The sequence below is a fragment of the Telmatherina bonti genome, assembly GCF_933228915.1.
Source record: "Telmatherina bonti genome assembly, chromosome: 11".
Lineage (NCBI taxonomy): Eukaryota > Metazoa > Chordata > Actinopteri > Atheriniformes > Telmatherinidae > Telmatherina > Telmatherina bonti.
In genome coordinates, this window is record NC_136629.1 from 26,837,570 (window position 1) to 26,955,152 (window position 117,583).

Below are 117,583 nucleotides of genomic sequence, written 5' to 3' on the forward strand. Positions count from 1 at the left end.
GCTCTGATGACATTACAAACTTCTTCTCATCCTATAACAAAAAAACAAACAAAAAAAAAAAACCAGACAATTTCATCTAGAAAATACACATATAAATATATATTTATGAGCTATAAAAAAAAAAAAAAAAAAAAAAGATAATGATACTAAAACATTTTATCCACCAAATGCAACATGTGAGTTGCTCTTTGACTGCTGTTAGTAAGAAACTAATGTATTACACATCAACATACTATGTATGCACACAGGGGGCTGAATGCATGAGTCCCACACATGTACAGATGAGTCGAGTTAAACCTCTGGAGGAAGCGGATGTGATTAAAACACTCTGTCTGAAAGAGAATTAAAAAATACATACCACAATTAAGCAACAAATAACAATCAAATATCAATAGATGGAAGAGACCACAACACAATAAGATTAAAGGACAAAGACTGACAGCTAACTGCCTACTTTATTGTTTTTTCCCTTCTGCTGGCACAGACTCTTCTGCTTCGGGGAGGCCTCCCACTCGATCTATAACAGACCAAATAATATACAGTACAGTAAGAAAGAAGACGTGTTGGATAGTTTAATATCACTGATCTGCACAAATTCTTTTGGAAACTGCTATATGCTATTTAATACAGTTGTCACCAACTTCAGTCCTCAGCAGCTACCATCCAGCAGGTTCTAGTGTTTCCTTATTACAACCCACCTGACTCAAATGAAAAAAGTTCTCCAACAACTTGTTGTCAACTTGTTAATGAGCCATTGATTTAAGTCAGTTGTGTTGCTGCAGCGAAACACTAAAGCATGCAGGATAGTACATGTTGAAGACCAGAGTTGACCACTGATCTAATAATTCAACCACTAGGATATTTTGTGATCCCAGCATCTGGATTTGTTTATCAAAATCAGGGTGTTTTTCTTTTCTTTTCCTTTTTCTTTTAAATATTATGTAACAGGCCTCAGCTGAGCCTGGAGTGAAAAAAGAGACAAAGGAATAGTTTTGTGGAAGGTTTTTGCGCACGTAACACACCCACCTGGACATATAGCAGATGCCACTGCTGGCGTATAATTAGCATTACACCTTAAAGCCAGGTTGTCACCACACAACACAAGTAGCAGGGTGACAGGTGAAGGAAGTATTTCAGATTGCATTAATACGTGAAAGGGCTGTAAGTTTTAGACATTGTTTTAGAAAGTCTGAGCAGAAGAACAGAACCAGAACTGATAGCACTTTACGGTTTATTCTCTTCAGATCTATTAGAAAAAATATCATATTCATGCATAAGTCCAGTTTTTATTTTATGTGCAATGAATACATTCATATAACTTAAAATTTATGAGCAATAAATCAATGCATATGGTACATATATATAGTAAGTGATATAGACCAAAAACCCCTCAATTTATGAAGCCTAGGAATACCAGATGGTGGTGGTGGGTGAGCAAGGCTTCGGTAACTCTGTTGGTGATGCAAATTAAAGAAAAAATTAAAATAAAACTAACACGCAGAAGGCATTTAGTCATAACAATGGTTAGCGGAGATATTAAGATGTACTTGGTGCTGGCACCAGTTGAGGTCATAATTACTTTATAAGCATGTATTAATGCTCCTAATTTAGCATGAGTTTGGTGGGTGTATTGCCATGATTGTTTCAGGTAAAGGTAAAAATATCTTATCAAATACAAGCTCTACAGTTAAACAACAGCTGTATTTATACCTGGGAGCAGCAAACAATCCCCCAACATTTTTTTCTTTTCTACAGAAACACAGCAAACAACAGCTGTGATGAAAATTTAATGTCTTTTTCGTGAATTGGGGAGCTATATCCAAAAAGGAGCAGTTTTTCTCCTCTAAATATTATTCAAGTTTTATAAATTTCATGACAGCATGACACATGCACATATAATATGAACACTACTTGCTGTGAGGACCTTGTACAAAATTGATTGCAACAACTACAATTAGTATGCTCAAGTTTTATGTACAATAACTATATATACATATAAATTATATTTTATTTATGAATAAATAGATTATTTATGTATTTATCTATTTTTTTAACCATGTCATGTCCAGCACAGTGGTGTGTGTACCAAATTGTGCCAGTCAGATTTCATCTGCCAACAGAGGCATCTTGTATAAATGGTTACCATTGATACTGTGGATTATTTTTATTATTTTAATTGTGTTCTTACTCATTAGCTCTGCCATTAATTGATATATTAATGCCAAACCTGACAGAAGATCATAACTTTAAAGATGACAGTAGAAGAGAGAAAGGGTGTGTAAATGTCATCTCATTGTCACAAAATAAGCTATTTTAAACTGCATAATTAATTATCTACAATAACTGAAAATAACCTGTGCTGGGAAATGTAATCAGGAGAAAAAAAATGCTCAACCATCTACATAAAAAGAATAAATGACATGAAAATGATATGAAAATGTAAGTAAATTTTTACATTTTAAATATAAGTAAAAACTATAAACATTTATAACTTTGCACTTTACAATCTTTTTTTAAGGGGTAAAATACTGACAATAATGAATTGAAGTTATATAATATGAATTACAAACTAATATTTCCATATTTCAGCACATGTGGATAGTATTAATATGAATTCTTATCTAATCAAAGTTACACAGGCATGATACAGTCCTCTCCTCTTGTATTTTGTCTTATTACTACCTCAATTTGTACAGCAATTAATGCTACTGTCACATTATTGTAAATGACTGTAATGAAATAATATGACTACAGTAATATATATTCACAATGTGATGAGGATAAATACTTTTACCCCAAAATGAAATATTAACTCAAAGGTTCCTGCACTGTAAAATGCAAATGACGGTGTGACAGAGTTATTAAGATACATGGCAGCTGAGGCTAACGACATGCAGCAATAGTGAAACAAACAAACTCACAGTGAGAGCAGAACCGGCAGAGATGTCAGAGGCATTGAGAGCGAATACAGCTCCACGGGCCCCAACGTAGAGACGCTCGCTGTCAGCCTCCAGAAGCATGGTGCTGTAGTTGACCGCAGAAGACTGAAAACGTCTGCAACCACGGAGACCTGAGGTAGAGAGATAATAAGAAGAAAAGGAAAAAGGAGAAGAGTTTGTTTAAAAAATAAAAAAGTAGATGAATCATTGGAGCTCCTTGACTCTGCATCGACCATGCAAAACAGCTACTAAACTAAATACATCTCACACAACTTTTTACAAATATTGTTCCAACATGTCTGAATCAGTCCAGTATATGTCCAATATACTGTAACATTTAAACATTATTGTTCTTGTACTTCCTCTGATTAATTCAACAGATGACTGAAAGAGCCTGATTCTCTTTTGTATGACTGCACCTGGTATATAACTGCACACTGAAGCTATTGGTTATTGCCTGTCTCTGCGGTAAGAAATGAGGGTTTAAAAATAACACTTCCGGGAAAAAGAGAAGGCATCCTCTGTTCACAATTATATTCCCAGTTATAACTTAGGCTATAGGTACATTTAAATATATTCTACCTCTTGGGTTTTCGTTTTTTGTGCGGCGATTTAATAGTACAAAACAATAATAATGAGAAAAACATTTTTTTTAAAAACAATCACACACAGATGGGTTTTGCACCTTAAACTATTTCCTTAAATGACTTTAGAAAGTCACAGCGCAGCACAGGGCACATTACATGCTTAAGAGCAAAGGCTTTTTCAATCACACCTGACAGGAAGAGAATAAAAGGTGAAACAGAATTTCATCTTCTGTGATGGATTTCTTGCTGCATGAATTTTGAATTCTGGCGCAAAGCAGTGAGATCCTATTTACTGATTCTAAGGGACATCATTTCTAATCAGAATATTTTTTAGCTTGTTAATATATTAAACCCAGTTGCAATTTAACAGCACTGTGTTCAGTCAGAAAAAGAGAAAAACATATTTTAAAAAGTACGTGTTTAAGTAAAATAAAAATTCTGACAAAGTGATAAGAAAAGGACCATTTCTTTATTTTTTTGCCAGACATCTCTCCAATAATTTTCCAACAACGGAGTCCTGTATACACCCATGCTAATGTTAAAGCTATCAACAGCCTGCAGTTGCCATGTTTGGCAGTTTGTCATAAACATGCAGCTAATCATTACCAGTAAATAATTAATCAAATATTAGTGCAGTAAGCAATAAAGTGCAATATCATTGAAATCCAATATTATTAAAATACATACAATACTTGTTCTCCTAATCACTATCTAACAAATCCCATATATTCTAAGTTTGTTCATGCGACTCCCAACACTTCTGCTTTTGCACATCTTTATTCAATCTGTTCCTATTTTCTACATTTTCCTCTCTGTCAAGCCAAACACCTGCATATCCTCTCTCACCACTCCTTTGGTTTTCCTCTTTCCTTGAGTGGCAGCTCAATCTTTAACATCCGTCTCCAAATGCAGTCAGCATCTCTCCTCTGGCTACATATACACAGACTCAATCTTGCCTTATTAGTTTGTTCCTAAACATTCCAACCTCCTCTGCCCCTCTGATATATTTATTCCCGATCCTGTCAATCCTCATCCTGCTCATCCAACCCTAATAACTTCAAATCAGATGGTCTCTACAGTTTCCAAGCCATGAAATATTCCTAGTCTCAAAACAAAGGGAGATTTGGCAGTTCCACTATCACAAACTTCTTTTTACAATTCTGTATTTATATACAATAGCACTGATGAAAATTTTCATTTCATCTCCATTGCGTGCAATAAAAGGTTTGAGGTGTTTTCCTGGTGTACATCTTCCTCATGCATATCCTCTGAGCTATATTGGGATGCATCTGTTTGGCAGGGCAAGATACTGATGATGTTCTGTCATGCAAACACTCAGCATAAAGACCTTACAGTGTGTAAACAAACACACACACATATATCTAAACACAAACAGTACATTTTACAAAGTTGCTATTAGCTGTCTTGAGAAGTTGGCGTGTATATTCTAAGCATATAATGTATCATGAGTCCACTTAGCTTGAGTAAACATTACAACAGCGTTAATATACAGAGACAGAGATGCTAGGTCTGTAACAACCAAAGCAAAATATGCAAACAAAAAAAAAACCAAAAAAAAACACATTGATGCACAGCTTTGCTCACCTCTCATCAAAATACCTGTGGTGACTGATGAATTTTGACAGTAAGTGAACTGTATGAATGGAAAAGGACGCCACTTTTAATGCTGCCCATTGAGTAATGTAGCCAAAAAACAAATGTGTCAGATTCCCTGCCTTTGCTGCCAGTTCACTTCCCCCTGAAGATTTTATGGTTATCAAGTGAGCTGTCATTAAGATTCCTATCAGCTGTCATGACACACAATTCACTTTGCTCACTTGCACAGCAGCAGCAGTAGTCAGCTTCCTTCTCAGGTTGCTCTTTGGCACTCAGGTATCTACTTTCTGCCTTATTCTCACCAGGAAGAAATATTTCTACCTCTGTGGGGTTTTCAGAACAAGAACATCTCCCACACAATACTGGTGTCTCATTATGGGTGAAGGCAATGTATTATAGCAGAGACAAAGCCTACATTTCCTCAGAGTAATCCAAGCATTAGGACACATGATACCTAAAGTGTGTGAGTGTGTTAGTGAGTGTGCAAGGGCCTGACAGCTGGAGCCAGGTAACTCATAAAAACATAGCTGTGTGACGCAGCAGGGAGTTTCATCGGGGCTTGCATCACTATGAAACAACATCCAAAAGAACATTGTAGTCTTAGCTTGTAAGATCATGAATGAAAAGGCACATGTGAGTTGGTCTGTAGAGCAAAAAAAAAGGTGCAAGAGAGACGAGCCCAGATGATATTATTTACTGAGCAAATACTTTGAGGGACCCGAGCTGATCAGGAGAGTACAGTGTGTCTGGGGACAAACACAAGCAGGCACTGGACAGTGATGTAACAGCAGGATATACAAAAGTGCACGTGAACATCCGGGCTGTTTACGGTTCAAAGTTTTCTGACGTGCAAATGGAAGTCAAATGTGCCTTCTGTTCATGTTAGAGAAAGTCTGACAAAACTTGACAGACAGGAATCAGGGTATGCTATGATAATGCACATAGAAAAGTTTTTTGTTTTAGCTCTTAAGCATTTACTCCCTCACTGGTTTATCAACTTCAACATTTGTAATCTCCTAAAAGCTAGAACCTGGCATGCTTTTAATTAAAAACCCATTAAACATCCCATGTTCTCTAAAAACTTTAATCTTTTTAAGGTGAGGATGGAAAATACAGTTGCATTCACATGTTTGCATATGTAATTTGTCTATCTGCTCGGATTTGGAGGGTTCACTGGAAAGGTTGCTAAGGAACACAGAGATTAGAGATAAGTTTGCATATCAAAATCTTCTCATTATGGAAAAGGAAACAAATGAGACAAAGACAGAGGATAACCGCAAGATAACAGAACTAAAAAAGGTCAGAACAGTCACAAAAAGTGCAAAATATTCAGGAAAAATACAGTCGTGAATGTTAGAGTGATGAAAAGAAAGAGAAAAGAGAATAGTGAATGGATGGAGTTAAAGAGAGAGGAGAGATCTTCTTGCAAACAGAAGAGAACACTATCTGATGACATACAGAAACAAAGATAAAGTTATCAATGGAGGTCAACATCAAGATGGTATAGAAGAAAAATGTACTTTAAGAGCCTGTTCAGATGTAACTACAAGATAGGATAGTATTCTACAAGCAGATGTTGTAAAAGAAGTCAATTTGGACAAAAGTAAGAACATTTCTGTCGCAATAATTCTGCTCCAAGATTTTATACCTCCCCACACATACACAAATAAATAAAACACTGTAAACTGCTGTCTTGCGCCACACTACAACAGTTGTCATGGTTACAGTGCTTCTCAACTACCTACAGTGGTGTCAGACTCCCTGGATGCTCTGCAGGGATCCAAGTGAAAGCAATTCACACATCTGCTTCTGTCTTTGCAAAACCTCAGGCTACACTCCCTCATTCACAAGGTGAGTAAATAATAATCACGGCTCAACATAGCAAGAAAAAAAAAAGGTTAATAGAGGTGACGAGAGAGTTTTATTTAGATGAGTGAACATAATAAGACTGAGTCAAAGGAGAGTGGGGGGGAAAGTGGGCAGAACAGTGTAATGGTTGAGATAAGGCAAAAAAAAAAAGGATATATAGCAAAATGTGAATGTTTGGGCACACCTACCACAACATACCTAGTTTTTTGTCTAAGAGATCAGTTAATCTCCAAAAGACATAGTTACAGATGAATCATTCTTTAAAGCCAAATTCAGATTAAAAATAAATAAATATAAATCCCCCCAAATTTTTGTTGTACAAAAGTTTATTAGCTTCTTAGGGCTACGATTTGCCTAAAGATCAAGTGATGCAGATTTCAAAGCTTTAAAAATACTCTGAAGAATCAACAGCCATGGGCTCTAATCAGCTGCCTAGCAGTGTGGAAATTAAAGCAACGGACATCCACAAAAGAAAGAGAGGATGATGAGAAGATAGCAAAGACTCTTCAGATTTCCTCAGCATGTAACTGCAGTAAACATGGAAGATGAAGGTCAAGTTAAGGCCTAAAATACCAAAAGAACTTTAAAGATTTTTAAAAAAAAAAAAAATTAAAACCCATATTTTTTTGGCCAAAGACTTTCAGGAATATTCAGCAGAGCCTGAAGCGGTGATGCACTGATCAACTAAGCAGATAAATATGCATACAAATTAATCTTGCAAAGAGGCATTGAGAAAAAATGTCATTCAAGACATAACCACACCACACATGCATCACAGGTTTGTAACTGAAACTGTTACCAATCTGCTAACTCTGAAATCTAAACAAATTCTGACAAACACAATTGCAGATATTTTTAGAGAAAAAGGGACCATTTGTGGTCCATGGTCTGAGCCTATAGTCAGTGATCTGGGGAGCATTTTAACTGACTGGGTGTTTTTGGGAAATGATCTTTAACATACTTTAATGCCTCGTGCAAGGCGATGCAGGATAAATAATTAGCTGTGGCCCTCACATTTCTCCCACCTTGACATCGCTGGAAATTTGTGGGCACTCTTTAAAGAAGAAGTGCATATGAGATAATAAAATACACTCACAGAGCTAAAAACCTTCTACAAGAACTTAAAGTCTCTCAGCTGCAACAAAAGTGTTTACAAGCTGTGATCCTTCCCAAAGGGAGCTTTGCTCACTGCTAAATATGCATTGCACTCAAACTTTTTCTTTGTGCTCTTTTCCTCTTTTGTTATTTTTAGGCCATCGAAGATGTAAATAACAAATGAATTATGCTGCAATGTCTGATGTTTATTACTGGTTTTTACAGCAAATTGAGGCATTGCAAGTCTGTGAGCATCTCTGTGCAGCTCAGGATGAAGTGCGGTTCGGAGAATGTGTAAAGTGATGGATGACAGGAACGCGATACTCCATAAATTGATGTTGGATCTGTGTCTTTGCTTGTCCTTACCGCTGCTCAACACTGTGACACGAGGAGTTACATCCAGGTCCAGAGGCGTTCTGAACGAGTAGCCAGTCGCCGCTGCTGCACACAAGCAGCTCAGCAACAGGAGATGAGCTGAGCATCGAGGTCCCTGCATCTCTGCTGAGCGCCTCAGACGCTCTCCAACTGATATGTGTGTGCACAAAGACACTCACGCTATCGCATCCACCACATACGCCTCCACACCTGGACACACACCCACGCACTGAGACGAACAGAAGGCTGCTTTTTTCACCGTTCCGTAGCGAAAGCAGGGAAGAAACCTGAAAAACAGAAAAAGAGACGCACAGAGCAAACAGTGTTAAACATCTGTAACACTTTCAAAAAAAGCAAGCGCGGGGAGAAGTTGAAAAAGACAGAAAGTTGGTGCGGATGAGTTCAAACGCATTAAATCAGCTGACGTGGAGCATCTCACAAGGATGACGACAGAGACATGAAAGACATACAAAGTGCAATCGCACAATAAATGATCAGATCAGATTTGACTTCACGTGTTGCAAATTCTCAGTGAGGAGAAGGTGAGCTGCAGCTGAAAATATCATTAACCAAACAACCACTGGCAAACAAAGGCTACGTGCCGATATTACAAGCAAACACAGCTGAGGATTAAACTGCCATGTGGAGCAATCCGGATCAATAAGGTTTGAAACCAGTTCAAGCAGCAGACGTACCTGAGATGAGCCAAATCATAGTGAGTGATAATCTCTACAATGTGCGTGTGTAAGTGTGTGTGCATGTGTGCTGTGATATGAATGCCAATGTTGCCCCTGCAGAGTAAGACCCTCTTCTGTAGGAGTGAATAGAGTGGTGACAAGAGGCTGGAAGGAAGGAGGTGTGTGTGTGTGTTTGTATGCCATGCATCAGTGCACACACAAACACACAAGATTACATTGACAGAAACTCTAAGGAGCATCACCCAACCATGTCCAATCTTATTTGCAGCACTAGTGACATCTCTTTTTCGTTTTATGTCTTTTTCCACGTCTCTTTCAAACACACACACGTACACACACCCAAACGCTTTAGCACCTCCAAATGTAAACAGTCTTTAGCCCTTTCCATCACGCAAAGCAAGCTTCCAACAGCTTTGCACGAGAGCACACACACACATGCACTTATTAAATCTTTTCACGCACACCCAAGGATGCAATGAGAAAAAAAAGAAAAGGTTGAAAGGTAAAGCCATTAGTACGACATGCAGAGACTGCACCCTCATAGAAAGTCTCTGTAGTCCCTCAAGGCTGACACCATGACAACGGTGGGTTTGAAAAATTGTACAAGAAGTACATTTCAACCAAAACCTTTCAAATATGGTGCTTCAAGTTGATGGGCGCTTAAGGATTATTCTACATTCACTACATATTTAATAGGAAACTAGCAGTGTGCTGGTTGTGCTTATCCAAGTTGCTTTAATTATTACCTTTACAAAGCAATTCTTTAAATCTTCCATAGCAATGAAGGATAGATAATATTGAGATGGACAATGCATCTCCTTCGATGTCTGTCTCTGGTAGATCAGCTACCCAAAACAATCATAGCTGCATAAAAGAAAATAACATCAAGCTAAATAATTTAATCAGTAATAAATCAAAATTCAAGTCTTTTTTTTTTTTTGCAAATATTTACTGTCTAAACATGTCAGCTGTCAAACTTTTCGCCTGTAGACTAGTTTGCAAAAAAAGCAGGTGGTTTAGAAAACGATTAACTAGAACAATAAACGATTAATTGGCTGGTTGATCAAGTTACTTGCATTAAAATGATTCATTGCTGGCAGCTTATTCCAGAGGATTCAGTGTCAGACTTTCCTAAATTACACTCAGAAGGAAGATGGTTAGGCACAGTCTTCAGAGTAAAAGAAAGTCTGAGATGAAAGCAAAGTCAAGTAAAATTCCATCGTGAAGGACTTTAAGTCTCTGAAAGGGGATTTTTCTTCAGCACTTAAGTGAAATCAACAGCAGTTGCTGTCTTTAAAATCTGTGTGTAGAACCTGCGTACCACGTCTCAAAAGTAGGCTTGCTTTTCATGATCTGGAATTTAGTTAGTAAGTAAGTTTTATTTAGCACATTTAAACACAGTATATATTGACCAAAGGGCTTTACAGAGTTAAAAAAAAAATTAAAAAGCATAACATTGCACTACTGTTGCAAATTTACACTGGGGGACCCCAATTATTTCAGCTGTGCATTTCCTCGGAGGATGTGCACTTTAAATGTGTGTCAACTCCCCTCGCAGTCTTGTTTAAGCTCCTTTTTAAAGGTGGCAGAGGAGGTGCACTGAGGGTGCACAGATAAATGACTTTATGAGGGGCGCTTTCTTAAGTCATTTATCTGACTCAAGCACTCACTCAAAGGGGCTGTCATGGTCTTGATCCTTTCAGGCAATCAGGAAGCCACAGTAGTCCTGATGAGGTCTCCTAATCATTAATGGACGAAGGGCCTATTTACAACAAAACAGCACTGTAACAGTAATGGGGGGGAAAAAAGGAGAGAAAGCAACAAGCAGGAGGTAAAATACTGTTGATGCATCCAGCAGCGCCATTTACTGTCACATTTCTGATTCTCTGTCATCTACAATAAATTATTCTTGACTTGCTTGGAGCACCTCAGACCCCCAAAATCCAGAAGCTTTTAATTGGTAACTAGCTACTGAGCACACAATTTTGTTCAAAAACTTTGAATAAATGCAGAAGAAAATATGCTAGAAATAAAATAAGCCAGACCCAAAGGAAATCACACCACTCAGCCTGTCTTCCTCCTGATCTCACTGCCAGCTTTCTGTCCCAAGACATTCATTCACAGAAATAGATTTTATTAAGTAATTATAGTATCTGTGAACCTGGATGAATGGAGGAGGCTGTAGCACAGCAGTGACAGCCCCATTAACAGACAACACTTGTCCCGAAGGACTCAAAAACTCTTGTTATTGAGTTGTATGCATGTGTCTGAGTTACAAATGGTAGAAAAGGTTACAGCCACTGAGCCCTGCTGCAACAGAGTGCTTTAAAACACTTGTTTCACAGACTGACAAAAGGGAGGGATTTGAACCGAACTGTTCTTATTCACAGGACTGTAACTTGGCATTTTGTGGCGCCACTTTGTGCATGAAACACTGAGCTCTTTAAATCCAGTTCTAACACTGCAGTTATTCTGACAAGACAACAGCAGACACAAAGCTGTGTGTGGTCAGTGACTTGCTGAAATGCCGTTTGAGATCTTCTGTTGCTATATGTGTTACATGTGAGAGCTGATCCAATATGGCTGGATGGCAGCCCAAATTCAGCAAAAGTCAACAGTTTAAGACAAATCTACAGAGATTATTGACTGCCATTACAAATAAAACAGATTTAGTAGATTTAGACGAGTCTTTAGATGTTTTAGAAAAAAAAATATCTGAAGGCACTTTCATTTTCAATGCTTGGAAATATTTCAGCTTTCCTAAAGTTTGAAGCATCCAAATGTTTTCTGTGCACAAGTTACAAGTCTGGAATGCATGGACGTCAATGCAGATCCTGGACTTGTGCAGATTTTACAGTTTAACACATGCAGGATGTCTAACGTTTAAGAAAGCAACGTACCTGAAAACAAAGTGGGTTTTTATTATGTATGACTTAAATATATTGTTAAACATTAATGGTGTTTTCACCATCATTGAAGTTCCATAAACTAACAGACACACCCATACCATTACAAATGCTGTAGGATGTTCGCCGATCTTTCCAGCTGAATCTCTGGATCATTTTGTTATGTTATGTCCTGCCTGTAACTTTTAACTTCTTTTTTTTTTTTTTTTCCATATCAAACATTTATTATCTTAAAATAGAGATTTTCAATCATTTGGCATGGGTTTAATTCTGTTTGTTTTTAATTATTCATAAATCCAAGTTCTTTTGTAAACAAAGTTGTGTCATGTTTGGTAAGAAATCGTTCAAACATATAAACTACAGAACCTTTTTTTTTTTTTTAAACTTCTTTTTATACAAACAGACTGTGTGTTGATTGTGAATATGTGTACTCAGGGCTAACTCTTAAACAAAAAGCGTGAGGGTTCCCTTTGATGCAGCTAAGTGATTCCATTCTGAACTTCCTGTTTTCAAAATGTTTATCATGGTTACCCCTTTGGACTCCCACTATTGATTCAGAACTAAAAGCATAGATTAAATCATCATAAAGGATAATGACCAAAGCAGAACCTGGATAAGATAGAGGGTGAAAACCAACTTCTTTTTTTAGGTATCAACTGAAAAAAACAAAAAAAACAAAAGAAACAGGTGACTATCTTTGTCACAACACTTAACACATCTTAAGTGTTTCCTTCCATTTAACATACAAACCAGTCGAGTAAGACTCTATTGACAGGTGGATAACTGGGTTCACTGGGTTTACATGGGCTTCTCTGTGGGCTTACTGATTAGATCGTCGTTGTAACACAGGAGATGGCTGGCTGGCTGGTGGGTACCACTGTAGAAAGATCCATCTCCATCACCTTCAGCATCAGCAGTGTGTTAGCTGACTTATTGTCATGTGTTTTACATGCGAATTATACGTTTTAATTCACATCTCTGCTGACATGAGGGACTGAAAAGTCCCCATAACAGAGGAGGCTGGATCAGTTAAACGCAAAGATGCAATGCTTTTCTTTTCCATGGACAGTTTTACGCACATTAACGCGGACAGGGAAGGGGGGTTAGGTTACACCTGCCGGAACTGGCAGGTAAACGTCTCACAGATTAATATTCCAAAACTAAACATGATCATTCAATATCTTTCACGAGGCTTACTGTAAAAAATTCATAAGTCAGAAGACACTAAATAGCCTACTGCGTTATGAGCAGGTGTCTGTAAAACGATACATAAACATAAAAAACACGATACAATTACAGTGTGGCCCGTAATATTCAGCGTGGCTTACCTAAATTTGAGAAAAAATCCCACGAAAACCAGGATTTATATCTTTCCTTGAGCGCAAGGTAATCCAAATGGACTTTAGACGCCTGTGCACTCTTACAAGCACTCAAATGACGCGCAGCCGCTCCTGCACTGATTTCCTCCCTTTCCACGCCTTCACTTCACCAACCTCTGAAGCTCAAGTCTCCCCCCCCCCCCCCCCCACCATAATGATGACACACTAACTGGCTCACTGGATCCACTTTTCTCGGGATTATCCAGAGGGCTGATTTGTGCTGGGAGTTGCGGTAGAAAAAAAAGTTTAAAAAAAAGTAAAAGGTGGGCTTCGTAGCTCATATCATGTAGGGTGGCGTCACAGCGACATCTGCCGTCTACAAAAGGAACTGTCATTGTAATTGTCTATTAAAATTGTTAATTAAAAATGTAACTTCCATAACAGCACAGTTTTTGTAATTCTTTCCTTAACATAAAAAATATGGTTTTCTTAAATGTGTTTATTGGGTACCTCAAATCCTTCCCTACAAAATTATATGAAACAGGCCAGTCTTCAAAAGAAAAATTCAGAGTTTTCATCATTTGTTTAGGGAGTCTGAAAAGCTTGTCTATTTTTGTAACATCCATAACGCTGGGTAATCTTTCATGTCTCTCAAAAACCAAAGGGTCAAAACATTTCAAATTGCAGATCTTTATCCCAATAAGTGTAACTAAAATATGGATATATATTCAATTTTCTAATTCAAATCAATGGCTTGTCAAGGTTTAGTTTATTTTCTAATTTTATGTCTGAACGTAACACCCATAACGCTGGAATTGCCCAAAAGTCATTTAGTAAATGTGCTTTTTAAATAATATTTTATTAAAAATCTTGCTTAAAAGAAACTGCTATCTAATGTTGATGTCATTACTTTTTTTTGCCAGCTTATGTTGGGGAATTTTTTTTTTTTTTTTTAAAGCTTTTCCTTAATCAGTTCCATTACACTGTATGAAAGTTTTTCAATAGATTTTAGGTTAAAAGCCTGATAACTAAATAAATATGTTATTTATTTATTGGGTTTGGTGTTGCATTGACCATTTAATTTGAATCTCAATACTAATTTTCCAAATCTCATTATTAATTGAACAGATCTTTTGGACTGACATCCAAGAATTAAATTAATCATGTTTACGAAAGGAATAAAATTGCTACTGAGTCATCAGAGAGGTGTCAGGAGCATATATTTTATGTACACACATTCACTTGCCTTCTACAGGAGTTGTAATTGCGGGGACTCCATTTTTGGTTTGTTCAGAGGAAGTCACAAATCATCTGAAGTTTAATTAAAAGCTACTTTTTTTCTTTCTTCCTTCCCTCACAGAAAATCACTCTGTGATTTAACATCTAACATACAGTGTATGGAGCAGGATTAGCATGTGTATTTAGTTATGTTTAGTTATGTTTTTTACAGCCTTCTTTTTTTTTCTTTTTTAAAAAAATATAACTTCCTTATGTAGCCTGCTTTTAAAGAATAATCTGTCTATGGGAGCAAATTATGTTATCTATTATTTTGTGTTTGCTGTCTTAAAAAGGAAAATATTCATGATGTTGCTTTAAATAACAACCCATTATGCATATTCAGCTAAACCATTGAAACATAAACCCCTGAACAGTTTCTATTTGATTTGTGCTTTATCATAATTTGACTGCTGTAATAAATTGTATGAAATTATAAGTAATTCAACTGAATCCAACTTATATGAACATAGAAAAAAAAAAACATAATGAGCATATGCATGCATGTTATGTGTGCAGCCATTGGAAAACTTCCTTTATGAAAGTGTCTGTGAGGATGACTGGTTTCATCACTTAGTCCTGTTACTACCCTGCCAAAAAAAAAAAAGAAAGCACAAACCCAGTGAATTGAAATACCCAGAGGGCTGTATTATATGAAATTTTAGTTATTATAATGCACCAAGCAGCAGTAAACAAGTCAGGCTTTTATATGTGTGCATAGTCACCCTGCAGGTCTTCTCAGTGCTCATGTACCACAGTGGGCTTGTGGTGGTCTCCTGCAGAGATCAACAAAAGCTCTTGGTATGAGAGGACACAGCAACAACTGTGATAACACATATGACTGCTCCTCTTATACATATAGAACTTGTAATCCATTATAAATGTATGTATCAATTTTAAATGCACATAGTCATGTTCGGTGGGAAGCGTGAATGTTGAATCGAGTCTTTTATCTCAGCTCCTTATACCGGTTTCAGTGGGAGACTGAGGCATCTTTGGTATTGTGGCTCAAACATCCAGCTTCATTAACCCCACAAGGCTCACCCACAGAGGACGCTGCTGGGAATGCTCGCTGAAGCTCACAGAGGAGTGTTGCTGTTGCTGGTTACCATGGTAACAGCTGCGCTTCAAGAAGCAGTGTAGGGTTGGTTCATTTCCAGTAGATATATCAGTTGCATGAGAAGATGCAAAAGTTATTCCAGTGTCCTCACTGGTTGTCCAGGATTCAGCTGCCTCCCTCCGACTGCTTTTAGTGTTACAGCATTCAGTAGTAGAGTCACACTTGGCAGGTATTGATACATGAATTGTCTTGCTGAAACAACTAGTACTATTATACTCGCTACTATGGTAATCATTGCAACAGACTTGTAATTCCCAGAGGCTGGGTTTAGATAGATAGTACAACAGTTTGTTAGTTAATTAGTAGAAAGATGCAGTCTGCCTGAAACAGGTAAACAATTTGGATTTAAAATTTAAATATCTTGTAGGTTGTTCACTCAGGTATTTTACAAAAGTATAGAGCTGTCACCCTAAAAGACTGAGCCCTTATCTTGTTATGGGAAATTTTATGGTAAAAACATGATACATATCACGTGACGTAATGAAAATGTGGATTATCAAAATTTGTCTTTGAATGAGGAAACTGCTTACAGTGGATCAGAGATGTGTCTAATTTATGGGCTCAAGTTGTGCTTCATTGTGATGGTGAAGCATGAAGGACACCAATAAACCAGTTAGGACTATGTCTTCCTGTTATTCTCCCAATCCCAGTAGTGCATATAGCCTTTATCATTTTAATTTTAGTTTTGAGGAACCAGAAAGCCTATAGGCATAACCACAGGTACTTAAAGCAACACACCCGGACACAATGCAGGCTCCATCTCGTGCAGTAAGGTGTCGTGTGTTGCTCATAGCTGTCCCACATTCCTGTGTGTACAACGATAAATCAGAGTAGAACAATGAACAGAAGTACTGCTTCTGGTTTTTTTTGTTGTTTTTTTTTTTTAGGGTGCCAGCTCCACGCTTCCATATTATTTGTGTTTGAGGCTAAAACTCACCTTCCCTTTCGATTCAGCAGAGGGCAGCATTTCTACAGTATAAACCTTTAATCCGGTTTAATATTAAGTAGATATATGCAAATTACACTACTGACTTCAACCCCGCATCTGTGCTAAATAACATGAAGACGACATAAATCTAGAACAAACAATTTTATTGTAAATGTTTAAAATACTACAGGACACTTGTGGTTATAGTTTTCACAAAAATGCTACAGAAAAAGTAACAAAAATAAATACATTTTGCATAAACAGTTATGTGGTAAGCTGGGTTGCTAAATTTTAAGTTTCCTATTATCTATTCATATATTTTTCTATCTTTTGGACATGATTTATAAAGATTTCATTATGTAATTTCTGAGCGATTACAAAAATAAAAACAAAAAGAAAAGAAAATCAAGGCTTCAGGTTTTAGGTTTACTCTCACATTACTGTAATCTTAATGGAATGACTGAAAGAAAAACAAAAAAAAGAACATACTGCATGAAATCACTTCTTCAGCCAAAGGATCTCTAAAGTTTTGAAATTTTGTTTTCATAATATTATTCTTACTGCTACACTTCACTCATTTTCAGTGACAAAAACAGCATCTATGGCATCTCAACCACAAGCCAATGCATGAAAGCTGACTGACTTTCTGGGTATCATTGGCCACAGAGTCATCGCAAGTGAACAGTCAACATCTTTTCTCTGAATCTTCTGCCAGTCATTTCCTTTTCAGTGTGTTTTCCCAGAACAGTGGTGGTTAGAAAGTGTATACCACCAGTGCAGAAAACATGGCACAGATGATGAGAAATAAACCGCCTGGATTGTCATGGTAGAAGAGCATTTCAAAAGCTTTACTGTCATCTGCTCATTGAACTTCTGCAATATCAAACGCAGAGCGAGTTAGAAAATAACCAGAAAAACATCTTTAAAAGACTATTTATGAGCGTAGAAAATGACTGTCTAGGGATAAAAAAAAATACTGTTTGTTCCATTCACGTCCCATTATTTGAGTTATTCATAGGTATAGTTTTGGATACTAGCTACAAAACAAAAAGGCAGAATAAGAGAAAACATAGTTTAGTGTCACAAGTACAAAGTGTGTCCTAGAAAAGTGAGTGTGTGTGGAAGGGGTGTCCATCTATCTATCATAGATACAACAAAGTGCCAGAAATTGTTTATCCTTCATATTGTTTGGTCTGTTCTCGTCTCTCATTTTCAGAATAGTTCTTTTCTTCTCCTGTCTGTTAAAGCCTCCGTGTGTGTGTGTGTGTGTGTGTTTTACATAGATCCCTATCAGCTGAGCTCTGTTTCAAGCCAGGGTTCTCTGTCTTGGTTTTATTCTGGGATAAAGCTGTAAGAGAGAGGGACACGTGTCAACAATGTAAACTTGTGCAAAAAATTTTGAACATCGAATAATCACACAATTACAACTCACCCCTAAGAGGTTGCGAGGAATGTAACCCTCTGCGTCACCCAGGCGTGCCCACCACCAGTCGATCTCATCCTCGTCTTCTCTGCGAATGATGGTCATGCAGTCTCCTTCATGGAAGGAGAGTTCATCTGGGTTTTCACTAGTGTAGTCCCACAGACCATACACCACCCCCCTGTTCATAATGCCCATCTTCTCTTGCACACCTAAGGATGGATGGATGAAAGATCCGACAGAACAACCATCAAATTAACTTTGGTCAATATCACAGAAAACAACAGAGTTAACATCAGACAGCAGCCTTCACTGACCATAAAGGAACTGAGAGCACTGCGTATAGCCCTCTTCCATTTCTTCACATTTATCAGCTGCTGTTTGCATGTCGCTGTAAGTCATAGCGAAGACTGCTGCACCAGACTCCACCAAGAACTTGCAAACTTGGACATTGTTGCAAGATGCAGCACAGTGAAGGGGTGTCCTACAATGAAAAGGAAAAAGAGCAGAAGAATATGAGGAAGACTGAGCATGTAATTGTGCTGAGAAAGACTTAAATCCTTGACGTGACAACTGGGTTTTGACAAGAAAAATCTACTACAATTTAGCTCACAGCTTTTCAGTTCGCTTTGAGATGTAATATATTAAACAAAAACTTGTGACATTTTCAACATCAATAAACGAACAGAAGTCGAGTTAAACTTACCATCCGTCACTATCGGCTGCATTAACGTTGACACCAAACTGAACCAAAAACTTGACAATTTCTGTATGTCCAGCACAAACAGCATTGTGTAGAGCAGTGATGCCTTCATCATTAGGCTGACTAGGATCCTCCACCTGTGGTTTAAAAAATAAAATAAAATCACATGCAAAGTGTGAAAAGTGACAGGCTGGGTAAGCTTTATATTTAACAAGAGATGCAAGCGACTTTTACATGTTTTTTTCTCTCTGTAACTCTTTAGGAGATTACTAGCCTAACAGAAAAAGCAAAACACAAATACACGAGAAAAAAAATTTAATGAAATGCCTTTTTTGTGAGAAAAAAAGTCTTACTTCATATATGATTCTCTGGACGAGGTCAAACTCTCCCTCTAGGGAAGAATCCAGCAGCAGAGCCAGCGGGTTGAACTTCACCCTCATGCTGTGATCAATGCGTTCCGAGCCAGGTTTGCGCAAATTGGTTCTTTTTCCCTAAAGACAATTAATATCTTCAGTAACTCAGATTATCCTAAACGGCCATCAGAACATCACAAATAAGAAAATTAAATCTCCACTTTAAGACTCCTGGGATGTCACCAAGAAGTTTGTCCCGTTGAGCTGTCCCTCTTTCAAATGTGCTCAGTCTGAGCTTGGAGCAGAGAAGTAACTTGTTTTTCCAACTCTAAGTGCTTCACTAATCCAGTTTATGAGCACCAGTTAAGAAAAACCTAATTCATTGCTCTAAACCATGGTTATGCAACCTGATTAGAAACAAATGCAGTCCTCTGCGTGGAAAAAATAAGTTCCTTAGTGTTTATATGGGTCTTACATGGAGATGAAAAAAACAGAAGGGGAGGTGAGGGGCAAAAATGGGTCACAACACCATTTCTCATTGGTTTATTCTTTTAAAACCAACAAACCTGCTTAAAAAGTTTCACTGAAAGCTAAGCAACTAGAAAATGTCAACTTATGCTTATTTTCAGCACAGAATTTATCCTATTAGTGTGGGAATAGGACCTACTTTCTCCAGAAACAATTGAAGTATTTTCAATGGATTAGTTAATTACATAACATCAGAGCAGGCTACTGCTGCCGACCAGCAGGTCGATAAAAAGTAGAACGTGCACAAACTGTAACTTGCGACCCATGTGACATTAACAAACATGTGAGGGGATTTAAAAACACACAAAGGCAAACAGAAGACAGTCTAAACAAAGTTGACTGAAGCAACCTGCGCCACCTGTGTGATGGTCTTCAAAAACAAACAGCTCAGAGTAACATGATGGTAATGAAGCGTTTCAAGTGGTGCATCATACCGGTGGAAGTGTGACCTGTCCAGTGACTTCAGGTGCCTTCATGTTGAAGGTGTCTTCTCCCAAGCTGTCCTGTTCCGCTCCACTGGGGTATGGGGGTGGTGGGTATGGAGGGAACTCTTCCAGGAAGCCTTCTGGGGGTGGAGGGGGCAAGTTGGGCATTGTGTCATCCAAGATAACGGGGGCTGGTGGAGGGAAAAGAGCATCCTCTGGCTTCGGGGCTGGGTGGGATGGTGGAGGAGGGGGGATAATGTCATCGCTCTCTGGGATGGCTAAAGGTGGTTTGGTCTGCTCAGTCGTGGTTGAAATTGGGATGCTGGTTTCTGTGGTGTGAGATGGGAGCTGTCCTCCCTCCATAGTCTGTTCTGTATCCGATGGGGTGTTTTCAGCACCACTTAGAGGGCTTGGACCATGCGGCCCGACAGATCCATCAGCTGCCTTCTCTGCTTCTCCAGCATAGGAGGGAGTGCTTGGTGTGTTCACAGTGGTCTCCATAGCTGCCAGTGTGGTCTTCTGATACAGGAGTTTCTGAATATTGGGGCCTGATGGACCCTCTGGTTCAGTGATAGAACTGCGTTTCTTTAGGGGCCTTGGAGCGTTGTAGAGCTTCTTTCTCAGAGCTTCCAGGTCACCATCACTCTGATGCCTGTAGGGATTAGAAATGAAGGGAAGAAGCTTGGTAGGGCTGAGGGGCCGGGGGATGCGCTCCGTTTCTGGCTGGGGGCCCTCAGACAAGCTGGGACCTGCACTGCTGGCTCCACTGTGGTCCACTTCACTGTCCAAGGCAGGGGAGCGACGCTCTAGGTATGGGTTCTCTGGATGCTGGGGCATTCCACTAGGGATCACTGGTTTACCATACACTACAGACAAAAGAAAAAAAACAGTAAAAAGTGCATCCTCATATTGCTACTTGTCATCATTTAAGCCACAGTTTGATTACAGACGAAGCAAAAAGACAAAGAATATTTCTGAACAAACAGACTTCTGCTTTATAGGAGCATAAATGGGAATGATTAATCTCTGTTGAACGACAATGAAGTTTCTTACCACTGACAAATCCATTGGTGCGACTTTGAACCCTGTTGAGAGTTCCCTGGATACCAGGCTGGAAGGGCTTTCCTGAGCCAGGCTGCTTTGTGTACATGGAGTAGATGGAGCTGGCTGCCAGTGTTTGTGGTTTACTCAGGCTGCTGTCTTTGGAGGATGGAAGCTCTGGGGTGAAGGGTCGTACCGTAGCTGCAGGTGGAGTGTCCTGCTTGGATGGTAAGGGGAGTGTCTGGCTCTGAGAGGGTGGGAGAGGGCTGCGGCCCTGGGAAGCCTGTGGGTGCTGGTTGTGAGGCTTGGCTTTAGGGAAAGTGCCTGTGTTGAGGCCTGACTTTCCATAAGGAACAACGCCTGAGGCTTTTGGTTTAGTGGGGACAGGGGGTGGCACCTTGACTGGAGCCTTCGGAGCAGACTAACATGGTTAATAGAGTAGGAAAAAAAGCATATTAGATGCAATGTGCATTTCAGCTGGTTAACTAATTTGACTTGCGATTTCCCCTTTATTATGAAAAAAGCTGGTCCTCTACTCACCTGGGCATCCCTGACTAGATCATCACTGCTCTGGTTTTTGCGGAGGGAGGTAGCAGGAGCTTCTGTGGGTTCAAACATCGAGAATGGACGCACCTTCCTGTCTCTCTTCAGTTCAGACTCATCTAACCACAGAACACATGTAGAGTTAGAATTAAGGGTTCATAGATTCCAACATGATTTCATCCACTAATGGGACATAACTGAGGCTCTTTCAGAAGAAGTTATCCTGTCATAAACATTATTTTCAGAAAAATCAAGAATGGATTCCAATTAAATTTCTGTGATCAATTTGTCTGCATTAGGACATCTGACCTTGTTCTGTGTGAGAGTTGGAGTGAGAGGTCATTCGTGGCAGTGTTGAAGATGAACCATGACCATTAGAGTTTGATTCTGGACCTGAAGAACTCCAGTCTACAGGCTTCCCAAGTTGAAGGCCTGATGGAGGGAAGAAGGAAAAGAAATGGCAAGTGTTTAGATCTTAAACAAGCACACACTAGGATTGTACACACAGAAAAGATAAAACAAAGGCATGACACACAAAGAGGAAACTAGACACTAAGTTCACAGAGCTTTATGCTGTGCTGAATCACAGAGAGATAATGTGATGTATTAAGAAGGAGGAAAAAGAGGGAAAAAAACCACATTGGTTTACTCATCATCATCATCATTTGCTTTTGGTTGAATGGCTAAGATCCAGCCCATGGCCATGTAAGTCTACAGACATCCACAGACAGATAAGGCACTAAGCATGTATTCTTGCTACTAGCTTGATTAGCGTTTCATCGCAAACGGAACAAAATGGGAATATGTCCATCACAAGGCCCCTTTGCCTTGTGATGGACATATAGTATTTAAATGTTCCATTTAAAGAAGACTTGATCAACCACATCAAACATCCATATATTTCGCAGACAAGCCAGGATTGGGTTTAGCAGTCCATACAGGATGTCAGTTCAAGTCAAGGTTAGACGTTTGTTCCAACTGACCCATTTAGAGCTGCGGAAAAAGAACTGAGGCAAAACACTCAACAAGCACGCTTCATCAAAACAGGAGCAAAACAAGAACACAGTACCAAATATCTGGCTTGGAAAATTATGAGTATTAGGCATCTTCTGTATACAGATAACCCACGAATAAGATAAATCTTCCTAAAGTAACTGAAAAGCAGACACACACACAACTATGTACCTTTTCTTTTAGCCCGCAGCTCTTTCAGAGGCGTAAGCAAGAACATGGCTTCTGAAGATGATGCATTCAAAAGACAAGAAAATACAAAGTAGCCTTAAAGCTCCAGATCTCCCTTTGCTCTAGATTGAATCTAGGTGGACCCAGGCAATGGACCCCATGAGGGGCCCTGCAGAGAGGAGCACTACCAACAGAAGCCTGTGTTGCAGCATGCACCATGTTTGAGAAGAACTGAGGATGAGTGTTCAGTAAGAGCAGATTCCTCAGCGTTCCCTCCCTCCCATCCCTCCCTCTCCTCCTTCCATACATCATATCAACCAAACATGCAGAAACAACTGCAAACACCCGGACAGACTTGGAAGAAACTTGTTACTTAATTATGTGGTTGTGCTTGAAGTAGGTAAATGTAGGTTAATGAATGTGAATGTGGGTGGATGATGCTTTCAGCTGTTTTGTGATGACATCTTTTAGTGTCTTGTCATTAATTCTTAATAGCATGATGCTCAAAGCTGGACCTCTATCCAATAAGGAACTGATTCAACTATAAGGCCAACGTAAATGGCTATAATGAAAATGAATTTCCATTTATAGGATGGCAATAAAAACAAGTTTTACAAAGCTCTAATGCACTGAAAACATTTTACTACAATCCCCAGGCAGAGGGTGCTGTTGTGACAGCTGACTTTGACTTCACTGCAGTTTACTTAATTTGGTCTTCATTCTCTCACATAAACAGTTTAATCTCTTAAATGAACTGTCAGATTAAACACTGTTTTTGCCTTGCTGTCTCTTTAGGATTTAATTGAAATTTTTATTACTATGGGGCTGCTTCTATGACTACTGTAAATGAAATACTCTTATTTATCAGCGAGATATTCATGAATACCAAGTGAACATGGGCAACATTTTGGTAACAGGCTGAAAGCATAGCTCAGGGAACTACACAATGGCTGTACTTGCTGCTGCTATAAGTCTGTTAATAACAAGTAGCATTTAAATATCTGCTATTTTACTCCAAGTGTAGATTCCTTAAATCTACTGAAGTGAGAAATTGTGGGAAAGAGAGCATAAAGAGACAACTTAACAAGACTCCCAATACAAAAACTTCACTCACTGCAAACGTCAGTCTTAACAAAAACACAAAACTTGTATTCAGACTCAGCGAAGCTAAAACACAACACATCATCCAGGAGGACTCTGGCTACCTTCTGAGCTCAAGGTGACATCATAATCAGAAGGTGTGCCCGACTTTTGCGCTCCTGCAGGAGGCAGGACAGTTTAGTCATAAATATGTATACAAAAAACATTAATGACAACACTTAGTAGGTGGAGCAGCATTTTATGTAAATTCCCTTCAAATTATTTGGATAAAAAAAAAAGAAAAAAGAAAAACATACAAGCTAGTTTTAACAGTTACATGTTGAAGAATTAATAATTTAGAAGGCAAATTAAAAGTAGAAATGACAGATGGGACAACAAGCGGGTGTGCTGCCAAGTCAGCCCCTCAGAGACCAGAGTCACAGAAGGACGAGGTACAAAAGGCAGCATATAGATAGTTTTTTTGTTTTTTTTCTGGTTTCTCACCTGTTCCAGCCTTGCTCTGTTGGTCGTGGGATGGCAAAGTGGCAGTGCCGTCTGGGTATGCTGGCTTTACGAGCAAATCATGTCTAGCTGGACCCCGGGGCATGGTGGACGACTGAATGTATGGACCAACTGCTGCCACACGAGACGGACCTGACTGCTGTCCGGCTTGGCCATCAGAGGGCAGCTGTACAATAAAACAGAAAAAGGAAAGGGGAAAAAAAAGGCATGTATTGCTATCAATGCAGCAAATGTTGGGCAAGATAATTCAAATCCATCAGAGCACAACAGATAGCAGAGAGAAAACAAACACAAACATGTAGATGACACAATGGCAACAAACCCTTTCAATGACTGAGGTTGAGCGGAGTATCACAAAAAGCCTGTTTGCATCAATACTGAGGTTTCAACAAAATACATTGTTCCTTTAAAAAAAAAAAAAAAAAAAAAAAAAAAAAAGGTACTTTTTAAAAATCCTTTCAACTGGGAAGAGGAAACTGCACATCCAAAAATATCTTTCTGGAATAAACAGGCACTTACTATGAATAATTAGAAATCTATACCTCTTGTGAGTTTTAGAACAGTTAAGAGTTGCAGGTTTAATGTGAGACTTGATTATAAAAATAGTAAAGTTCACAAAAAAACATATACAGAAGGATTACATGCCTTGTGTAACTTTCGAAATTTATTAAGCTGAATTTAATAACTTCTATTTTAAAACCATTTCAGTTTCTTGTAAAAAATCAACCCTTTGTTCCAGTAAAACTGGTCACATGCCTTGGTTTTGTGAAACTGACTCTTAAAATGAACATGATTCAAATGTCATGTTGCAAATTAAATAATACAACAGCTAATGGAATCAGGTGCTATTTAAGAAATGAGATCAGAAAGCAAGCAGATAAATAAGTACAAGTCCAATATTGATTTAGTTACCTGAGGGTGTGTGTCTTTTGAAGCCCTCTCTTTACCAGGATAGCCATTCTTGGGAAAACAAAAGCACAAACATGCAAATGTAGTTCAAAATGCCCAATAATCCGATTTATCCAATCTAATATAAACCCTTTTCAGTGTTTTCTGAATTACATAAAAAAACAAAAGAGCCCTAGCTATCAACTCTTAGACTACTTCTCTTCAGTCAGTATAGTCACACATGTTTATTGGCTGATGTCAGAGGAACACTTGCTGTTTGGGAGGAGGAGAGCAACTCAGACGGAGAGTTTCTTTGTGCTAGAGTGAAAAAGGATCACTCATTATGATTCTAAGCAGGATGTGGGTAAATCACCTTTTCACTAAGGCCTATTGAGGTATTCATCTCTAACACAAACATGCATTAAAAATCCAACCAGCCCTGTACGTACAGGTCCTCCTGCATTTGATTTGTCAAGAGGACAAACTGAGTGGTTTTAAGTTGAATGAAAGCTGTTTATTAAAGTCATTTGGCATCTTTAGTCGGGTGAGTGACATTCCCATTATATAATCTATTACTTATGTGCTAACTTATTGATTTCACATTCCATGCCCAATATCTAATGGATTTTCCTCTTCATCTAAAATGACAAAAAACATTACAGAGCTCAAAGTCAATAGTAATGAACAAATGTTTTTGCATTTAAATAGTTTCTGGTTAGATTTGTATTCAATTTAATTAAAGCAAGTAAAGCACCATTATTATGCCTGAAAGGAATTGAAACCATTTAGAAAACATAATTAGAGAACTGCAAAGTGGAGAGTAAACAGTGAGAATGACAGGTATCAAAAAGAGGGGAAAAACATAAAATTATCCAATATTAATAGAATTATTTAGTTTGATTATATTGTATTGTATTTATTAAAACTTTTATATTCTAGCTCCATCATCAGAAGCACACAATCTCAAGCGCTGCAGATGTAATGTTTTCTTCTTCACATGCTGTTTCATAAACAAGTCTGTTTACTGTTATTTACAGTCCCACGGGAACTTGTGCACAAAACAACTCCTGGAAAGTGGAACAGAGGAGCACGGAGACACCAGGCAGGAAACTCAACCAAAGACTAAATTACTCAGCTGGCAGATTCTCAGTATGCACTTATTCTTTCTTTATATTTTGGGCAATCACACAATGAATTCAACAAAGCTGTCATTGCTGTAAGATGGTGATAGTGTCTTTAAGAAAACTGGTCGTTCAGCTTTTCTTGTTTCTGGTAAGAGTGCAGCCAGAAAAGATTGTATCTCTTCAGACATTCCTGTCTGCTTGTGATGACAGTCTGCACTCATTACTTCTCTCATCTTCAGAACTTGTTTTTTTGGCATATGAAAAGTCGACCGAGATTTAGGCGTGTTAGCTCTGGTTTTATGATCAGAACAATAATCCATCCCCAAAAGCTATCTCAGAAAGAAGAGAAGATGAAAGAAAAAGACAGATAGAAATGGAAAGGAACTGATTCCTTATAATGAGGGCTCACATATTTTCCCCAAACAGAGGACAGAAAATTGAAGTGGCCTTACATTGACATGGCTGAGTTCTGAATGCCAGGGGACCTGAGGCTTTAGGGGGTAAAGAAAGATACCACAGCTTGACATTAAGGCCAGTAGGGGGAGTTCTGATAAAAGCAACTCTACAAGTTTGCTGTACAAATAATGTTAAAGCTGCGAAAAAAAGGGAATTGCAAAGAAAATATAGGTTGTTTTGAGTCTGCTGTGGTTTGTTAAGACTTACAGGCAAGTTCTCTTTCTGCTGAAGGGCGGCTTTCTTCTTCCACAGCCGGTCTCGAAGCTCACTGATCCGTTTGTCCATCGCAGCCACCTCCATGTTACGTTTGTTTAGGCTCTCTCTCTGTTGCTGCAACTTGGAGTTTTGATCGTGGTTGATCTTATTCCTCAGCTGCAGATAGAAACAGACAAATTAAAACCAGTGCCCGCATAAAACAAATATGTTTTTTTTGTTTAATCTGCACACCTGCAGCTCCTTGTAAAGGCGATCGAGCTCAGCCACTGAGCTTTGGTTGTCATGGAAATTGTCCGTTTTGCCATTTTTAAGCAACTCGAGCTGTCGGCTGAGCTCCTCTACCTTGGACGCAGCCATCACTAGTTCTCTCTGCTTCTGCTGGAACAGGTTATTCATTTGCTCTATTTCCTCCACTGGAGACAAAGTACAATGATGGAGAAGTGGAGAGAAAAAAAGAAAAATAACAACATGAATTCACAAGAATACATTTTGTTCTGAATATTTATCTCTTTAGCTTCAATTGTAAAAATATTTTCAGATACCATATTCTATTACTTCAGACTCTATGAGCTTACCCAATTTGCCATTGCTGAGACGTTTCTGCTCCACCTGACCCTTGAGGGCCCTGACCTTCTTGAGCCGAGCTTCCTGATTTGCGATGTTTTCTCGGAGCCGCTGGAGCTTTTCCTGCTCAGAAACCTGCTGCTGCTGACGCTGCTCCTGCTGCTTCAAGTAGCGCAGCCGCTGCTCCTGCAGACAAAAGTAAGGAGTAAAAGTGTAAAATTAAGCAAAAACACTCCTGAGTGATTGACCATGAATCTACGAAGCTAGAAGGGTTTACAAGGTAAAACTTTACTTTATGAACTCTGGTTAAATTAGTTGGGAATAGAACTACAAGGACTTTTATTAGTTATAAAAAAAAAAAAAAAAAAGAAAGACAATCTATTAGTTTTCCCCATTCATCAACCAAGAGTACATTTTATGTAAACACTGACCAGTCAAACCCATCTGATCCAGTTCCTAACTTTCACAAATCAATCATCTGTCATGAACTATAACATGGTATGCTCCTCAGGAACAGGTTTTAAGATGAGCACAATAAAGTGTGTGTTGAAAGTAATCTTTGTTTGTTTAGTTGCCTTGTGTACAAAGTGCATGTGACTGGCAGGAAGTAACATTTCTAGGCTTGTAATACTATCCTAAGGCATGCACTAGAACGGAAGGAGCAAGATAATGAAGGAGGTGGGGAAAAAAAAAAAAAAAAAAGCTTTTGAAAATAATCTTAATTTGTGACATTTTTGGATGAAAATGTTTTAAAAAGAACCTCATCAAGAACTCAGATACTTTGTTTTCCTTTTTAATGTCAAGGACCTTTCTTGCTGTGAGACTAATGAATTCAAAGCAAAAAACAAAAATTATGTTTCTAAAAAATATCCAGTAAATACTAGACAAGTCCTTCACTGTGAGAACCAAAGGTAGCAAGTCTTCTCATACTCATATTTCAATACTGGTCTTGTAACTAGCTCAAATATACTGTTCAAAGCCTCCAAAGTGCACCTGACTTAATTCAGGATCTTTGTTGTGTGCATCAAATCCTCATTTTATAATAACAACCCAATTTCTCAGTCTTGTACACTTTTACCCCCTTCCTATTCTGCCTTTTACTTTCATCTCTACCACCCGAGCCCTTCATCTCTTGTACCAATCCATCTTTATTGGACCCTCTCTCCTCTTTCATCTTGCACTTTTTTATGCACCTTAGAAGCCAGGAGCTGTTGTTGAGCTTCTATCTGTTGCTGCTGCCTAGCAGCCATCTCCTGCAGCTCAGCCAGCGTCATGTCCATTCGAGGCGTTGCCACCTGGGCAAGACGGGGAGCAAAAAAACAATATAGAAACACATTCATCCTCACTTGTTACAGAATCTGAGGGTCAGTCTGAACATACGATGTACAGAGTGACCCTCAGAAGACAAATGTTGCAAAAAACAACAATAATAATGGTTTACATTTTTTTCTCCATATATTGTGATTCATGGACAAATAATTTGACATTTCTATATTTAAGTCACATTCATGTTATGATGCACTGATTCATTTATAATTTGTATCAAGGGACTCAAGGGTAGGCGAACGGACTTTAACTGAACTAAATTAATCAGCACCATCTGGCACACCATCAAGTCTGCTCAGCAAGTATAAAGCAAAACCCAACCATGTACACAGACTTTATAGTAACATTAAACACCTGACCCCTTTTTACCATGAAGTAAAGAACAAATCACCAGTCTAAAATGAAACAAAAAAGTAGTGCCGTTTAATCTTTATCAAATTAGATGTCCTGTAATTGAGAAAATAAAATCATTGCTTTAGTTCTGCTTCGACACATTTATTAAAATAACAATTTTGCTGCAGTGTGCATAATCTGCTGTTGGTGATGAGTAATTTTGCAAATTATGTTTAAACTTTTTGTCTAGAAGAAAGTCAAGCACTCACCCCGTTCTCCAGTCTTCTGTCCGGAGGACCCCTCAATCCATTTCTTTTTGAATCTGAGCCTCTTGACCCACCTGTGTAGGCAACAAGATAGACAACTTTAGATATTACACACTGCTGCAGTTCTTAACAGACAACTTTTTTGTCCAACTTAATTTAAACGAAGAGACAACAATGTGTGTAGATCACTGGCCTTGACAGACAGCTGTGAAAAATGACTGGAACTTCATCTTGGCGTTTCGCTCAACAGAGTCTCAACAAACATCCTAACACATACTAAATGGACTTTTTACTCTGGAAAGGGAGCGCAATATAAAATAAGAAAAAAAGAAAAACAAAACAGACTAGCCAAGTCCTCTAGAAAAAAAAATAGTAGGATCAGCAGTCTTTGCGACTTGCAAATAATCTCAGGATTAAACCTAATACATAATCGTCTGAGAGTGGGTCCAAAAATGTGTCCGTGGACATGACGCCAACCATGCAACCGGCATTCGACAGAGGAGTCTATCCATGGACTAAGGTCCTTTATCTTACATAATGGTTTTGAGATAAACCTTGATATACCGAACATGCGCTTAATACTGTCAAATGCTGTTGAATGAGCATTAGCTGAACATAAAATCACGCTAAGCTCAGTAGGTGAAAAAAAAAAGTGTAGGGTTACTTATCAACTTCAGTTCAGCACAGAATAGATGTTATTCTCTGTCTCATGGAAAAGCAACATACCTACACAGAATGTAGCTATGTTTAGGGAGTAAACATTAAAGAAACTGCAGTTCTGCAAATATAGTCAGCACAACATTATTCCATATATCTAAAAAGCCCACATTGGGAACTGGGAAGAAAAAAAAAATTCTGAGAGGGCAATGTATAACTATATTGAATTGACTGATAAGAGCTAAACTAACTGTGGGAAACAAGACCAGCGTAAGATAACAGGAAGGGAAAACAGTCATCTAATCCCTGGGCTAGACTCAAGCTGTGAGAGGTAAAAGAGCTTAGTTATGCAATTGGGGTCTGAGAGGATAGCATAGGTCCAATATACTCGACTTTTATATGTACCTAAGAAAATTGAAAGTAAAAGACCAATGACAATGTGACCAAGATATGCAGCTTTCTGTCTCATCTCCAACTGGATGACTAAATAATGAATCTCTTCTTTGAAAAGACTCTTCATGAAAATGTCTCAAATGAGTAAATGTTTGTTTATTTAAAGGCTTCAGGCATCTCCAGAGTTTATTATGTTGTTGTCAAATGTGTTTTCTCCAAGGACAGCCATAGCTCAATTGTCAATTTTGTGTGGGTGAAGTGATCATACAAACCTCTTTTATTTTGCAATTTGCTGTGTGTAGGGTTAGGCTATGTTATACAGAGACACTTACCTGACTCCCTGCTAGGGGCTCGGTTGTGACGCAGAAAGAATCGCACCTCTGCTCTGTGCTGTCCCCATCTTTGGAGTACATCCAACATCCTTTCGCCTTCCCCTACAGGTCTCTCTGCAGATGGAGTACATAATAAAAATCTAAGGTTCGATGTGAGGTTAAACCACATCCATAATTGAATTTCCCTTTGGGGATTAATAAAGTATTTTTCATTTCATTTCATAAACTCAATAGTGAAACATTCTAATTATATTAAGCCAGCCAAGGTCAAAACATGTGACAAGACAGAGGTTGGTCAAGTGTGCATGTGCTGTTTGCTTTGTGAATGCTGACACCCCCCCAATGTTGTGAATTATTCAGGCTGGCGCTGAAACAAAGGACTCATCATTTTCTTCAAAAAATTTAAAAGCCCATTTCATTCCAGGCACTGGCATCTTACAGCCACGTAGAGGTCAATTAAACTGATCCATTATAACAATGGCAAAATTGTTAAATAAATTAGGAGCTAAATATTGTTTCTAACTTTAAAACCACATCTGATGTCAACATATGCTGTTTTAGGAGAGTCAGAAGTTGAAGGATTGTATGGCTAAAAAATGAGTCTTTAGCATCTTGCAGTCTCTTTGCAGACCACTTGTAGAAGTACTCAAACAAAATAATTGGCACTTCCCTCACCCTTGCAGCAGCATTGCCATGGAAACGGCAATGAAGCCCAGCTCCTTGAATTCTGATTTTGAATACTTATTGACTCTCACAAAGGGGAAAAATGAACCAGGCACAAAATCTCAATCACCCTCTACCTCAAAGAAGAAGAGGATACACGGTTGTGTTTGTCACAGGATTTATGAGCTATACTTCATTTGCGCTGCAGAATCAAACTCAAAAGAGATAAAACCTTAAGAAAAGAGGGTAAAAGTAAATGAACACAAAGCCCATCTCCATGTATGGCTTCCTCAAAAAGGCAACTCTAAGGGCTTGCAAAAATTTGGGTAACAAACAAATCAAACAGCATTTGTGAAAATGATACCTTCTACATTTTAAGTGGGCTGAAAGAAACAGTCACTCACCAGATCCACGCCACATCTCAGCCAAGTGGCAGTCCGTTTCACCAGGCTCCTTGCACAAATCCACCACATCCCGACATAGTGTCTCCGGGGTAACAGGAACCTCAGTGAAATGCTGGTCATTGTTACTGAGGTATACAGTCAGGAACATCTGTGCACAGCAGGAGAGCAGAAAGCCACATAGATTAGACCAAGATAGCTCAAACAAAAACAACATAGAAGATCCTGGTTCCTGGTAAGTTGATGATTGCAGAGTAAACACCACAATTCTCTGGAATTAGTCGACTGCGGTTCCATGTGTGTATGTGTGCGTGCAAAAAATGTCTTCTTATCTGATAGCACTCTTATTTTCAAGCTTCTTTTCTCTTTGTCAACAGAGAAATCAAAGAGCAGCTCCTAAAATTCCATTTCATTGCCCACCATCTAACTGTGAACTAGTGCTATCACCAGTGTGAGAGATCCCTCTTTCCCAGCACAGAGACACTAAATACCCCAGTAGATTCTAAAGACGTTGGATTTTTAAGCCAGTGTGTGAATGGCAGATGGTTAAGTCTGCTTTATGACTATCTAAAAAGATATGGGAAATCTTAATAAGCTGCCCAAGACTGGATGAAAAGTGAACGCCTTCAGTTACTGCTGCAAAAAAAACATCCTTAACTGAGCATAAAATTGGTCTGTCTGTTGCCATAGCTCCATTACGCAGATATTCATAAGTCATGAAAAATACTGGACTGCTCACAGACCATATCAAAAAACTATCAAATAAATATAACCACCATATATTTGGTGGTTAACTGATTAAAACAAAAAACCAGGACATTTAATCTCAGATCACACACAGCAAATATGCTTATAACTATCTCTAGTTATAGCAGTCTACATAAACACTAGAGGTGGGAATATGAATCGAAAAATTGAATAAAATTTTTTGCTTCACAATATTAAAAGGGATTTTTTTGTTAAAAAAATCTTTTTTTTTCAAAAAAATAAAGTAATCCATTATCTTTTTTTTTTTTGGTAATTTTTATTGTTTTTATTCATCTTTTTACTTGTCTTCTTGGGCATTATAGCAGCACTATGATTGTCTGGCTACTGTGTTGGTTTTTCTGAATTGAAATCAAGAAAAATGACTAGCAAAAAAATGTTTTTACATTTTTTTTGTTATTAATCTACAAAAATCAGCAATATCAAAAAATTGTGAGAATCGCAATTTAAAATTGAATCCACACCTAAAAAAACAATCAAATCGGGACAAAAGTATACCGTCACAGCCCTAATAAACACATAGTAAAAATAAACATGAAAAATCAGTATCCGTATAGCCATACTTAAAAAGTCTGCTAAAAATGTTTTTTTATGTAGAGTTGGAATATATCCCCAACTACAATCTGACAACATAAAAACACTAAAAGCTTAGATAAGGCCAGCAAACATGCCCTATATTGAATTTAATTAACTGTTTCATTTCAACTACCAGTAAATGTCTAATGTTTTTGCAGTGACTGCAATAATGAAAACAAACAGACTCAAATAATATGAGAGGCTTATAACTGTTAAACTAGCTTTGTTATGCATTTTGTGGACCTCCAGGTTAGACTGTCTGATTTTTTTACAAACTGAGCTATTGTTTGGCCTACCGGGGCTATGGAGGGAACATGAGGTCAGCTGGGTCACAAGCACAAAGGGCTTGAGGAGGTGTACATGCCAAGCAGCTGCACTCATGGCGTAGAAACAAAAGTATTTGAGTTGCTTTTTAATTGTGGGGTACGAAGTAAATGGCACAACCTTAAGATAAGAAGCTGTTAAATGAAGTTTGATTGATGAGTAAGTGAGGAAATGAAGTATTTCTTTTGAAAATCTCCTCAGCACCATATAACTTCCGTGAAATGCATTTCTCCCCCTGCTCAATACAAGCGGAGGACGAAGACGGGTGCTGGTCTGACTCACAGGACCTGATTAAACTGCTGTATAGAGATGGAAATGAAAGATCCCCATTATTACAGTTGGTGATTCATCCTTGCTAGCAGTGACTGAGTCTTTCTTGTCAGAAATGAACAATACAGAAAGGCTGTAAACAGGTTTTGTCTTTTTCTTTCTCAACGAATGGCTCTACTGCCAAAGACCACCCTGAAAAACAAACCTAAAGCTGAGACTTTTTACAGTAGTCACTGTAGGACATTTCTGAAAAAAATCACAAGTAGCAATTGAGTTTTGTTAGCATGATGACAAACTTCCATCAGTTCATTTCACAAACCTTTACTTAAGTAGCTGGCATCATCACAACCAACCAAAGACGTATGACATTTAAAAGACTCTGGTAATATTTGGCCAATGAAACAAATGATTGACAATATAGAGAAAAGGTGGAGCCATTGGGAGGAGAAGATAGTCTAAGGGGTGGCATTTCCGAAACTGGAAGCCATTTCTCCTCAGAATAAAAGTTAATGATCCAGGGGTCGCTAGTGTCCAACGAGATGACTTAGCACTTTACTGCCAATCTGCATCCACCTCACGTGTCTGGTCATGAAGGACTACAATGCTGAATTGATGTTATAGACATGTATGCACATGCAATCGTCAGGCTAATTAGACCTGTAATTATTAAGGAACTAAATTAATATACATAAAAAAAATTTTTAAAAAAGCAAATAGAATTATTTCATGTTGTTGCTTTTTTGCCTGAAAAGTGGGTCTCATTTTACTTTTAGTTTGCAGAAGACCACTGTGTAAAAAGATCATATTAATTGTATACGAATAGCACAAAAAAAAAAAATAGTAGTTTTATGATTCCATGGTTTTCTCATTCATATGCAGCAGAGGCTCAGCTAGTTTGAAAAGGTGCACTTAAAAGAGCCAAGAGAGCCATGTTTAAGTCAGCCAGACAAATTGAGAGATCATTAAATATTCATAGATACAACAGCAAGCAAAATTAAACAGCTCAATATAGTCAGGATGGGCTGATGGCAAACGAGACACAGAAGTGCAGATTCTAATCAGGGTCTGCTTCATACAACCAGTGGAACAAGCAGTAGCACTTGCTTTATATGACAATGTTTGACAAAAATGTGATATCGTTGCCTTCTGCCTATCGGGTACAGATGGAGTGGATGACAGAAGCAATTGCTCAATAGCACTTGCTTCCAGTCTGTGACAGGTAAAGACATCACTCAAAAAAAGAAGACAGGACAGGCAGTCTCTGTGGCTATGGTCCACCATTACAGCAATAGTTTCATAATTCCATCATAGCATCAGCAAAGTCATAGCTGTCTCAGAGGATTTAAGACTGGTGTGCCAGCTAAGGATTGCAGGATGACAATTATAGTAAATGTAAAAAATTAAAAAAAATAAATAAGTCAAGGCTGCCCTGTAGCCATTTATACAGTAAAGCATAAAGCAAGGCCACTGGGGATATATCCTCAGGATTAAGTTAATCTGCTATACGAAAATATAGCCTTTTAACAGTTTACTGGCCAAGTATCACAATACTAAGCTCAAATTCAATAGCACGCCTTTAGGCAGCAGCCTCTATACCTTATGTAACAGCAAAGAAGTAATGATATGAATATAAAAAGTACAAACAGCAACTACCCAGGCAGGTTTTATGACCACTTGTTCCAGACAAATTGGTACAGATAGGTCTGTGTGCATTTCACAATGATGAAAAGCTGTAACAACTGAACACACAGACCAAAGACATGGAAATAAAACATTTAAAAGAAAGAGGGTGACTGAAAAAAGACGCAGTGCTTGACCTGCCCTGTTAGGAGCTGAAAGGGTTGTAAGAGAGACTATGAAAATAACAAGGGATACTATAACATCTGATCTTAGTTATTGGAATAGAAAACTGCCGTCTTTGTCACCGACACAATCCTGCAGGAAATTAAATAAGCTGCAGTGCCAGTAGGGATATACAGTGAGATACTATACACTAAGAAAAACAGCTATAAAAGTTTTAAAGGTGCTGATTATGTCTTTTGCTGTGATGTGAATCCTTGCGCCCATTAAAGAGTGAGCCCTGATGGAAATGACATTGGTTGCAGAGCTGAATGAGCTCCTCCTATTGTTTACACAGACAACTCTCAGATGACTTTAATTTCAATATGATGCCCTTAGCTGCAGCCAATTAGAGTGAAGAGTCCCACATTGGTGAGTGTTTTGGTCTATGGTAGCCCTGATCATTCAGATAATGTACACGGAACACACAGTAACGTAAACAGATCTGCTGCAAGGGATTTGCTGACTTGATACAAATGGGCAGGAACGGGATGAAATTAAATTAAGTTATTATGATCCCTTCATAATGTGACCTGAAAGAAGTCCTAAGAGCTGTTGTGGTCAACCTTGAAAATGTCTCCTCTCTAGGACCTATTCTGCTGCCCTAGTCTCTTAACATCAATGTACGGATGAGATTGGACACACACAGAGTGAAAGCTATCAAAACCACCGACTGCTGCAGTTTCCTATTTCCAGAAATAGAGTAATTACAATGGATACTGCCAAAAAAGAATTAATCAGAAGTAAGAGAGAAGCTAATTTTACTATTAAGACAGAGAATTTACATCACTACAACTTAAAACACCTACAACATCATCTGAGATAATTAAATTCATCTTAGCTTGGCCAAGTTACACGTCAGTGCTACAATTTCTTGAAACAAATTATCTAAATTTATAGTATCACACCATATTTTTCACAGTGTTTTTATGGAAGGATAATCTCTTTTTCCCTGAATGTATTGGAACCAGTACCGTAGAAAGTGCTTTACTAGTCCAGTTTTTACGAAAACCATCAGCTAGATTCATGAACATGTTCGTAGACTACAGATTTGTTTAAATTGTTCCTCTTAAAATGTTTCATATAGGCCCCTCATAAGTCGACAGGATGGAGCAGTTGGTCCTACTTTTCTTAAATTAAACAAACAAAAAAAAAGCCTTACAATATAAAGATTTCTGGGCTGTTAGCAAACACATGCAGACAGACAAGGAAAAAATACCTAATAACAAAAGGATGAATGAAAACAATAAATGTGCAATAAAGCATGATTGTCCTAATTTTTACAGTGTTTACTTGATTATAAATAATCATCTTCCAATAATATAAAAATGACTTTATACATAAATGGGTCATAAATTACTCCTGAACTTGGAGAGCAGCCTGCAGTCTGGATCCATGAGTGTATCCAGAAGTAATACAATGTATTATAAATATTCATTATAAAGCTTACTGTATCCTCAAAAGCAAATTTCCATCTGTTGTGGCATCGTTTTAAGATTCACCTACAGAAAAAATTATCCATCTGATGAGCTCCACCTGTTAATAACCAGGTGGTCAGGAAATAACCATGATTGGTTGATAAAAACTAATCACTGAAATAAAAAGCCACTTTATATTTTAATGATGAAAGACCAGATTCAGTGAGTGGATCTGGGAGTCATAGGTGATTTGGACATTTATGGAGTGATGTTCTTGCAGCTGAGGGAACAGATCTGGCGTGTGGGCACCTCTGGTGTTAGGAACACCAGTGTTAGAATTAAATCCATCTTGACTAGGACATGTTCTTCAACAAATTAAATGGATGACAACTTGTTTAATTTTCTAAGTAGTATTTAAGAACATATTTGTTCATTAGAAAGCTTGGTGAACAAAACTTATTTTTAGTGCATACAGAATTAAGCACATTTTTAAAAGTCACACTTGCTAAATTTACATGGGAGTATTAATTCTTGTTTAATTCCGAATGAAAGTTAATTCAGCTTTAAACTGATGAAAAACGATCATGTAAACACTTCATTCCTAATGCAAATTTCCATTCGCAATTAAACTTAATTCCGATCTAAGTGGTTGGTTTATTCGCCTTTGAAATCCAAACTATTTAATTCCTCTGTCATGTAAACCTTCATTCCACTCCAAGTTCATACCAGTCGTTCTGCGCATGCTTGTTACCTTGTCCTGTCCCAATGACGAGCATAGTTTTGCCTCCCATGTTTGGTGGTCTATCTTTCTTCTCCTTCTCAGTTCATGCAAAAAGTGAAGTAGTATGCTCATGTCGAGCTGTTACCTCAAAATGATAATCGAAATAGCGGCGAAACTGGTACTTGTGTAATTTTTACAAGTTACGAAAAGAGAAAAGCAGAGAGCAAACTTTATTTCCGGTAGACGTCATATGTTGTGTGCCCCCTCTGTCAATCAGAACCCTTCCCATCCCGCTGCTTGAAAGAGTAATTAAGTAAGGATGTAAACTCGTAGGACAATACGTTAATCCCGAAATATTTTATTCCGAATTAAAAACATCATGTCACCGTGCCCATTGTCTCAGTTAATGTTAAATTTTCAGCTTTAGATCTGCCAGATTATTTCCCCATTATTTTTTATTGTTTTCCTTTATTCTTTTCTTTTTTCTTTTTTTTATTTTTAACATCAACACCAATTTTGGAAATCATCAGTTTTGCTACCAGATTAAAAATCCGTATTACGACTGACCAGGGAGATCACGATCATGGACAAGTTAAATACATTCGGATTCAGAACTTACTTTACTCAAAAAAATTATTGATACCTAGGAGTGCATGGATTACCAATGAAAACAGACATGCTGAGGCAGGTTGCCAGTAGCAGAGAGAAAAGTTGATCAGTGAATCTTCAACCATGGCCGAGGATTCTTCACCTTAGGTTTACTGGGCCTATTGTCCACACACACGCTTTCAATTACAAATATTGCTGTGGTAAGCAAATGAATCAACCGAGTCTTGTTGACAAAGTCGCCTCTGAATCTAATTATCGTAAGTTTGTCAGACACTGCAGGCAGCAGCATCTTTGTGTGTGTGTGCCTTGGTTTTCCTTCAACAGCTTCAGGAGTTGACACAGTTCCAGCATAGCAGTCCTTCAAAAGGTGAGGCAGTAGAAAACTCCCTAATGGATTTATGCATTATTTCTCTTCATCTCTCTATCACTCACTCTCTATTTTACTACACTGCATTAGAAAATTAGGCAGCAAGTGGGAGAAGGTCAAAAGTAACATAAAGCAGAAGGTAAAGGTAATTTGAACACAGTGGCATCATTCAGCTGGAACCTATAGGACAAAAAGCAATGAGCGTTTACAGCAGTTTGGAGCAGCAGAAAGCTGCGACTCCTTCAGACAGAGAAGTCTCTTCTCATTGACTGCACTGCGGTAGTTACTGTATCACTTCATGATCTGCTCTCTTTCAACATTCCTCAATAGCTTATCTGTGTGATTAGACGACTGCTATTTTGTGATTTTTTTTGGGAGGAGACAGCATGCAGTCTTTTTACAAGCCATATTGGGAACAAAATAACGTTTTTGCTAGAAACAAAAAGCCAGATTTTTTTCTTTTTTTTAACTATTAGTTTTAAATGATTAGAAACGCTACATAAAACAGTAGACATTGAAATACATTTCAGTATTAGGAAAACAGCTAGCGTGCTGCATAAGAAATATATAAGCAAAATGGTCTTATATTGGTTCTGACTTCATGTGGTAAATAAAAAGACAGGATTAAAGAAAAAATGTGGGAGTTGTACTGATTTGTTAAAAAAATAAATAAATAAATAAATAAATAAAAAAAAGGCACTGCTTAACGTCACTGAGGGTTTTAAACTATCATCATATGCACAACAGAACTCAGTGAAGCTGGAGAGCAGCTGACTATATAAAGCAGGTGTGTGGAATGTGTTTTGCCAATGCAGAAATTTCCGAGACTGGAGGTAGAAAAGTAGTCTCAAGTAACAGTTTTTGTCTTGACAAAAGTTAATGGGATAAAACTACTGTTCACAAGTGCCAAGCACTGTGGTTGTCATTCTTAAATTGGAATATAACGACCAGAACAGACATTAACTAAGCTTCTGTTCTCCTCTCCCAATCTCTTGAACCCCTCCTAAAGAAGAGGTTTTACAGACTCTACATATTAACTGGTTGTTAATTTGATTATGAAATATCATTTAGTTTTGCCAGAACTATTTGTGTATGTTTGCTGGTAAAGTTCTGGGAATTTCAACCTGAAACTGGTTGGTTCTGAAAAATTGTACTTGCTGGAAGTTTGACTACATCTACAGTAGAAGTGAGTGAATATTAAAGTTGTGAAATATAAAAGATGTGTTTTATCTGGTCAAAAGAACAATGATGTCTGATAAATTTCCTCGTAAAGTTGGAGAGTTTCACTCTGAGAGCTCAAAGCAGGCAGAATGTATTGGATGGCAAGGGGTAGCTGTAGCAGCGGTGCAGATAAACTTATTAACTAGCTGTAGAGTTTGGAAAATAAGCTCAATTACCAAAAGAAATCAATAAATAAACAGGGCATGTAAAAAAGCAGTTAAAGCCAATATCAACACATTTATATCTGCACCACACAGATATTGGAGCTGAAACACGAGGACCCTAAATATTCAGTCTAAAACAGCTGTTACTTATCAGGGTAATGCACCTCATTATAGAGACAGAGAGATGGAGCTAACCTACATGGCCCTTGCATTCCTCATGACCAGATTAGCAGCTCAACATCAGACAGTGCTGGGTCGCAACGTCTTCACTCGTCAACTAAGACATTCCCCAGGAACTGCACTCTTTCAATAAACAATACCTCTTTTTACTCAGACGACTAACAGTTGTGAGATGACCAATACCTCAAGGTGGCAACTGGCAAATTGATACTTGCTTGGAAAAATGGTGAGGTTCTCCTCAGAAACAAGAAAAAAATCTTTTGCTGCTTTTGAATCAATGATGCCTTGCATAAGTCCAACAAAATGCATGTGATAAAATCATTTAGCCTCGGCATTATTTCTTGTGAATTACAGGCTCAGCAACACAATTTACTGTTCTTGAAACTTTACTCAATTCTCAACATTTATTTGATAAATATCTACTAAAAGAGATACAGCATCATTACAAGCTTAGTGCACTTTCACACCTCTATTTTTTTAGCTAACATTGATCTTTTTCTTCTTTCTACTTTCTTAACCACCACAATTGTCCCACAGAGTCAACGGATGCCTGTGGTGGCGACGGAGAAATCCTTTTCTAGTTTCTGTGGTTACAAAAAAAAAAAAAACATTCACAGAGCATTACCTCACTTACCCACTGCTATGCCGCTACCATTGCAACATCAACGACAAATATGTTCTGATGTCACTAAGGTATAGTACAAATATGTGACGGAAAAGAACTGTAAACAAATATGAGTGAAAAATGATTCGATTACAAAAAATCCATAAACAAAGCAGCTTGTGTCATGCAGGAGCAATTAAGAAGTGATAAGATGCATAGCTGCAATAGTTTAAAGCATTTTTATTTTCCACTTGCTTGTTGTTGGTCCTGTTTTGCCAGAACTATCTATTGAATATACTGACAAAAAGAACAGAATGAATTATGGACAAATAAACCACAAACATTCAAGCCTAAATGTGGCATTAACGAATGTCTGCAGAACAAAGCAGACTTAAGCAGCGATAGCAGCAATTCAGGGGTAAATGAGTTACGTGATGCTATGGTTCAATACAAGGCGAGCATCCCTTATCAGGAGCTGCCACAACACAGGCGCACAAACAATAAGCTCTCTACAACACACTGTTAAAGAGTCCCTGCTGCCCATTGTGCTCAAGAAACAGTGACCCCCTATTTACCATCCCAGCCAGCAATTATGACACCACATTCTGAAGTCCCTGGCCTGCACAAGCAGTGTTGTGGGCTATTGGCGTAATTTATAAAACAATACCTCACATCAGTCATGGCTATATAAAGGCCACATTGTGTTTATCAGGCAAACACCAGAACCTGTATTTCATTTAAACCTGACAGAAAAACACATCCAGGTACTGATATATTCCCGAGGGACAGAAATTAATTGAAGAGACTGATTCTGAGGTTTCATCTGGATGATAACAAAACAAGTCTACTTCATAAGGGTGATGATTTATTTCAATGTCCATGAGAGCCAAGCTTGTTCGTAATAAACGACGACATGCCAACAACAGACTGGGGTCGTGAACCAGACAGGAATCATCCAAATACATCTTTATCTCCACTAAGTGGATTAATTTAGTGATCAAGCTGTTTTACTGGATAAGGAGGTCTGACAGGGGGCAACAACAATACAAAAAAAAAAAAACAACCTAAAAACAAAACTACAGAGGGGTTTTCATCAGTTGTTAACATCAATATGAAGTCATTGTATCTTGTACCAGCTACATAAAGAGGCTAAAGGAGAGTATGCAAACAGCAGTAAGAATTTTAATTACAAGTCGTTTTTCTGTATTTGCTAAGATTTCAGGCAACCTGCACTAAAAAGCCACAAACTCTAAAAACAAGGACTTTATCAAGCCATCAGGCAATCAACTGAAAATTAACAGAACGATTCTGATAACAAATTAATCCTTTAAGTCGGATTAACCCATCAAAAAAAAAAAAAAAAAGCAAAACGCTGTCTGATTAAAGCCTCTAAAAAAAAAGTCAGAATTTACTCATTTGCATACAATGTATTTCAAGCTGAACAACAGTCTATGTGATGTAAATCTACATATTGTGACTTGCACTTTTCACTGGGTTTTTTTTGTTTGTTTGTTTTTACCAAGTATTTAAAGATTCACAAAAAGGTTATTTTGCTAATATAAATATGGATTAAATCAGTTAGAGTCATTATTCCAATTTGGTTTAATTTGATCTTAATACCAGTTTCAGGCTCTATTTTTCTACAGTAAGCTCTGGCAAAGAGACCAGTGTCCTTCCTCTCTGTCCATGAATCAAGCAAGTGCTGAGAGATTGAGCCGTGCACTGCAGCAAAAGCAATGGACCTCTGATGATGAAGAGGATGATGGTGATGACACGGCAGGAGTCCAGGGTTGAGGTTAGCTTGTGCCAGTAAGACTTGGCAAGTACCTCCTGCTTGATATGTGTCCTGAGACAGGATGGATATGTATTTACTGAAGTAAGCATAATAGATGAATTAATGCATCTACAGTTAGCGTTAAGTTTATTGTTTCCAGGTTAGACGTCCCAACTGGAATATGTAACACGGAATGTCAACGCAATGGACCACGTCTGGTTTGCAGCCTACATATAAGAAATCGTTTATACGTGATATACATAAGGCAGATACATTACGTCATTCTGTATGATATCCGATCCCCGATCAGGAAAGATAAACTTCCATAGCAAGCCTGTGCTGACACGACCAAAGTCAACTTGCCACGTTCATTTAAATGTCCAAAAAAAAAAAAAAAATCAACAATGCAGTGTTAGTGAGGTGATAATAATCTAAAAACACGTTTCAATGCAAGAGCATTTTAAAACTTTTGTAAATAAAACCAACTCACCGGCATCATTTTAGCTTCGTGCATTTAGCAAAGCAGCACAGCATGAATCCCAACTGGTAGTTTCGACGAAAGCGGTGAGACTGGCGATCACTTTAATCCCGGAGCCTAAACCTGACGGCAGGCAAGGCTACTTTATCCAGCCTGGGGGTTCCCGTTCTGCGGTGAAAACAAAACACATTGTTATTTCTCGTCAATTGGAGAAATAAACGTCAAGATATAAAGCACATCAATGTTAATCCCAGGTCCCATGTTGTGGACCTGTTGCTACACATAACAGGGCCTTTACGACGAAAACTTTCCGCTGCAGTTCAATGAGCATCGCTTAACTTTAAAACAACTACTTGTGTGCGCGAAAAAACCCCAAAAGTCCATAGGATCGATAATAAAGTACAAATATAAACTAAACTCTTTTTAAAAATAGGGAACATTAATATGTTTTTCAGCCGCTTTACTTACTAGAGAGAGCGTAGGTAATCAGCTCGAAACCTAGTTGACTGACAGCGTTGCTCGATAGCTCGCAGCCTATCCCAGAATGACGTAGCGAGAGGAAGTTCAATCCATTTTGGAATTCAAGCTCCGCCCCCCTTCGTGCTTGAACAAAAACACCTCCACTGGTCAAACCAGTCCCTTGTGTAGAAGAAAAGACACCTGCGAGATATTAAAACTAATATCTTGTAAGATGTACTATGAGTCAAGGGGATTTTCGATAAACAGAGCGAGTTTGAAGAAAGTTAAACTTATTAAATTAAAGAATTCATTTTAGAGGTGAATCGGTCAAAAGTAAGAAGTCTCACTCTGCTTGTAATTGACAATTTGGAAGGTAAACTTGAAGTAGGAGGAGTCCTGGCAAATCTTATAATATGTGACATTTTACAAATGAATGTCCTTTGCTTTTGAAAGAAGGGTTGTTTGGGATTATCTAAATTCAAAGAAGAGTACATAAGGCTTTTGAATAACTCTTCCTGTGCGGCTTTTCTAGAGCTTTGAGGTTTGAAGGCACGCTTACTGCTGTTCTGGTTTTTCATTGCAGCTGCTTTGATAGAATATATATTCATATATTCTTGGTTTAATTTTCAATTCCCCTAAATATAAAGAGATCCATTTCAAAACTATGAATGAAATATATACCTCTTATGAATTGTTCTGATTTTATTACGTATTTTCCTTCTTACTTTTCTATCATGTCTACAAGAAGCATTTCTGTTCATTTTCTTTAACAAGATACATTAACTTGATATCAACCACTACCCTAGGCTATTTTCACCCAGAATTACATTTTCTGAAAAGGTAAAATTGACCATATGCCTATTCGTTTGACATTTCCATGTCAATCATTTTCCTGGGTTCTGGAGAAGATATCTGAAGAGACACCCAAGAAAAAGTGTGATTTACAAATGTTTGATGTCATGTTCTGTAGAATGTGAATTGGTTGTTTATTTTGTATTCATTACATGTATCTGTGTATTTTCACAATAAAGGGTTTGTTTAAAAGAATATATTTCTTGGTTCTTAAAGTGTAAGGAAAAAACAATTGTTGGATGAGCAGCAGAGCTCAATCTACGATCTCAACAATTTGTCTAATCTTCTCTGCTGTTGCCTAACAGTTTATTCTGCTATTGACTGCCATTACTACCACTAAATGTCTGGGCTGTTTGCACTGGTGTTAGCAACATGTGCACTGGAACCTGGACATGAGAAGGAACACTATTCTGACTGCTGCATCAAAACAGTAACAGTGTGTAGGGGAAGTAGTTTGAATAGTGAGGAGTGTCATCTCTCTCACTGGAAAGACAAGGCATTGGAGGTATTTTTTATCCTCCAAGACGCTCATCCCTACAGGGTGAGATTTACCAGAGACTGTCACCAGAATAAGTTGGAAAGACCTGCCTGAAATCCTGGTTTGAACCCTCATGGGATTGGCTTGGGCTTGCTGTTTGTGGTAGAATAACAAACACAACCACTTTGGCTGATCTGTAACTTGGTGAAGAATGTGATGCTCCCCCTCAGCAGCTGGTGGCCATGATGAGGAGGAGGTGCCTGCCTGCTTGAGGTTGTGTATGGATTCTCCACTTGCTATTGACACCCTTGTTATTTAAATGAATAAGATTTCTAGCATGTTTTGTTTCTTCAGACATAATTCATCCAATCCATAAACTACACACAAGAGTCAAAAGCAGAGTAAGCCGCTTGCCATTGGCAGGGAAAACTTGTCAAGTTTTTCATGGGCCCATCGACGTTATTAATACAAAAAAAAAAAAACAATCAGTCAAACACAGTTTTCTTTATTTTATTTCGGAGTTTATATTTGATAGTTGATGTTTTGTAATAAGTTTTGGGGAGGAAAAAACTCTCAACCTGCCCTTTTATTACTCATATGAAATTCTAAAAAGTGTGTTAGCATGACAGGGTTTGTCCATAAAGCTCCTGCCTGACTGATAATTACCGGTAATGGTAACGACCAAATAAATCGTGAGTAAAATGCGTTCGTTACTATTTTATAATCAGATGTGATTTCTCTGTCTGTTCATAGACGATCTTTAAAGAGCTCCTTTTCGACTACAACGTCCACAATTCCTTTCCAACGGCAAGCCAACTGGCTCAAAGCGAGTCGAAGAAGCACGTTTTGTGCACGTTGGCCGACGTCGGTACCTCCCTGTCCGCACGCAGCTCACTCTAGTGCAGTGCAGGTGTTTTGCATAAGGGAGTTACTTGTATTCGTCTTAGTGTCAGACGCTACCTGAAGTCATGGCCGACCAGGTGGCTACCACGTGCGAACAGCTAATGAAAGCTGTGATTGTGATGATGGATGCAGAAACGAGCCAAATTTACCGACTGGAGGCCCTAAAGGTAGCGGCGTTGCCGGTTGCTAGCTAGGTGCTAGTTAGCAGAACTGGTCGTTTATCAATACTGTTGTGAGCATGGAGTGATATTTTAGCGTAGCAGAACACGTTTCTATCAATTTTTCATCAGCAGTTTATTAGTAACAACAGTTAATGTTAATTTACATGATCAAAATGGGCAACGAAGCTGATTTGATGCACGGCGGGTTAGCCCTGAACATCACGCCATCCACTGTTGACCCCGGTTCATCCATTCATAGAACAAATAACATCTTGTAAGACTTGAAAAAGGAAGGTCGTTTTAAAGAGAAAAGCTAATGTCATTTTATTGTCGTCTAGAAACAGTCAAAGTTAGCTTTAAGCTACTCACGTGCTGTAATGTTTACTGTCTGACCTTACACCTTACACGTGTAAGGTAATAACTATGTTTATTAAAAAGTTATTTAATTGGTTTACACGGTTTAGTTGGCCAAGTTTTCTGTAACGTAACAAGTTTAATCTTTCAAAACAGTTTTGTGAAGAGTTTAAAGAGGCAAGCTCCCTCTGCGTCCCATGTGGCTTACAGCTAGCTGACAAAGCCCAGCCAGCTGTCGTGAGACACTTTGGTTTGCAAATCCTGGAGCACGTGATCAAGTGAGTGAAACAGCAAACACATAAAGATATAAAAACAGAAAACTATAGAAGCTGTATATATTGTACACTTTTTTTCCCTTGCAGGTTCAGATGGAATGACATGCAACAACAAGAGAAAGTCCAGCTAAAAGAGTGTGCTATGCAGCTATTATCAAATGTAAGTGTGAGGGTACAAAATGGTCTCATTTTTCTGATTAAACTTAATCAAATAACTTAAATATTGCTTGTATTTGATACTTATTACCGTGTTTTATTAGGGTACTCATTCTATTCTGGAAGAGGAGAGTCACGTCAAAGATGCCCTATCAAGGATCATAGTGGAAATGATAAAAAGAGAATGGCCTCAACACTGGCCAGACATGCTGAAGGAAATGGAAGCTCTGACTAGCCAGGGGGTGAGTGACCTACTGTGTTGTGTTGGAAATGTCACTTTTTCATTGGTCAGGAAATTTGAATAGTGTTATGTAATAACCTGCATGTAAATAACTTCCTGCAGGGGATTAGTCATACTTATTTACATGTGACTTCATCACATAAACCTGGCTGCAGGTAGAGCGAATATCCTCCTTCATCTATGATCCAAAACAAAACCCATCTTTGTTAAAGATTTCTATCGCTGAAAACTCAATTTTGTTCATTTTCCAAGTCAGTTTTGGGCAAAAGATGTATTGTTTATAAGGTGGTTCGGTTTACTAAGTGACATTTCGATGAATGATATAAAACAGGAAGCACAGACAGAGCTGGTCATGTTGATACTCCTGAGGTTGGCCGAGGATGTGATCACCTTCCAGACGCTGCCCTCCCAGCGACGTAGAGACATCCAGCAGACACTCACCAAAAATATGGATAGCATCTTCAGTTTCCTCTTGGCCATTCTGCACATTAATGTTGAGGACTATCGCAAAGTGGTCAGTTTGTCCAAATATTCATATTTCTTTAAGGCAGTAATTTAGCAGCAGGTGAACTGAACAACTGTCTTTTTTTTTTTTTTTTGTCACCCAGAAAGGGTTACCTGGACATGAAGTAAAGGTGATAAAACAATTATCTTTGCTCTAAAATGCACCTCTTGACAACATAAAGGCTGCTCTGGTGTCATTGTGTCTTTCTTTCCCCTTCTCTTTTCGTCCACACAGGCCCGAGCACATGGTCGGGTTGCTGTTGCAGCGCTGAATACGCTTGCAGGCTACATAGACTGGGTGTCTCTGGTGCACATCACCTCTGGAAACTGTAAGCTGCTGGAGATGTTGTGTTTGCTGCTGAGTGAACCGGAGCTGCAGCTGGAGGCCTCTGAGTGTCTGCTCATCGCTTTGAGCCGGAAGGTGAGTTGCGGGAAAGATTCTGTTGATTAGTACATGCTGATTAGATTAAATCAGTATCACACTCTTTAGTTTATGGGATTTGTCGGCAATGAGTCATGGCGATACACAATAGTTGGGAGGAGTGAGACAAAGCATAAAGAGCTGATGCTGAAATGTCTTAAATTGCCGTGCACTTGATAGCTACAAACTTCAAAACATGTTTGTCTCCATTAGACTCCCACACCTCTTCCGAAACATAACATTTACAATAAATACTTAAGTTTTTTTTAAATCTTTTGTTCTAAAAGTCACCATGATGCCATTAGCTTAAATTATTTTCTGTAATCAGTGTGCTGGCGATCCATTTTTTTGTTTATGTCATGATTTAAAGAGATATTTGTCTTCAAAAATGCACATTTTATCCTGTCAGTTTTGAATGATTGACACTTTTGTGTAAATAGAAATAGTCCCTACTCCAAAAAGACAAAAGAGGTAATGGCCACCTAAAGCCAAAGGGTTTGGTTGAATAGTCAGTGTATTGGCCTTCAAAGTTAACTAGAAAATAAGGCTGTGGGCTGCAGGAACCGGTAGTGGGCCACTCATACGCACTTCCAACTCTTTGTTTAAAAAATGTTTATTTTTCTTCCAAAAAATAAACAAAAAAAATTTAAAAACACTTAAATCTAAATTAAACATACGGTTCATTTTTACAACTTTGAAAGTATTCAAAAGAATAATTTGCAACACATCACACCACCTGACATTTGGAAACCAAAAAAACTTTTCATCTGTCTACCTCTTGGGATACAATAAACCTTTCGGGGGTGTCTAAAAATCCACATGTTAAATACCACCAATCCAAACACAATGCATAAATAAATCCCACATCATTTAAATTCATCATACACATAGGTAGCCTCCATATTTAGACTTGGAAAAAATAGCATTGTAGCTGGACTTAAAACTTAAGGAATATATAATTCCATTGAACTGACCACCGAAGTCAGAATAATCACGTACAATCATCTTTCCTAGATGTACCTGGAAAATCAAAATGCATCAAAAGTGGTTGGAGAAATTCTTAATAACTCATAAAGATTAATGAAAATGTAGCCAGACTTAATGCTAAGCTGTTATATGATTATGAAGTCCCAATTTTACAAAACATATTCCACAGGATTTCCTTTAAGTACTTCGCTTGATATGTTTTTATCAGAGGCTATTTATTTATTTAATGTCAGTCTTGAGACATATTGTGAATTTGTTCTACTTTATCTACAAGTTGGGTAATTGAAAAACAACAAAAAAGCTCAGAAAAAGGCACAATAGTATATTTTGTCATATTTATTTAAATAAATTCTGGTACTCTCATTCTAGGAAAATAATGACACGTCAGTATAATTATTTGGTGCAAGGAATTGTTGGACAGATGCCCCAGTCTTTCCTATCCTTAAGGAAACACTACCGGAGGCATGGATGCAAACTAACTTGTAGGGAATTTGACCAACTCTCATTATGTCTTGTTTTCAGATAGTTCTGGGTCTTTTCACTCAGTTAGGAAGATTCCTAAGTGACGACAACTCTTCAGCAGGACTCCAGGCTTTAAAACAAAAGATCTAATCTAATTCTTTATGTCACGGCAACTTTGTCCATTTTTTTTATCCCCGGATGTCCTGCTTGTGATGGATCTCCACTGTCATCCAGGGCAACAGCGCCACCATGTGGCCATTTGTTTTAACTCTTAAAAATGTAATCAAATGCTCAGCAAACTTCATTTCTCTTTTTATATTAATAAACAACCCTAAAGTAGAATATTTTTTGGGGGGATTGAAGCAGTTGTTGAGCTGTGGATGGTTCATGAGAACTACCTTGAGTCTGGAATGAATTATCTGTTTTTGACACATTTATAAAGTACTTTTTCATATCATTTTGAGAGATCCTGGAAAGCAATGAAATTCCAAAATATTTTTGTTAGTTGACATTTACATTAAATTATATCTAATTTGCTCAGTCTTTCATGTCCGTCTGCTTCAGGGCAAACTGGAAGAGAGAAAACCCTTCATGCTGTTGTTTAATGATGTGGCAATCCACTACATCCTCTCTGCTGCCCAGTGAGTACAACTGCTTCTCTTCATTATCACTCCACAAAGGCTTCAAGTCACCACTCACTGATAATTAATGGGTTTATGTGTGACTGCAGGTCAGCAGATGAACTGGCAATATGTACAAATTCCTCAGATTCGTCGTAAGTACCATGATGTAAGGATGACTTTTAAATTAATGTAGCGATCCTGGTGGTAAACAACAGTGTGGTCCTGTTTGTGTATCATCAGAGCGGTGGAGATAGTGGAGCGGCGTTATGTCTTCCTGAAGAGGCTCTGTCAGGTCCTGTGTGCTCTGGGATTCCAGCTCTGCTCATTAGTGGTAAGTTTGTTATCAACAGGCCACTCGTGAATCTATAGCTGTGTTTCTACCACAGAGACTTTTCCATAGAAACAAGGGAGTTTTTCCACTGGTAAGTGGTTGTGTGTCCTGCCTTTGAATGTTCCACACAAAGCTATTAGAGGAAATAAAAAGCAGAGAAAAAAATTATCCAAGAACATGAGAACCAAATTTGTTGATATGTTAATTTACGCATGTCCACTGTGTCCAACGTTGTCAAGAAGTTTACTGCTCATGTCCTGTACTTTATCTCCCTGGATGTCGATGAAAACCAAAGATTGATCAGATTGTGCAATAGTATTGTGAAGTATTGTGCAATAGTTTAAAAACATCTACCAGTTTCCAAAGAGGTTAAACATAAAATTAGTTTTTCTAAGGATGGAACTAAAATATTGGAAGTTTACTGATGTTTTAAGATTAATTTGCTCCTCATTTGCTGTCTTGACAGTGTTGGGGGATCTGAGGACTAGCAAAGAATTCTGTGGCTCAGTTTTGGGCCCAGTGTTAGAAAGCTGGGTCTCTTTTGGGATTATAGGTTTTACAGCAGGGAAATGATCCACAGGAAAAAGCACCCAGATATGGTTTAATATAAAGAGTTGGACATTGTTAAAGGCGTTATGAGTAATGTCCAGATATAAATCCCATAAATCACCTGGGGAGAGATTCTATGACTGTCGGGTGACGTCAGCAGTCATGGAGCATCTGGTAAATTAGAAGGGAGCAGTGTTTTGTTTATAAGTTGCAAGGACCTTACTGACACAAACTGAAGAACTGACACTCAAACTGGGAGAGATCAGTTTCCCCACAAGAATAGTCCTGGTTGGGAAGCAGTACTTTTAAAAGATACTCAACCCTTTTGGGTGAGGTTTAAGTGCTAAACACTTTAGATTGGCAGAGTACTACCATTGTCTAATTAATACTTTTTTTGTCTCAAAAAGGAACAACTATAAAGTTGTACTGGAGTTGAGCTGTCCCTGTTGGAAGCTACATAGGCAGTTTGAGTGACTGCAGCTGAAGTATACGCCTGTCTTTTCATTGAGTCCTTACTGCCTCTCTCGCTCTCGCTCGCTCTCTCTCGCTCTCTCTCTGAACTGCTGCTTCTCAGTTCCTCCCTGGAGTTAAATGTATAGAGAACTTTCTTTTAAAGTACTGGGTCATGTTTTTAGATTTGATCAAATCTCATTGTTTTGTAGCTGATTATCTCTGAATGATCTCTGTAGGGTTCAGATGCAATGGTTGAAGTACCTGGAAATCTCAGCAAGTACACAGAAGCATTATTAGCCTTTACTACACATTCCAGTCAGGTAAGACGATGGTAAACTGAAGCCATCTCCTCCAAATCCCTTTTGTAATTAAGTATGCTGATATGAGTGTGAATCATGCTTTGATTTCCTCCATCAGTCACATCCTTTTCTTTTCTGCAGTTTTTAAAATCCTGCACTCTGCCAACATGGGGAGCTTTGTTCAGACATGAGACTCTGTCAAAAGATCCCGTTGTTGTAAAGATGGCCATCCAATACCTCAAAGCATGTATGACCAACTTAGTCAAGGTGAGCCAATGGTATGCATGGCATTTTTGTCATGGTGAATCAAGGCCAAACAGATACTAGAAAGTTCCTTTATCTCTCTCTCTCTCCTTCCAGGCGGGGTTTCCTTCCAGACATGATAACCCAAGTTCTGAGTACTCCCGAGTGGACTTCGACAGTGATGAAGACTTCTACTCTTTCTTTCACTGTAGGTGACAGAGACTTTTGTTAATCATAATTTAAGATCATTATGATTGTTTAGGCTTCGGATTTATTTGATTCATGTTTTAAAATGATGTTTTGATGCTTCGCAGCTTTCCGGGCGCAACAAGGAGACGTTTTGAGAAGTGCAAGTCGCATTGTTCCCCTGGAGGCTTTTCAGACCGCCGCAGAGTGGTTACAGTTTCAGATTGCCAGTCCCATTGATCCTGGAGACATCACATGTAAGGGATTTCACAGTGACACAGTCACGTTTTTACTTTTTTTTTTTTTGTTTTCTGCTCAGCCTCAGAAAATATTTAGATTTTTAATCCAATAAATAAACTAGTTATCTTTTACCTCTCCAGCAAAGTCTGTAGAGGGATTCTGTTCGCTGCTGTCTCCATCAGTCGTCCAGTGGGATGCCATGACGGTCTTCATGGAGTGTGTGGTCTCACAGATCTTCAGAAATCTGGACGAAGAGGTAACATATTACTACAATAGTAGACAAATAAATGGAAAAATGATAAATTAGGAAAAACTTTGTAAAAGAAAAGTAAATTAATAATGCTAATAATGCTAACGCCAAGGTTTCTCCTCCTCCTGCCTCAAACTCTGTAGAAGTTGCCGATAGATCAGAGCATGGAGCTGCTGCAGGCCGTGCTGAACTATGAAACCAAAGACCCGCTCATCCTGTCCTGTGTGCTCACAAACATTTCAGCCCTCTTCCCTTTTGCCACTCGCAGACCTCAGCTCCTACCACAGGTCCTCTACAAGGTCAGATGAAGTCATTTTATCGGTTAATAAGAGTTTTTATGTTTATCGATCCTGCATGCATGTTTGTTGTTTCAGTTTAACTAAGTTCAAATGAAATTTTTCCTTAATCTCTTTTGCGGAAGTGCTCTGTTTGTTTTTATGACGTTGGCCACCCGTTCATCACAAAATTTTGAGGCTTTCTTGAAAAACTGCTGATTAACTTTGGCTCTTTTTGTTTGGCCCCACAGCTGTTTAAATCCATCACATTTGATTTTGATCAAGAGAAAAAAGTAAGTTGTTTGCACAGAGCTAGACATTATATTTCTTTACATTTTTTTTAACACAAAAAAAAAATCTCTCTCTGATGTTTTCAGTTACCTCGGACACGAGCTGTAAAGAACTTGAGGAGGCATGCCTGCTCTTCAATCATAAAAATTTGTAGGGATTTCCCACAGTTTATCATGGTAACAGTTCTCCCATCTCAGATGACTGATTAGGCCTTTACATTAAACTTGTACAACATGTAAATATCTTTCTTCCTCCCACAGCCTTGCTTTGACATGTTTTACACTCATGTGAAGGAGCTGTTTTCAAGTGATGCCACACCAACATACATGGAGAAATGTTCACTGATAGAATCCCTGGTGCTCATCAGTAACCAGTTCAAAGACTTTGAAAAGCAAAAGGCTTTTCTAAATGAACTGATGGCATCTGTCGTCACAGACTGGACTTCAGAAGAATTCAGGGAGTGCGTGAATTATTTTCCTGAAATTTCACGATATGTTTTTGAAATCAGAAATTTATTAATATCTCTTTGTTGTGTTCCAGCGTGCTGTGGGACCCTGTTAAGTTTCTGTCTTTTATTGGAGCTGATCAGGTGGTCACTGAGCAGAATGAAGATACTGACACAGCAGGACTGAACAGAGGGCGAGTAAGTCTACAGTGAGATTAGTTGAAGAGGTTATGTGATTTAGATTTAATGTGAACTTTTTCTTCACTCTTGATTTTTTTTATTTTTTTGTTGTTGTCAAGCTTGGAAGTTTACAAGGATTAGTTGGATTTAATCCAAGCTGTGGCACACAAAGCTTGTGTGTGTGCTATCATGGCAGTATCCTTCTGTGGATAGTTTTTCAGGACTTTCTTTTTGGCAGTTTTACAAACCTGTTGACATGACCATAAAACAGCTTCAGTAAAACGCCCAAATTATTGTGGCCATTTTGAAATGATTTCAGTTTGCATAACAATTTAATTGTCCCCGTTTACCTGCAACAGTTGTATAAAACTAAAACACTATATTTACCTACGGCAAGTAGGGTATGTTTTATTCAGCGTTTATCTGTTTGTTTGTTTGTTTTTGTTCAAGATAACTCAAAGTAATGGACATTTTCATGAAATTTTCAGGAGTTGTTGGAAATGTGAAAAGAAAGGACTGATTTAATTTTGGTGATTAATTGGTGATTAATTTTGATTTAGAACTGTGGCCCCTGGTGGAGTTTTGCATTGTGAGGGTTTTTCTAGTTACATTATTATTTCCACTATTTGAAGTTTAACTTCTTTCTCTTCTGATAATGAGATCCTTTTTTTTTTATTATTATTATTTATTTTTTATTTAAAAACCTTTATTATCAGTTCCATTGAGACATTCTGTCTCATTCACAAGATAGGACTACTTTCTACAGAACAATTCTGGACAAAAAACGTGAATGACTTTAACAACACTGAATCTACATTAACGTTCATATAAAGTCAAAAAAGAAGGGTTTTTACAAGAAAAAACACTGAATAATAATTGTTCTTCCTCCTTTTTCTGCTGTGGTTTCACAGCATCTGGGTGAAGAGTAAGTTCCCTGGAATGTTTCTACAATGAACAATCGTTTTGACTAACATTAAGCAAAGTTGAAGGAGACCAACAAGAATTTTTCTCCTTGTTTCGATGCTTTGCTGAGTTGTTTACACATTGTCGTCTTCTGCAGGTCACGACCATTTTCTTCATGATCTTCCGATTTTATTTCATGATTATGACTGCCTCTAGTCATGAGAAAATTCAAAGGAGACTTTAGATTAGTTTAAAAATACACTGCTTTCTTTTTTTTGTTAGTTTGTGAAAGTATCAACGAAATAATATTGTTTTCCACTGAACGATCTTATAGTATCTGCATTAAAGTATATTTTGCTTCTTCTTTAAGCTAAGCTTCTGTCTGAATGCCATGCTGGTGGTGGTAAAGCGCTCACGCTGGCCTGCAGACCCAGAAGAAGCCAAAGCTGGTGGCTTCGTGGTGGGGTACACTCCTACTGGAGCTCCTATATACAGGAATCCCTGCACAGACCAGTTTTTGGCTTTTCTACCCAACTTACTGGCTTTGATAAGGTGCGCTTATTCCTTCTTGCAATCACTATAAACATGTGACACCATGTTTTAAAATTTACCTTTGCATGCCTCCATAGTGGATTTGAGATGAGGCGGTCCACTTTTAGATGACAAACACTAAAATTGAACTGTTTGAAGCTACATGTCAGTATTCGAGTCATACTTTGATTGCTTCATTTTGGATTAGCTGTGGTTTTGTACAAACACAGAATTCTGAAAATTGTCACTAACCTCACCTCTTTTTGGACTTTTTCTTTTATTTTTATGTACTTTCTCAAACTTGTATCTTCCTCATTGCAGGACTCACAACAGCCTTTTTACATCTGAAAACATGGCTCGCCTTAGTGAGACCTTCTCTAGAGCTCACGAAATGATGGATGCTGAGAAAAATGTTGTTCTGGGTAAAATAAAATAAGTTTCTGGGGTATTTTTCACCTCATAGTAAGCCATAATTTAAAAAAAAAAAAAAAAAAAAAAAAAAAAGGCTGTATGATTTAACCTTCTCCACATGCTTTTCCAGGTATCCCTCAGTTTCCTCTGGATATTTATGACTCTCCTGTGTACAGAAGCAACCTGGAGCGCATGCAGGGATTTTTCTGGACTTTATATGACAACTGGTTTGTTCTGCAATTACTCTCTCACTCTCTTTTTCGTTCTTTCTCTATTTGTTTCATTGTTTAAACCCCTTACATCCAGTCTGATACAGATTTGATTCTGCCTATGCTTATACTTGTACAGCTTCCATGTCCTGGGGAATGCTGGCCCGTCCCTGCAGCAGGAATTCTACACTATTGATGGGTTGGCTGAAGGAATAGCTGGCTCTGCTTTTGTCTCCCTTGACCACGTGCCTGACTACAGACTTCGCCCGATGATTCATATCCTTTTTCACTTTTGCTTCCATTTATTTGCAAGGATTTTTTTTATTGTCATTCAGAGCCTCATTCAAACTGTTATTGATTTAAGTTATTTGTTAAATTTCCTTTACAAGCATATACGGCTCTTCATGAAGCAGCTGGTTCTGTCATGTCCTCCTGAGTACTATGACAGTCTACTCCGCCCTCTGCTGGGCCCTCTGTTCTCATACATGATGCAGGTCAGGATTGTCTTCTGTGATTCTTCATCTACGAATGAGCTCAGGAACTGTTTTTTTTTAAAAAAAATTTTAAATTATTATTATTATTATTATTATTATTATTCTAAGACATCATGCTGTGCCGCTGCTTTTATTGCAGAGACTTAACGTCAAATGGCAGATCATCAACCAGAGAACTTTAATCAAGTAAGTTGTTGTAAAATGTTTATGTATCATAATAAATAATGTAACAATATAAATGCCATGTCTGAAAACACTCCTTCCCTTACTAATTTGCTTTAGTAGTTATATATAGAAGACTGAACTCATTTCAATGAAAGATTGCTTTCACACACTACTTAACTGCATGAGTATGTCACCCCTCTCACAGTTAAAGGCACCAAATCAATACTAATATACATTTTCTGATGTACAGAATGTATTTTGACCTTTTTTCCCCCCTCCAGATAAGTCCTGGGGATTGTGAGTGCTGGGATTTTCTGAACTGTTTACATGAATTATTTTAATGCGGTCTTACAAAAATAATGTACTAACTGTACATTTGTCCTGTTGCAAAACAAGATGCCAAATTTGTTTTATTCGAGATATTTCTTATTTGTATGATGTTTTTTTAGACATTTGAATGCAAACTTGATGCAAATAAACTGATTCATTTAAACATAATTGTGCTAAATTGCATTTGTGCAACAGGTTTTGTTCAGATGGTTGTAAGCAGTTTTTTTCTTTCTGTGTAATGCAGGTGGTGTCCACCAGTTGGCTATAACATCATAACCAACCACTTCATAGTTTGTCTCTTTTAGTGCATAAATAGTTTTAATTAACTGAATTAATAATGGATTTTCACTTATATTTGGTTGGCTGGGTTATCTGGCATCCCACTCACTGGTCACCATTAATCTCGTATGCGACAAATCAACAGACTGTTCTTTGGATCTTTATGGAGTTCATCTCAATGAATTCTTTAGGTTTTTCTTAAAATATGAGTCATTAATTATCTCTTCTGATTGAACTGAATTTGGGCAGTTACTGGTAACCCTCTTGTTTCTGTAGTGAAGAGGATGAAGAGGAGCAAGTAGTTTGTCAGGAGAGCCAAGTGACGCAGGAGATGTTGGAGGAGCAGCTGGTACGCCTGGTCACCAGAGAGGTCCTGGATCTTTGTGGTAAGCAGCTTTGTTAATGCCACACTTATGATATGATTACTTTTTTCTAGCAGGCTTTAGAGAAGACCGACAACAGAGTGCTGCAGACCATGACTCTGGAAACAATATTTAGATTGAATTGTACTTTAATATAAAAATTCTCTGTTTGACTCATTAGATAGGTTTGTGAAAAACAGCCTATGTGGAGAAAAACAAAAACTGCAAAGTGTTGCTGTTTGTTCAGCTTAAAGGTCCCATTTAATGCAAAATTCCCATTGTAAAGGTTTTCTGTGGTTTTCTATTTCTAAGGTCATGTGTGTCTGCATGGCCTGACCAAATTATGTAATCTCTCTCTCTTGCTTGCTCCACTTTTTATTGAATGTGTGCTCAAAAAAATCAAGTCTGAGATCTTTCCCTGTGTGACCTCAAATACTCAGACTGCCACTAACCTGCATCCCAGCTGGCTGAGAACGCCCACTAGAATCACAGAGTGTGCACCGGTGGATGCTCTCCCTGAGAGGGGCGGGGAGTGGGCATGGACAGGCACCACTCATGAACATTTTAAAGGTTCAGCCACAGAAACAGCTCGTTCTCTCGCTCGCTAAAACAACCTTTTGGAACGGCTGAAATGAAGGATCAAGGCTTAATTTGGGGCAATACACTTTAAAAACAATGTTTATCTCTTGGTGTTATCTTGGTGATAGTCAGGGACACAGGTCACGAACATAGTTCAAGTTGGAGGTGTCTTCTATTCTTATTTGGAAGATTCCTCTTTGAATGTGTGTATTGGTGTTTTTCCAGTTTTAAAACCATTTGCTTTGGCTAAAAGACAGAGCATTCAGGTTGCTGGGTTTTCTGTAGAAAACCCGAGAAATAAGGCTCGACAGATTTTCAGGATACATTGCACAACTGCCTGATCAGCTTTTTCTCTTAACACTGGGGATAAAGTGGGGAGTTGAGTTATGATGGGGTTATAATACCAACCTCTTCTCTCACTTTTAGCTGTGAGCTGTATTTCCAGAAAAGTACCGGAACCTGCAGCAAACAAGGAGGAAATTGAGGGTGAGTGTAAAATTATGATTCTGATTTTATTTTTTAGTCTGAGAAAGTCTCATAACTGTTTGAAATGTGTCCTTGTAGAGGAAGATGTGATGATGGACTCGGTGCAGATGGCGCCTCCTGCACACCCTGCAGATGAGCTGACCGAGCTGGGAAAATGCCTGATGAAACATGAAGTCAGTCTGAGACCCTTTATGTGACATTTATAGGGCCACATTTTTAATGTTGCATATGTACTGAATGTTTTCTGTTCTCAGGACATCTACATGTCTCTGTTGACACTATCTTTTACATCACTGTCCTGGAAAGACACCACTAACTGTCATCGAACTGCTTCCATGGTCTGCTGGAACCTTCTGCGGCAGGTAGCACACTTAAACCTACATTTTTCTATTTTTATCTCACTTACTTTTACAAAGTCATTTTCCCCAAAGCTATGAAAAGACCAAGATCCACATTACAACACCGAGACTTTTATGCTTTGACCCATTTGTTCCAATTAATGATGCAAATCTTAAACTGCTGAAGTTTGAAGGATTTTCAGAAACTAAGCATGCTATACTTATTGCTCATGCAAGATCAAATAGTGGGAACTATTCTGAACTTCAAATGTGCACTTGTGAGTATTTCAGCTGCTGTGTCTTTGTTGAGAAATAGTGTGGCTTAGGAGTGTGCATTTAGTTGTTAGTATATGTCTTTGGAAATACTTCAAGTGGAAATGCTTGTTGCTCTGTTTGTGTAACTTTGTAAATAAATAGTCTTTGTAGTTTTCAGTCATTCATACAATATCGTAACTGCTTAGTCCGATGAAGGGTCGATGAATGGAGCCTATCCCAGCAGTCTTTGGGCGAAAGGCAGAGTACACCCTGGACAGCTCGCCAGTCGAACGCAGGGCCACACAGAGACAAACAACCACTCACGCTCACACTCACTCCTACGGGCAATTTAGAGTAACCAATTAACTTAACATGTATGTGTTTAGACGGCGGGATGAAGCCAGAGTAGGACTCCGCCCCAGCCAAGGATCAAGCCACAATGCTAACCACTATGCCACTGTGCAGCCCCTCTTTCTAGTCTTATTTTTTCCATATTGAAAAATAAATAAATCTAAGACTAAAAAGATCTGTGGCTGCTGTTTGAGAACTTTGGTTATTATTTGCCAGATGTGTATAAATTGAATTGACACATTTTGGCACTTTTCATAAAAGGTATTAACATCCATGTTGGATGGATAATCAACAATTTCCCAAATAATAGTTTAAATTGACTTGATCTATGATTGGAAGGTGGGTGGAAATGTATCCAGTCTGTCACATATGTTCTGCCTCTCTTTAGGTGGTCGGACGCAATCTTCTTGCTGAAGCAGTCACATGGTTCTTTACCAGTGTTCTTCGAGGCCTTCAAGTTCATGGGCAGCATGAAGCCTGCAACTCTGCACTCTCTTATTTGGCCATGCTCATCTATGAAAGCCTGGTGAGGCCATTGACAGTGTTGTCTGTTGAATCTGCTCTTGATGTCTTTTTACGTTTGTTCTTGTGTTTAGTATGTATTCTAAGAAGCCAAAACCCTTTCCAGATACTCAGTAATTTGCATTGAATGTATTCTTTTATATATAAATTTATATAAATATGCAAAAAAAGAAAAAAAAACACCACTGGTTTTAGGTTAAAATAATGCTCTTCCTTAATGTAAAGTTTTTAATTTTAGAAATTTATATTCAGAAACTGTATTCCTGTTAAGCTTTGTGCCTTATGCATTTTTGTCTGTCAGCGGCCTCGATATGCAGAGCTGAGAGCTGTAATGACCCAAATCCCAAACATCAGTATTGATGCTATGGACCAGTATGATCACAAGCTCATGGACCCAAAAGCCCAGAAAGCTGGAGAGAAGAAGAGGAAAGACCAGTTCAGGAAGCTCATTGCAGGAACTGTTGGGGTAATACCACATGTAACGAGCAATTAAAACTGGACCAGGTCCCTACTGGGCTCCATCTTTGCACACATGCTTTGTCACTATGAGATACTTGATTTTAAAGATATTTAACAAGATGTATTGGGACAATTGTTTTCTCAGGCTTAAAGAGATTGTGGGGAAACTACAATTTTCTGTTAATGTTTACTGAATACAATACTCCACTTTGGCCTCTTCTCTGAAAATCTGCCCCTTCAAGCACTGTTTTTACAGAACTCACAATGTGAGCAATAAAAAAGGCAGCAAATCAGAGTAGAAGGGTCTTTTACAATGAATTTACATTAAATTTGTTCAAATGCCCAAAATGTATTATATTCTATATTACAGTCATTTGGCAGATGCTTTTATCCAAAGTGACTTGTCTTGTGAGAAGGGATAAGGTAACCTAGCATGCATATCTTGTGGGTGGAAGGAAGCCAGAATACCTGGAGAGAACCTATGCATACTATGGGAGAACATGCAAACTCCACACAGAAAGCTCACAGTTCAAACCTTCCCCAGCCAAGGTGTTAACCAGCAACCTTCTTGCTGGAAGTCAAATAAATGCCACCAAACCTCTACATACCTCAGTTCTCTTTGTCTTTAAAGAGCAAATTATTGATCATTTCATTCAGTCAGACATCATACAGACATCTAGATAACTAGCATGTAGACATGAAGGTAGGGTAGAAAAGATTCAGTGTCAGAACAGGTTGTTGTTGCTCATAGAAATTGTAAACATTTATTCATTACAAAATTAAAACTAGCTGAAATCCAAGACTTTCAATTGATTAAAATTCTGCTTTATTTGTGTAGCGCTTGTTCACAACAAGGCCATCTTGCAGCACTTTACAGACAAATCCATTAAAGCAAATATAATAAATCCATAACTTCAATTTATAATGATGCAAATTCATAATAAATAATAGCCTAGCTAAGCAAAACCAACAGATCCCATCCTGAGTATGCAAGGGGCGGCAGGCAGCAGTGGAGAGGAAAAAGTCCCCTTTAACAGCAAGGAAAAACCTACGACAGAACCTGGCTCAGGAATGGCGGCCATCTGCCTCGACCAGTTAGATTGAGGTAGGTTTATGCCACTAACCTTTAAGTTAGTACAGTATCAGTGAACTCAAGTTATTAAAATAAACTGTAAAATTAGCTGCTTGATATTTCTCAGCATTGTCAGGAAGGATTGGCAGTTTCACAAAGTCACAGTAAATGACAAGTATTTTTGGTCTTGGCCATTAGAACAACTTTTATACAATATTAGGGTATAAACATTAACTTAATTTTATTTTACTTTAAAAAGTCCCGTCACCCCCCCCCCCCCCCCCCCCACACACACACACACACACACACACACAGTGCACACCAGTTGAGCTATCAGCTTGCTCAGCTTGCCATCAGCTTCAGGCTGCCTTTCATCTACAGTAGTGACTCTGTTTGCAGACCAGATGGCTGTTTTATTGTATTTATTTTCAGTTTATGACATGATGCCAGTCTGATTTTTCTAGTCTAAGCACGCAAACTACATTCCCATTACAACTCCAAAACGTCAGACCCTCCCCACATCACAAATCCCAATTTAACTATTACATTTTACCAGTATAACCACTAGAGAGCAGTACTTTTCTTATATATCTCACCATAGGCCACTCTTCAGGAGTGACCAGGAGCTGGCCTGATATTGCAGATCATTACTCAGCACTGAGATTCTAGCTGTGCTGTAAATCTTCTGTGCTTGGCGGCAGAAAATGTGCAGCAGCTCAACAGTGCTGAACAGTCAAATGAAATTCTTTTGTTGTAGGTCCTGGATAGCTCCGTTTAACCTCTCGTCTCCCCTTCCTCTGCCAACAGAAAGCTCTGTGCCAGCAGTTCAGGAAGGAGGTTCATATCCGAAATCTTCCCTCACTGTTCAAAAAGCCGAAGCCAGACAACGATATACCGGACAGTGAACCATTGGGCCTGGCAGCTCTCTTCGCTCCTGAAAATACCCTGTAAGGAGCACACAGTAGTTCAATCGGACATCATAATGACTAATAATGGAATTATGTACACAAACTATGGTTTCCCTCACCGTTCTTCCAGCTGAGACAATGTGGCGCTGCACAACCTACCTGTCGACAGTCCTCTTATATAATTACTGGTAGTCATATTTTCTCTCATTAAGCTTCAGCACTATTCACATTCATGTTGACACCTTTCCACAGGTCTTGTGTATGAGCGATGCCACACACTTTATGCTTTTTTGAAAATTCTTCATATCCTGAAGTATCCAAATAAGAGCTGTGTTAGCTATGGAAATTGATGAATACTTCACAGTATGATAAAAATGGTCTTTTTTCTGTCAGACTTTTTGAAAAACATCTTCAAATAGCAGTAGACTTTTTTTTTTTTTTTCCTTATAAACTTTAGCTTAAACTTTGAGCCACAAAACCTACCTTAAACGGAGCATGTTTTAATTTAGCATCCTTGCTTTGGACTTCTTTTTTTTTCTCTTTTTAATGGGGCATAGCTACACACACTAAGCACTCCATAGAAATATGGAGTTTGAGAATTGAACCGAAAGCTCAGCAGCAGCTTTTATATTTAGAGAAGTAATTGGTATGTAATGATATCCAAACAAACAGAATCCGTACAGCAGATAGCTGAAGAGGGAGCCTGTTATGGCATGATGAAGGAACAGGGGTACATGCCAGTATTGTGGACGTTTTGTAAAGGTGGCAACCTTTTGTGGCTAAAAAAGACTAAATGAAGTCATTTTGGGCGTTATTGTTGGCAGATATGTTTTGTGCTATGTGCTGCTGCTGAGAATGCTGCTGTTTCACAGTTTGAAACAAACGGGACGAAAAAGAAGTTGGACAAATATTGGTGCAAGTTTTTTTTTTTTTGTTGTTTTTTTTTTTTTTTTTTTTCCTGAATGCATAAGCTTCACAACATTTTCTGATTCTGAAAGATGTGCCGCCGCCATCTTTCCTTTTGCAACTTGGTGAAAATACTTTGCATACATTTGCCCTTAAAAAAAAAATCAGGGTTGTGTTTTTGAGTAATTAGATTCATTATGCAGATATTTCATTGTTAGTAAATGTATTGATAGTTTGTGATTTGCCAATTTGTCATATCAACACAACTAAACACAGCCCACCTATTGTTTGGATATGTCTACATAATACAGTGCGCATATTGTACTTCAAACAGACACATTTTGTGCCAAAACACTGATTGTAGGAACTTCTGTAAAAGGTTTGCATATAATTTTAAAGACTTGATATGTATAATGTGTTGCTTAATTCACATCAGTTTTTTTTTGTTTTTGTCTGTGTCTATTCTGGTTTTGCCAGGCAGGTAAAGAAAAGCTAAACCAGCACTACATTCCTTCATTATCCAAGGGATTGTTTTCATTTGAAATTGTTCGATGTATTTAGCTATGTTAAAGATCTTGTCGTAGAAGTTTTTTTTTTTTTTGTTTGTTTTATTTTTAAATTAGCTTTTGAATCGATTGTCGTGTAGATTCAAGCCAAAAATCCATGGTAGCTCTTTTGACTTTGCTGATCCCTCTGTGAACACAGACAAATTTGCATATCAGATGTTTTGTTTGAGTGAAAACAAGTTAATACAAAGAGAGATTTTAAAAAACTTTTATTTCTTTATTAACATTTCTAAAACATTTTTTGTTGCCATTTAAAATAAAAATTTGTTTAACACTAAGATTTTCTGTATAAATAGAGGAGAAAAGCTTTTTAAAATTGTATTGTGGTTTTTTAATTCAACAACTTTATTTTAGTCATGTTTTCTTAATTTTAAAAAAAATAAAGACAAAAGAGAGATTAGTTTGTTAGTTAGAAACCATTGGCATTTAAATGTGTTAAGGTTTATTTGTTTTAAACATTTTTGCTAAATTCTTGCATTTACCTTGTGGGAGTGGAGATTCTGCTGAGGCTCATCACAAACATTGTTTTAATTTGTGTTTCGAACCCACTTTAATAAACATCAACAGAAAAATTGATGACTTTATCATGACTAATGCTTTGCAGAAAAGCAGGATTTTAACATTTGTAATTGAATTGAGAGGCCTGTTTTAACTGCAGTATTTCTTATAAGTTTGTTCTGCCTTAACTATGTATTGTCTTTCAGTTGTATGGAAAAAACATTCATTTTCATACTGCAAAGCATTTAACAGCAGATTTTTACAGAAATTGTAGCTACTACAACAAACATGAAAATTTTTCATCTTTATTCTAATGTGACTTTTCCTGATGTTGAGTAGAAATTAAAAGCCGACTTTTGGAGCTTATGTCATACTGTACAACAACAAGAAGACTGTGGACAAAACTTAGGCAGTTCTTTCTTGAATTTTTTTTAACAAGACTGAAATTTCAATATTTTGGAGAAGTTCAACAAACCTTAACTTCACGACCTCCAAAAGTGTCACTGATTTACATTTCAGTCATATTTGTACTCAGGAAGTTTTTGCATCACCTTACCTCCATGTGTAAACAGAACATGTTTATCCCTGTCAGAGAGAAACAATCAGGTTAAGTGTATACATGTGAAAATCTTTACTGTTGATCAAATTATCAGAGTTTAACCTATGCTTCTCTACCTGATTAAAAAAAAAACTAATTGATTCAAAAGATATGTGTGGTCTGATTAAGTTTGTACTGGGGTTATTTTTTCTGTTTGGGCTACTGATTTTAGCACTACTATTGATAATTCTGTGTAATGGTGGTGAAATAGTTTTGAGTTTGTCCCTTCAGCAGTGATGCCTTTCTTCATATTTTATAAGAATTTAAATGTTCTTGTTATTACTTCAATCTTTAGTACTTTTGACACTCCGGATCAGTAGGAGACAGTAAGCAGATTTGTAACAGGACCTTCAAATGCTGTGAAGCTCGAACAAAAAAACCTTTTTACAAAGAAATTGGTTTACTTTTTTCTTCATATATTTGAAATAAATCAACTTACAAAATCTAATTTTAAAATAAAAATTCAAAAAGCTGCTGTTTGGATCCCAAAATGTAAAATGTAATTGTCTCAACAGTTGAATAAAGGGGCAGCTACTCCCACAAGGCTGCAAATTTTAGCAGAAATGTTTTTGTATCAGTGGGTTTTAATATCAAGTTTTAGGGTAGAAAATGTATAGTTTTTGCTTAATTATGCATTACTTTTAGTTAAACAGAAAAGCCTAATTTCCTATATTTCACTGAATGCTCCAAAAGAAAAGTAATTGATTATATGATCCGCAATTTAGATTGGATTCGGTCTGACAGAATCCCAATGCATTTTTAACATGCTGTTTGTTAAAATAATTAAAAAAAAATAGCTTAGTAATACAACTTAACCTATTAAAAGAAACCTAACTAAATATACTGAAAATATGCACCAGCTTCATTTTATTTTATTTTTTATAGAATTACCATTACAAAACATTTGGTTTGAAACTTTGAGGTGTTTTTTATGCTTTTGTGTTTTAGTGCAAATAATCATTTTTAACAATGATTTGACGTAACACAATGCTTCCGAGTGAAATTTAGGTTGATAGTTGTGGTTTAGTTTTGCAATTGAATCATATAATCCCAGTTTAGCCATCACTGCTAAAGTCATGGTGCACATTGGAAGAGTTCATTACCTCCTGCCTGTGTTTATCTGTCAGACTGTCTGACTTTTTGTCTAATAGCTTTTTTTTTTTGTAAAGTTTCTATTGGACAGCTTTTAAACATGTTTTGCATTATTCATATAACTCCACAATAAATGGTCAGGGTGCTTGGCGAAAAAAAAAACCCAACAGGTTTTACAAGATATCAAAGATGAATCTGGATTCTGGCAACATTTTGAGTAATGCAGTCTAGAACAAGAAAAAAATAAGGGATCTTCGTCACTCAAAGACAATAAATTAAGTTATAAACATGCAAAAAATGCTACATTATAGCTAAGACACTGAGGAGTTATTATTTATGAATCTAGACATCAAATAGTGTGTCCATGTAAAAATCACTATACTAGTGATGCGTACTAGTGATATCACTAGTACATATCACAGTATGGGTGGAAATGAGCTGCTTGGTAGCAGTCTGTGCTTTCCAAGTGCTTTAGTTGTTTATAAAATGATAGATGCCATTTTGAACCATTTTCTACATCTTTCTGGTAAAACATCTTACTGAAGTAGATTATTGTATGCTGAACCACCATAGTCATTAATAATCATGAGCAAGTGGAGTCAACATTTTCAAACCCTTTCACAAAGCTTCAGTATTGGTTTTAAAATGTAACTGGATGGTTGTTAAGGAGAAAACTATCCTTAAGCTGTCTTGAGAAGCTACATTTTTGTACCAGATTTTTGTACCAATAGCTAATAAACAGATAATCTTTAGGATTTAAACTGTTGGTCAGAAAAACAAGAAATTGAAAGGTGTAATTCCCCGATATAGTTATTTTTTTAAACCTTTGATAGAAAAATTGTAGGAATTATAGGGGAAACGGTTGGTTGCAGCACTACTATAGTCATTTCTCCTGTCTATGATGGCCTTGAAGCCACACTTTCAATTCTGCATTCACCATGTTGCAGCCACTATTAGTATCCTCAGTATGTCACAATAAGGTTTTTCAGGCATATTTATAACAGCTGGATAACAAAGAAGTATCTTTGATGTGATGCCAGCAATTATGCTTTCTATTTATCCTGATTTTCTTCCACCTCTTTAGTGGTCCATTGCCCACCCAGTGGAACCACGCCTTCAGAGTTCCTGTCATCATTCATAGAGCAATGTTAGTCTGCAGCAAACATGCAATCTACAGAACACAGATACTATGAGATTTACAGGAACACATAATCAGTTTGAATTAGTCTTAGCAGTATTTGGGGAAATTGGACCTCATTCCAACATTACGACCCACCTGATTGTGGAACAGCCTGCCAGAAAACCTCAGAGCTGTAGAGACTAGTGTTTTTAAGAAAAGGCTTAAGACCTCCTTTTTTAGCTTCACTTATAGCTAAATTCTTATTTGATTTAGTCTTATCTTTTATATGTTTTTTTTTTGTTACATTTACAGATTTTATAGAATTTTATTTAATTGTGTATCTGTCTAATAACTTGAAATACCACTTGCTTATGTGTTCATATTGTTTTGATCTCTTGCATGCACCGTTTTTATTAACTCCTTTACTCTATTTTCTTTTAACTTATTTGATCATGAACTCATTTATTTAATCTTACTTTTGTTACTTTTACAATTTACTTTTGTTACTAATGTTTTTTCTGTGTATTTTATTTTGTTTATACTTTTGGCTTCGGTGATTTCCTCCTGGGATCCTTCCCTCTCCGGTAGCTTTGTCCGCTTGGTTCGCTTGGTCTGCAGGGTTGTTGCCGTGGTGACTGTCCTGGTCTGGGTGGCTGTGAGGTCCGGCACAGCACCGTTGTGGTGTGGACCCGAGCCCGCCCAGGCCTGGGCGGTTCTTCTGGTGATGCCCTCTATGGCAGTGGGTGTGCTGGTTTCGGGTCTGAATAGATGCCCAAAATATTGTTTCTTCACAGCAGCTTCAAGTCACATTCTATTGATACTTTTATACCTGCATTCAGTTAAAAGACAATAATGAAGGATGGAGATTATGGAAAATGTGGCCGGGGTGATAGAGTAAAATGTATATGTGTTTTTTTTGTGTGTGAGTATTTGTGATTGTTTATGAAAGAAAACTAATGAGGTGTGTGTTTTTAAATTGCTGTTATATACTCTGTTGAGTGAGGGGAATAAATAATTTTTGTAATTTAAAGCATTTTGTTTTGCCTTGTTCGTGAAAAGTGTTTTAGAAAATTTGATTTGATTTGATAAATCTTGTTCACATTTTGTGTGACGCTACCTCTAAAGGAGGGGAAATTGGTTCATATAGCTGCTCAGGATAAACAGAATATAAATCTAAAGCAAAGCTTTTTAAACTTATATAATAGTGATCTGAGTTTTTCCCATTGCAGTTCTTTTTTCCAAAACAAAAATCAAGGAAACAACTTACATCTTAAATATGTGTAAATAGTTAATAACAAAATAAAGCTGTTTAAAAACTTCTTTAATGTCAACTGAGGTGCTTTTGGCTACAATTATGGATGTGAGTGCAACATGCCTTTCCAACAGCTATTATAGGGCTTTTTATTTAGAGGTGCATTCTTGTGAGACTGTCTGCTTTCAAAATCTGTCAGTATTTTGCTGCATTTGCTGTAATTGACCCATCCACCTCCTTGAGTTTATAGTGCCTACTGTAGAGAAGTATTCCACATCAGCGGAATGCTGCTATTGCCTCCCTCCAAGAAGGGAATGGTGGGCTTTAATTAATGTGCTGTGTTTTGCTTACACCAGATATTCCATTCAGAAAGATTTACTTTTACCACCTTAAAGCTCCAGTCTAGGCCTTATGATGGCTGACAATATCTTACACAGATGCAAACATTTATAGGAGAGATGTATGGCAGTACTTCTTTGTATTTACAATTAGCTTATAATATGTTCCTTACTTTTCAGTATCTCATCAGCATGGAATAGGATTTTTGCTTTACTGCGCCATTTATAACAGAACTGACAATAAAGAAAATGTAATAAATGAAATCTGACCTGTCCAGGGTGCACCCACATCATGCCCAATGATTGCTGGGATAGGCTCCAGTTTCCCTGGGACCCTTAATTGGACTAAGCGGTTAAGAAAATGGATGAATAGGTAATAAATGAAATCATGTTACATCTAGTGCCGTTCATGTAGCGTTATTTCATTAACTTTAGCAAAAGTCTGTAGAATTGGTATTCAAAATTGTGTACAACTGTACCAGGCGTGGACCTGTATCATCAAGCATGATTATTGTTGTTATTGTTTAACCTTTATTTACCTATGCATGGCAGTTGAGAACAACTTCTTATTTGCAATGAGCACCTGGGCCAGAGGCAACAGTAAAATATACAACAGTACAGATAGTAAGACCATACCATACAACTTTCTTTCTAAAGCACTTAAAAAAAAAAAACCAAAAACCCAAACTAACAGCTGACCAAAGTGCTGTACAATAAATGTAATAAATAAATAAATGAATGAATAAATAAATGGAATAAAAAAGAATAAAAACGATACAGAAAATGACCAAAGATTAAATTTAAAAAATGCTTCAAGTTAGTTCATAAGAACTATAACAAATTTAGGTTTATGGGCCTAAATGATGTGCAAGTCATATGGATTAATCACTCTATCTGGCCTTGTCGAAAAAGATGGCACCCAAACAAAACAACCTAAACAAAAAAAGTGATAAAAAACGAACAAACAAACAAACAAAAAACAGGACAGCAAAACAAAGTTTAGCATCATTTAATAAAATCTCATGTCTCACATGGAAAGACAGAACAGACAAAAAAAAAAGAAAAGAAAAAAAAATCACATTGAAGAATGAATGAATGACATTCTTAGGAAGTGCTTTTGTTTATTGCAGTTTTCTGTCTTAATGTACTTACTAAATGATGTTTTAAAAAATGTCTTTAAAATGTCAATAATAATCTTGCTTAATGCTTGTTCAAGCAACATTTACGTGATTAGATAGACACTTTGAATATAAGATCAAGTTTGATATATCATTTTTCATGCACCCGAAATATCACTGTGGCTGGGTAGGGCTTAATGAATACATAAAGACGAATTTTTAAAACATCTTAGTCCAATTTATCGTGTTTGCCAAGTTAGTTTCACACATACAAACACACACACACACCGTATCTTGTTTTTCACCACCAGCGTCAGCTTCACGGCAGCCTAGCAACGCGGTTGCCCTGCAATGCAGAAGTTTTTGGTCCGAGTGGCGCTTCTGGCTTCGGACGTTAGCGTCAATCAGCGGCAGATAGATCGCAGGTGTGCGTTTAACATGCAGGCTTTAAACTTGCTTTGAATGCAACGTTCCTCCTCGGGACCAAAAACCGAGCTCGCTGGGAAAACAAAACTTGTTAGCCCAAGATGTTTGTCTGGTTTTGGTTTTTCGTTTGTGTTTTTGCCACCTGTCGCTTTTTAACAGCTAAACATGTGATGATTGGTCAGCCTCAGAGGGTCCCAGTCAACAGCACTGGTGTGTTAAAGGCTGCACGGTTTGCTGTGGTTGAGTTTAACAGAGCCAACATAGAAGAGCTGTTTGCCTACAAAATTATGAACGTCACTTCTGCCAAAATGCAGGTAAAACTTTTTAAATGAGCCACAGTTGTGTTAAAATGAGCAGTTGCCAAGAAATGCTGCTGTCTTCCTCAGATAGTCGCAGGGATAAACTATATCCTTGATGTGCAGTTGGGACGTACAGTGTGCAAAAGGAGGGACGCGGATGACAGTGAGCCATGTGCCCTGCACTCTGAACCCAAGGTTAGTTTAACATTGCACAAGCTGTCAGACACAGCCTTAATAAAATGACATCTGAAAGCCTGCAAACGGGCCTGTAACTGTGCAGCTTTCTGTTCTGCAGAGCATTTTGAGTGTGGAAATGATAAACATGATGCGCTAATTTGCCATTCATTTCAGGAGCGACAGTGCCACTTCGTCATTACAGAAGTCCCATGGGAGAATTTACGTGTACTTGCAGAAAACAAGTGTCGTCGAGATTAAAAATGAGCCTTTCGGGGTATTGCTGCCAGTGTTGGAGTGTGTTTCTCAAACTCAGTTACTACAAAACTGTGTGTAGTTGGAGTATATGACTGGTTCTCATCTTTACCACTTGTTTCAATACTGAGCTGAATTATCTCAGTGACCTGCACCTATTCTGCATTGTATAGTCCCCCACCCCCCCCCCAAAAAAAAGAAAAAAAGCGAGGGGGCATAATTATTCCATTGAGTGACTGAGGAAGCTTTACTGTGCCTCATCTCTCAGTGTGTGTCCTGGCAGCTGTAAAGCTCTGGTTGCGTGTCAAGCTTGGTCAGACACATGGCTGCCAAACTGAGATGAGGTTACACCTCTCAACGCTATACAACCACGGCCTCCAGAAGGGCTGTGTGTGGAGGATTACAGGCATTTTCAGATTACTGTTAAGCAAGACTGGACTGTCTGCTGCTCTGACCCCCTTTTTGAGAAGTACGGGGGGTGGGTGTAAACAGTTCAGTGACTGGGATGAATAAAGGTGTACAGCATGAGGAAAACTAGTATGAAAATACAAGGCCATGTGTTTATGTATATTTGGGGAAGTAATGAATTTAGTTAAATTTCAGATGTATTTTGTCATTTGCAAGTGATAGAATGGAGGAAAAGTCATCAAATATAAAATGTGAATTACCAAAATGGTGTGGGAGGAGAAAAGGGCTGCATCTGTTTGGCATTGATTACATTAAACTATTGCATGGATAAGCGATTCACACACCCACTTACCAAGCCCACACTGTCTCTAATGGTAGATGTCTTAATCAAACTGAGCAAACATAAAGAATTGACTGGCATTGCGTATTAGGAAGCAGGGGTCAGGAATGTGGGGGTGCAGGGATACTCCTGTTGGATGGCTAACATTGAAGCTATAGGGCCAGGAGTTTGCCCTGTCCATCTGCCACCCACTCACCCAGTGACACACTAACAGGTGCGTGCATGCAGATACACGTGTGTTATTTTGCGCACACGCTCACATGCTCCACCCCACACTCTGGCCCTACCCCTGTTCTCACTTAGCCTGGGCAGCAGATGGTGAGGGGTAAGGCTTGTAGCCCCCCTCTCAACTCCAAGCCACCAGTTCCATCACCCCTATACCCCCCCACAAACATCACCCCACCCTTCTTTGTGTTTTTGAAGAGCCTGAGTGTTGAAAGCGAGCCCCAGCTTGTTTCCCCCCCTTACAAATCCTTGGCTGGCTGCCATTGGCGGGACTCAGTCAGGTGTCCTAATGCTTCAGTTAGGGGAGGAAACGCTGGTTAATCTGCCCATCGCGTGCCACCGGCCATGGCCTGGCCTCTTTGTGTCTGGCACCCCTCTGATCAGTACCTCCACCCCTTCATCTGTCTTCTCCCTCTTCCAACCCAGTTTCTCTTCCCCAAGATAGCGTCATTCTTCCTAAGGGATCAACCCTGCTATCTCTAGATGTTTTTTTTTTGTTTAACTCGATTCTAACCATTGTCTTCCAATATTGTTGACGGTTGTAACCATCTTGTTGTGATCAGTCATTGCACCATTTTCCATTAGTGGTGGCTCATCGTGGCAGTCCAGTGTACGCACAAATGTACCTTATAGGTACACTGCAGAGGTACAATGACACTGCTGTAGCCTCTATGTCCTCATACTTATGGCATATATTCAGCCTTTTCAACAAAGATATGTAACTCCAGCAATTATTACGTTTCACTGCTCATATTCCTCTTGAAAACATGGTCCCGAGTCATGCTCACTGACCTCATTGTCAATCCCAAGCTACAGTACATCAGTGTAAAATAAGGGTGAGCCAGTCATGTCAGAGTGGCTTCTGAAGGAAAACATATTGGTTTTAAAATGACAAAATATCTATATGTGAAGTTAAAAACATTAAACTAATGTATTAAAATATTAAGATTAAAGTAACTTTTTTTCTGCCTTTTCTGGTATCAAAATCTTTCCCCTCTTTCATGATGAAGGGTCTGCATCACTGTGTCACCCTTGAAGGTGCTCCACTCTGATTAGGATGAATACTGCTTAGATGCTCTTTTGGGGAGACTGATATGGTGGTGTTGCATAACCAGTGAGAGGTCATTACCATTTGACCCTTGCTGACCCTATTTTTGATTGACCCCTGGTTTGGTCACCTCTTCAGAGCCCAGGCCAGAGAATAAGGTCATAGTTCAAAGTATCCACAGCTGTGCTTTTGTAGAAACAGCAGTGCTTTGATGGTCAGTTTTTATCCAATAAACCAGCAGTTTAACTCAATGTTTTTTTCCCTTCTCTTAAAAAAAAAAAAAGACTTCTTTACTACAGTAAGACTAAATCAACGTGATTTTTACTTAACTATAGCTGCACTTAATATCCGATTTGATGTTGGAAAACATTTTATTATTATAGCTCCTTTTAATGCTTTCTGTTTATAACATTTTACAGATGAGTTTTTCACACTTTACCTGTCATTTTTGTGCATTTAATACTGCATTTAGTCTTCCATCGCATGCAGACTGTACAGAAAAACACGCATTCTCTTGCTTCAGCATTGTGACCAAAGCAACGTGTCCGCCATTGTAGTCTATTGAAACACAGCTGTGGTTTGTTTTTTAACTTCCTGTTTGTGACCAGCGTGCCGGGTTTCCTTGCAATCAGTGCTGCAGCAGGAGGGAGAAAAATCAATACTTTCAATGTAATGTGTGGCCAGTGCAATAAGAGAATGATTTATGTAGGAAAGGCTAGTCCCTGAATAAGATAGGATATGTGCTTGGTGGCTGGATGAATGAAGAGAAGGAAGGTTGGCGGTACAGCAACTCAAAGCAAAAAGAACTAGAAAAGGTTAAAGTGTGTTAAGCTGCTTTTGGTTGCAGTACCACTCCTCTTCCTGTCCTCCTCTTTTCTCATCTCTTCAACAAACCATGCTCTCTGACCATCCCGATTAATCTTAGCTCTGTGGAATTATAAGACTAAAGACCGACGGGACACACGCACAACACACACACTAGGAGTTCAGCAGGTGGGGGACCACCAGCCAAAAAACAGCATATGTCCCTCTCCCCTCCAGATTAATGGGAGCATGTTAATATTACAACAATCCAGTGAGTGAGGAGGGGATAAGGGGCAGGAGTGCAGAGGGGTGGGAGATGTAAGGTAGAGGGAGAGTGCAAGAGCCTGGCAGACAGACTGAGATTCAGGGGGAAGCACAAGGCAAGAACGAAAGCATGTCTGCGAGGAAAAGGAGGAGAGAGCAAGTCTCGAAAAGATGCGGAGACATGGAAGTGCGGAGGCGGGAAAAAGCAGGAGAAGCGAGGACATAACAACCATAGAAAAATGTGTGTGTTTGCTTTATTGCAGTGGCCCCACCTACCCCTCCATCCTGTTAAGGAGGCACAGTCCCAAGGAGGAGGGGTAGGATGGTAGGCTCCCCTCCCTCAGTCAGCGACACAGACGCACACTCTCTCTGTGGCTCATACACGCACTCTGCTCCGCGAACAAGCAGTCACTGAGGAGCTCTGGATAGATCATGGTTCTGCAGGTGTCCCACCCTTCTCACAAGACATGGATGGTACAGGAGGTACTACTTATGTTTGCTTTTCAAATTTTGCCCTTTTAAGTTATTTCTTACATAGTTATTTCTGTTTTTCTCTTCCTGTTTTTCTCATTTGTAGATTTACACTCCCTGTTTCAGACTAATCCTTGAGCCTCCGCTGTTTATGTGTTTGTGTGAGATTGCATTTATGTGAATCTGAATGCATGGTTGTACAGTTGTTTACAAGCTGTAATGTAGCCGCAGGTCTGACAACTTTAGCAGAGCGGGTTCTAGTTGATACAGGTGCTTCGTGGCTATTTAATTTTATTATCTTGTAATGCACTTTAAGAACGTGTTTGATAGGGTTTATTGCTTTGGCTGCTTGTTGCATTATTTTCTCAATTATTTGTTGTATTGCACTTTTAAGAGTGGAGGTAGACAAAGCGCATTATGTATGCCTTGTGTACACCCTCTATATGCGTATTCATGATGTTTGGGTGAAGGCTCTCAGTCAAATTAATTGCATAAGAAAAATAAGCATCTTTACAAGAAGAGCTTTTTTGGAATACAGCAGTGAAAATGGACAATGGAAGAGTTTAGTTCATTTTTTTAGTTGGGTAATGTATATTTATAGTCATATGTTTAAACCACCAAGTTATGCAGTGCTGCAATTTTTTAAATTTAATCTTAAAAAGTAGATCTGAGTGGCATATAAAGATTTATTTGGTCAAAGGCCAACCTCAGTGCCATGTTTTATTAGAAAGAAATAAAGATGATGGAAGAAAAAACGGCTAATAATCTCATATTAATGAGGGTGTGTATGTGAGGGTGAGCACATGTCTTGTATGTAGCATGGTGTACAGGCAGACACTCAATACACCCCTCTGCTGTTCATGCTTGAGATGGAGCTCGAGTGAAATATCACATTCATTTTAAACAATGATAAAAAACATACCCAATGAATAATTTTATTTTATATATTTAAAATAATATTTGGTTTTAAATTTGATCAAATCAGAATTTTTTTTTTTTTTACACATTGACTCAATTTACGTGCCAAGTCCCTTCATGATTTTACTGGAATGTCTAAGATGAAAGGTGTGTAACATTTTTCATGTCGAAATATGGCATAGTGACACCAAGGTTGCTTATTACTAAAATGAATTAAACATTTGGCTTAGTTTTGTAGTTTTTACTTGTTTATCACATAGTGCTGTAATATCGACATTGACCATATTTGATATAATTTGATATTTTATATGGTTTTACAGTGTAAGAGCTTGTATGTGATTTAGTAACAGTTTGTCCAGTCAGCTTATTTGATCTCTGTTTGGTTGGTGTTTGTTAAAACACACATGACAAATAAGCTCTAAATCCATTCTATAAATCTGTTCTCTCTGCAAAATCTACTCTTCATCCTTTTTCTTTTTCTCATCCTTTTGGCGAAAGCTGTGTTCTCTTCAACCTTTTTTTAAGCTAGTATTGACCTTTTAATAGTATTATCCACAGAGCGTGTGGCAGGGCCAGGGTCACATCCCTCTAGGGTTTGGATGGTCAGGCCTCTGGCCACAGTTTGGTCAGAGAGTGGCCAATAGGACCTAAGCTGTGGTCATCCTTCAATCTAGCCCCTTTCAAAACAGAGGTCACATGAGTCAAAGGGTAATAAGTTTAACCCTTCAAGGGGTGAGAAGTCAGAGGTCATAAACAAGGCTATAGGGAGAAGATTTGATTCATCAATCAGTGGCACTCCTGGTTATATCTGTGCATATTGATGACATGCTCATTTCGACTTTTCTCATTTGCTTGGCTTGCAAAGCACAAAGGGCAGCCATGATCATGGAAGTGTGAGCAAGAATAAGACATTTTTTTGTTTTGTTGCTGTTGTTTTGTTTACAATTAATGCTATTATATCAATTTTCTTAGTGCACAACACTCTTAAATTTATTTATTTTTTTAAACATATCTGCAATATAATGGTAAAGCTGCTCAGACTCAAAAACAACATGAGTTGAAATTTTCTACTTTTAATGGAATCTGGTATAATAATGTGGAATTAAATTTTATGTTATTAATCTTAGCTGTATTTATTCCTAAATATGTGTCTGTTCACAACATTTTTAATATTACACTCAGATATGTCCTACAATTTTCTTTTATAGCCTAACTACATCAATTGGACAGAATTGTGGTATATTCAATATTGAGGTATTTTTCCCTTTTCTTGATCTCTTTTTTTGGATAAAGTAACCGCTATTTGTATTATTTTTGTCTGAATGAATGGAGGCTTATGTGAAGGGGTGTGGCTTTTCCTGTGCATTTTCTTTTTTTCCCGTTTGGATGTTCTAACAGCCTCCTATATAAGCATTCAGTCTTTAAATTTAATGATATTGAAACAATTTAGCTGAATGATAATATAATAGTTTCTCAAATTCAGCAGTAGATGAGCTAGTCTATCCCATGTAGTGTATCTGAAATGGTGCTGTGCTGATGTTTCAGCATCTTCCAGAGGTCTCCTTTCCCTGGCTGATGTTAGCGATGTGTCAGCATTAAGCAAGGCCTGCCTGCTGGGCGCTGGGCGATGGGGCCGTGGTGGCGACCAGCCCAGCCTGGCCAAAGGCCAGACCAGACATGTCTTGGCAACAGACAACAGAGATGTGACAGGATCAAAGATTGGCAGAAATGTTCTTCTACAGCTTGCAGTATTGTTGATTCGTAGATCTGCAAAGCCTGACAGTATTTAATGCATACTCTCCTAAGAATATGCATTTATTGTATGCCTATAGTCTACCATGGTGGGAGAAAGAACATGGCTGAGAGAGGAGATGAAAGAAGGCATACAACATCCTTGGTCAAACTCCAAAACCAAGACATCAAAGCTACATTGGCATGCTCTTTTGCCATATTTACCACTTCCAACTTCAACGTGTGACTTTACTGCACATCCATGTTATAGACTGGTGGGTGTATGTGAGACTAAGTACACTCTAGGACGTGTGCATGCCATTAAGTGTGTGAATAAGAGAGATGTACATGTTGCTCAGTCAGCTATTGCACAGACAGAGGCCATCAATCACAAATGCATGGTGAGCTGCATTGGTCTTTTGCTGGTCCCTCAAGTCTTCTCCCAGGGCCAGAATTACACAGCATTTTACTTGCAATACTGCGTTTTGCTGGACTTTATCATAACTGCACCATAACTCATGCAACACATTTGTGCAGTTTTATATCTGTATTTACGGTCAAGTACAGCTGCATGCATTATTTCTAGCAGTTTTTTATGTCGTGCACATAGTAATATGTGCATATGATAAAGTCTGATGTCTGTGTCTTGGGCACCATCTTAAAATTATATGAAATGTACTAAATTTATAATAGGAAGATTGTTTCACAGTAACAGTAGACCTTCATTTCACCCCCAACAATGCTGTTTTTCACCACTTTGACATTTTCCCCATATATGCATCTAATATCAAATTCTGAGTTCTATATAAGCTTTTTGTTATTTCTGTTATGTTTGACCGTATTATCATCACAAAATTTTTTATATTTCCTTACTATTTCATTATTAATGTGTTTGCTTTCCTTCTGGGTTATCTCAATATCCCAACCACCAAGTCTAAATAGTCCACAAAAACAACTGAGCAAATATCCCATGAAAATAAGTGTTGGTCTGTGGTATTTGAAACCCAAATATATTTCATAGATGAACATGAACACTTGGGGTTTTGGGTAAGAAATGATGAGACACAGGCTCAGGTGTTAATGACTCAGCGAGAGTGCATGTAATAAGAAGCAGTTGGACTGATTACTATTGTGATAAGAACATGTGCTAGGTTATACTGTCATGGTCTTGTATTTTATACATTTTATGACAAGATGAAAAGTTGACTTAATATTCATCTAAACTACCTAGTAGCTTCTTAACCAGTGCAGGTTAGTGCTCTGTAGACAAATACTTAAGTTGGATCCAAATTCTGGCAAATTCTTAACTACTCAGCAAGTTCAAGAATTGTCTCTGCTAATTTGTAAAGACATTTTTCTTTATCATGTTTTGGTAATTTGCAGTTCATAAACTAATCTATGAATAAAAATTTTTTTTTAAAATTATTTAAATTTGTTACTATATTATAAAATGGCGGAGATGTTTATTCAAACTCCTCTAGCTCTTTTGTTTCCTAGATTAATGCAAAAAGAAACCTATCATGTGCTGGGATTTGACTAAAGCAATGTAGTGCCTGAGCTGAGAATTGCTCTTTATAAAGGTCACACATTACTGACTGCTGTGCTTGCTGTGATGTGGACAATAAAACCGCCAATAACTGCCTGTGAAACATGAATTTAATTATGTTTTGTCAAGGGTTTAATCACTGAAATTGAAAATAGACTTAAAAAAAAAATGAAATCATCTTTCAATCTTATTTGTGAAACATTATAACTAAATATGAACAAAAATGTGTACATGTATATTTTTTTCCCCACACACACACACACACACACGCACATATATATATATATATATATATATATATATATATATATATATATATATATATATATATATATATAATATAACAAATTAATAAGATGTGATTTGTGAGGGGAACATTTACAGATGTATGTCAAATTACAGTTTATTGAAGATGTATGTCAAATTACAGTTTATTGATTTCTTATTAAAGACGTCTATTTTCTGTAGTGCATGATTAAGCATGTAACTCTGGTTGGATCTACTTAGTAGCTATGTTGAAATGTACCAATAAGCAATAACTATAACATTAGATAAATAATAATGATTTTATTTCACATGATTATGCATTTTAAATAAATGTTGTAATGCCAGATGTTTCATGCAATGGCACATTCATCGGTTCGTAAAAAAAAGTTGTCAGTCACACATTTGAGTGTATTTCTTCGGCAAAGACAAAGCTCACAGTAGTTAGATTGATTTTATTGATAAAATTTTGTTTATTTCAAAATTTCCCATTAATATTACGATATTGTTTTTATACGTATTTGACCCCAGTAACGGCGCATTTAAAATGTACAGCTGCATCTTTAAATAAATATTGTAAAAATACAATGGATATTTATTGTGAATAAATTCACAATAAATAATCCTGTGATTATTTCACTTATAACACTTAAATTTAATGTTTGAGGTGATCATTTTAAAGTCATGGGCTGTTTTTCAGAACAAAGGACAATATCCTTTTGAGGGATGGTTGGACTTAACATTCAGTTACTATGTTGTAATGACTGGTGATGCTGTAATAAGGAATTTGAGAAGATTGTGTGGTGTCATTCAGTGCTGGTTCCATCTGTTATGTGCAGAGGATGAACAGAGACTTTGAAATGACCCCACGACTAAAGCAGAATGCTCCTTGGGAAAAGGCCAGACTTCCCTGCTCATTTATGTGAGACATAAATTCACATTTAAATGGCTGAAAATTGCTGGGGCAGCTGATACACTGGAGCATATGAAATTATAATTGTAGTCAGCCATGTGTGCATGGGGCTTGGAGTGATATAAGATTGAAGAGATGTGTGGGGGAATTATGTATCCAATAACTGAGATGGGATGTAAATATGGTCAGGACAGTCTGTAGTTCAATGTGTCACGTGAGACTGCAGAGGAGGAGCTAAATGGCAGCAACCCTCAAACAAAATGACTTTCAAACTAAAGTTTTTTATTAAGTGGTCTAAAACTGTGGTTGTTTTGGCATCAAGAAGACTGTTTTTATTATTATTGTGATTAATATGCCGGTTATCCTGTTCATCATTATGTTATTATAATAGTAATTATTATATTTTTATGTTTTCAATGCAGCAACAGTAGTAAACTTAAAAGCAACAAAATCATTCCACTGCAGAGGCTTAAACCACAGGTCATGTAGGGTATTAACTTGAAAACTGATAAATTCATTTTCAGAAAGATTGTCTGTGAGGGGTGTTATCAAAGACTCAACATTTCTGACATCAATAGATACTTTATTCATTGGCTTGAATTGTCTATGCCTTTAAAGTGCTCTAAGATGACTTTGTTGTGAATTAGCACTGTACAAATAAAGCTGACGTGAATTGATTTAAGAAAAATTTGAATTGAAAAAATTTACATTTCCAGCAACAGTGAAGGAAATTTATCTGAAGGCCCACAAGTGAACTAATTTTAGATTTAAAATGTTCTTTTCAACTAATACTTGTATGGATTTACGCAGGCTTAGTTGTCTGTGTCTTACACGTGGCTGAAATTTGTCTGAGCAATAGACGAAGCCACTCTCAGCGCACTTTTTTTGTTCTGCTCAAATTGATGTAGTTTGATTAGTTTCACAATGCCAGACCACGTTGTGCCCCTCCTCATCCTTAACTCCCTCTTTCCCTCTGTTTCTTGGTTAAATTTTTTTTCCTTTCACCTCTACAAAAGGGTTCCTAACGGAAAGGCAGGGACAAATAGACATGTCACATCAGTTCATAGAGATCCCAATTGTTTTCAGCCACTGTGCAACTCTAAGGGTCTGTGGGTTACCTCTGTTTTTCAGCATGGCTTCCCATACACAAATGCGGTGCACATGCTCTCACACAGCACTTGCACACCATGCTCCACTAGGATATTGATACTTATGCTGTAAACGTCTAGCAACATCTTTTGATGATTTTTTTTCCCTTGAATGTCACTACATTTTAGTCATTTGGTCTAAACTGGACCATAAACAAACAGTACAATATGGCTCACCAGGAGGCCTCTAACAAACCTGTTTCATAATTTGAGTTGCTCTGCCTATTGTATCAGCCTCCTTTCAAAAATTGACCTCCAACTGATACAATGCGTCAGTCTTTTTGTCAGGAGGACAACTGCTTGTACAGTGAAACTCCAGGGCTTTAATTAAGTGCTAAAGCACACTCATTGGTTACAGGGCACGAAGGGTGTTTTATTTTTCTTCTCCCTAACATTAGATGACAGTTAACGAAGCAGATAACAGCCCGAAAGGAAAGAGGCTGAAGTTCACATGGTGATCTAGCGTTTTCATATTTTTTTGCTGTGTGTTAAACATAAAACATCTGTTCAGGGTAAGAACTGATGAGTCCCTATAAAGAAAGTAGTGATGGTTGTTGGTAAGACTAAAATTGTACATCATGACCTAACATGAAGAAAATATGCATTGTTTTTCATAACTTATATGTTTCATATGGAAAAATATGTAGTTACTATTTCTGTATATGACTCATCTTGCACTCATTTGCTTGATATTGGACATAGACTGGAATAGAATAAAAGTCAGAGGTCGTAAATCAGGTATCAGCTACTCCACCCCTTGAGGGCTGGTGTCCTGCAGCTTTAAATGTTTCCCGATGTCAACACACCTGACTCAGATAATCGGTAACTAACAGACACCTGTGGAGAACTTACCAAAAGGCGGTTGGATAACTATATAACTTTATTCAAATGTGGTGGGGCAGAAAAACATGTAAAACCCAAAGGACACCAGCTCTTGAGGACTGGAGTTGTCCATCCCTGGTGTAAATTTAAATTGATCAAGTCTTTAGAATTTTTCCCTCCCTCTTGTTGTGTTCTCTCTTAGATCCATGACTGTTCAGCTTTTTATATTCGAGTTCAACCCCACAGCAGAACTGCTATGCTTGAGAGCCACGCCGCAGGTGCACAGTGAGAGGGAAAAGCAGAATCATTTTTTTATTTAAAAAAACAAAACAAAAACATGTAGATAACAAAGTGTTGTTCTTTGCAAAGCCTTTTACTTGGCTGATCTGAAAAGCACTATAGTAAAAAAAAATAAATGGAAAAAAAAATCCTAGACTGACTAAAATTTTCTAATATTTAGTCTTAATAGCACTTGCATGATTTTATGCTAAACTGTTAGGGGACAGGTTGGGGGGCCTCATGATGTTGGGACAGATGGCATTTAGCTCTAGCTGTGCCGAGCTCAGTGGGACCCGAAGCTTAAGAGGTTAGGCCTGTCAAAACCACTCTGTTCATTCACTGCCTAACAAAGTGTGGACTGTCAGCCTGTTCCGTTTAATAAACTTAAGATTTTTCTTTTGTCAGCGCCTGAGCAACACTTTGCAACTCGATGACCTGAATATCCCAAAATGCATCCAGGCTCAGTGGAAAAGAAGCACCTCTAACCAAGAGGCTTGCTTAAATGTGTAGACATATGTCTGCCATGGTCAGTTTGCCTGTGGGAGCTGATAGTTTTTTTTGTTAATTAAATGAAAGAAAATTTGTTTAAAAGGCTTTTTAGTATTTTATACAAGTGAATGTGATGAATATATATTGCCATATCACTCATAAAGTTTTGTATTCTGTTGGAATATTGTGGAAAAAACTAATTACATTATACAACAGTTTAGTAAACATTGGTTTTATGATTATTAATATGCTTTGATCTATTTGTTTAATTATTTAATCTTTGTTCCATTAATTTAAAAAAGTCCACGTGTAGTAGAAGATAAAAATGTCAAAGCAACTTACTTCACCACAAGAGGGAGACATACTGTAATATGCAGAGTAATTTTCCACCACACTGTACAGCTTCCCCACAGAGATACGCTGGTAATCTCTACCCAAATTGCCTAAAGCAAAACAAATTCTTCAACATTTCAGAACAATTTGAACCCATGTGACCATGCGAAGTTGTGATTTGATTTTGTGTTTTTCATTTTCTTACTCTGTGCTGTCCATCTCTTAATTTGTTTCAGTGTTTGGGGTCAAAGGCTGGAGGCTGGTGAGGGGTGACCTAAGCGGGATGCCTGGGTGACATCTGACCTCTAACTGGGTGTGTGGGTGACCCCAGAGGATACAGCCCAACAATGGGAGGCACGTGCCTTGGCCTAATCACCATGGTAACACAAGACCTTTAGGATAAAGGTGGGGAAGGGTTGGGGGGGGGGGGGGGGGGGGGGGGGGTGTCAAACCTCTGTCTTTATCCTGATTGTTGTTAGCCATCTGCTGTCAATTGACTCTTCTAGATATAACACCCACCCACCACAGAATCGGACGTATGTGGGTGTGATAGAGAGGAAAGGAGAGAGGAATCTAAGGCTGACTGCATAATCTCTGCAGGCAACTGTGATGGTGCTTTTAATTCTCACATTCACCTGGAGAGATTCTGCAGTTTGTCTAACATGCCTTAAACTTAAAAAAATGAAACACTTTAACCCCGTGTTTCATCTCCAGTCTGTCATCAATGAACTACTAAGAATTTTTTGTGCGCAGGCAGCACATTTCAAGAGTCTTCTTTTCTACTTTATGTAAAAGACCACATTGTTTGGGTCCAAAACTGCCCACCTGAAGCTGTGATCAAAGAGGGTTTCACACTCTTGAGGTAGTGATCTTTGCACAATGGATGAGAAATTGCCATGTGACCGCTTCAGTTAATCTCTTTATGCCTGATTGTTAAAAGTCAAAATAATTAGTAACTGGTTGAAAGAAGGGGGAGGGTCCATCCAATCGTGACTAAGGGCTAACAGGTGCAGTCCACCTGGGAGAAAATGTTTTATGCATTCATAGTCTGCTTCTTTGATGCTGTACAAGCTGCACACACTGCACAGCTGCAGTCTCTCTGATAATGCAACTTTTTCCCGCTGTCAGAACACAATATATCTATTCAGATTCTATGTAAAGTAATATTCAACATATCTGCTTTGTTTTTTAAATTTTATTATAATACTTTGGTTTCTCACCAGAGTCCTTTCCTGTCTGTTACCCCTCCTCCACCTCTGGTTTCCCCGTCTCATCTCCCTCTCCTTGTATTCTGCTGTGTTTTGGTAAAATCTCAGCTGGCAACTGTGAGTCGTTCACTAGCTGCTCTCACAATGGCCTCTGGGATTATGCTAAACACAGCGCCTCGGCTGCTCTCCACATCGACCGGCATCAACTACGCCCTTTGGAGCACAGAGGAAAGAGATGGAGGATTCTCAATGAAGATGTCACTGCAATTACACAACCACATTTCACAGACACTCTCTGTGTCTGCTCTTCCTTCTCTCACATCCCCCTTGCCCACTTTTTTTTCCAAAATTTCTTTTCGACACTCTTTTGAAGTGCAGCCTCATCTCTTGCAGCTCTTTCATAATGCATGCCCGTTTTGAATTTGCATGAATTCACTATCCAGATGCCGCTGCTGCCATCTTGACTTACGGTGACGTGCACTGTACAGTAATGGCTATTGTATTACTGCAGGTTGAAAAGAATAATAATGTCCTGTTTGTATTAGGGCTATATTTGTATTACACTACTATCCATAAGTAGCAGGAAAGCCAAAGTATCTTGTAAGATGATCATCTTCTGTTATTGGGATGAAGGACGAAGGAGGAGCTTTCTGATGTGGATGATACTGCATCAGGAACTGATTGGCTGATACCTAATTGCCAACAGTACCTGATGCATTGCCTTCAGCATCGAAAGAAACATCACAAAGTACTGGCTTCTTTTATCCTGAAAAAATACACTTTATATATACTTTAACCCATTTTCCTGTTTGTCTGTGAAGGATATTTTAAAACTGGTTTCATAAACTGATTGAGGACAATATTCTGTCCGTGTTGTTACTCTAATATGAAACCATCTCAGTGTAGGTTCTACCTTGGTTCCAGTGAGGAATAGGACTCTCATGGTCTTGTTAGTGTTGGATAAAATCTTCTTTTCATCTCAGTTGTTTTAAAATGGCTTTGATGAATTCTGTCTTATCTCTGTGTCTCTGCTTGTTTGACTATGTGTTAAATACCTTGCCAAGTAAAATAAACTTTAAATGAGGAGTAAAGTGTTCTACATCTTTTATTTTTGTGTATGGTGGTTGTTTTGTTTTGTTTGCTTTGTTTGTTTTTTTTTTTTCCTTTGTGCATACAAAGTAATGGACAAGAAATGAAAGTGCACCCTCTCTCAAATCCAAGGTTTTCAGGACTTAATCTGGAATGTGCTTTTGCGAAGACTGACAGTCATTTTCCAGATCTTACTTCAAAATGATGTTTTTACCCATAATGTGAAAAAAACAGCCTTGTCCCCTTCTTAGATTAATGTGTAACCCTAATTGCTCTCCAAAGATCATTGCTGATGTCTTTCCTACCTCGCCTTGCTAGAACATGAAATGTTTAAATATATCTTATCAATCTGTTAAATTTAGTTTTGGGTAATTAATAAAAAAAAAAAAAACAGTTGAAAGTTAAAAACTTATTGTTAATAGCAACTGATGTTGGCAGGCATTTTCATATAATGCCAGCAGTAAACTGGAGAAAGTATAGTTTTTATACGGATGGTCTCAGATGGCCAACTTGTATTTATGCATACTTGGATCAACTAACGCCCTCTTTTAGGACCCCAATGAAACCTTTTCACATGACAACACATGAGGATTATTCACATCTCCTGTGCTACGCTGACCTTTCAAGGGAAATGTGAGACGATTAAAAGTTAAACACCCCTATGAAAGGATAATGCCTCGTGCTGAATCTAACTGCCCTCTTATCTACACCATCTGTAGCCAACTTCAGCAGTAAAATGCAGTTGGTGCCCATGTCCCTCGATCTATCTATTTGAGCAAACTTCTGGCTTTGCACGCGTACAAACGCGCAATTACTCGCGCTCTTTCCACGCATAAGACATCGAGGAAGCTGTGCCAACTCCAGAAGATGTTGCTTACGGGTAGAAATGTTGGAAACACCATCACATGTATTGGAGGAAAGGGGCTAATGCAGTGGGCGCTGACAAAGGTCTTCAACACAAGTCCTGACCACCTGCTGCCTCCACATTGATAGACCTACTTTATGAAGGTCTAAGGAGGACATGAAGAGCTTACATGATACAAACAGAACAAAACACCGAATTTAGGAGAGAAATCAGATATTTATTGTGTTCTCTGGGTCTTCAGATCAAACTAGATGAATTTGCAATGCAGCAAACGCATCATTCACATGATTTTCTTTTCTAGTAAACTTCTTCCTTGGTGCTTGTCAGTCTATAGAGGGAGCCACTGTATCCTGCGAATGGTTTCCAGTACCCCGGAGAGAGAAAACCCCGGAGCTCAACCTGCCCGGTACCCCCCCTCCCAGAGTATGTCATACCGTACTAACCGCATGTTCATCACAAGCTTACGCTCCGTCAAACATCCAGCAACCACTGCACCGTCTCCACGGTCAAAAATAAAACATTGAAATAACCAGCCTGCTTTACGCACGACCGGTTTGTGCAGAGAGAAGCCGGGGACGTTTTCTTCAGCGCGCCGCAGGTAATCTCACATACGTCTCCAAAGCTCCGGGGGTCTGCAAAAGCGGATGCATGCAGTGTCTTTTTTTTTATTTTTTTTTTTTATTGCACAGTGAATCATTTTCAGTAAAAAGCTTTAAAGACATACAATTTTAAGCGAAGGGAAAATAATCCAGGGATTCACTTTTTGTTTAGTTTATGTGTTTGGTTCAAATGTTCTGTAACAAGTGCCGCTTTCTTGAAAAGAAGCTGTTGCGAATAAAAAGCGCAGCTCTCTTGTTCAGTTGAACTTCTGTTGTTTACAAGCAGAATTTCAATCAACATCATGTTTGCACGGGTGGCTTTTACTTGTTCGGTTTCTTGACACAGATTGGCACACGAGGACGTGTTTACGCACGATCTTTACGCGTATTACGCACTTATCCTTTTAGAGGAAAAACAGCAGGAAAAAAAAAAACGAAGGGAAAAAAAAAACATTCACTCAGTTGAAGTCGCAGATTAACCTGGAGCGGTGCCAACATAAACATCACGCCAGCAGTGGGAGATGCTGGGACTCGTTAAGCAATGCCATCAATGATGTAATAACTGGTATTAAAACTTGTTGGCTTGTCAGGCAGAAAATGATCTTGCACTCTATCCGCCCGGTGCCTCTTGAATCTCGTTACAGTGCTTCTCCGACGCTTGGTCAACATGCTGGGGATCTACTTGTGTCTTTGTGCGGGTTTCACACAGGTTCTTTCTCAGGAGACTCGGGAGCCCATCTCCTTCACTGTAAGTGAGCGACTTTCATCAGCTATCCAACACGCAGCTCTCCATGTTTGTGATGAGTGCCTTACTAATGGAAATCTCTAAGTTTAAGTTATTTTGTTACACGTTTTTACTCGAAATGATGTGTCCTTGACAGTGCACAGAAGGATATGAGTATGACACGGTCACAGGGCAGTGCACAGGTGAGTGTTTATTTATTTATTTATTTTGACAATTTATCTTGTCAACTCAAAGCAAATAGTCATTTTAAGCACATAGAGCTTTTAAAGTTCATTAAATGCAATTGATAAGTTGTTTTGTATCTTTCTGTTATACTTTTTTCTGTCAGACATTGATGAATGTAGAACATTAACAGATGCCTGCAAAGGAGGAATGCGGTGTTACAACCACTATGGTGGATACATCTGTCTCCCCAAGAGCGCTATCATCTATGTTACTAATGAGATGGGAGAGCAGGTGCCACTGCCTGACCCAGTACCACAAGCCCCTGCTGTCCCACCAAGCCAGCCTCAAATCCCATCGGTGGTTCCAGGTGTGTTCAGGGGTTCACAGACCCTCCGGAACGTTCACTGTGCACCAGGCTTCACTGCTGATGAACAGAACATCTGCAGAGGTATGATCAATAACAAAGAGAGTTCTCTATTTATGCAGATTCAGGTGATGGGCAGTGCCTTTAAAAAAAAACAAAACTACCTCTTGACTATTTACATCTTTACATCAAACTTGTGTAAACATGTGATTGTTTCAGGAAGTGATTTCAAGAAAAATTGATATTTCCAGAGGTGCAATGATGATTACAACACTGACTGTATGAAAGCTGTTTTTATGTAATTGCACAAATTCGCTACTTCAGATGTCAGATCTGGCCTCCATGAGACAAATTACTCTCTAAAAATTAGGTCGCAGTTTGACTTTTGACTGCTGTACACCAGAGCCTTCTGGCAGAACTGTTGACAGGAGTATTTTTATTTCTTCTGAATATAATTTCTTGTTGCAGCTTTCCAGATGCAGCACGGCTGCCTCAAAAAATGTGCTTCTTGCAAAGCTATTTGATAATTACTTGCTAACGACTTTCGAGCCTCAATGAGCAAAGCTCCAAAGGTGAACTGTTCATCCATCTATTTGACAGTCATCAACAGCTAAACTATGCATAGCTGCCAGATGTGTTGCTCAGTCTTTCTGACTGTGATGCCATGTTTTCTAAACTTCTTAGTTGCTTGTGGCATGATGTTTTTGGGCACAGTTCAGCTTCTGTGTTAAATTCTTCTTTTGGGTGTCGAGGCACTCTGCTTCTGGGTAAAAAAAAAAAAAGAGCAAAACTTGCACTATTGAGGTTGTATGTATCCTTTACATCTAAGGTAGACATTCTCTAGGCTTCAACAGGGTTGTCATCTCAATAGGTGCACATGGACTTTCTGGTTGTGATTTTATGTTTGAGTGAGACTTTTTGATCCCCTCAAACGGGGAGTGGTTTAAAGATTCTTTGTCTCACCAACACACACACACACACACATACAGCTGCTTTGTGCCACATATCTACAGAGGCATCTGAGAGAAAGAGTCTCTGATATCAGTTTACCTAATCTCTGCTGGTTTGTGTGAGATCTGTGGGCTAGCTCCATAAATGCTCTTGAATGCAAAGTGCATTTCAGTACATGTGTTCAGTGGTTATGAACTCCTCTTTGCCAATAGGCAGATGCATGTGGTGAGTGGCTGTGTGGTGTGGTGTGGGTTTGCGGTCACAAAGCTCCAGTGAAAGTAACAAATTTTATTTTACACCTGGGGCAAAGATATGTGTGAAGCACTTTATGTGTTTCTCTGAATTGGAACCCAATTAGGTTTTATTGGAGTGTAAAACATGGCAGCATATCAGTTAAAGCAACCACATAAGCGAGCTGGCATGAGTGTAATTCTTATTCACTGGTGTGCTGTTTCATTGCATGGGCTAAACAAAGTTAGGCTGTTGCTTTGAAATGACTGGAAGGCGTCTCATGCTGTTATGTGGGCTTATATTTATGCTGGAGAGTGATATAATCTTTGTTTACATCAGTGTCTGGTTTCTGTGTCATTATCTTTAAGTTGACACAATGAGCCAATTGTTCTTGGACACAGGATAAAAGTCTCTCTTTTCTTTCTTTTTTTGTACCACACTGCTTGTTCTGCACAGCTACGTATCTTGCCACCAAAGGAATTCCCATTAACTTTCAATAGAGGGAAACCTCAATGTATCAAATAGCGCTTGCATCAGGATCCTTCCTTGCTAACTCACCGCTCTCTGGAGGAAACCAGGAGTGCAGAGTCAGGTAGGGCAAAGGGGAGGAGGAAAGGCTGACACTGACTGTATAACCACAGAAGCACCGGAGCACCGACCAAAGATGGGTTACAGCAACGTCATGGGTTGTGCAGCTGCTGAGCTCTTTTTGGTGACTTACTGCTGAGTGTGTGGCAAATATTAAATAGATCAGCAAAATGTGCTGCAGAAATGAAGCCAGTTTTCCACAGAACAAATTAAATTGTTGAAAAAAAATAGGTTTTAAAACAAAAGAGCTCCTTTTAAGCTCACTTTTCTTTATGTTGATTAGAAGCCAAGTAAACCACAAAACATACAACATGTGTCAACTTGATGATGTTCTTTTGATTGCAGCTTCAGTTTTCATTCCCATGTGGATAAGTATTTGCAAAGGAGCAATTTAGCCCTTTGGCCCTAAGTGTGAACAGGAGTCTAAGTGTGTGTTGTTATAGTGACACACGCAGGGGAAGTTGGCACTTTTACTCCAGCAACACACAAACTATGGACCTTTGCTATATGTGTGACAGCTTAATGATGCCTCACATTTCCACGGCCCCCACCCTCCCTCCAATCATACACACATGTAGTGTTTTTGGCACCAGGTGATCCCCACAAGTGGTTCGTTGTGTGTGGAGGTGAAATCACTTCCTTGGATAAATGAAGGCTGTCCATTAGAAGCTGTGTGTCAGTCATTAGATGTGAAGAAAAGTGGAAAGCGTTTGTTTTATTTTATGCAGTTTGAAGCCTTACATTTAAGCAGTTTTAACTTGGCTTTTTAAAATTTTTTTATTTATTTACTCTTGAATTGTTTACCACAGGTATTTAAACATGGCATGTTTTACACTTTGTGGACTCAGTTTTCCTCCTCACATGTCTTGAGTTTACATACTTTAGCTGTAGCCCATTTATTTTTCATTTCTAAATTAGATACTCATGCACTGCTGTATCAGACATGAAGGAACATGTCACTTCTGTTTACCTGTCTGGTTTTCTTGAGGTCATGTAGACCACATTGCCACCTGCATGCCTGACTAGTTTGAGCTCTGTCTGGACACTCCTCTCATACAGTGGATAGAAATCTTTCCTAAATATGTTCTATTAAGTCTGTTAAGCCCTGTGTGACAGAGTAATTGTGTATTTTTCCGAACAAAGCAGAGCGCATGCAATAACATTTTTCCATACAGATGCAATGCACTTGGGAGGAATATCTCTGGAATGTCAGTGGCGGTTGTTTTTTTCCATTTGCTCCCATCTTTTGTGATGGTAGGAATTACTCACCACCTTGACAGATAAGCATCAGATCGATCTGCGAGAAGCAGGAATGCAGAGAGCGGAACAAGCAGAGAGAGCCTGGTGGGTGCAGAGCTCAACATGAAACTGCCAGCAGGCTCCGTGATTTGACCTTTACAGCTAATTCATAACAGTCCCACTTGTTGCTGTCTCATCTTGAGATTTCCATTTAATGAAACAAACCCCAGCTGTGAGTCTTTGCTGATCCACAAAACTGTATAAAAACATGCAACAAAACGCAGAAAGCCTTTGCAACATTTCAGGAAATTCCTTCAGATCTTATCTGATGGGTGTTTATTTCTTCCAAACTTCCACCAAAGATAAGGAATAATGATTTTAAAAATGTTCTTGCGCCGACAAGTAAGTCTTCGAGACCGAAGTGAACATGATGCAGGAAATAGTGGGTGCTAAATCTAAACATGATGCAGCAATTCTCTTGCTCAGCAGGAGGATGCAGGATCAAACACAGCATTTGTTTAATGAAAACTGGCCCCCTTTGTAGTTGCTTAAATAAAAAGGTACCCAAGGCAATCCTTTGTTCCAGATGGAGCCCTGTATTAGTGTCTAAGCCCCTGTCTTCCACCTGCACTGGCAGTGATGATCTGCACAGTCATGCATCAGTATGTTTTCAAATGCAGCTCTCATAGTACCCTGTGATTTCATTGTCCATCTCGTTCCACCTGTTGCACGTCACCTTCAGCTGCACTAATCAGCTGAGCCTTTCAGTTACAGAAGCTCTCCAGTGCTACCTTGAACTGCTAGTTGGTTATGTTTTAAGTTCCTGTTGATTTTAACTATTGTAAGCATGTAAGCATGCTGGGCATTTATTTACAGAATCATTTTGCTCAAGAACATTTAGTTAAAAATTCAGTAAAGACTGGAGCCTTAACTTGTGGAGTTACGATATGAAATGTCTTTGAGTTCCTGTTAATAAGATCAAAGTCTTTATGCAGGCAGCTCTTCTCTTGGCTGTGCAGTGCTGCTGCTCACTTGGCTGTTATTGCTTGTGGTTTGCCAGTGGCTCCTTGCTACCATTAACAAAGGCATAGAGGATCGGGAGTAGGGGGGAGCAGCCTTGCCATGCCTTCTTGTTGTAAGTGCTTAATGTTGTTGTTATTATTATCCCTGAGGTTGGTGCCTGTCCAGCTTCCAGCTGCTTCCTCCTCTGATGTGCTTACATGCGTTGATCTTTCTGTTTACCTCATGATGGAAGGGAACTCAGAGCGGCTATAAATCACTGTTTTTTGCTCAGCTGGGTGACACTTACATTTTGATTGAAGAGTCCATGTTTCCCAAGCCTTTTCTCATATTTAAAATGATCATTTTCATATGTTTTTTTGTGTCTGTGCTTGTAGCTTTCATAGTGTTTGCCTTTAACCCAAAATGGGCAGTTTGACTAATCTTCTAAATAAGATAAGGGCTGCTTCGGAACTCTTTTTCTGGACATGTTCTGAGTAACACGAGAGATTGAGATCACTCGTGAATTTAACTGGCCCATTGGACTGATTTCGAAGAACATGAAGACTCTGCCTGACCTTTAAGAGCGTGTGGAACAAACTCACAAATCAGTTTGTAAATGCCAGTATGACTACAATTGCTCCTCCTCGTGAACGATGAGAGTAATGAGGGGGTAATCGTGAAACGATGGAAATGTTTCATGCCCTAATATGGATAGTATATAAAATTTGAATTCTACTACTTCCTAACTGCCTCTTGTTTGCACGCTCTTTCAAAGGCTGCATCTAGCATTTAGTGTTTGAGCCAGCCAAAGCTGCATTTCACACTGCATTGCAGATGGAATTATACAGAAATTAAACAACATGCAGTACAGCAAAGGAGGGTGGTATTAAGGTGTCTGAGGTTGAGCAAAAGCAGGCTCTCCGGAGATGGTGTACGACATGCTGATGAATTTGATGTTGTAAAATTTCATGGGTTATTAACATTGCCGTTCTTGCCCCCCCCCCCCCCCCCCCCGTTTTCCTGAAGATTGAATTATACAATAATCAGAAGGAAACAGAGATGGCGTCCAACAGCAGCACCATGATTCCAACTGTTCTTTGGAACGACTCCTGCTTTCCTCCTGCCACAGTGGTTCAGCGAAAACAACTCTTAATGCTCCCAAGTGATAATTACAACAAGTCCTATCTTGTCAACATAAATCTGAAGCAAATAACAGATTGTTCTGATCTCAGGACCTCTGATTCACACACACACACACACACACACACACACACACACACACACACACACACACACACACACACAACACATACACCCCTCCATATACATACACTCACATTCTTTGAGCTGCCGCCATTCCCGTTACTCCCTGCTCCCACAAGGCATTTAGAATTAATCTTCGTGAAAAGCAAGGATTTCTTAAACTCTGACATCACATAAGCACACGCGGCCGTAAATCTATCTTCAAATCTCAAAAAGTCCTTCTTTGTTTAAAAAGAAGAAAAAAAAAGCCTCCACCCTCTCCCCTCATTCTTTCCTTCCACATCTTCTGCTGGACAGCCTTATCTTTGCCTGAGATGTTTCAGCAGGCTCACACTTGGAAGGATCTTGTATATTATGTTGAATAAATTCAGGAGAAAAAAAAATCTGACCTCAGAGAAAAGAGTCACCTCTCCTCACACGTAACACATCATCACCGCTGATGGCTTGTTGCGGTAAAATCGACTTTCTTGTGTAAACTATAAGGACTGTACAGCATTTGGCAAACTGTGGAGATTTTTATAGGACATAAGAGTGTTGGATATTCTTTTAACGCCCAACACACACACTCACACACACACACACACACCCACACACACACAAACTCTGTGTAACATTGTTCTGGCAGCTTCTTAAAAGGTTTAGTGACAAAGTAGCAGTCACTAGGATATTCCTGTGAATGAACATTTGGACTCTGTACAACACATATGCTTCTATTTAGAGCTTTTCCAGCTTGGTTGAAGGATTGCGAAGATGACTTTCATCCCCCCCACTCACAGAATTTCATACAAATGGCACTTTTCATCTAAATAACTTCCAGTTACACATGCGCACTTACTCTTTCTTTTAACATGTAACATGTCAGTGTCTTTTCACTTTACTTTGAATCCTAGAATATGATGCAAATACAGCAAAAATGTTGTCTCCCACAGTCTGAACACCTTGTTCACACCGTGATCATAGACCACAGTGATCACTGAGGTCTGTTAGGTAGCGACAGCCTTGAGCAGCTGTGCACTCAAGTGGTTAGATTCATGTTGTTGTGGTTGGTAACCAAGCCATCTTGTCTTAAACCTTAAGAGCTTAAACAACCTTTTCTTGGACTTTTCCTATGTACCCAGTCAGATTTGAGTTTTTTTATGCTAATATAAATTGTGTCCAGGAATGTAGCTGGTTACATTAGTGGTAGGCCCAATGTTGTGTTGTTGCCTAGCTAATTTGTGGAGTGACTGTTACAATTTCAGCTTTAGCTGGTGAGAAATTTCTTTACATTTAATTCCAACACCTTCCGAATATCATTTTTGGCCTTGAAAACAGTATCACTGCTTTCTATTTATGCTGAGTGCCAAAAAATAAGTTCATGTTAAAGCTACAGAAACACCACTGTAACTGGGATTATATATGACATGACAAGTAACCTCATTTTGTAAATTAATGTTATTTGTTAGCATGTGGTTACCACATCGTCTGCAGTTTTCAGACACATTAGCTGTTTTAGTTTTCAGGTAACCCACCAAACACTAATACTTTGATACAGGTTACCCTGTCCCTAGAAATGGAATGTTTTAGATCGACTGCTAGAAAAGCTTCTGCTTTGGAGTACCCAACCACATTGTCCTCGTTATACAATTAGCAAGCTAACTCTTCTGCTTGCATCATTTATATACATCTTCCCCTTGAGCTATGTACTTAAATTACAGATTGATATTAAGTTAAAAAAGAAATAGATTAATTTTGTGAAAAGCTAAGCTAATGGATGGGATACAGCTAGCTTAGAGAATCATATCTATGTATTGTTAGCATAGTTAATGTGTTCACATTCAGTGCACTTATTGTTTAAGTTGAAACTAATTTTACTTAACGTGGCTCAGTAGACTATAAATGCCATTGTTGAAGAATAATTGAAAAGAAAAAAAAAAAAAAAGAATGTTCAAGCAGAGTGAATATTTCTGCATTACCAATTCTTACATCACAGACTACTTTTTGTTTTGATTTGGACATTGGTAACCAAGATAATCAAAGCTTTGAAGCACTGGGGTCAGCTCTGCTAATGTTGTCATTGTTTACATGTGATCGCAGTGGCTTTAGAAGTTTCCAGATGTAATTAGTGCCACTAAAAACATAACATTTTATTGGCATCATGGTTCCTCTGTCGGTTTGTTGGCACCACAGTGGCATCAACTCACAAGACTGTATTTCATCATGAATTAGGAGTGTCACACTTGTGTTTGTCTGAATTCACGATACTGCCAGAGGGCAGGGCATTTCCAGTATAAATGAATCACCACATACCTCCGGTAAGTAGGCATGTTTATGAGTCACAGGAACTTGATCCTGGCTTTTGACTGTTGCCTCCTGTCCAAGTAATTGTTGACATTCATTCAAACAGTGTGTTGGTGCTGTATATGTATTCAGGATTCATTTATGTTGTTTCTCTGACAAACATATCACCGTGTTATTCTTTTATAGCCACAGCAGCTTGTGAAGCTACCAAGGCCGGAACAATGGATGCTTTTCATATATATATGTTTTGTTAGGAAACTGTTTTGTGCTAGGTAGCATTACATCAAATGACAGGAACTGCAACCAGTCAGTATAAAACTTCACAATGTGCATATTTTTCTCACCATAACCATGATTGTTATACCTAAACCAAACCATACACATTAAGTCTGACCCTTGCCATGCGCTTTTAACTAATAAGTGTAACCAGTGGGAACAAAGTTTTAAAAAAGTAATTGGTTAAAATTGTGACGTACAGGATTTGAACCAGCATATTGAACCTCAAAACATATTGTCACATGCTACGCATTTGTCTATGTGTCAGCATATGTATTTTCAGACCTGCTTTGCGATTCCATTGCTGAAAAGCAACCCATTAAGACTACCTGTCTGGCTGCAGCCATTATTAAAACATTTCAAAACTGCTGCTGCTCTGCTCTGACTTTATAGTTTAGCCACATCATCATCTGAAAAAGGAAGCTTGTAAAATAAAGAGATAAATAAAGAGTCACAGAGTCAAAGCTGCACTCACAGTGACTGGAACATCTGAAAAGCTGCAAGATTTTACTAGTGGGACAGCATCCAAAACTAATGCTGCTGCAACGTAATCACACGTTTTTCTCACTTTGTCTTGGTGCTATAGATTCTCCCAGATACCTTTTAAGCCACATCAGAACTTCTTTTTTTTTTTTTTTTCAGAAAAACAGTGCTTTTATCTTTGTCCTTTACTAAGCGGGTCAGTGAGCAACATGTGCATTCCTCCTTTTATGCAATTTGCACCTGTTGTCTCAGAGGTGCACCTTCAGATAAGCCCTGCTTTTGTCCTTTATCCACTGAGATGTGTCCTATTGCTGTGCCCCTATGGATCCAGGCACATTTTAGTCTTCTTCCTTTTCTTTACTGAAAGGATCGAAAACAACTTATTCTGTTTGCCTTTTTGTTTCCTGAGCTCTTGTGCTACTTTCTCACCAGCAGCACTCAGTGGTGGAGGATTTGGGACTTGAATGTAGGGCCTTTGAGGCACTCTGAGAGAAGGGCGTGAAAGTTTCCAGCTGAGACCATGTGAAACATTTCCAGGGAAATATCAGTTCAAGATTTCAATACCACAGCAAGTTGAACTGCTGTAATCATTGAAATGGTTGGATTTATTAATCTAACACATATAAAAGTGTGTAAAAGTCTTTGCCTTGTGTGTATTTCTTGCATCTAAATCTTGTGGAATAACAATAATATAATATTATCATCTGAAGAACAGAGGGGATGCAGTTCTTGCCAGCTGTACTATTGTTAGACTCTGGATGTGCCAAACAACAATTCAGTAATAGTAGTTTCTCCCTTACTGTGTGTGTGGTATTGAGGATAACTGTCTGTCATGCTGGTAAACTGATGCCCAGTAGCTGTCTGTATATGATGGGTTGCATCAGACCACCCAAGAGGAATGCTGGTGGGCCTCTGCGATGATAGTATACACTATGGCATATTTATATGTGTGGGATATGGTGAGAAAGCTTTTTAAAGAACATCTGACTCTGTACAAACCAAAAATGAAAACTAGTTTGTGGGATCAACATTAGATATTGAATCATCTCACCAAGATGCCATATGTTAGTTTTTGTTTTTTTCTTTGTTCGTTTTAACCAATGGTTAAATTGCAGTTAGCACCTCCTCATCTCAGCACTGCTCATTATTTGAGGAGTACAGACATATTTATGATTTGATTTTTGTGCTTTTTATAGTCACATCAATGACTGTTTATCATAATATATATTATAACCTGTTGTTGGCAGATGGTGAATCTGGGTGTGTTCACCTGTAGGTTAAAGTGGAACTATTATGTGCATTTCAGGCTAATTTATTTTTATTTCTGAGACCAGAAGGACTGGGATTGATCGAGTTATTGTCACAAATCGCTTTATTTACTTCAGACCGACCCTCTCCGTAGGCTGTCAGATCAGCCTGCGGGCAAAACAAGTGGATTGAGACTCTTCCACATTAAGCCCCGCCTCCCGCCACTGCACTACATCGGGAGCGCGCACCGCAACTGCTTTCGCCGTCATTGTAACATCTCATAAACAGAAGGATTAGGCTAATATGAACTCAATAAAAAAAACAAAATACAATGTCAGCACATAGCATACAGCCCTACATGTTCAAACCTGAATCAGACCCTGAAAACGAAGTGGAAAACAGCAACCCACAGCAACGAATGCAGCAGGATGTCTCTTTTTGGTAAACTCACCAGCCATCGTTGGAAATAACTTTAGCCAACGTTTTCCACCCGCCTGATGTATTTGTACATGCCCTTGTTAACCAGTAGAAGGTAACCAATCACTGAACCTTATCCTCCGGGACGTCACAAGGATTTTGAAGTAGAAAGAACTCTCTAAAACGACGCGTTTTTTTTGTCGCCATGGAAACCGAACGGAGAGAGTGCTGGAACTCAAACTCAAACTCAAACATGCGTTTAGGTGATAAAAACAGTGCCGTTTATATGTCTGATGAGGATTCAACACTGTAACACGGTAGAAAGCTCAGAAAACTCGAAATACCATAATAGCACCCCTTTAATGAACGTATATAGGTATAGACTGCTTTTTTTGTTTGAAAACAGTTTCCTCTTTTTGTTAAAGACGAGCTACTTTGTAGGTAAAAACAACATGATTCATGTGTTTCCCCATCAGCTGTAGCTGTTAAACTCTTCATTGAATCGCCTGTTCTCTGTATGAACACACATTTGTGTCCATGTGTGTAATGTGATGGTGCCAGTGATCTCTGATTTAGCTCCTTGTGGAGAGCAGTTCACACATCACCAAGTGCATGCAGTTCAAACATGTTGCTCTGCTTTCTTTGCCATATGTTTTCACATACAGCAGGGAATTAACTCTGTGAGCTCTGTCTCAGTGTCTGGGTGTGTTTATTGCAGACATAGATGAATGTGCAACAGGCAGACACACTTGTGGACCTGAACAGACGTGCTACAACACCAGAGGCTCCTTCATGTGTCAGTGTCCTCAGGGCTATCAGAGGAATGGTGATCGCTGTGTCGGTGAGCCACAGACACAAAATACAAACTTTGTTCTGACTTTATGTCACAATTTAAATGGATGGAAAGCTTTTGAAAAGGTTGGTGTATGCTTTTTATGGATAGCTTTTTGTTAAGAGACTTTTCTGCCTTTCATATACCTGCAGACAGAGATGAGTGTGCTGTGAGTCACTACTGCACACAGAGATGTGTGAACAACCAGGGTTCATACTACTGCGAATGCAACGCAGGTTATATGTTGGCTACCAACAACCACAGCTGTGTTGGTAAGTTACTGAAAAGTCAGTGTGTATTTGTGTGTCAGTAGTTGCCTTTCAACCAGTTGCTTTCCATCACTGTGAATAGGATCGCATAAAGTTTTTTTGTTTTTTTTTTCAATTTAAATGTAAGAATTTTTAGGATTTTAAGTGGTTAAAAAAATCTTGGTGTGTCAGTAAAAAAAAAAAAAGACAAAACATTTAAATAAAAAGATGTTCATTAACCACGTCCTGATGTGCAGAATTCATCCATGCATTTTCTACACCCCCCTTATTTCATGCAGGATTATTGTGGGGGGTGAGGAGTATCACAGCTGCTAAATATTGAATGGCAGGGTACATGAACAGGTTGCTAGTACGTCACAAAGACAAATGAGACAAACAATCATGCACACTCCTAAGGTCAATTTAGAATCACCAATTAACCTGGTATGCAAATTTCTGGACGATGGGACGAATCTGGAGGACCCAGAGAACCTACGAGTAATCAGGCAAAATGCACAGACTCCACCTAAAAAGGCCTCAGCCACATGGGTGACGATGCTAAGATGCATGCCACCACGTCACTGTCCACTGAACTGTCTCTCACCATGAAGTTTGTTTTCCTTTTGTTTCATTACCATCCATCTCCGTTACTCATTCCGGTCCTACGAGAGCTGCAATCGAGCAGGTTTTCAGTGTATTCCTCCTTTGTTACACCTGAATCAATTTAAACGGCTACAACAGCTGATCCAGTTCTGCCTACTAACTCATTAATTTGAGTCAGGTGTGTTGGAGCAGGGATACTTGCTAGATTGTGGCTCTTATAGTATAGGAAAGAGTTACCCTGATTTGTCTAGTTGCCTCTGTAAAGAATTACTTCTGTTTATTCTTTATCTCAGTAAACCAACCTGAAACCCTTTGCATTCAATTACTTTTCTGATTATTGAGTTAAAATATTGGTTGAATAGGTTCTTGAATAAAAAGAATTATGTATATTTATTTGAAATAAACTGTAATATATTAGACTATCAAGAGAATGTGAATTATTTCTCAACTAAAATGCAGTAAATGAATCTGACTTGGTTATGTACAGGTGTATATAATGATGTGAGTTTGATACACAGGGTAGGAGATCACCTCAAACACATTCAAAGTGCCGTGTTTTCTCAGGATGCAGATTATTAAAGGGTCAGTAGCTAGAAGTGTAGCTGTTGTATTAAATGTGTAGAAAAGTAGAGCTATCATGAGATTAATCATACAACCAGATCTCACACTGCAAATGTCATGCTGAAGTCAAAGGCGCTTTTTGAGTTCGTGCTGAGCTGTTTGTCTCTGAGGCATATTTAGAAATCCATCAAAACCCGTGACTGGCCTCCAGCTATGCTGCAACACGTGGATGTGTGTTTATGCTGAATGTGTGCAACTGTGTGCGCTCTATTGGTTTTTCTGCCTACTTCTAACCTCCAGTTTGGAAACCAAAACAAAAGTTATCAGTGCGAAATGGATGAGCCATTTAAACTATTTGCAGTGTCTGTTCTTTGTCACTCCAAATTTATTACAATTTATGCCTAGCTAACCCTTTTACAAAGTTGAAACTATTTACAAGTTATAAATAAAAAGCTGGAATAATGGTTATGAAATCATACATACTTAGTATTTAAGTAGGTACTCAGTCAAGACTCTGTTTTTGAAAATAAATTTGAAACCCAGCTTTTAAGTTGCTGGAAGTCACAGCAAGAGGCTTCTTTGATCCCAAGTGCAAATTGCTGTAAAAGGAAACCATTATCTTATGCTTCAAATTATATGAAAAATTGAGCATTTGTCCTAATTGAGATTAGGACAGAGAGAAATAGTCTTGTTCATACCCAACTCCAAAAAATAACTCAGCTATTCTGATTGAATCCATATGTGTAAAACACCTGCTTTCGTTCCAGATGTGAATGAATGTGAAACGCAGAGCCCCTGTCAGCATCATTGCTTCAACCTGATTGGCTCTTTCCTCTGCCAGTGTGACCATGGCTTTGAACTAGCAGCAGACCTGGTCTCCTGTGAAGGTGAAAAATGCAAACATGAACACATACACTAAATGCATGTTTGCAAACATCCACATGAAAGCATGTTTCTGTTTTCCAATTTGCTGAACATTACTATACTATAGTCTGTATTTATGTTCATATTTTGCATAGACATCGACGAATGCAGCTTGTCAAGCTACATGTGTCAGTTCCAGTGTGTTAACAACCCTGGAAGTTACTCCTGCGAGTGTCCTCAAGGATATCAGCTCCAGGGAAACAGGTTGTGTCAAGGTAGTACACTCTTTCCTTTTTTTTCCATCAATCCTTTTCATTCCTTTTCCCAATTTATTTACTTATCTGTCTTGCCATTCTCTTTTTTTTTAATGCACAAAACATCTTTAAGCTAGTTATTTTCTCTCCCTTCTTCTGCCTCCTCAACTCTTCACTGTAAGAACTTCCTGCTATCATCCACTGTCCTGCCTCTGTTCTCCATCAGCAATGTCTTGGAAAGAGTTATAGGCAACACAAACACAGCAACTTTGTGTTGCCCGGCTAAGCCACCTCTGTGAATTTATATGCGTGATGCTGGTTTCTTGAAGTGGATTTATTTGAAGCTCCAGCACTCTCAAAGGGAGGGCTGTTATTTTTTCCTCTCCCCCTCAGTCAGGTGCAGGCTTTATAGGGGGAGTAATGAATCCAGCTTGTTGTGTCAGTGGGATGTTTTGGTGATGAATCCAGGTTGCTGTGCCAGAAATAGCCTTGTGGTTTGGGGCACATTTGATGGGGCTATTTTCATGGTGCTGCAAAGGAAGAGCTGGAGTCAGGCTTGTATGCGGTTGCATCAGGGGTTTCCCTTGACTGCACATCTGCAGCTTTCCCTCATGGGTTTCTTGCATCTCCACTGAAAATACAGTTACAACCCCACACATTTTTCTGTTACAGACCCAAAATGTTGAACAAGCTTACACGTTTCTCTTCTATTTGGACTTTTCAATAATCCTCTCTGTTTTACTTGTTTTTTTTGTTTTTTTTTGACATCAATCACCAGACATAAATGAGTGTGAGATGGGGACCCACAACTGTCAAGATGATGAGATGTGCTGGAATTATTACGGAGGCTTCCGCTGTTATCCCAGAAACCCCTGCGAGCCGCCCTACACCCAGACCTCTGAAAAGTTAGTAAATGTTATCGATCCTTTTGCTTTACTTTCCTCTGTGTGAGCAGTGTCTCAAATATCTTCCTGTTTGTTTTGTGCCTGCAGCCGCTGCATCTGTAGGTCTCCAACTGAGTGCACGAGTCTCCCACCGTCAATAGTCTACAAATACATGAGCATCCAGGCAGAGCGCTCTGTGCCAGCAGACATCTTCCAAATTCAAGCTACCAACGTATACACCAACACACACAACACCTTTAGGATTAAAGCTGGAAATGAGGCTGGAGAATTTTTTCTTCGGGTAAGTTAATTGGAGTTATTACATACTGAATTAAATGATGAGCTAAAAGTGATCAGCTATGCTGACGTTGAATATATTTATCTTTTTCATTATCTTAGTATAACTAGTCAGTAAAGGCAAGGTGAGTTTATTTTTTATAGCACCTTCATGTACAAGAAAATTTAAAGTGTTTTACATAAAATATTAAAAGCATTACAAATGGTGTAAAGAAGCATACAAGAGAATGGCAAAAAGCAAAAATCCCAATAAAATCATAAATTAAATTAAAATAATTAGAAACAAGATCTGTTAAAGGTTATTGTGCAGAGATAAGCATGCATAGGCTCACAAGAAGAGAAATGTTTTTAGCCTTTATTTAAAAGTATCTCCATTTGAAGAAAGTTTAGTCTCCACTAAGTTTGTTCCACTTGTTTGCAGCATAACAGCCACATCCTGCAACACTAATTAACCTTTCTAACAAATGCACAAATGACATTAACAAAGTTTGAGACTCTTGTTAATGTCAACCTAACACCTGCGTTTGATAGAGTTTATTTCAAATTAAATTGGGTGTTCAACCAGTACATTAAACCACTGATAGGTTTAATGTTGTCAGTGTACTTTGTGTGTACACTGAGTTTATCCCATCCAGAGGGAAGGGTGCAGTCCACCAAAAAACTAATAGAAGTCCTAAGACACAATACTTTGCTTAGATCAAATGCTGATTGGTTAAAAATTAGCCCGACACAAAGGACAAAAATCCTAAAACAATGAAAAAGAAATGACTTACAAGTTCAAACAACTGATTAAGTGAACATTATTTATTATTATAGCAATTAGATTTACTCACGGAGCAAAACTGTTCACTTCTGCCTTTTTTCAGCAGAGTAAAGCTACATAACCAAAAAAGAAACACCAAAAGAAAAAAGAAAAACACACAACAACATCCCTACCCTTACATTACTCTCCCAAGAATCTGCCCCTAAGTACATTCAGAATGACATAACATGTGGGCATGTTTGCTAAACCTCAGTACCAAACAGGTGCAGAACTGTTATTGAAGCCCTAACATAGCTCAGTACAGCAGGGATCCCCACAACTTCTCTGAAGGAGGGGCTTGAATAACACGGAATCAAATGCTAGTGGTTTAGTCAGATTGGTATACCATCAGTAGTGAAAGTATTTCATAAAAATACAAATTATTTATGTTGACAGACTCCACAGTGGTTACAGTTTCTAGTAAGAGGATCATAAATGTTTTTATTAGTTTACTATTATGTCTATATAGAAGTTAAACATACAATTGTGAAAGGGTAAATCCACATAAAAACCACGATGTTTGCTAGTATCCAAATGATTCTGGTGCTTTAAGACTCCTTAAACAGAATCTTTTGAAAAACAAACATCTGCAGAGAAAGACATTAAAAAAACAGCAAGCAGCCGGCCAAACATAACATAACCTTTGCAACTTCTGTGTTTCCCTTTTGTAACCAAGCAGACACTATCTACATACAGAAAAAAGGAAGAAAAACCTTTAAAATGAGCCATTTAAATGAAATTGTGATTGTGGGAAAAGTCTGCCAATAGAATTGAAAAGATTTGTCTTATGGGGACAATGAATATCAAATATTTTATGTCAAAAGTCTAACAGTTAAAATGCCATTTCTTTTCTTTTTTTTTTTTTAGTTCAGATTACAAACCCAATTCTGAAAAGGTTGGGATGATGTGTAAAATGTATATAAAAACAAAATGTAATGATTTTCAAATATCAGTAATTCATTTTTTCCCCAGTTGAACATAAACAACATTTCAGATGTCAAAACTGAGAGATATTAGCATTTCATGGAAAGTATTAGCTTTTTTTTTTTAATGTAATGGCAACAACACATCCAAGACAACAAAAGACTGAGAAAGTAACTAGGTCAAATCTAAACAACTGGATGGACATTTGGCAACTGATCAGATGCAACAGTAATAGGTCAGTTACCTTATTGTGTAAAGGCATAGGAGCATTTCAGAAATTAAGATGTAAAAATGGGCAGTGGTTTTCCAGTCCGCAACAAAATGCATCTAAAAATTTCAGAAAATTACTGCAAGATTAAATTAGGATAACTTTGATGATCCCATCATCAACAATGTGTAAAATTATCAAGAGATCTGTAGACTCAGAAGGAATCTCTGTGTGCTGGGGACCAGACCAAGGCTTTATCAGCTTATAAAAGCTGCCATGGTTTCAGGCAAAGTGGTGAACTAGATCCAAATTTTAAATTATTTTTGGAAATCATCAACAATGTGCCCTTTGAACCAAAGTGAAGAGGGTCCATTCAGCTTTTTATCAGTGGATAGTTCAAAATCCTGCATCTGTGATGATATGGGGTTGGATTAAGGCCTATGATTTGAGCAGCTTGCACATCTGTAAAGGCACCATTAATGCTGAACAGTACAGAACAGAGTTTATAGCAGCATATGGGCCCAGTTCTAACTTTTATGACATTTTATTGCCATCAAATTTAATATGAGGTAATACACAAAATAGTAGAACATCATTCAGTTTCATCAGTTTCTGTATCTCAAATGTTGTTTATGTTCTGTTGTGAGTAAAATATGGATTTGCTAATCTTTATATTGTGTTATTTATACATCACATTTTCACAACTTCTTAGGGTTGTCAAATAAACTACTAATGCTAAGTTTATTTTTCTTTTTCCAGCGCTCCAGCAATATGAGTGCTATGTTGGTGCTCACCAAGCCTTTGACAGGGCCCAGGGAGTACATTGTGGATCTGGAGATGGTCACTCACCATCTGACCATGAACTACCGCTCCAGCTCACTGCTGCGACTCACCATCATAGTGGGGCCTTACGCTTTCTGAGCAGCACAAGTCCCAGCAGCCCACATAAGTCTGGTTTCAGCAAAAATAGCAAATGCCTGTATCATCATGCCAGACTTTACATTTTCACTCAATTCATGCATACAACATAGGCTGTCTCAGATTCAAACAGCTGCACAGCAGTTATATGCTTTACTTATATGCTTGCTCAAATTACAGCACACCTGGATATCATGTGACCACTGGGCATCTTTTTCTATCAAGGTGCTAATTTAAGAGGAAGTCCTGAACCTCAAGCACAAGACATTTTTGAAAGTTCTTTTAATTTTTTTTTTTTTAATTTTTTTTTTTTTATGAAGTGTTGGATGAAAAAGAAAAAAAAAAGCTGATTTCAGCTTTTTTCAGTTTGCAGTTTCCCAATCGTTCCTTAAATTTAATAGCAGAGCATTGGCCCTATGATACGTTTTGGATCCAGCTTACCTTTATTTACCACTTTGTTCAGGGCAGGACTGTTTTCAGTAACCTATCCTCGCATCACTTCTTTGAAGAGGGGGGAATTTTCACAAATATACACAACAAATAACATTAGCAGTTTTTGATAGACACGTAATCTACACTTTGTAAGCTTCTGACGGTAAAATTTAAGAAGTTAGAGCTGCTGAGCCATGCTATTTGAGCATGTTTCTGTAGTTTGCCTCATGAGTAATAATTTCCAGAAAAATCCAGGAACGGTTCAAAAGTGTAAAGGGTGGTAATTAGCCAGTGCATTGAAAAAGTGCTTAACTTTTGTGTTAAAACAGGCTGGGATGCTTGTAGACTTCACTCAGAGGAGTTGAGTCATGTACATACCTAGGTAACAAATCTGTTTGCGTGTGGATGTGGACGTGAGTGTGCGTGTGCATGAGTGGCTTTGTTTATGCATGCAAGCAAATGTATGGTAAGTGTGATACAGAGGGAGAGAAAGGGAAAGAGTGAGAAAGAGCTTGTTCTCGGCCTAAACTTTGGTGGATGTGGTGGAGCTGTTTATGTGTTTCTGTGATGCCATTACAGCAGCTTTCAGCCAAAGAGGCAATAACAGGGATCTTTGAACTCGAGAACACGTACAGGATATGGCGGCTTTCATAACACACCTTGGCAAATTGAGTGCTCACTGGTGCCACAGTTTTTCTGCGGAGGAGCAGCCGGGCTGTCTAATATTGGTCCCAGTTGAAAAGTCACACTGGCACCAGGCTGGCTCGCGTGATAATGGTAATTGCCGCGTTTCACCTTGTAGTTGGTTCATGTATGATGAAAGGGAAGATTAAAGTGTTAATACAATGCCACCAGACTTGTAGCAGAGTAAGAAATCCTTTACTACCTGCCTTGCCTTTCATGAATTTACATGTTTGCTCTGGCTTCTTGCTGTAATACTGTAAACTGTTAAGACACAGCACTGAAAACCAACATAGTTTCACCACTTTGTACGTGCAGAAAGTTGCCCAGCTTTGCATAAAACTCTTGTGCGGTTGCAGCACTGATCATGCCATAGTGCCTTTGAGGTTTAAACCAAAAATATAATACTCAGACTGTCAAGACTGTTAACTTTCTTCAGTGAGATGCCTTAATGTTTTTTTCTTCTTCTATTTAAAATATATTTTGTCATATGTATCTTGTATTGATTGTACTAAGAGCTAAAGTTATATTGTCAAATAAAAAAAAATTTAAAAACAGGACTGGTCATTCTGTCTTTTAACCTGATTTGGTGAGTGCATGATCTGACTTTAGCTTTCAGATGTGTTAACACAACGGCAAAGGGGACATAAGGAATGATATTCAAAAGAAACTGTTGCTGTCTATCAGTTTTGGAGGATTTACACAGTTTCTGACAATTTGGAGTCCATCAGTGTAGACTTAGGAAGTTTATTTATAGATATATAAAAAGACTGAAGGACTCTAGAACTGTTGACATCCCTGGAGTGGATGTCACAGCAAGCTTGCCCCACTGTCGGATCATGTAATGCTTAAAGACATTTTTTTAAAAAAAACACACAACAGCTACATTTCAGATGGATAAATACCTCAGTCAGCATCCATTCATCCATCAGTCCGTCTGTCCGTCCGTCCATCCATCTGTCCATCCACCTATCCAAAAAGGAAGACCACTAATGCCAACCATTTAAAATGAAGGTGGAGGAGTGATAGAAGTTATACGGCCCAACACCTGGAGTCATTTAGCCCATGAACTCCTCTAAATATAAGTATTTTAAAGTCAATTTAAGGCCATCTATCTGACAGCAGAAACTTGGTTGAAATTTATTCATGCTACAGAGCAATGATCCCAAGCACATCAGCAAAGTGAGAACAGTATGACTGAAAAAGAAAGGATTCAGTGTTTTGTAATGGTACAGTAAAAGTCCAGATCGCAGCCTGACTGCACTGCTGTGTTGGAACCTCAACAGAGCTGTGCATAAATGAATGCCTGCAAATATAAATGAACTGAGGCAACATGTTACAGAAGAATAGTCCAAAATTCCTCTACAATGATGCGAAAGACTGATACCATCACTAAACAATTACTTCAGTTACTGATGCTGAAGGTGGTTCCACAAGCTATTAGATCATAGAGTGTATTTACACCCTGCTTTTGCATTTTGGCATGGTTTTCTTAAATAAATAGCGATATGCTACATGTCATGTGTTGTTTCGCATCTTTTGTTGTATCTCGCTCATTTCAGGACATGGTGAGGACCAGATGATATTTACTATGTCATGAAAACCTTGGAATTGAAAATGGGTGTACTTGCTTTTTCGGATTGCTTTACACTGTCGTGGAAAAGCAGCAGCTGCATGACATCTTCTCTTTTCACGCTTAAGACAAATGTGAAAGTGATTTCATCTGAAATTAACAATGATAAATGCAGTAAATGTGATGCCACGGCCTCAATATCTATCTTATTTAAAGTGAATCAGAGGGGATACAGTAATGTAGTATGCTAGGAGACAAGTGTGAAACTCACTCACTCACTCACACACACACATATTTAGATGTGAAACTGGATGGGAGTGGTTTTATGGTAAGTTGTTACTCAATCATTCTGCTGTCTAGGGCTTAAGTCCGGGGAGCGTTGAGATGTGTAAGATGATACACAATGTGTCATTGTTCCCCTCACCCCATCTTCAGCTCCCCACTCACTGGAGCTGTGTTTCTGCTGTCCGTGCATGATTCAATGCCCAAGAGAAAACACTGCTCACCCACTTTTTCTCTGACTCAACCATGTGCTGAACTTATTAAGGAGAGCAAGATTTTCGGATTCTTGTTCATGATTAATATTCCACTCAGGATAACATTGGGGATAATTAACTTAATCTCCCTGCATATTGCTAGACATCTCATTAATCACCGTTAGATTCATTGAACAGATCAAAGCCAAGTTATTGGCTGAAGATCACAGGAAAGCAAAAACGGTCATGGAAGTTCAGTAAGTTTAAGGCTTCATGTTTGTTATCCTCTGTCATCTACCCCTTGCATTATTTTTGTGATGCAATTGCTGTCCTCTATTTATCACAGTTTTTTTTTTTTTAACTTAGCAACTTGTTTAGGTTCTGAGAGAATTAACATGAAGCAGTGGTGTATCTCAGTTTATTCTGGGCATTCAGAAGGTAAAACTCAAGAGTTATGGCGTCAATAGCCTGAATCCAGTTCCATGGTAACGTGATGGCATAGGGGATTTTTTTTTTTTTTGCTCACTTCCATTTTCATTCATATCAGTCATTATTTAAATGCCACAGCCTATCTCAGAACTGCCATGGACCATGTGCATCCTTTTTTGAGCACAATGTGTCTTCATACAGTAAATTCCAGCATGGTATTTCACCATGTCAAAACAAAGTTTGTGACCTAATCATCTGAATCTAATACAGCATGTTTGGGAGTAGTAGAACAATCAAAATAAATGTTCAGCTGACAAATGTGAAAAAACTATGTGATGCAATTATGCTCACATGAACCAGGCTCTCATAGGAATTCTTCCAGTGTCTTGTGTAATCTATGCTGTTAAGAGCTAAATATGTTTTCAATAAATTGGAAATTCAGTACAGGATTTGGGCACTCTGTGAGCATACAGTGCATCAGAGATGGTGTTATGATTTCTGTGACTATGTTTATTGTATTTTCTGTTTTATTTCATCATAAAATTATAAAATAATTAGCTCTAAGTGCAAAGAACAGTTGAGTCTGATGGCATTATTCCTGTATTGTTATCTGGGCATTAACACTGATCAAAAGTTTTAATTTAACACTTTCTTAGACCAAATCTCATCTCAGGGCTTTTGGTATTGATAAAAAAAAAACCCAATAATTTCTTTTGAGCAAACAGTGGGCAACACTGGAAAAGAACTCCAAAACCTTTAAACATGAGAAACCTCTGGCAGTCAGAAGTCCGCTGGCTCACTCAACTCGATATGATGAGTGCTCATTTTGTTTCTCCTGCTAGTGACATAATCAACACAAAAATGCATATTCATGAAGCATTAATTATGATTATTTAAGTTGCAATTTTTTTTGTGGATTACCCAATAAAGCTTATTACTGAATCTTTGTTTTAATTGTCTTTATGTACTAAATTACACTTCACTTTGTCTCTCACCAAAGGGAAAATATACTGTAGAAGTCCATCCATCAATTAATTCTTCGCTGGTCATCTGGGGTTGGGTTGTGGAGGCACCAGCCTAAGCAGGGAAGTCCAGACTTCCTTCTCCCCAGCCATATCTGCCAATTCTGCGGGGGGCATCTCAAGGCGTTCCCAGGCCAGAAGAGAGATATAATCCCTCCAGTGTGTCCTGGGTCTTCCCCGGGGTCTCCTCCCGCAGGGACGTGCTCGGAACACCTCACTAGGGAGGCATCCAGGAGGCATCCTGACCAGATGCCCGAGCCACCTCAACTGGCTCCTCCCGGATGACCGAGCTTCTCACCCTATCTCTAAATGAGAGCCTGGCCACCCTGCGGAGGAAACTCATTTCAGCCGCCTGTATGCAAGATCTTGTTCTTTCAGTCATGATCCACAGCTCATGACCATAGGTGAGGGTAGGAACATAGATTGACTGGTAAATCGGGAGCTTTGCCTTCTAGCTCAGCACCTTCTTCACCACAACAAATCTGTGCGGTGTCTGCATCGATCTGCCTGTCAATCTCACACTACATCCTTCCCCCACTTGTGAACAAGACCCCAAGATATTTAAACTCCTCCACTTGAGGCAGGACCTCACTCCCGACCCGGAGAGGGCAAGCCACCATATTCCCACTGAGGACCATGGTCTCAGATTTGGAGGTGCTGATTCTCATCCCAGCTGCTTCACACTCGAATGCCAATCGCTCAAACGAGAGCTGGAGATTACAGCCAGATGACTCCAACAGGACCACGTCATCCGCAAAAAGCAGAGACCCAGTCCTGAGTCCACCAAATCGGATCCTCTCAACACCTCAGCTGCGTCTAGAAATTCTATCCATATAAGTTATCAACAGAATGGGTGATAAAGGGCAGCCTTGTCGGAGTCCAACCCTCACCAGAAATGAATCCAACTTTCTGTTTACTTACTCTTTACTTACTCTTTCCCTTACTTACACCTGACACCTGTCGTCAGTGGGGAGTACTGTGGGGGGTACTCCGGGAGTACCCCCCCATAGGAGCCCCCAGGGGACACAGACAAATGCCTTCTTCAAGTCACATGTAAACTGGTTGGGCAAACTCCCATGCCCCCTCCAGGTCCCCAAAGAGAGTACAGAGCTGGTCCACTGGTCCACCAGGACAAAAAAAGCACTGCTCCTCCTCAATCTGAGATTCGACCACATGATGGACCCTCCTCTCCAGAACCCCTGAATAGACCTTTCCAAGGAGGCTGAGGGGTGTGACCCTCCTGTAGTTGGAGCACACACTCCGGTCCCTCATCTTGAAAAGAGGGACCACCACCCCAGTCTGCCAGTCCAGAGGAACTGTCCCCGATGTCCACGCGATGCTGCAGAGGTGTGTCAGCCAGGACAGCCCCACAGCATCTAGATACTTAAGGAACTCCGGGCAGATGCTATCCACCCCCGGGGCCTTGCCGCCAAGGAGCTTTTTAACCACCTCACTGACCTCAGCCTCAGAAATAGGAGAGTCCACCCCCGAGTCCCTCAGCTAAGCTTCCTCATCGGAAGTCGTGTTGGTAGGATTGAGGAAGTCTTCGAAGTTTTCTCTCCACCGACCCACAACGTCCAGAGTTGAGGTCAGCAGCTCCCCATCTCCACTGTACACAGTGTTAGTGGAGTACTGCTTCCCCCTCCTGAGTCACCAAGTGGTGGACCAGAATCGCCTTGAAGCCGTTCGTAAGCCGTTCGCCATGGCCTCGCCAAATTCCTCCCAAGCACAAGTTTTTGCCTTGGTGACAGCCGAAGCCGCATCCCGCTTAGCCTGTCGATACCTATCAGCTTCCTCCAGTGTCCCACAGGCCAAGAAGGTCCGATAGGACTCCTTCTTCAGCTTGACAGCATCCCTCACTGCTGGTGTCCACCAATGAGTTTTGGGATTACCGCCACGACAGGCACCAATGACCTTACGGCCACAGGTCCGGCTGGCCGTCTCAACAATAGAGGCACGGAACACAGCCCATTCGGACTCAATGTCTCCCACCTCACTCGGGACATGGTTGAAGCTCTGCTGAAGGTGGGAGTTGAAACTGGCTCTGACAGGGGACTCTTGCAGACGTCCCCCGCAGACCCTCATGACACGTTTGGGCCTGCTAGGCCTGACTGGCTTCCTCCCCCACCATCTGAGCCAACTCACCACCAGGTGGTGATCAGTTGACAGCTTTGCTCCCCTCTTCACCCGAGTGTCCAAGGCATGTGGCCGCAGCTCCAACAATGCGATTGCAAAGTCGATCATCGAGCTAGATAGTCCTGATGCCAGGTGTACATATGAACACTCTTATGCTCAAACATGGTGCTCGTTATGGCTTTAGAGCACCATGTCTCTCATGGGGAAATAATTGAGATGATCCGCTGATTTGCTCCTGGAAAATCTAAATCTGTGTAATATTTCCCAGAGATTTGATTTCTGTGTCATGAAGCAAAGACAATTATGCCACTTACTACATTTAACACATTTTCAGGCCAGTCTGAAAAAAAAATATCCTCACAAGTATAGCTCAGTGATGTTCAGCTTTTGGGTGCAATGAATTTAAGTTTAGACAACGTGAAATTTATCATGATTTTAAATTTGAGTAAGTCCAACTGCTTTAAAAAGGGACTAAATTTGTCCAGCTTCTTTTGGCCTCATTCAAAACAAATTGAAAAGAGGCAAAAAGTATTTAAATAGTGACACTGGTGAGGAGCATTGAGAAATTAGTTCATTTGATGCTACCAGATAGCAGAAAAACAACAAAAACTAGGCACTTGTTACCACTTGCAAACTGTGTTGCACAAGGGCTTTCACAGAAGGAACATTATTGGGATGTGCATCATTCCTTACACCATTATTCCAACAATGTACACAAGTCAAATGAAATCGCAGAGCCCCCAACCATGTGCACACATCTGTGTATGTAAATTTCCCACTTTGCTGGTGCATTATGTGGTGTAGTGCCACTGCCTGTGGCTGTTGAACACATTCCAAATCATAAACGCTCCCTACCTGGTACCCAGTTTCAGATGTCATTTCAATCATCCTTCAGTAAGTCTGAAAAATAAATCTTGGAGGACTATACCTGTGTGATTACATTCTCTAATTATAGTTTAGAGCAGTAACTCTGAGATGACTGAATGAGATGGGCCCTCTGGGTATTGTGGATGTAATTATATCCTGACAATTAATAGGCCTGGTCCTCAGAGAAGAGTTTGTATATGATGACGTACCTGACTGTTTTTAGATCACCAGGAAAGCCTTTGAAATATGACATAATTACAAGGGAAAACATGACATACGAAGATGATAGTTATTCCCAAGTACAGAAACAGTAAATAGTATTGCCTTTTATGATTTAGGCTCATAACTGGGAGAAAGCTGATATTTCTAATTAACACAGTAAAATGTTTAATCATTAAACACCAGGTGAAAAGATTAAATCTTTTGGAACAGGAGTGCAACATTGGGATCTCAACAACATCTCCCTGTTGTTCAGGGGAGTATTGGTATGTACAATAAAAAAGTGTACCACATCACAAACTGTTTTTGGAAAGAGGGGTACTGTTGATACTGTGCGATACTTTCTGCTGAGGTTTCAAGGAAGAGTAGATAGATCTGTTGAGGGGTCAGCTCTTGTTTCAGATCTTTACACTAATCCCCCCATTTATTTTAATAAATTAAATCACTTTTTCACACTATGCTGGGGTGTGTGAAGAATTTTGATAATTGTTTTGTGGAAGACTTGGTGCAAAAACATCATGCACTGCGTCATAATCAGCGTTTTCCATTGATGCAACAGAGAAAATGGAAACAAATTATGTGTTTTTGCAACATGAATGACTGAGGATAGTTAAAAGTTGTCTGCTATGTGAACACACTATACTGCTTCACGCCTTGAGTTTGGTGTTTTTGCAAGCCTGAATGATTCATAAATCAGTGGACTGACAAAAAACAAACAAAAACACACACATAAAACAAACTTTTTCTAAGAAAACATGAAAAATGATCAGGTCCACTGGACTGAAAATGACTGAAAAAGCAGTCTATCTCCAAAGGAAACCTTTGAAACATCTATATGTCTGGAGAAGTATTACTGAAGACCCCTTTGAAACATTAGAAGAAAGTTTCACCTTGGAAGCAAATTATGAAGAAATGTGCGGTTGATCAGCTCAGTAGTTATCAGTTTTGCCTAAACACGGCCTCCTCTGAAACAAGCATTCTGGTTGCCAGCATATATCCTCTAAAATCTGTATTACTCATATCTAATAGTGTCTTCACAAATGTTTAAATCCCATTCCACAAGAACTAATGCACTTCCATCTCATGACCGATGCAAATGTATTTAACAAGCTGGGTGGCCCCTCTCCCATTTGCTCAAACAACTCAATGTTTATTCTTTAAAATAACACTTTAATTCCTCACAGCACAATGCAATTTTTCACGAAAAAGAATAATATAACCTTATCTGTTCATCTCAAACAACCTAAATATTCTTTAATTAAATATCACTTGTTGATCATGAGTAAAACCCTTAGTTGTTACTTTCAAACAGATTACAAGGTAAGAGTATTATTGACAGATTCTGGAGTTTGCCAGGTGGGCTCTAATTGGTCTAAAGCCAAGATTGAGCAGGAAACAGTTCAAGGGAGGTAATCATGAAAGAAATGTCATGCTAGAGGGGGATGCACACATGCTACCCTCATCTTCACCCATCTGCAGTCCCCATTAAAGGGTAGATACATAATTTTTGGCAGGTGGCACTGCCCCACCTCACTGTGCTTAAAATGTCAGCAGAAGAGCAGTTTGTTCTATCTTCCCAGGTCAACAGTGTCATAAAACAATCCATGGAAACAAAATGAAAAGACACTTCTGCAGTCAGGTCTTTTGTTTCACTAACACTCTTGTGTCTTTTGCTCCATTGTTTCACGCCTGCCCTGGATTCTTAAACTCTTGTCATATTTTCCACTCTCCTTCCAACCCTCCCAGTGCAACTTGGGAGAACTTGGGACAAACAGTTCATGATGTGTGTGTGTGTGAGTGTGTGTGTGTGTGTGTGTGTGTGTGTGTGAGAGTGCATGTATGAGTGTAAATGCTGTATGTGGCATGTGAAGGCATACGCACATGCTTGTGTGACAGCGATGAAAACAACAGACAGGTGACAAGAGGAGAAGGGTGGGCATGAGCCTTTGACATGCCAGTCAATAACACTTCTCCTCAGGTTGAGGTGTGTGCACCAGGAGGGTGTGTTTCGGCTGGAAAGCTTCTGTAATGAACAGCAAGCTGGCTCTCTGCCTGATCAAATTCCACCACAGCCTCATATCTATCCTGCCTTCCAAAAATGTTCAGCATACCAGTGGGTTTTATTGACTTGTCAGAGCAGACAGCAGAGTGCAAGCTCTGCCTTGTAAGGTGTGCAGTTAACAGGTTTCTAATGCAGGAATGTCTGCTGATGACTTCTTTCAGCTGTGATAGTTTTTGTGTGTTTTAGCTAAAATCAATGAGTGGGTGATTAGAACTGTAACTATATGAAGCAACAATGTGAAATTTAGAGCTAACTGGACTTTGCACGTTCCCTCAAGAAGAATTAGACCCCAAGTCTAATTTGAGGTTTGTGTCTCTCATGTATTCACTTCACATGTGAGTTTCAGCACATACACTGCTCTGAAATGTTTGGAAAACCAACATTTATGATGGCTTGTATAACTCCAAAACCCACCAAGATTATTAAAAACCACACAAACTTGAAATTTTCCATCAACAGCACAATAAGACCATTTTCTACTTGTCTGCCGTCCAATCACATCAGAAACTCCTCCAATTTATACGTTAAAGTCTGTGCTGTGGAGATCTCTGTAGGCCACACGATTCCTGCTGTACTCAGAGGGTAAAGGCTTCCTAAACTATAAAAAAAAAACCCATTTAATTCAGTATACTTTAAAAATGAATAAAATTTAAAAAAAACCTGAATATTTTCTGCATTTGCCAACATTATTTTTACACTCTCTTGCTGCACGTTTCTTTTGAAATAATTGCATGCTTGTGCTGCGGGTCTAATATAATGATAACACATGAGAAGCACTAACTGGACATGTAAAAACTCTAAAAGCCATCTTCCTTCCTGAGGAGGCTGCTCCTGGTGATTTCCCACGCTTCTGCAGGATGTGCGCAAACATTTTTACTGACTGGAGAGTATGGCTTGACTCTCACTGGTGATTCTGAGTCAAGCATAGGGAGGTATGGTAAATTGCCAGTGCTGACAGATGCTGCTCCACTGTCTCTTGCATAATGACTTTAGCCTCTACCCCTCCACCCCCACCTGCCTTGCAAATACAGTTAACTGCATGACCGTCCGCGATGAATAGCTGTTAACAGCTGCCTCTTTTTTGATGGTTGCCTGTGAGAGCATGTAATTACATTTGGCCTTGAGTGTACATACACTCATTAAACCAGTGTGTCAGTGCCCGTTACATTCCACAGCAGAGCAACCCAGGTAGAGACCGCAAATCCTAGACATGAACACAGTGCTCAGAAGAGGTTATAGTACTATGACTAGGAGCATGGAAGATCTCATTTCAACACAATACTACAAGAAAAAAAATCCATTTAGATGGATTGTTTTCAGGATAAATTTACCTTTGCATGCAAACGTGCTAGTCATTCCATTGCTTAATTTCATCGTGCAATTGTATGAATTTATGAACACAAAAAAAAAAACTACTTAAATGTTAACAGGTCTAAAATAGATACTAGCATAACACGGCCAAGAAAAGATGTTTGGTTGAGATCATTTAGCTAGTCCCAGTTGTTAGGGCTCAGAGAGGATAAGATCTGCTATGTTGGGATCTGATCCACTTTGGGATCAGATGGAGAATTCCAAAAATGCCCATCAACATGCCAAGATTCAATGCTGAAGCCCTTCTGTTTTGCTGAACCATCTCATCTGTTGACATATTGTTCTGTATCTGTAACCAAGAAATATTAACTCTAAACAGTTTGCCTGAGAGCCCCAATATGACTGCTGATGGAGAGGAGGAGGTTCTTAGGAACAGAGCTCAAATTCTACAAAAAAAACCAACAAATTCCTTGAAACCATAAAACATAATGCTCCCAGTAGCTTTCAGGTCCTGTATCCATCAGTTATTGTGACACGTTGTGTCATGCTGTTTTCATTGTTATTGTCTGGGGCCTCTCGGCTGGGTGGGACAAACC

General features: G+C 38.6%; 4 protein-coding genes across 6 annotated transcripts in view; 2 read left to right on the forward strand and 2 right to left on the reverse strand.

Moving 5' to 3' along the window:
• The window catches only part of LOC306762350 (semaphorin-4G-like), a gene marked incomplete at both ends in the record, with an annotated part of 17,260 nt that extends 8,018 nt beyond the window's left edge, over positions 1-9,242 (reverse strand). Inside the window, 7 exons of the mRNA XM_079248793.1 lie at positions 1-31; positions 234-332; positions 455-517; positions 2,922-3,070; positions 8,474-8,632; positions 8,705-8,769; positions 9,178-9,242. The exon at positions 1-31 is cut by the window's left edge and continues 63 nt beyond it. Of these exons, the coding sequence (XP_079104919.1) occupies positions 1-31; positions 234-332; positions 455-517; positions 2,922-3,070; positions 8,474-8,632; positions 8,705-8,769; positions 9,178-9,242 (631 nt within the window). The remainder of the gene's footprint in view (positions 32-233; positions 333-454; positions 518-2,921; positions 3,071-8,473; positions 8,633-8,704; positions 8,770-9,177) is intronic.
• A 7,651-nt stretch (positions 9,243-16,893) lies between these two features.
• On the reverse strand, positions 16,894-43,983 carry tp53bp2a (tumor protein p53 binding protein, 2a). Of its 3 annotated transcripts, XM_079249409.1 has the most exons (21): positions 43,923-43,983; positions 43,467-43,622; positions 32,148-32,295; positions 31,081-31,194; positions 29,702-29,772; positions 28,967-29,068; positions 27,785-27,959; positions 27,441-27,622; positions 27,201-27,365; positions 25,438-25,485; positions 24,508-24,691; positions 24,129-24,182; positions 22,051-22,173; positions 21,739-21,860; positions 21,211-21,619; positions 20,167-21,023; positions 19,205-19,342; positions 18,855-18,988; positions 18,466-18,632; positions 18,161-18,360; positions 16,894-18,076 (listed from the first exon to the last, which is right to left on the reverse strand). In XM_079249409.1, exons 2-21 carry the CDS (start codon positions 43,488-43,490, stop codon positions 18,035-18,037), a joined length of 3,459 nt encoding a protein of 1,152 aa, XP_079105535.1. In that variant the 5' UTR covers positions 43,491-43,622; positions 43,923-43,983; the 3' UTR covers positions 16,894-18,034. The 3 variants fall into 3 exon arrangements, with proteins under 3 accessions (XP_079105535.1, XP_079105536.1, XP_079105537.1); XM_079249410.1 differs by lacking the exon at positions 25,438-25,485; XM_079249411.1 differs by lacking the exon at positions 24,129-24,182.
• A 2,191-nt stretch (positions 43,984-46,174) lies between these two features.
• xpo5 (exportin 5) lies at positions 46,175-63,912 on the forward strand. Its single transcript, XM_079248796.1, has 33 exons — positions 46,175-46,313; positions 46,818-46,939; positions 47,024-47,096; positions 47,197-47,334; positions 47,665-47,847; positions 47,942-47,968; positions 48,073-48,258; positions 50,272-50,348; positions 50,438-50,482; positions 50,571-50,661; positions 51,900-51,983; positions 52,104-52,229; positions 52,323-52,413; positions 52,520-52,648; positions 52,772-52,887; positions 53,025-53,180; positions 53,408-53,449; positions 53,534-53,623; positions 53,708-53,907; positions 53,988-54,090; positions 55,346-55,527; positions 55,828-55,928; positions 56,048-56,144; positions 56,266-56,434; positions 56,516-56,620; positions 56,760-56,806; positions 57,671-57,780; positions 58,762-58,821; positions 58,900-58,994; positions 59,076-59,183; positions 60,154-60,291; positions 60,589-60,753; positions 62,626-63,912. Exons 1-33 carry the CDS (start codon positions 46,212-46,214, stop codon positions 62,767-62,769), a joined length of 3,702 nt encoding a protein of 1,233 aa, XP_079104922.1. The 5' UTR covers positions 46,175-46,211; the 3' UTR covers positions 62,770-63,912.
• A 23,093-nt stretch (positions 63,913-87,005) lies between these two features.
• Positions 87,006-107,447, forward strand: efemp1 (EGF containing fibulin extracellular matrix protein 1). The gene is made up of 11 exons (XM_079249412.1): positions 87,006-87,131; positions 87,777-87,880; positions 88,014-88,059; positions 88,206-88,490; positions 99,103-99,225; positions 99,369-99,488; positions 101,396-101,515; positions 101,648-101,767; positions 102,525-102,651; positions 102,739-102,931; positions 105,621-107,447. Exons 2-11 carry the CDS (start codon positions 87,800-87,802, stop codon positions 105,780-105,782), a joined length of 1,377 nt encoding a protein of 458 aa, XP_079105538.1. The 5' UTR covers positions 87,006-87,131; positions 87,777-87,799; the 3' UTR covers positions 105,783-107,447.
• The last annotated feature ends 10,136 nt before the right edge of the window (positions 107,448-117,583 follow it).

Coding starts and splice junctions, on each gene's coding strand:
- tp53bp2a (XM_079249409.1), bottom strand. CDS start 43,490: ATGCACGAAGCTAAAATGATGCCG. Junction 24,692..25,437: donor CAAAAGACACACACCCTCAG/GTAACTAAATCA, acceptor TTTATTGTACAG/CTGCCCTCTGATGGCCAAGC. Junction 22,174..24,128: donor TGTCACCTTGAGCTCAGAAG/GTAGCCAGAGTC, acceptor TCCCTCCATCAG/GCCTTCAACTTGGGAAGCCT.
- xpo5 (XM_079248796.1), top strand. CDS start 46,212: ATGGCCGACCAGGTGGCTACCACGTGCGAACAGCTAATGAAAGCTGTG. Junction 52,888..53,024: donor TCAGAAATCTGGACGAAGAG/GTAACATATTAC, acceptor CAAACTCTGTAG/AAGTTGCCGATAGATCAGAG. Junction 60,754..62,625: donor TCATTGCAGGAACTGTTGGG/GTAATACCACAT, acceptor CTCTGCCAACAG/AAAGCTCTGTGCCAGCAGTT.
- efemp1 (XM_079249412.1), top strand. CDS start 87,800: ATGCTGGGGATCTACTTGTGTCTTTGTGCGGGTTTCACACAGGTTCTT. Junction 99,489..101,395: donor CAACAACCACAGCTGTGTTG/GTAAGTTACTGA, acceptor CTTTCGTTCCAG/ATGTGAATGAATGTGAAACG. Junction 101,516..101,647: donor AGACCTGGTCTCCTGTGAAG/GTGAAAAATGCA, acceptor TATTTTGCATAG/ACATCGACGAATGCAGCTTG.